Source organism: Gymnoscopelus microlampas (assembly GCF_963454915.1).
Source record: "Gymnoscopelus microlampas genome assembly, chromosome: 13".
Classification (NCBI taxonomy): Eukaryota; Metazoa; Chordata; class Actinopteri; order Myctophiformes; family Myctophidae; genus Gymnoscopelus; species Gymnoscopelus microlampas.
Window position 1 is genome coordinate 46991538 of NC_139950.1, and position 144179 is coordinate 47135716.

The 144179-nt window shown below is 40.7% G+C and overlaps 5 protein-coding genes across 7 annotated transcripts; 3 read left to right on the plus strand and 2 right to left on the minus strand.

The window, feature by feature from the left end:
* The first annotated feature begins 6877 nt into the window (after positions 1-6877).
* LOC311059029 (uncharacterized protein) lies at positions 6878-19290 on the plus strand. Its single transcript, XM_084076605.1, has 20 exons — positions 6878-6959; positions 8205-8267; positions 9208-9397; positions 10390-10460; positions 11151-11371; positions 11704-11772; positions 11886-11959; positions 12461-12528; positions 12678-12892; positions 13723-13854; positions 13971-14044; positions 14500-14559; positions 15325-15392; positions 15577-15797; positions 15897-16019; positions 16426-16506; positions 16712-17315; positions 17740-17918; positions 18203-18379; positions 19154-19290. Exons 1-19 carry the CDS (start codon positions 6884-6886, stop codon positions 18317-18319), a joined length of 2706 nt encoding a protein of 901 aa, XP_083932731.1. The 5' UTR covers positions 6878-6883; the 3' UTR covers positions 18320-18379; positions 19154-19290.
* An 18141-nt stretch (positions 19291-37431) lies between these two features.
* Positions 37432-60693, plus strand: LOC311058337 (uncharacterized protein). Of its 3 annotated transcripts, none has more exons than XM_084075743.1 (6): positions 37432-37519; positions 39379-39505; positions 40968-41081; positions 41714-41827; positions 57702-57827; positions 59790-60693. In XM_084075743.1, exons 1-6 carry the CDS (start codon positions 37448-37450, stop codon positions 60605-60607), a joined length of 1371 nt encoding a protein of 456 aa, XP_083931869.1. In that variant the 5' UTR covers positions 37432-37447; the 3' UTR covers positions 60608-60693. The 3 variants fall into 3 exon arrangements, with proteins under 3 accessions (XP_083931869.1, XP_083931871.1, XP_083931870.1); XM_084075745.1 differs by lacking the exons at positions 57702-57827; positions 59790-60693 and adding exons at positions 42679-42795; positions 54185-54892; XM_084075744.1 differs by lacking the exon at positions 41714-41827.
* A 4057-nt stretch (positions 60694-64750) lies between these two features.
* LOC311058697 (lysophosphatidylcholine acyltransferase 1-like) lies at positions 64751-66292 on the minus strand (the record flags this gene model as incomplete). Its single annotated transcript, XM_084076161.1, has 1 exon — positions 64751-66292. One exon carries the CDS (start codon positions 66290-66292, stop codon positions 64751-64753), a length of 1542 nt encoding a protein of 513 aa, XP_083932287.1.
* A 59492-nt stretch (positions 66293-125784) lies between these two features.
* LOC311058698 (ATP synthase subunit g, mitochondrial-like) lies at positions 125785-126096 on the plus strand (the record flags this gene model as incomplete). Its single annotated transcript, XM_084076162.1, has 1 exon — positions 125785-126096. The coding sequence occupies one exon, from the start codon at positions 125785-125787 to the stop codon at positions 126094-126096; it is 312 nt and encodes a 103-aa protein (XP_083932288.1).
* Positions 126097-136207: 10111 nt separating this feature from the next.
* On the minus strand, positions 136208-143627 carry LOC311058974 (uncharacterized protein). The gene is made up of 3 exons (XM_084076540.1): positions 143375-143627; positions 141661-141786; positions 136208-137773 (listed from the first exon to the last, which is right to left on the minus strand). Exons 1-3 carry the CDS (start codon positions 143604-143606, stop codon positions 136710-136712), a joined length of 1422 nt encoding a protein of 473 aa, XP_083932666.1. The 5' UTR covers positions 143607-143627; the 3' UTR covers positions 136208-136709.
* Positions 143628-144179: the final 552 nt, after the last annotated feature.

Below are 144179 nucleotides of genomic sequence, written 5' to 3' on the forward strand. Positions count from 1 at the left end.
TCACAATCAACATGACATCACTGTCAATTATATTCTATGTATTTCTGTTTTGACAGGCCTGAATAAATGCCTATGTAATTTCTAATGAGATAATACACTTGTATTTATTTAATTTTCTAACATGAAAGATGATTTGTGTCCTAGGACAAATGACAAATACTAAAGTAAAGTGTGTGAAAGGTTTCAAAGTACCTTGTCATCTGAAACGTCACCAGAAAATTCACACAAGGAAGAAATGGTACAACTGTGACCAATGTGGGAAAAGTTTCATCGGACGCAAGCATCTGGAAATTCATCAGAGAATTCATACAGGAGAGAAACCCAACCAATGTCACCAGTGTTAGAAAGGTCTCACAGCACCTCGTCATCTAAAACTTCTCCAGAGAGGTCATCAGATAATTGAGAAACTCTACCACTGTGACCAGTGTGAACAAGGTTTAAAAACACCTAGTAAACTGACAATCCATATGTTTCATACAGGGGAAAAACCCTACCACTGTGACCAGTGTGGGAAAGATTTCTGCACACAGAGTTATACACAATGCACACAAATACTGAAAACATGGATGTAGCATTAGTTCCTTTTTCCAGAGGGTGGCACACATGACGTACACGTTTCCTGTTGGTACGTGACGTGCACGTTTCCTGTTCCCGTTCATACGTGACGTGCACGTTTCCTGTTCCTGTTCATACATTCCGGGTCATTTGGTTCCATGTGTACACTCTGAGTTACAGACCTGTAAGGGTCCATTTGGGGACCCTTACAGACCCCCTGGAACTCCCTCAAGGACCCCTGGGGGTCCCCGGACTCACTTTGAGAACCACTGGTCTATTTGCCCGGTGTGTTGCTCATTTTATTGTATTCTCTACGTTTGATCCCTGCCTCTGGTCTGTGAGCCAATCAGAGTGTGATCTGATATTGGAGGGATTCAAAATGTTTTAAAAGTCCATAAATGGTCACTTTATGAAAATGTACAAATAATATCTGTACACAGAGTATAGAGTATAATATACTCTATACAGAGTAGATATTCTCTGTAGGGAGAACGGAGTAAAATGAGCCAGTGGGTAACATGCAGTGATGGAAAGTAACTAAGTACATTTACTAGTACTGTAAAGATTTTTACGTATTGTGTTACTTTACTGGAGTATTTACAATTTTCTGTACTTTTTTCTGTATGTCGCATTGTGACATATTGTGAGCTTGTAGATCTGCGAAATTTAAGTATATTTTGATGCCAATACTTTTGTATTTTTACTCGAGTAACATTTTCAACGCAGGCCTTTTACTTAACAGAGTAGTAGAGTATTTTTATATTCTGGTATTAATACTTTTACTTAAGTAAAACATTTGAGTACTTTTCCCACCCCCCTTATCTAGAAAAGTAGAAAACTGTGTTGTCATGTGACCTTAAATCTGATACACATCCATCATAACACCTGGCTGTGAAGGGAAGCACCTGGAGAAAGTAGAAACATTCGTTTACACTAAAAACTGCTTTTCTTTGCTGGTCAAAGTAAGATTTCTACACGTCAGGTAGAATGACTGTTGTATCAAAGTTAATTTACCCAGGTCTAAAAATGTATATCATACATGTTGGTGATTTGCCAATGAATAAAACCATGTGAATAATTTAGCAAATAAGTTGTATTCTAGACGATGTTGTCTAAAATGGTGGCTGTGAGGTAAAATGAACCAAATGCCCCAGGTTAAATTGAGCCAATTATCCTAATTATTTCTTTGCTACTGAAATTATGCTGAATGACCTTTAATTTGGATAAATAATATGCTAATTTAACAGAAGTTTGCAATATTGTATTAACAATTGCAAATATTAAAAGGCTCTGTATAACAAACTTGATTTAATTGGCTTTATATTGTTTAAATAACCGTTAAGAAAATAAATAACACTATTTGCAAAAGGGAAATGTGTTATTACGTTATTTTTTTATGTGAATACATTATTTGTTCAAGTTTAAACTTGAAAATTAAAACTATAATGTGGCTCAACTTACCCCTAACCTGGGGCAAGGTGAGCCACACTTTATGGCCCTTTGTCTGCTTACAGATAGAAGACATCCTGAAATAAGGGTAGATGTTTAGATCTCATGTTTCTTGCTTCCAGTACAACTCAAGTGAAAAGTGTCTCATCTAAGGGCGCGCTCTCACCAAAAGTTGGCTGGCCGCTGTTAAACGCAGGTTGTGCGCGGGCACAGTTTTTTGCAGCCAGCGGATTCTAAAAAAACGCTGTGACGCACCTGTCACTCACATTCAAGACCATCCCCGTAGCCCGCACCGCCACTAGACACGAGCCACTAGACAAAAAATGTCTTTGCACTTTCACACTTGGGGTTCGTACATCTACGTAAACATTCAGATTTCAAATATAAAGTACTTACCCCATGGCCACGGATGTTACAATCATGTACGGGCCCTCATAAGTATCAGTATCTTCCGTATTGTTCAATAAAAAGCATTTTAATCCAATCAGTGGTAATTTTCTCCGTATGCTTTCAACTGCGCGACCCTAGCGGTTGAGAAGTGTATTGCACTGTTGGTACATTATAACTCTATGGGGAAATGGCCACCAATTGGATTAAAATGCTTTTTATTGAACAATACGGAAGATACGGGTACTTCTGAGGGCCCGTGCATGATTGTAAAATCCGTGGCCATGGGGTAAGCACTTTATATTTTAAATCTGAATGTGTATGTAGATGTACGAACCCCAAGTGCACAAATTATAAAGCACTGGGTGAGATGCAACAGCTACAACCAGTTGGTCCACTGAGAGCACCATGTTGCTTCCTGAGTCTTGGGACGGTCCGCCTTCGACTCACCCGATTGGACAGAGGGTGAAAATCAGCTCCTGCCTCCAGCAGTTTTATGCTTCTTCGTGTAGAGCGGATAAACGCAAGGTCTGCGCGACAAGCGGAAAAATCTGCTCTTGCGTGAATCCACGCATTTGCATTGAGGGCGCGCTCCCACCGCACTTTTATTTTACCTCTGGGGCAGAATCTGCCAATGCTTTGTCAATGCAAATGCGTGGATTCTTGGAAAAAATCTGCAAGACCAGGAATCCACGCATTTGCATTGACAAAGCATTGGCAGATTCTGCCCCAGAGGTAAAATAAAAGTGCGGTGGGAGCGCGCCCTAACAAAGCATTGGCAGATTCTGCCCCAGAGGTAAAATAAAAGTGCGGTGGGAGCGCGCCCTTACCCTGTTCTCCCCAATACACTCATACTGTATGTTGGTTGGTTTACTGTTGAGTGAGAAAACTATGTTGCACAAAAAAAAGCTAATTATCTGTGCGACCCTAAAAAAATAATAATTTTATTTCGATCGGTGGCCATTTTCTCCAAATTTTCCATCTGCTTTAAACTACGCGCCCCTATCCGTTGGGAGATGTATCGCACTCTGATACATTATATACAAACAATAAAAAAAAAAAGAAAGTGGCCGCCGATCTGATTAAAATGCTTGTCATTGAACAATACGGAAAATATTGGTACTTAGACCCACCCGTTTTAACTTTTTACATCCGTGGTCGTAGGGTCAACACTTTATATTTGAAATGTGAACGTTTTATGTAGATGTACTGGTTGTAAATGTAAAACATCCTCGAGCCAGGAACAAGTGGTTCCATGACGCTTGTGACAGAACCGTGGCTAGTGATCCCACTGAGCATGTCTGCGGCAGCACGTTAATCCGTGTGCGGTGAGGCGACGTAAACTCTATGCGTAAGCTCCGCTCAGTTATCAGATATAAGACCTCCGGTTCTTGAGCGATCAGATATAAGGGTTTTGGTTGCCTTCAAAACAAGATCATCGTATTTAATGTTTTTTTAAAGACATTTTACACAGAAACATACGTTGTGTTGTCCTGCTTCGTTTAACTGCTTTATTTATAGTGTCAATGTGCAGATAAATCGCTTTTCAATGGCTTCTTTTTTACTCTAGAGCATTGGTTCTCAAAGTGGGGTCCGGGGACCCCCAGGGGCCCTTGGGGTGGGGGGTCCCCAGCTAAAGTAGTTAACCACTTTATCCATTTATAGCTTGTAGATTGTAGATCTGTAGCTTGTACCTCTGCTATTTTTGAACATTTTTGAAAAATCTTGAAATTCTTTTGAACATTTTGCATGTGCAACACAAATCTTCTCTTCAGGGGGTCCCTGGCTCATCATATTTTCAGATGGAGGTCCGCGGACAAATATCAATTTGGGGGTCCTTGACATTAAAAAGTTTGAGAACCACTCCTTTAAGAGGGTACTCTTATTCTGAAGAGAGCGTCCACCAGAAGTCTTATATTTGCTGGTGGAACACATCTAGAAGACGTTAGCTAACAGCAGACTGTTGTTGTTTCAGGTAAAATGTCTCTTTGTTTCTTTAATTCATAATGTTTATCACCGTATAATGTATGTGTGTTACTGAGTCACATGATGCACACGGTGGGTAATGACGTATGTTTAACAACACAATGATATAACAGCTTAGCTTATCATAGCATGCTAGCATATCTGCTAACAACACAGTAATAACACAGCTACAACACAGTGTGCTAGCCAGTGGTGTAAAGTAACTAAGTACATGTACTCAAGTACTGTAAGTACAATTTTGAGGTATTGTTTACTTTACTGGAGTTTTTCCAATTATCGGTACTTTTACTTCTACTCCACTACATCTCAGAGGCAAATATTGTACTTTTACTCCACTACAATTATTTAAAAACTTTAGTTACTTTGTAGATTTAGATTATTATTACTAAACATACACTAACCACTTCAGCCCTATATACATTTCGGCCATTTGAAAATAGCAGATCTACAAGCTCACAATACGTCACGATGCAACACATTGTGAGCTTGTAGATCTGCTATTTTCAAAAGATTTGTATACATTTGAACATTTGTGAAACGGCACCTTCTGCATGATGAGTACTTATTAATTATATTTTGGTACCTATACATTTGTACTTTTACTTAAGTGCATTTTTTTATATCTGACTTTCACTTGTAACAGGGTAACAGAGTATTTCTAAATTGCAGTATTGATACTTTTACTTAAGTCAAATATGTGAATCCTTTTTGCACCACTGACAATAACCAATATTCAGTCATACAATTGTACAACAATACAAGTGGGTCGTGACCAAATTATAACAGTGCAGTAGGTTTGAATGGACTGATGGTTTTCGTTTTAATATATTGTTATAAAAGCCGGACTGGAGTGCAGGAGCTTTAAAATAACTTCAACACAGACATAACTATTCCCTGCAACGTTTCTCCCTTTCATATTTGTTTTGAAAGTTGTCTGAGCAATACAGACTCTGTCTCTTCCATTGACAGCACGAGGCAAACATGTTATATCTAATTTAATTAAACTACAATACTCTCCTATATGACTATTCTATGGACATCTAGGTCAGGTGATGCAACTTTGATGATGGAGAGGGCCACCATACTGTATTTCCACACTCTCTCCAGAGGAACACATTGCATACACTGTCGGGCAGACACCTCTTATCTCCATATTTTAACTTTTTTCGTAAATTAATGCCGTACTTCACCATTCTATGTCACACAAAAGTAGCAAAAATAGCCGATCTACAAGCTCAAAACGCGCCACAGTGCGACGCGTTTTGAGCTTGTAGATCTGCTATTTTGAAATTGGAATCCAGATTTTTGGGGGCTGGTGGGTTGACCACCCAACTTGACTCACGGCTGACCATAATGAATAGAGAATCATGTCTTAAGGGAGTTTATACGTATATCATCATCACATCAGGGATCGTTATAAAGATAATGGACAACGTTTGGACTTCTATCAGGCCCAGGTATCTATTCAACCCAAGGTGCTGCCAACGTCCAACATCTCTTCAAACTTGGAGATGCATTTAGGGCATACATGGGCAGCTGGCGGCCACATGCGTCCCCAACCTTCACTTAATGTGGCCCGTAGGTTAAAGGGGAAATCCACCCATTTTCAATATTTAACTATGTCATTAATATAGCATAAAGGAGTTGTGTGGAAATAAGAAAAAAGTTCCCCCCTTTCTGTGTTGCCTTGAACTGGAGGATTGAATTACAACATGATGACTCATCGTGTTGTAATTTGCCATGTTAAACCCAAAATCAATCTTCCAGTTCAAGGCAATACAGAAAGGGGGGAACTTTTTTCTTATTTCGACACAACTCCTTTATGCTATATTAATGACATAGTTAAATATTGAAAATGGGTGGATTTCCCCTTTAATATCAGAATACTGATATATTATTGATTTCAGCTGTTTACAATTCCTAACATGCAAACATGACCCGCTTTAATTACTTCAGTCTATATTAGTAGCTTAGTGACTAGTATTACAATTCTATTGTCTTTTATGTCCAATGTATTTGTATTTAAGTTCATAAAATGTACATAAGTATAACTAAATGCATTTGAAATTAAATAAAAATGTAACTTTTCAGGATTCCAATTCAAAAATAGCAAAAATAAATAAATCTGGATTCCAATTAAAAAATAGCAAAAATAAATAAATCTGGATTCCAATTCAAAAATAGCAAACATAGCCGATCTAAAGCTCAAAACGCGTCGCAGTGCGATGCTTTTTGCGCTTGTAGATCGGCTATTTTTGCTACTTTTGTGTGACAGAATGGCGAAGTACAGCAAAATGCAATGTGTCCCTCTGGAGAGAGAGTGCGGAAATATAGTGGCCCTCTCCATCATCAAAGTTGCATCACCCCTGATCTAGGGGCACTGACCACTTCTTTAGACCTTCTGTTCTACAATCAATCTTCATCTACAACTCATGTCACATCAAAGTCCTTCTTCTGATCCTTAGTTAATTCCAGACCAGTGTGTGAGTCCAGCCTGCAGGTGAACATGAGTTCTTCTCCAGAACCAACCAGCTCCGTTCCTCCAGAGCGTCGAGGACGGAGGAAGAGACGATTATCCAGTGGTGATTATCCAGCTCGTTGTGAGCTTTTAGATATTCTATTTTCAAATAGCCTATGTATAAAATAGTGCTGAAGTGGTTAATGTGTGTTTTAGAATATAATACTTTATATATCTGCAAAGTAACTAGTAACTAAAGTTTTCAAATAATTGAAAACTTTTAGAAGTATTATATTTGCCTCTGACATGTAGTGGAGTAGAAGTAAAAGTACAGAAAATGTGAAATACTCCAGTAAAGTAAAAAAAAAATCCTCAAAAGTGTACTTAAGTACAGTACTTGAGTAAATGTACTTAGTTACTTTACACCGCTGGTAGTTGTAGTAGTATTGTCTACCTCACTGCTGTGTGCTTTATAGCAGTTCATTTGCTAAACATGTAATGAATGTATGAAAATAAAAAAAAACTGTAACAAAAGCTAACGTAAACTGTTAAATTACACAACGATTTGAATGATGATCAATCTGTAACATAACATCATGCAAAAACTAACATTACTTACTTCCACTATGACTCACCAATTCAACATTCAACAGGCTTTCATGGAGGATTCCATGAACCTGGTGGAACATCTAAAACCCAATACACCTCATGTCTGTCACAACAATACACCTCATGTCTGTCACAACAATACACCTCATGTTTGTTAGAACAAACCTTTGATGCAGTGTTGATTTTGACAGAAAATTCTGATATGGTTTTATTCATAGTATTTTGACAAAAAAATCCATTTAGTTTTTTTCATCTGAAATGTTTTAGTTTTTGTCTAGTTTTAGTCGACTAAATAACATAATATTGAAGTGGACTAAATCTACAGTTGATTTAGTCGACGAAAGTGTATTTTGGTGGTGCCTTGATGGCGTCGCAATGGTTGATTTTACACTTGGTTGCATGCTGAAAATAGCAGATCTACAATCTCACAAGTGAGTTTGTAGATCTTCTATTTTCAGAGCGCAACCAAACATAAAAGGACTTGTCTTTTAGTTCTACTGGTTCTCTTCTCCACTAGATCCCTCACTAACATTTCAGTCTAGTTTGACTTAGTTTAAGTCATTGTAGCTTAGTTTTTATTTAGTTTTCGTTAGTGAAAAAAAGGTAGTTGAGAAACTTATTTCGTCATAGTTTTAGTCGCCATAATCAACAGCTTTGATACCCTGTCTTTGAAAAAAAAAACACTTCTTTACACCTCTCTGTTTCAACCTTCATTCAACCCATGTCTCATCAAAGTCCTTCTTCTGTTCTTTCATGCCAGACTATGAACCTGAAGATGAGTTCAAAGTTAAAGTTGAAGTTAAAGAAGAACCTCTGGACACCGGTAAGTTTCATGTTCTTTCTTTCTCACTTAAAAGGTCCCAGGTGCGCCATGTGATGTTTTTCTTTATAGTTATTCTATTTATAGTGGCTCATAGGAATAGACTAAGTGACAACCAGGAATAGCTTGGTGACTACTAGAGAGACGGGTGACAGCCGGAATGTAGACTGCATCCTGGGAGCAGTATGGGTTAGCGCCCCCAGCCTGTGTCTTCCGTGAGGAAGAAGCCCAACAAACCCACGGTGAGGCCTTTAGGAGGGCCACTCAGGCAAGCCGCAAGTGGAGCCTGATCGTGGGTAGCTACTGGGACGTACGTCGGGGCTTGATAAACCCCGGCTGGGTCACCTGGGTGAGGGTGTATGTTGTTGCGAGACCCAAAAACACCCGTTGACCCCAGGCTACAACACTATGATACGTCCCAGTTGCATCCATGTGATGTTTTTCTTTTAAAAATAATGTATTGTGCTTTTTGTTATGCATTTTCTCTAATTAAGATGTGCTTTTGGATCGCTCAAAGAGAAACCCCACTATAAAATAACTGTCCGATCTACAAGCACACTGTGAGCCTGTAGATATATGATGGTTCATTTAGGAGGACCCGCCATCCCAATTGTAGCCACTAGGGGGTGAAATGATACACAAATCCTACCAATGGTCTCCTAAGTGGGCAGCGCCTCCGTCATGACGGCAGATCTCGCAAGCGACCTGTGTTTATGGTGCTGGATCCTATGGCTACCTTGTGATGATTTGATTGACAAGCTACAAAACCAATAGCATCAATTCCCCACCCCCACTCTGGTCCCAACCAATAGCATTAATGTCCGAGTGCATTTTTCGGACTGGATATAGAAAGGTGGCGGATTTGAAATTGCTGAAAAATAGGCTTCATTTACAGTCCGTCCGTAGAGTCTATGGGCGTAACGCTGTCCATATTGTTTTACAGGCTATGATGCAGCCTGCAGCCCGCCCAGTGTTTACCGCAGCGGAGCCAGTGAGAGAGCGGCTCAACGAAACCGCAGCGCCTCCCCGTGTGTTTACCGCAGTGATGCCAGAGAGAGAGCGGCTCAACGAAACCGCAGCATAAACTCCCCGTCGTGGTCCTCTTCGTCGTCTCGAAGAGGACCTCCATACAGGTATATGTCTTCTTTGATAGGAGAATTGATGAATACTTATTGACGTTAACGCGTGATAAGGGCAGTGGTGGAAAGTAACTAAGTACATTTACTTAAGTACTGTACTTAAGTAACATTTTTAGGTATTTGTACTTAACTTGAGTATTTCCAATTTCCAATACTTTTACTTCTACTCCACTACATCTCAGAGTCAAATATTGTACTTTTACTCCACTACAATTATTTGAAAACTTTAGTTACTAGTTACTTTTCAGATATAAACAATGATATAATAAAACAAACATTAACCACGTTAGCCCTATTTTATACCTAGGCTATTTGAAAATAGCAGATCTACAAGCTCACAACGCGTCGCATCGCGACGCGTTGTGAGCTTGTAGATCGGCTATTTTCAAATATTTAGTACTTTTACTTTTGGTACTTTAAGTACATTTTGATGCCAATACCTTTGTACTTTTACTCAAGTAATTTTTTAATTCTGGACTTTTACTTGTAACAGAGTATTTTTATATTGCAGTATTGGTACTTTTACTTAAGTAAAGAATTTGAGTACTTTTTCCACCACTGGATAAGGGACTATTAATACATGTTGTGTCCAGTGTTGTTTTGATGTTCTTGTCTCTATGGAATGATTGGTTCATTTGACGATTGTTTTATTCAGTTTTTGATTTTGTTATTGACACATTCTTCTGCTTTTAAGACATTCACTGACAGACTTTACTGGGTGCACCCCCTGCCAGCATTTTTTTTGGCTGAACCAAACATATTGTTCTGCATGTTGCTGAACCAAACATATTGTTCTGCATGTTGCTGAACCAAACAGAACCAAACATATTTTTTTGCATGTCGCTGAACCAAACATATTGATCTACATGTTGCTGAACTAAACAGATTGTTCTGGTTGTGATTTTTCTTGGAGTTAACACAATGGTTCTATGCCTTAAGGTAATTTATTCATCACAGTAATCACATGACGTTCATTATTTTAACAGCAACAGGGAAGTCCAACTTCGGGTGGGACTTATCTTGGACCCAAGGCTGAAAACGCACTCGCGCCGACACGGTATTGTAATCTATTTAAACCCCAATACCTCAAATGTAATCCCTTTTTATATAAACAAAATGAATTAGATCTATGATTTGAAATGGAATTGAAAGTTAACTGAAAATAATATGTTTGCAGTGGTGGAAAAGTACTACATTTTTTGACTTAAGTAAAAGTATCGATACTGCAAAGTAAAAGTCCGGAATTGTACTTGAGTAAAAGTACAAAATATTGTTATCAAAATGTACTTAAAGTACAAAAGTAAAAATACTCATTATGCAGAATGCCCTATTTCACAAATCTTCAAATGTATATATTTTTTCTACAAGCTCGCAATGTGTTGCATCGCGACACATTGTGAGCTTGTAGATCTGCCGTTTTCAAATGGCCGAAATATATTCAAGGCTGAAGTGGTTAATGTATGTTTTGTAATAATAATTAAAATCTACAAAGTAACTAGTAACTAAAGTTTTTAAATAATCGTAATGGAGTAAATGTACAATATTTGCCTCTGAGATGTAGTCGAATAGAAGTAAAAGTACCGAAAATTGGAAACACTCCAGTACAGTAAAAGTACCTCAAAACTGTACTTAAGTACAGTACCTGAGTAAATGTACTTAGTTACTTCACACCACTGCATGTTTGTCTGTAGTTTGCATTCTAATCTTCTAAACTGACACACATTGTGTTCATTGTCTTTGTTTAAAGTCTTAAGAGTCCAGAAGCTGAAGGTGATGCTGAGTGGAGATGAGTCTGCTCTCGTCTCAGAGCTCAGGAGAGCCTTCCCCATCATCAAAGACAAGCCGTTTGATCTGTGCACCGTCGACCGACAAAACAACATCCGTCTCATCCGTCAGAGACCCTGGACGGTCGAGGCCCTGCGGATGCTGAACGAAAACAAACGGTCGGCCGTGTATATTCTACCCAAGGTACAGTATGGTACCAGTGGTGTAAAGTAACTAAGTACATTTACTCAAGTACTGTACTGGAGTATTTCCAAGTATCTGTATTTTTACTTCTACTCCACTACATCTCAGAGGCAAATATTGTACTTTTACTCCACTACAATTATTCGAAAAATTTAGTTACTAGTTACTTTGCAGATACATTATTACATTATACAACAGACATTAACCACTTCAGCCCTATTTAATACATAGGCTATTTGAAAATAGCAGATCTACAAGCTCACAACGCGTCGCTATGCGTGTATGTTGCCTCAATTGGATAAGAACGTAAAGGTGAGATTTGTTCTCCACAGAAAAAAATTACAAATCCAGACGAGGATGACGACGAGGAGTTAGAATCTGAAGAGTCAGAAAGTGAAGGCGTAAGTGTCCGAACCCACGCCGGTGATGAGGAGATGGAATATTGTGTTTGCTATTAATCGTTTGACGTCCCTCGTGTGTTTTATGTAACTTGTGCTCTCCTTACATTGTCAAGGAGACGTGCCGTTACTGCCAGAAGCAACTTCCCCCGGAGCATCTGAAAGTCCACATGCTGTCCTGTAAACACAGGTACCTGTATCAGTTATGTATTTAACACATGAAGACCGGGAACGCATCTGTTGTCATTTTAGATTTCTTTGGCCATTCAAAAATAGCAGATATACAAGCTCATAGCGAGGCACCGAGTGCCGCGCTATGAGCTTGTAGATCTGCACTTTTTTTTTTAATCGTGAAAATTTGAATATTTATCTATTTTTTTAAGCGAACATTTGTTACTCAAATATTTGCTTCTGGGGGGTCCCCAGAATCAGAGTTAAAAATGCTCGCTTTAAAACATAATTATGAAAAAAAGAAGTAGGTCATTCAATGTCACTGTTGTTGTTATGCTAAACATTACTAACTTCATGTGTTATTATTTCGCATTACATAGTTGTTGTTAACTAAGTCAGCTGCTGACTAACATGACATGAAAACCATAATGCTTAATGGGATTATTTCCCCCTGGAAGACAAACAAAAGGCTGTGTTTTTTTTTAAACTTTTCAATTAACCTAATTGACTATTTTAACAGCCCTAAAGTTGAACTTCGCGTGGGACTCATCCTGTACCCAGGGCTGAAAACATTCTCTCATCAGCACGGTATGGTGATCTCTTTAAAACTACCCTCATACAAAAACACATACATATACGGGCCAATCTATGATTTGAAATAGAATTGAAACATTTTATTCTAATATTCAGCTAAATTGACGTACATTGTGTTATTTATTTTTTTTAAATTGGTTCAGCCTTAAGAGTCCAGAAGCTCATGCTGAGTGGAGATGAGTCTGTACTCGTCTCAGAGCTGAGAAGAGCCTTCCCCATCATCGGAGACAAGCCGTTTGATCTGTGCACTGTCGACGCACAGAGGAACATAAATATCATCAAGCTGAAACCGTGGACGTCCGAGGCCCTGCGGACGGTGAATGAAAACAGACGCTCGGCCGTGTATATTCTACCCAAGGTACTGTGCGTCAGATGCAAGGGCCCAGCTTCCTGCTTTGAAATTGAGTCTATATAGGAAGTAAAAGTTCATATGAATGGCCTGTAGGTTCGCTGTTTTGCCCCTGTTGGTGTCAGAAAGAATTACTCCATTCAAGCGGATGGATTTTTGACGAACTTTAGACTTGAAAAAGTGCTCCTCTGAGCACAGGTGTCCGCCAGGTGGTGGCGCTATAACAGGCCCATGTCAAAAAATGGAAATGGCATCCAGGGAGTGTGTGTGCAAAGTTTCGCTGCGATCAGGCCAACGGTGCCAGAGATTAGCTGTTCACAGACAAAAGGACGGACGGACAGGGTGCAAAACATACTCTCTCGCCATGCCTTTCGGCCTGGCGGAGACAATAAACATTGTCATGAATACTATATGCGTCCAGGTGCTAGTCTTCTTTCAATCATCATGATATGCGTTTTGGTAAATTATGGTCCCATTTATTTAAAAAAAATATGATAAAGTAGGCTATGCTCTAGGAGGGGCGGGATGATTTGATTGAAGCTACACAACCAATAGCATTCATTCTCCGCCCCCGCTCTTGATTGACAAGCTACCCAACCAATAGCATTCATTTAGCGATTGATATCCTGTTGCTTTTTGGTATATATTAAAGATGGCGGATTTAAAATAGTTGAAAAATAGGCTTCATTTACGGTCTGTAGAGTCTGGGGGTGTGACCTTCTCTTTTATACAGTCTATGGTTAGATGCCATAACATTACGGATTACAGGCAACATGTTGCCTCAATGATTTCACTTGCATAAGAAAATAAAAGTGAGGTTTTGTCTTTGTTCTCCACAGGAAAATATCACTTTTCCAGATGAAGTGAAGGTGGAAGGTGAAGAATCACAAAGCAAAGCTCCGAGTGTTCGAACCGACGCAGATGGTGAGGAGTTGGAACGTGAGGAAAGTGAGGCGGCACATTCTGATTCGGTAAGACGTCTCAAACTACTGCAGATACCAGTGGTGTAAACCACATCACAAAAAAAGGAGTTGTGAAGGAGCTGTGATGTGGTTTATGTAACTTGTTCTCTCCTCATGTTGTGAAGGAGCTGTGCCGTTACTGCCAGAAGCAAGTCCCCCGGCACTCTGTGCGCGTCCACATGCTGTCCTGTGGACAGAGGTTCTTGTAATCACTTATTTGTTTCATGTGCTTTAATCATCTGTGCCATAAGTGGAACCAGTGGTGGAAAGTAACTAAGTACATTTACTGAATTATTTTGAGGTATTTGTACTTCGCTGAGAGACAGACTGATATATGTTTTATTTTGTAGGACATCTGATAGATTGCTTTATCATTTTACAAACACCTTAGGCTCAGATCACACATTGGAATAAGATAGACACAGACACAACGGAGATCTCCTTCTTTTTACTTGCGCAAGGAGCAATGTACAGCTTGACCTGAATCACATCATTGAGAGACAGACTGATATATGTTTTATTTTGTAGGACATCATTGAGAGACAGACTGATATGTGTTTTATTTCGTAGGACATCACTGAGAGACAGACTGATATATGTTTTATTTTGTAGGACATCATTGAGAGACAGACTGATATGTGTTTTATTTTGTAGGACATCGTTGAGAGACAGAGTGATGAGGACAACCACACAGTCCATGCTGGAGGCTAAATGGTGACTAAAGAATGCATTTAAAATAGTAATAATTTATAATAATTTTCAGTGATTGTGACTCCTTGTGGTAACTGACATGTTAGTCGACCAAAAAGGCTGTTCATGAAATAACTAATTAACTCTTATCTCATTTACTGCCAGAGTTAAAACGTCGTCTATAGCTGCCCTTGCCAACGGCGAAAACGAGTGATTTTACTGAACCTATGAAAAATCATGGATTATTCTCTCTATTCTCTCTCCGTCCTCACGGTGGTGCTCGTGGTAATCCGTTACACAGCTGTGGCCGTTTGAATGAGGCTTGTTTTTGTCGTAAAGCAAGAGGAACGTAGACATAGCCATTTCCCCAAGTAAACAGGAAGCTTGTAAACAAGCTTTTATTTTTGTAAATGACATCAATTCTGGGTCTGTCGTCATCAGACAGTGACAGCATCATTCATAGGGTAGATAACAGCTCCATCTGGTGGAAAACCACTGAAAACACAAAGTCCTGTAGACTGCAGGCAACGTGTTAAAGTGAAAAAAATCTCTCCTGCATTTACAACTCTATAATTCCTTGAATCACAACTTTGTTCTGCATTTTCTGGAACCGGATAGACTTTTGTGGTTGTCATTGTTCTACATGGCTAATGCTATAATAATACTACTACTACTAATAATAATAATAATAATTGTATTTATATAGCACGTTTGTAAACAGAAGTTACAAAGTTCTGCATTGTCTGTTTATTTATCACTATAATCATGTTATGTTCATTATTTTAACAGCACCAAAGTCCAACTTCGGGTGGGACTTATCATGGACCCAAGCCTGAAAAAGTACAAGCATCAGCACGGTATTGTGATCTATTTAAAAATGCCTCAAACGTACAGTATTCCCTTTATACAAACACAAAACGGACAGATCTATGACTTGAAATGGAATTGAAACTTACACTTTAGACTATGGTTTGCATTCTAATCTTCAAATAAAGTGACACGCATTGTTATTTTTTAATAAAAAAAAAAAAACATTTTCAGCCTTAAGAATACAGAAGATAAAGGTGAAGCTGAGTCGAGATGAGTCTGCACTCGTCTCAGAGCTAAGGAGAGCCTTCCCCATCATCGGAGACAAGCCGTTTGATCTGTGCACCGTCGACACACAGAGGAACATACATCTCATCACCCAGAAACCCTGGACGTCCGAGGCCCTGCGGATGTTGAATGACAACAAACGGTCGGCTGTGTACATTCTACCCAAGGTACTGTGTGTTAGACGTCATAACATTCTGGATTACAGGCTAAATGTTGCCTCAATAATTCCACTTGAATAAGAAGATAAAGTTGAGGTTTGTCCACAGAAAAAAATAACTAATCCAGACGATGAGGAGTTAGATTCTGAAGAATCAGAAAGTGTCCAAACAAATCCAGATGATGAGGAGATGGAATACGAAGAAAGTGATGCGGTCACAGGACATGGTTCAGTAAGTCATCCGGATGCTATGAACTCTTTGACTGCCAGAAATAAAACATCATGCGTGTGCCGCCGCGATCATCCGTTCCATAGTTATGGGAAGTTGAATGTAGGCGTTCTGTTGCCCAAAAGGAACAGAACGCTTTTCGAAATCGAATAACATCTAGTGGAAAACCACTGAAAGCACAAAATCTCGTCATTGGCAGGCTGCGCCTTAGTGAAATATGACGAGAAATCTCGTCATTGGCTGCCAAATAGTTAAATAATTTCAGCACATGGTGGCACTGATCATATGGTTATGTGAAAGCATGGTTGAATCATCATGTCAAATCACTTAACATCACCACCCAGACCTACGTTTTCATCTACTCTGCTGTCAGGGTGTCACGTTTAACTTATCCAGACTCTGATTTCAGGAAAGTTTAGAAAAGCGCCGAAACATCACTGCACAACGAGACGCAGAACACAACAGAAGCTTGGAGATGAACAGAGAGAGGGTATTGGAACTCCCAACTTTAAGTGTGTGTGTGTGTGTGTGTGTGTGTGTGTGTGTGTGTGTGTGTGTGTGTGTGTGTGTGTGTGTGTGTGTGTGTGTGTGTGTGTGTGTTAAATGGGGTACAATAATGGTAACTATGTGTACTTAAGAGTGACGTCAGAGTTGTTCGATTAATTCCCCCAAACCATCTTTATTTCCTTTTGCAGAATTCACCCAGTGGTCATCTGCCCAGACGGTCCGCTGTATTATCCACCCCACATCCCTGCGCTCCAGCCTCTGAAACGCCTCATGGCTCTTCAGCATCATCATCTACCAGTAGTTATCCACCACCTTTATCTCTGTCTCCTCCAACCTTAGCAGCGTGGCCTTCTCCACCTCCGCCCGCTCTTAGAGCGCCCACACCCGCCCAAACACCTCTGGCACCGCCTCCACCCGTTTCTACTGGGAGCCTGATGCCATCATCTTCTCCCACATCTACTCCACCAGAGCCCCGAAAACGTGACCTACGGGCGATACTGAGTACGCTGCTGATGAACGTAGATCTGAAATCACGGCCGCCATCGGCGAACAGCGTAAACGTAGTGAGAGCTGACGTTTTGGGAAGTGCTTTCAGAGCATTTAGGAGAGGAACATTCAACCCCAGATTCAAACTAGACGTGGTGTTTGTTGACCAGCTTGGTCGGGGAGGCGGGGCCGTGGACCTCGGTGGAACAACTAGAGAGTTTCTCACATTACTGATGAAGTCTCTTGTGAGCTCAAGCTTCTTTGTGGGACCTTCTGGGAGCAAGAGTCTCGCACTGGACTCAGTAGGTACGTATACATGAGAGGACACCACTTAAATGTACACGAGGAGACACCACTTTAATGTATTATGTGTATTATGATGTATTATGCTGTTTTATCTTGTGTCCTTGCTTACTGTAAGTCGCTCTGGATTAACCCATTTTGGTCGGGAACCCCTTTTTGTAACTATACCTTTCAGGTCGGGAACCCCTTTTGGGGTTTCTGTTGCTATGTATGTAAACATGAGGGGATACCAATTTAATGTACATGAGAGGACACCACTTTAATGTACTGAGGGGACACCACTTTAATGTACATGAGGGGACACCACTTTAATGTACATGAGGGGATACCAATTTAATGTACATGAGAGGACACCACTTAAATGTACATGAGAGGACACCACTTTAATGTACATGAGAGGACACCAAAACGTCTGTTCTACTTCCAGCACTCAACAGGGGGCGCTACAGAGCCATTGGCTCCATCATCTCAGTGTGTGTGGTGCATGGAGGGGTGGGGCCTCGGGTGTTTTCTCAGAGACTCCTCTGTCAGCTGACAGGACGACCTGCTCCTCCTGGAGACATGTCTGAGCTGGACGACCAGGAGCTGAAAGCTGAGTTACAAAAGGTTCAGTTCAACACATTCACCAGGCTTTTCTCTATACCAAGTTGTAAAGTAAACATAGTGAAGGGGGAAAGAAATAATACTTAAAATAAAAATAATTAGAATAAAAGATTTAGCCTTTTATGCTTTGTAATAAAAAAATGCACAGGGGAGATATAACAATGCATGATTGACATTTAATAATGTTATACATGTAATAATAGCAGAAATAGCTGATCTACAAGCTTGTAGATCAGCTATTTCTGCTATGTTTTAAGAGCAAAAACTCATGTTTGCATTCATTCCAGATCCAACAAGCAGGCGGTGTGGAGGGGGTGCGTGCTGCTGTGGCAGAGGCACACAAACTCTCCTCCCTGTTAGGCGGGCAGGAGCATCGTGATCCAGACACAGAGCGATGGAGATAAACTGGTACGTTCATCACTGGACTTCTACCTGGATGGCAGACTGAGTTTACCTCTGCAACAGTAAGTCTAGTAATATAATATGCTTGTTGTGCCTGTGGAACAGTAATGTGCATGGCTATTTTATTTAGAAGATTGTAGTAGATATTTGGTAATCATTTAGTTCAGTTTGTCCATGCACTAGACAGAAAATACACAACAATACAACATGTACACTACAGCATGGTTGCTCTGAAGAAGGCCGTCACATCTGTTGTTTTATATCTATTTCTCTGCGTCCATAATCCATAATAAAATATTGTCACGTGGGCTAAGTGTGTGTAGACCTGTCACAATTGTTACATCATCGTCTAATCACAATTATTTGAGATAATCGTTTTTTTTTCTTTTTGCATAATTGTCATAATCGTTTCCATGTTGCCACCTTTGTCTCTTGAAGACCAGTCATATGTGCTCTGAGTAACTGGCACAAGCTTTTATCATTTATTTCGTAAATGCTTTAAAACTAAAGCAGGCACTCAAGGAGACCTCATGGAGACTTGAATTCATGGATAATGTTTAGTTTTTGTCGCATTTCTAAGACAATAATTTGATGATCGGACCAGTAGGCAGTGGTTCGGGTAGGAGAGACAAAGGAGACTATTTGTGTCTCCTACCGGAACCGCTGCCGGTCATCAAATTATTGTCTTAGGAATGAGACAAAAACTATAAAATGTCCATGAATTCAAGTCTCCATGGGGTGACTAATCCATAGGAAAAAAGTCATTTTGGGGTGAACTATCCCGTTAAATGACGTCAAATCACTGATAGTATCTTTTCTATGTAAATGTCTAACAGGCTGCGTGAAGGCATGGAACAGCTGGGCGTGCTGCAGGCCCTCAGAGACAGCCCCGCCTTGCAGAGGCTGTTCGTTGGAGCGCCCCCTAGTGGAGGCCCCCCCGCCCCGCTGACTGCAGCGGTGGTGAAGGACCTGTTCCAGGTGGTTTACTCTGTGGAGGACGGCCGTCGCTCTGCAGAGGAGAGAGCGGTGGGATACTGGAGGGACTGGCTCTACGACATAGAGGGTAACATGTTTCTCTCTCTCTCTCTCTCTCTCTCTCTCTCTCTCTCTCTCTCTCTCTCTCTCTCTCTCTCTCTCAGCAGTGCTGTGTCCCTCGCTGTTTTAACAGATCTGACACTAATATGCAGCAGTGCTGTGTCCCTCTCTGTTTTAACAGATCTGACACTAATATGCAGCAGTGATGTGTCCCTCTCTGTTTAACAGATCTGAGACTAAAGTGTTGTTAAATAAGTTAACAACACTATATAATGTAGTCACTAAAGTATAATAATTAAGTCTTATTTAGTCACTAAAGTATAATAATTTAGTCTTATTTAGTCACTAAATTATAATTTAGTTACTAAAGTAACAATTTAGTGACTAAATGATACTTTAGTGACTTAATAAGACTAAAGTATAATAATTTAGTCACTAAAGTATAATTATTTTGTCTTATTAGTTGTCACTTTCACACAGTTGAAAGCATTGAGACCAACCCTCAATGGTTCCTTTCTGAAAAAGGAGGTTATTGTAAAAGGATTTACGGGTTCCCGCATGTTTGTGTACCATGAGGAGTGGACGGTGCTTGGCGCCTTTTGGACCCGGAAGTGACGTCGGTTGACATCTGCATGGAGTTTGAATAAACCACTATATGAAAAAAAAATCTAACTCTTTGGCGGGCATTCTGGTGTTATGTATCGTATGGTGTTATGAAACGTTTGTCCTTCATTATAAAGACATATAGAAGAAACAACAAGTTAACTCACTCTTGTCATTCTGAGTGCGACCCATTACTTTTGTAAACACTTTAGGTACTACAACAAAAACGTTATGGTTAGTCAGGTATGGTTATCCAGATACCTGATGAAGTTATGGTTAGTCAGGTATGGTTATCCAGATACCTGATGAAGTTATGGTTAGTCAGTTGTACTCGCAATAAAAAATAAAGACCTGCGGGAGCCTCATGCTTTGACTGCTCTGTCCTTGTAAGGACCTTTTTTTTAACACATCTATCCACCGGAACAAAAACATTCCACCACGACCGTCCATTCTGTTGTAATCGGCAGGTGAATAAGGCTAGTTTTCCACAAAAAAAGAAGAAATCCGAGCTAGATGTGTTTTTCTACACCTCATAGGATAGAGGTGGACGGAAGTGAAACTTTCTTGCATGACGTCATATCCGTCCATTCCTTCTCTCACAGTCAAGGGATCATTCATAGGTTGCGGAGGAGCGCCCTCTAGCGTAATTTAAAAAATATATATATATAATAATGGACGTAGATGTACATCAATGGCCAGTGGCGTGCACAGACATTTTGAAGGGCAGGAGCTCAAGTAAAAAAAAAGCAAAAAGGGCACCTTGTGCGGCGCGCGGAACCACCGGCTGCCCTAGTAGTGCGATATTTATTACAGGCACATATTGTACAGTACGTCGTAATTGCATATGTATTTGTTTCAATAGCCATATGCTTTTTTTTTTCTTTTCCAAAAGGGCACTTCTGGTCCAGAGGGCAAAGGGCAGGTGCTCCAGCACCACCTAGAGTCTATCTGTGCACGTGCCTGTCAATGGCAGTGAACGTGTTCAGTAAAACATTGAGTACTTTTTTCCACCACATGTTTAAATGTTTTGCAGGAGGAGAGGCCGTCCTCCATGCTGACGGGGAGCAGCGGCAGCATCCGGTCCGGGTGACTCTGAAGGACGTCTTAAGGTTTGCTACGGGAGCAGAAACACTTCCTCCTCTGGGGTTCAGAGAACAACCAGCGCTGGACTTCCTGCACCACCGTGATCCACTGGATCACCAGGGGAGGGTTTTCCCCCATGATCCACTGGATCACCAGAGGGTTTTCCCTTATGATCCACTGGATCACCAGAGGGTTTTCCCTGAGGATCCACTGGATCACCAGAGGGGGGTTTTCCCCCATAATCCACTGGATCAACAGAGGGGGGTTTTCCCCCAATATGATCCACTGGATCACCAGAGGAGGGCTTTCCCTCATGATGATCCACTGGATCACCAGAGGAGGGGTTTCCCCCAATATGATCCACTGGATCACCAGAGGAGGGGTTTCCCTGATGATCCACTGGATCACCAGAGGAGGGGTTTCCCTGAGGCCGACACGCACGCTCTGATCTTAAGGTTGCCTCTGCATGCGTCGTACGAAGACTTCAGCGATCACATGATCTCTGGCATCGTGCAATCACTGAAACCGGGGACAGCGCCCCCTGAGGGAAGGTTTCCAACCATGTGTCACAATGTGGGCGGGGCTGTGTATAGAGCATAGACCAAGGGTCTTCAACAGGGGGTCCTCAGAGTTACTACAGGGGGTCCGCCAAATCTTTGTGTGATATGATTTTTATTTTTTTACATTAACCACTTGAACCCTAGGCCCTAGCATCCCTTTTCTGAGGAAAAATGTAGCCAAAAATAGCAGATCTACAAGCTCACAACGCCTCGCGCTGCGAGGCGTTGTGAGCTTGTAGATCGGCTATTTTTGGCAAAGAGTTATAGGTGTTAAGAGGGAAAAAAAGAGCAGCAAAAGTTTATCTGAAACACAATTTTATATAGAGGGGGTCCCTGCTTCATCTCTCTCTCAGCTAGGGTGCTGTAAAAATGAATGGACAAAGCGACGCCATTGGTTTCTGCAGGCCGTAAGTGAAGCCGATTGTTCAGGAATTTCAAATCCGCCATCTTTCAATATTGTGTCATATCCTGCGCAACCGGAAAGAATGCTATTGGTTGGGTAGCTTGTCAGTCAAATCATCCTGCCTCTCCTACAGCATAACCTACTTTATCATCAACTCTAAAGTAAATGGGACCATAATTTACCAAAAGGCATATCATGGTGATTGAAAGAAGACTTTAAATTAGTGACTGGAAGCATATAGTAATTATGACAATGTTTATTAAGGTAAGAAAATCAAGTCTAAAGTTTGTCAAAAACCCACCCAGTTGAATGGAGAGTAATTCTTTCTGACACCAGCAGGGGTAAAATGGCGAGACTACAGGCTATTCATATGAACTGTCACTTCCTATATAGACTCAATTTCAAAGCCGGAAGCTGGGCCCTTGGTCCTCGAGAAGGTATCGAACCACGTGCCACAATGTGGGCGGGGCTGTGTAGGCCTATAGAGCTACTGCAGGACCTTTTCTATTGACTTTTTTCTAAATTGTGGTTTTGTGGGAGGAGGAGAAGGAGGAGGAGAGGGGCGGGGCGGACGAGAGAGAGATCTAAAGGAATCTAAGGTGAGCCGGTATAGGGTCAAAAAGCTGAGGCTAAACAGTTGGTGAGTGCAGTCGGTGTTAAACTAATAAACAGCAGTGGTGTAAAGTAACTAAGTACATTTTCTCAAGTACTGTACTCAGTACTTTTACTTCTACTCCACTACATCTCAGAGGCAAATATTGTATTTTTACTCCACTACAAATATTTCAAAACTTTAGTTACTTTGTATATTTGTATTTTTATTACAAAACATACATTACCCACTTCAGCCCTATATACTGTACATTTCGGTCATTTGAAAATAGAGGGATCTACGAGCTCACACTGCGTCGCGATGCGACACATTGTGAGCTTGTAGATCTGCTATAAGGATTGTTATGAATTTTATACATTTGAAATGTTGTGAAATGGGACATTTGATACCAATACCAGTACCTTTACTTGAGTAAATTTAGAATTCTGGACTTTTACTTGCAACAGAGTATTTATATATTGTAGTATTGGTACTTTCACGTAAGTCACATTTTTGAGTATTTTTTCAACCATCATTATTTTGTTGTATATTATGTTTCTGTTCTCACTCCACACTCGGTAACTATTTTCACAGACAATAGCCGATCCAGGGTTTTAAGTGTTTATGAAACGGAGAAGAACAGTTACTGTAACACAGAAGTACATAATGCCTGTCATTGAAGAACCAAACTAATGTTTTTTTTTTCGTTAATGTTTGGACAATAAATGTTTGTGAACGATGTTGAAGATGTGACGGTTTGATGTACTATTATTCATTGTTGTAAATGACAATGTATTGTTTACTTGTGCTACCGTGTGTGGTGTTGATGTCATTGTATGCCTCGTATGGGTTAAATTAAAACCGTATACACATAAGTCACAGTGGCAACCATGGAGCCTCTGAGACCCCTCCTGTGTATAATAGAACTATCACTGAGACCCTCCTGTGTATAATAGAACTATCACTGAGACCCTCCTGAGTAGAATAGATCATGGGTCTCCATGCAGATTAGTCCACGGGCCAGACGAGAAGTCAGGGACACGTAAGGTGGCAAAATCTCTTTGGCACCATTTTGTTTGTAGGGTCCATATAAGTACTTTGAAACATGATAACCTTTTCAAATGAGTAGCTTTAATACTTTTTTAGGACATTCATGTTTTTGCCATTATCTCCCCACATTATCTGCACAGTAGTTCTGTACCTGGCCAATAGAACCGTTCGCAATTTGGTGTTAGGAGAATTTCTCACTTGAACTGAGTCAATGGGTACCTAGACATGAAAAATCACAGAGGTTCTCATCCGCCATAGTGCCACGAATGGCGCAATGGCCAAATCAAAAATGGCCGCCATCGCCTACAGATGATGAAAATCCAACTTTTTTTGTTTCTGAGTGTATATACACATGCAATACCTCCATGTTGACTAATTGTGGGGTGGGGAATTCATTTCTGTTATGACCACTTTGGGTGATGTTGACCTTGAAAGGTCATGGTCAAGGTCATCTTGCTATTTCGAAGACCTTGGCCATAACTTGGCCATTGTTAGGACTAAAAACAGGTGTAATAAGACTAATTAAACTAATTCTGGCATTTATAATTCCTTTCTGATATTGTTTTGACCATTAAGGAGCATCTTGTCATTGAAATATGTAAGTCAATGCAATTTTTCAATAACTCAATTACTCAATAACTTTCATCGTATTTTTTTTCCAATAATGATTTGTTTTATTTCTAACAAAAGACATACAAATAAAATCGTAACTCAAAATCAAATAACAATTCCTCTCAAAGTGCACTATATGTGTGCATGCTGGTTAGTGTGATGGACTTTTACAGGATGGATTTTAAATGTTTCCATGGCAGAATATGATGCATGGAACTCCAGCAGCACGGCACCCACATCGGCAAGTGTCACACTTGCCTGTATACTTGCATGCTGTGAGCAGACTTGGTGGTAAGGCCTTCAGACACTTAGATGGCAGGAGTGTACCAAAGTGCTCCTCCCATCCATGTTCCATTGGTGCTAGTCTTGCCTGAGGTTCCTTGGCTGTCGCAACAGGTCGCAAGCCCTATGCGCCAGAAAGACACCTTGGATGTGGCCTCTGATCTAGCCTGGCGTAGCTAGACTATATCACTGCGTGGATATGAGTCTGGTGCTTCCATGAGGACGTTTTGTTTCCCAAGGGGCGGGATCAAAACAATGTCCCTCGACGCAATTGGTTAGACCTACAACCAACTACCAATTACAGTCGCCCATATTCGAATACTGGGCCCTGATTGGTGCCCCACGTCTTCTGGGAAAGGAAATGGATTCTCTATGGAGCGGTGCCAGACCCAAATCCCAGAGTGCAATTTTTTTTTGCACTCGCAGATTCGTCTGGTCCCAGGCTACCTCTGATCACACTACTTGTGGGAGGGAGAGCATCCATTCCAGCATTGGCACAGGTATAGTTTTCTACCCTGAGGTCATCAAATGTTGTACTTGAACTGGACCCTGCCCAGACACGCACCAAGTACTTCTCTGTCAACGCTGTGTCTTGTTCAAGGTGTCTGCCTCTCCAAAGATTGTCAGATATTGCACTGGGTCAAAAGCCATAGCTGCATGTTTGGTCCCCACCTTACTCATGCAGTCATCTCCAGTCAGGATGTGTGCCTTGATCACTGTCTTGGCTAGTGGTGCTCCAAGATGAGAGACTGCTTGATGCAGTGGGAGAATGCGCCGCTTCTCACCAGTGCCATACTGCTGCCAGATCTCCTTCATCCTCAGTGCTTGGAAGTAAGTATATGGGGTGTAGTATAGCAGTAATGTGAAGGTGTGTGTGTCATTGGAGACTATGACAACTCTCTTGCACTGTTTCACATGAACAGCCCACTCCACATGCACCACCATGGGGTGGCAGTGGCTCAGGGGTAGAGTGGCCGGGTAGAGTGAACTGGAAACCGCAAGGTTCCTAGTTCGATCCCGGGCTCCCCCAGAGTTAGTGTCGAAGTGTCCTTGAGCAAGACATTGAACCCCTAATTTCTCTGAGCAGTTTGGTGCCTTGCATGGTTTCCTCCGCCATCGGTGGGTGAATGTAATGTACAATCTATGTAAAGCGCTTTGGATAAAAACGCTATATAAATGCACCATTTAGCATTTACCACCAGCCTGTCAGCCTCAGCACCAATGGCTGTCCTGGAACCTATGGCCTGCAAGTGTGTACAGACCTGCAACCTTCCAGACTGTTCCTGCCTTGCCAACAAATTAAAGTGCACAGAAATGTGCAAGCTACAAACCTGCAGCAATCAGAAGGAAGAGGAGGAATATGAAGTGGAACTGATTGATTATGATGATGATAATGATGACGATGAAGAATTGATATTGGTATGACAGTTATGATGATGATGATGGTGGTGATGATGATCATTGATTAAAGTACCTCTCAAGCCTACTCCATAAACCGACTCGGACCTCCTCTCTGTCCCTAAGGCAAACAAGTGAACCATGTTCTGAACCTTGTTCTGAAGGCTCTGTCGGGGACAGAGCCTTCAGTGTGGCAGCCCCCACCCTGTGGAACTCTCTCCCAATAGGGATTGGTCATGCTCCTGATCCATCCTCATGCAACACTGGACTCTTAAGGCTGTGTGTCTTGAAAAGACACCTATTCTCTCAGGCTTATGGCATATAGTTGTTTGTTGTTTTGTTAGTTTGGCTGTTGGTTGTTCATTGTTTTTGAAAGGTGCCATATACATTCAAGCTACTATTATTATTATTATTTTATTATTATTAAAGTGAATGAAAGAGAGAAAATTATTCTCCCCCCCCCCCCCCCCTCTGTATCACATGTTCTGTTCAAAAAAAGTGGCACGCTTTCTTCATTATTTGAGTATATGGTTGGTGTCTTTGAAGACTGATAACTGTGACTAAGCTACCACTTGGGAAAGGCTATCATGATCAAATATCATCTAGGGATATAGACCTATTCAAAATACAAAACTAGATTTTGCAAAATGTTGCACTTGAGTGACCCCGATTAGTGAAAATGCTGTTCACATCGTATCACAACGTGAAGTGTTGTGAGCTTGTAGACATGCCATTTGCTGAATGTTTGCCCCAGAATAGGCATGCTAGGGTTCATGTGGTTAAAGAAGTGAATGTAAGAGATTGAATAATGTTTTTTTCCCTCTGTATGACATGTTCTATTCAAAAAAGGTTAGGCGATTTTTTCATTCTTTGGATCTATGGTTGGTGTCATTGAAGGCTGATAACTAGGACTAAGCTACTACTTGGGAAGGGTTATCATGTTGAAATATTATCTAGGGATATAGACCTTTTCAAAATACCAAACTAGAATTTGCCACCTTGAGTGTCCCTGATTAGTGAAAATTCTGACCTGGGCCCATGGACTAGATGTCAGTACAGGACAGTTTCAGGGCCGGTGCTTAAGACCTGGAACTGTGTCATTTTTAGATTTGAGCTAAAAGGCATTATTTTACACTTTGGGCTATTCAAAAATAGCAGATATACAAGCTCATAGCGTGGCACAGAGTGCCGCGCTACGAGCTTGTAGATCTGCTATTTTTGAAAAATCATGAAAATGTGTGCAAATCTTTGAAATATATATATTTTCCGCGGCCAAATACATAATCATTTTGGGGGTCCTTGACATGAAAAAGTTTGAGCACCACTGATTGATTGATTGATTGATGTACTTTATTTAGTAAGACATGAGAACAACAGTACATGGAAGTACAAATTCACAATACAAGGTCTACTAAACTGGAAGACTCATAAAAGCACAGAGCTTGTTTCAAATGAGTTCCCCATGCACACAAATCATGATGACATATAAGAGACAGACAGATATACACAACTACTATAGAATGTCATACAATCAGTTTACAGGTTACTGGTATGAAGAGTGAGAAATATGTACAAAAGGAGAAGGAGAGAGGGGGGGGGGTAGGGGGTAGGTTAGGTTAGGACTTAGACAGGGGCCATTTTCCAATTGCAGCCTCCTGAAGGTGTATCTTTAGGGCTGTTTTGAAAGAGAGTAGGGTTTTACACTCCTTTACTCCTTTTGGTAGGGCGTTCCACATTTTTGATGAATAGCATGAGAACGAGTTGCTTCCCTTTGTTGAGCCAAAAAAGGGTTGGACAAGGTTTGTGGAGCTGCCTCTGGTATTGTGATCGTGGACATCATTAACATTTTGGAAGTATTTTGACAAATACAGGGGGATCCCAATGGATATATCTTGAAGACCAGGCCCATAGCAAGTTGCTGTACTCTGTCCGCAACCCTAAGCCATCCAATCCTATCAAAATGATCAGGGGTTAGATGGATTTTGTAGTTGAGGCCAAGAAGTAGCCTTACAAGTTTGTTTTGGGATGTTTGGAGCCTTGTTTTTAAGGCCTTGGTGGTGTTGTGATACCATGAAGTACATGCATAATCGTAATGACCTTGTATGAGGGCCACTGCAAGAGTCTTCAGAGTCTTCTTACTGACTTTACGATCAATACTCCGCAAATAGCGTGTTTTTTTGTGGACCGTTTTGCTCGTTTTTTCAGCATTTTTGTCACCAGAGAGGTCAGCCTCCAAGATAGAGCCCAGGTAGGTAATTTCGTTTTTTCTTTTGATGATATCATCACCCGCTTTGATCGTGAAGCTCTCTGCCTTTCTGAGGTTAGGAGTGGACCCAAAGAGGATGCATTCCGTTTTGCCCAGGTGTAATGAGAGCTTGTTGTCGGAGAGCCAGATGCAGATCTTGTTGAGTTCAGAGCTGAGAGTTTTCTCAACCTGCAGCCTGTCCCTGTCCGAGACTAGCAGGGCCGAGTCATCTGCGAACAGGAACAGGTTGCAGTCGCAGGCTGACGACATGTCATTCACATATATCAGGAACAGTAAGGGTCCTAGTATACTTCCTTGGGGAACACCACAAGTCACTGGGAGGGGGGGGGACTGGGTGCCGTTTACTTCCACCACTTGCTCCCTCCCTTCCAGGTAGGATCTCATCCAGTTCACTGACGTGTCATCAAAACCTATTGCTCTGAACTTATTGATCATAATCGGGTGATTAACGGTGTCAAAAGCCTTCTGGAGGTCCAGCATGACCATGCCGCAATATTTGCCCTTTTCAATCTCTTGTTTGATAGAGTCGTTCAAATAGAGAAGGCATGTGTCAGTGGAGTGGTTTGTTCTGAAGCCAGATTGGAATTTGTAGATTAGATTTTTCTCGGCAAGATACTTGTCGACCTGTTCATAGACTATTTTTTCCATGACTTTCGAGATGGAGCTTAGAATAGAAATAGGGCGGTAGTTGCCAGGGTCTAATTGGTTTCCTTTTATATAGAAACTGATATAGAAACGTACGTTTTTCAGAATGCTTGAGATTTAGGAGACATGTAGAATCGGCTTCAGGTCTCAATGGGTTAACACACCAAGTGCCAGAGGTTTTTTAAAACAGGGTACATCCAGTGCCAGCATTTCTTACCGTTTACACTGATCTGTTTAGAGCTGTAGAAGCCGCTCCACGAGGACCCGGATGTAAACAAAGGGTGTCTGTGCGGGATGGTCGAGGGTCCCGACTAACTGACTGGAACAATAATATTTCTAACGCAATCCGCCATTGCAGAGTGATCGCCCGTCGAAAATGGCTTGTTTTCACCACGGTAAAAAGATATGGAGATATGGACCTTTTTCTCAAGATCCTATCATTGAAGCGGACGGAGGGTACGTTTTTTGGACTGGATTCACATCCGTCCATTCCATTTTACAGGGTCCGCGGATCATTCCTAAGTTATGTTAGAGCGCCCCATGTGGATTTTTTTTTTTTTGTAAAAACGCGTAGATTTACGGCTATGGCACTCGACGTGTGTATTTGTGTGTTAATGTGCAACATAGTTTTCTCACTCAACAGTAAACAAACCAACATACAGTTTAAGTGTACGGGATAAGATGAGACACTTTTCACTGGAGTTGTCCTGGAAGCAAGAAACATGAGATCTAAACATCTACCCTTATTTCAGGATGTTTTCTATCGGTTGAAAGGATGAGTAAGCATCTATGACAAAGGGCCATAAAATATGACTTATTAAAAAAAGAAAGTGGCTCAACTTGCCCCAGGTTAGGGGTAAGTTGACCCACATATTTTAATATTTCAAGTTTAAACTTAATCAAGTTAATGTAATAACACATTTCCATTTTGCAAACAGTTTTATGTATTTTCTTAACGGGGATTTAAACAAGCCAATTAAATCAAGTTTGTTATTCAGAACCTTAATATTTGCAATTGTTAATACAATATTGCAAACTTCTCTTAAATTAGCTAGGATCCTGATGAGAGTGCGTAAACATGAACACAACACACCCATCCTCCGTTCACTCCACTGGCTTCCCGTCTCCTTCAGAACCGAATACAAGGTATCCCTTCTGACACATCAGTGCATCCACGGCAACGCTCCTTCCTACCTCAAGGAATTAGTCCCCCTAAAACCCTCAACCCGCAACACCCGCTCTTCAAACACATACCTCCTCAAAACCCACAAGGCAAATCTTCGTACCATGGGCCGGGCTTTCTGCTCGGCCGCCCCCGAACTGTGGAACGCACTGTCCACCTGAGAGCTCCACAGTCAGTTGATTCCTTTAAGATAGGACTAAAGACCTACCTTTTTAGCAAAGCATTTTCTTAGCTGGTTTTACCCATAGAGGTATAATATAACTAGAGGGAGGATTGCCCCGCCCCCAGCTATCATTTCAATGAATGTGCTCAGGCGTTTTGAAGCACCCGGAAGACTGCCGGAAGTAGAATTATTGGGTCGATTTTGGGTTGGCGTAAAGTTATGAGCATGCGCACTAGTGTCATTTTTACGTTCTACGGCAGCCCGTGTGTCAAGGATTGAACGCGAGATATTTATGAAATTCACTGGAGATGCCTATGTATATGTAAATGCATATGTATTTATGTATAATACGTTTACATATTTATATCTATATATGTAAATATATATCAGTATGTTTTGCTCGCGCATGTATTTCTCCCCGCCTGCAGTTCCAGCTTTGGCCACTGGGGTGGCGGCTTCAAGATTTCTCAGCGGCTCTGGGGGCTTGGTTTTACCCCTAGGCTTTATGCCCCCATGTTTTTAATAGTTTTATTTTAGTTTCCTAGTTGTTCTTTTCTTTTATTGGTGTGATATTTATGTTTTTATGCAATTGCCTTCTGTAGCACTTTGAGATTTCTTGTAAATGTAAAGTGCGTTCTGTCTGATGGCCGATTCTGTCTGAAGTTCCCAATAGGCGTTAGTGACGCGCCCATCTGGTGAAACCCGGAATTACACTCATTGTAAACAGGAAGTAAACGAGTGTGAAAAAATGCCGTTCGGCCACAGACGGCATTAAAACACTTCTTTATTGAAAGATATGGATTATTACATTAAACTACTACCCCGTAACGAGAGTTAACTTTTGGAGCGTGGGGGTAAGCACCTTTTTTTTTCAATTTGTACATGTTTGGAGTGTCTACGGGGTATAGTGTTGAAAGTCCCTGTGTCCATGGGGGGTGAACCCTACAACTCTCGTAGATTGAAAACGCCAGAATCATAAATACGTCTACGGGAGTTGTATTCTACAGCTAATCCTATCACATAGAGATTTGGCGGACCCCTGTAGCAACTCTGAGGAGCCCCTAGGGGTCCCGGACCCCCTGTTGAAGACCCCTGGGTCATTCTCTACTATATTATGAATGAAGGCAGCACCCACCGTTGCAGCACCCACCCTCTGGAACACACTCCCACACCTCACATCAAAACCGCCCCCACCCTTGCCGTGTTCAAAACCTCCCTCAAAACCCACCTCTTCAGAACTGCTTTCCCCACCTAGCTGAGCCTGATCTCCTACCACCCTAGTCTCAATTTTTGTTTTATTCCCTGGCCTTCTGTAGCCTTTTTAACTTTTTATTCTCTGTATTTTCTTATTAAAGTTGTTTTGTTTTGATTGTGTTCTACTTAGTTTAGCTTTGTAAAGCGACTTTGAGTACTCAGAAAAGCGCTATATAAATTCCAGGTATTATTATTATTATTAAAGGCAGAGAAGCAAAAAGGTCTGAAGTGGTTAATGTATGTACGTTTTATAATATAATAATTTATTTCTGCAAAGAGAGTTTTCAAATAATTGTAGTGGAGTAAAAGTACAATAGTTGCCTCTGAGATGTAGTGGAGTAGAGGTAAAAGTACTGAAAATTGGAAATACTCCAGTAAAGTAAAAAAAACAGTACAGTAAATGTACTTAGTTACTTTACACAACTGTGTAGGTTTAATTTGTAAAAATCCAAAGACAGCATTGCCTGAGAGGCAAAATAAAAAAAATCTTTTAAAAAAATAGTAAGCTTATGTCTTGTTTCCATTGGGGTTCTCAATTCATCGAAAAAAAAAAAAAAGAAAAAGTCGAACCAGCCAGGACTCGAACCTGGAATCTTCTGCTCCGTAGGCAGACGCGTTATCCATTGCGCCACTGGTCCGCTGCATAAAGAATATTGAGTACGTCAATTAGTACTTTTAATACATGTATATACCGATACTTTTGTACTTGTACTCAAATAAATTTTGCATTCCGGACAATAACTTGTAAGGGCGCGCTCCCACCGCACTTTTATTTTACCTCTGGGGCAGAATCTGCCAATGCTTTGTCAATGCAAATGCGTGGATTCTTGGAAAAAATCTGCAAGACCAGGAATCCACGCATTTGCATTGACAAAGCATTGGCAGATTCTGCCCCAGAGGTAAAATTAAAGTGCGGTGGGAGCGCGCCCTAACAGAGTATTTCTACATTGCAGTATTGATACTTTTACTTAAGTAAAACATTTGAGTACTATTCCCCACTACTGCTTGCCCATAACGCAGTGTTTTGCCTGGACGCGTTCACAGGGTGCCATCTAGTGGTGGTGTGAGGAATTAAAGGTTGGAACAAAAACACTGTGACACAGTCAGACCAGAAACGGATGCAGCACGTTGCACAGCGTTGCCATGTCCACTTATTATAAGCAACTTTGGGGCTTATTTTTCTGTGAAGTTGCTTGTAAATATTGATAGTTGTGGATTGTGGGGTTTGTTTGGGCTTGTTTCTAAAGTGTAGTTGATTATTTGGACTTCACCGTTTTTTAATTATTTTAACCAGTGGTTCTCAAACATTTCTATGTCAAGGACCCCCACATTAATATGAATTTGTCCCCTAACCCCCATCTGAAAACGTTTTGTGTTGTTTGAAATTTTACAAAAAAATCTATTAGGTATTATTATTTATTTCAAGATCATTTGTTTTTAAATATTTGTGAGCTTGTAGATCTATTATGTTCAATGTATACATACAAGCGTCATGTGAATCATGGCTAATATACAGAACTGGTTCACATGACGTGACAGTCATGTTTCAGGGCTAACAGTATATAGGTTTAAAGTGCTCATGTAGCCTAGTAGTATAGTGCCCTATAGTTGCTTCTTTTCGGCTTATTTTCCTAGACATGGTTGCTTATTTTTCTCACCGAATCTGGCAACACTGGTGAGGCGACGGGTTATCATCAGCGGAGACTAGTTGATATTTCAGGTAGAAATGTCTCTTAAAGTGTTGTTTGCACCGCATAATGTATGTGTTTTACGGGGTAAAGGACGCATATTTAACAACACAATAACACTACAACTACTAAGCTTAGCAGAGTGTGTGGTAGTTAGTTATAAACTATACTTAGTTGCACAGCCAATAAAAGAAAAGGACGACCACGAAGGGACTCGAACCCTCAATCTTCTGATTCGAAGTCAGACGCCTTATCCATTAGGCCACGCGGTCTGGTGCAGTGATGCTGGGGGAAGATCATATTTACATGTACTAAGTCATGTTCATTTCTATTATTATTGTCAGTAAGGTTTATATTGATCCATTATAGACTTATGAATCATTATAAATGTATCCATTAGGCCACGCGGTCATTGACTGTATAGGTCAGGAGGCTCAGTGGTGGAAAAAAGTACTATGGACGATTTCGTTCACATTCATGGCAATGATCCACTCAAATGAATCGTTCACGTTCTCGTTCAGAACGAAATCGTGAACGAGAACAGTCTCAAGGAGCAAAGAACCTGGTTCTTATGAACGAATCGATCATGACCGACCCATCACTTCACAGTGTGGAAGTTGGAATCTTGGACTTGGACCATCTTAAGATCTGCAGCAGCTGTGTCTGTATGTCTCTCTCTCTCTCTCTCTCTCTCTTGGTTCCAGGTTAGTGTGTCTCTCTCAAAAGTCTCTTAAAGTTTGTCGTTTTCACTGCAGAATGTAGGCTACGTTACTGAGTCACGTGATGCACACTGTGGATAAGGACCTATATATATATATACACTACTTGTTGAATAGTGTGCTAGCATTTAGCATAGCTGCTAACGACAGTCCCTATAGTTGTTGTTGTTGTTGTTGTTGTTGTTGTTGTTGTTGTTGTTGTTGTAATTCTACGGTCCTGGTGTTAAATAACATCATTGGCGAAGCGTCATCTACACCTATAGCCTCTTTGCCAAAAATAGCCGATCTACAAGCTTGTAGATCTGCTATTTTTGGCTAAAGTTCTCCTCAGAAAAGGGGATGCTAGGGTTCAAGTGGTTAAGGTAAAAAAAAAAAATCATATCACACAAAGATTTGGCGGACCCCCTGTAGTAACTCTGAGGACCCCCTAGGGGTCCCGGACCCCCTGTGGAAGACCCCTGCCGTGTAGTCTGTAGGAGGCATATATATAGGCTACACTGTCAGATCATGTCCTAAGAGGAGTCCAAAAGAAATGAGAAAAGAGAATGGATTCATGAATGAAATTACGTTTTCCAGCACTGAAGGATGGTAGAGTGTGTTGTTTATGTTGCTTTATGGTCGTTTAATTAATTAATTCATATTTTAAAATCGTTATTATAACATTAATGTTGTTAGAACACAACTCTTAAGCATTTACATTTAGTAGTGTTGGGGCGAACAGAAAACACAAGCACAATTGCCCAGGCCGTATAAAATACATAAATAGTAGCAGAGAAAAGGGGAGCTTGAAACTGAGTGATTAGAACACCAGATGTTAATCGAACAGCGTAGGGCCAGAGAGGGCAGTTTGAAACTGTCTTGATTCAACAGATAGCAATCAAGGAGAACAATGAGGGGAACTTAAGGATAGCCAGAGATAACTAAAGGTGCAGAGGCAACCAAAAAGAAGCACTTTGGTCTAAATAACCATACCATGACGAACCAGTAAGGGGGCCGTGGGACAGAGATAAGAGTATTTAGCCAACAATAGGTAAGGACAGATTAGGGTCACAGCGACATGATTACGGAAAGGAATTGGCAGGCGAACACAGTTTGTGGTCTCCTCTGAGTCCTTGGGGACGTCAGAAGCATTGTGGCAAGAGGAGACCACAACAAATGAATCATAAGTAGATACGTGAGAAACCACAAACACATACGTGAGAAATCAGAAACGCACACGTAAGGATGAGTAAGGGAAAATAGCTAAGGAGGAGGGGGCGACCACGAAAGATATATATGGTTAGGGGAGAGAGAAGACTTCAGAGAATTATCGCGTCGACATTGTTTGCTGTAATGCTTATGCTGGCTGACTAACTGTAATAAACCTTTTCTGATATAACTTACTTCCAAGTTTAGTTGTGCATCATTATACCAATACATTCTAAAGCTAAGGAACCAAGGACCCCTCTAAATCACCCACAGTAGCTAACATCAATGCCAAACAACAGAGACAGACAGACAGACAGACAGACATATTAGGGAGGGTGTGTTATTAATAATAATTATAAAAATTCAAATTATTATAAAATACATTAACCACTTCAGCCCTATATACATTTTGGCCATTTGAAAATAGCAGATCTACAAGCTCACAATGTGTCGCGATGCAACGCATTGTGAGCTTGTAGATCTACTATTTTCAAAAATACTTTTAGGCGTAATTAGTACTTTTACTTTTGGTACTTTAAGTACATTTCGACGCCAATACCAATAGCCTACTGTTTTGCTATTATTTATTATTTTGTTTTATGCTTTTGCTTTATTGTTAAATTAGTTGTAATTGTAATTGTATTCTTGCTCTGTAAAGCACTTTGAGCTGCATTTCATGTCATGAAAGGTGCTATACAAATAAAGTGTATTATTATTAATACTTTTGTACTTTTACTCAAGTACATTTTCAATTCTGCACTTTTACTTGTAACAGAGTATTCCTATATAGAGCGTCGCAGTTCCCGCCCACTTCCTGGTGCAGGAAGTAAATACTCAATGCATTTTTCCCATTGACTTTTACAAAAATATTTATATAAATTAATTTAAGCCTAGAATCAAGCTATCCAGGATCCTGGTAGCCTCGGAAACCCATGCCTTTTTTTTTGTTTCAAAAGGAAAAAAGCCTGGGAGAGCCTTGCAGGAACGCTGGTCTTAGGACCTTGTTATCTCCTAACCAATCAGAGTGCTCCAAACCCAGGCGCTGGAATCCAGCGCCTGGGTTTGGCTCCGCCCTTCAAGACCATCGATTGGGCTCGTTCTTTCAGTCTAGGATCCTGGTGAATCATGACCATAAAACGTTTGATTCTGTGAAAAAACTTTTTTGAAAACGGCAAAACAAAGGGTATTTATTAAATATAGTATATCATATCATTAAATATAAAATAATAAAAAATCACAGAAAAAAACGTTTTATGGTCATGATTCACCAGGATCCTGGATGGCTTGATTCTAGGCTTAAATTGATTGATATAAATATTTTTGGAAAAGTCAATGGGAAAATGCATCTAGTATTTACTTCTGGCACCAGGAAGTGGCGGAACTGCCAATTGCAGTATTGATACTTTTACTTAAAAGGATACTTTACCCCCAAAACGACTTTTTTCTATCGATCAGTCATCCCATGGAGACTTGAATTCATGGATATTTTCTTTTTTTGTCTCATTCCTAAGCCAATAATTTGATGACTGGTAGCGGTTCCGGTAGGAGACATAAAGAGTCTCCTTGGTGTCTCCTACCGGAACTGCTGCCTACCGGTCCTCTGGTCATCAAATTATTGGCTTAGGAATGCGACAAAAACAAAAAAATATGGGTTGACTAAAAAAATATAAAATATGGGTTGACTAATCGATAGACAAAAAGTATTTTTTTGGGTGAACTATCCCTTAAGTAAAACATTTAAGTACTTTTTCCACCACTAGGGATGTGCATCTCTCTCTCTTATATAGGTTACTATACTATGAACCATTTTAATATTGAACAGTTCATGTACCATGAACCATTTTAATATTGAACAGTTCATGTACCATGTGATACGATGCACTCTGATACACTTCTTAATGTGTTTCATGTAGACATACATTTATCTCATTATACATTTATCTCATTATACATTTAAGTTAGCCAATTGGAAGATAAACAGGGTTATCGATTTGATACACTGAAACGTTGGATTAAAGAAATAGTTCACCTAATAAATGACTATTTATATTCTTTACTCACCGGTTGATGTCTTTCAGTGACGAGAATTTTAGTTTGTAAAACATTCCTTAACGGCGAACGAAGAATCCAAAAATTAAGAAAACGTGATGAATGGAATTAATCTGAGACCCAATTTAACAACAGCAAAAAAAAATCTGTCCATATATTCCAAAAAGCTGCTCATATTATCATTTACATTCTCTTCTACCAAATTACGCTTATAATTACCATGATGTCACAGAAAATTAACTTTGAAAGCATCTCTCTCTCTCTCTCTCTCTCTCTCTCTCTCTCTCTCTCTCTCTCTCTCTCTCTCTCTCTCTCTCTCTTCCCCCCCCCCCCCCCCAGTCAGGAGAGGAGGACGAGATGCATCGTTACATGTTAACAGTGAATGAAGACGCTCAGATGTTTGGAGTGGCCAGACTCTTCATCCAGGAGGTGAAGAGAATGTTGTGTGTTTGTTCACCAGACGAACCGCGCACGTTCACTGGCTTTATTAACCTAATAACACATTTTGGGGCGGGAACCCCCCTGTTTAAGAAAGTAGGTAGCTGATATATTGCACTGTTACCGTAGCGCTAGGTATACTCTTGGTTGCTTGTTTTAGCAGAGAATGCACTTAAGACTTCTGGTGATTAGTAGTTTCGTTCCCTACCTACTGTATGTTGAATGCACTTGTTGTAAGTCTCTTTGGATAAAAGCATCTGCTAAATGTCTGTAATGTAATGTAAATCCTATTTATAACTATACCTTTCAGGATGGGAACTCCTTTTAGGGTTCCTGTTGCTATGTACAGTATATAGCAACATAATTTTTTTTTACATTTTTGAATAAATATTTGAAGTTTTTCAGAAAACTTAGGTCAGGATTTAGAAGGCGTTTTTAGAATCGGCCTCAGGTCTAAATGGGTTAAAGGGATAGTTCACCCCCAAAATGACTTTTTCTATGGATTAGCCACCTCATGGATATGTTTTAGTTTTTGTCGCATTCATAAGCCATTCATTTGATGACCAGCAGCGGTTCATGTAGGAGACACAAAGAGTCTCCTTTGTGTCTCCTAACGGAACCGCTGCCTACCGGTCCTGGTCATCAAATTATTGTCTTAGGAATGAGACAAAAACTAAAACATATCCATGAATTCAAGTCTCCATGAGGTGGCTAATCCATAGAAAAACATTTTGTTTTTGGGTGAACTATCCCTTTAAGACCTGAGGCCGATTCTACAAATGTCTTTTACATCAAACAGTTTTCTGGGAAAAAAAAAAAGAAAAGAAACCTATGTTGCTCTCTCTCTCTCTCTCTCTCTCTCTCTCTCTCTCTCTCTCTCTCTCTCTCTCTCTCTCTCTCTCTCGATAGATAGATAGATAGATAGATAGATAGATAGATAGATAGATAGATAGATAGATAGATAGATAGATAGATAGATAGATAGATAGATAGATAGATAGATATCTATCGTTCCAATCGGGGCAGAAACCTCTCATCTCCATATTTTTTTACTTTTTCTTTTTCCCCCCTGTAAATTAGCGCCCTACTTGATCATACTACAGCGTCACTCAAAAGTAGCAGATCTACAAGCCCACTTGGCGATCTGCTTCTTTTGCAACTTTTGAATTTGAATCCTGGAAAGTAACAGTTTTGGAAATAATTCCACCCTGACCCGTGTGTGTGTGTGTGTGTGTGTGTGTGTGTGTGTGTGTGTGTGTGTGTGTGTGTGTGTGTGTGTGTGTGTGTGTGTGTGTGTGTGTGTGTGTGTGTGTGTGTGTGTGTGTGTGTGTGTGTGTGTGTGTGTGAGAGATAGCGACACAGATGCTTTCCTGGCTGTATTAACACAGAGAAGATCTTAGAGTGCTGTCTGCTCACTGACTGAAAGCTTATAAGTGGGTCTCCATCCAATATAGGTGCCATAGTCCAGTGGTTCTCAAACTTCTTCATGTCAAGGACCCCACTTTGAGAACCAATGCCATAGTCTATAACGGGGCTTCCCAAACGTTTTAATGTCCAAGACCCCCATAACCCTGAGAGTGTACATGTGTACACTCTCAGGGTGACAGACCTGTAAGAGTCCATATGGAACCCTGAGGGTCCCTGGACCACACTTTGAGAACCACTGATCTATAATATCAATAAAAATAGTCTGCTTGCATATTTAAATAATTTCACTGGGATCTGAACACATTTTCAATGTTTTGTTTATTTATCATATCATTAACCACTTTCAGCTTCTATGTGGTTCTGTATGTAATGTTACTGAATGAGAACTAAAAAAAGGTTATTTCTACTGGTGATTTCCTCAGATCACCACAGGGAGAGATCTACTGGATCAACACGTGGCCTCCAAAATCTACTCAACGTTGCCGGAAGACCAGAGATGTGGACTGATTGACGCAAGGATGAGACCTGTAGTGAAGTTGTACAGGATAGGTATGTAAAATTGGTTGGTTGGCCTAACGACAGACTAGCCAATCGCAGGTCAATAGGCTCTGTGTATAGGCAGCTCTCCACCGCAACGATATCGGCCAGACTCGGCCACGGAAGGCGTTGGAAAGCTCAAAACGTGTCGCAGTGCGACATGTTTTGAGCTTGTAGATCTGCTATTTTTGAATTGATCTGATCTTTTGCTGTTGCTATTTTTCAAATAGAATCCTGAAAAGTTTTTTTTTTTCAAATGCATTTAGTTATACTTATGTTAACTATGAATTTAAATACCAATACATTGGACATAAAAAAGAAAATATTTTTAATACTAGTCACTAATCCATACCCGTGGGGGGATATGCACACATGATCTGGCAACCCCATTCATCCCATAGCTCGTGGGGCCATCCCACAGCTGGGCAGCCGTAACCATGGCGACAGTCTTTTACAGAAAAACGCTAATAAACAGCTTACAGTTGGGGAAAGCGAAAAACGGGCTTCGATGGTAATGGTCAATGGCTGTGTGCAAATGCAGATCAATTGCTCCAGCCACTGAGGAGAACCGGGCAGAAGAGATTTTGGCCTCACCACCTTCCCACCACCCTCACATAGCTTTGTAGAATTATAGTAGGATTAAGCTACTAATATAGACTGAAGTAATGAAAGAGGGTCATGTTTGCATGTTTGGAATCGTAACAGCTGAAATCAATAATATATCAGTATTCTGATATTAACCTGCGGGCCGCATTAAGTGAAGGTGAGGGCTGTATGTGGCCCCCGGGCCGCCAGTTGCCCATGTATGCTCTAGGATCTCGTCGACCGCCAACCGAACATGTTCGGTCGGGAACCGACAGCCACAGCCCGCCGTTAGCCGAGGGGTGGTGAAGAGGGGGGAGAGGGAGAGGGGGGGGGGGGGGTTACAGGTGCAGACGACTCACGTTGCACATCACACATTTGAACTAGGTCCCATATTTTCAATTCCGATAGCGATCGATCAACTTCAAAGCAAAGTAGTAGGTTACTACAGGGACGACTAGCTATCGCAGTTTTGTTTTGGTCCAAGCACCCAAAACAAAACAACCGCAGGCTCCGGTGTCATTTTGAGCCCTGTATTTTTGCAAATTTTGTGTGACACTGTAGTATGACAAAGTAGGGCATTTGTTTAATTTAGATATGGAAATACGAGATTTCTGCCTGACAGCAAGGATATAAACTCTGATGCAGGGGCTTGTAATTGATGAGCATTCAAACTGTTCTAGTTGGTTCATATGTGTGTCAATATCAACCAACATCCTCGTCAGCTGATGTTTGAATGTGTTATATTATATTTAACACCCACTGTTCCCTCTGTTTTACATCCAACCTTCATCTACAACCCTCTGTCCTCTCTGTTAACCTTCATCTACAACCCTCTGACCCTCTGTGACCCATGTCACATCAAAGTCCTTCTTCTGTTCCTTCATTCCAGACCAGTGTGTGGAGTCCAGCCTGCAGGTGAAGATCAGTTCTCCAGAACCAAGCAGCACCGTTTCTATTAAACAGGAACCTAAAGTTGAAGTTAAAGAAGAACACCTGGACACCAGTAGGTTTCATGCTCTCTGTCTTTCTTTTCTTTTCTTTTACCCTGTTGTATTGTAGGTCATTCACCCTATTAACTTCTAACTATCATGATGTTGAACCTTTTTCAACAAAGTCCCTGGACCCACAGGGGGTCCTTCAAGTGGGTCACTGGGGACTCGAGTGGGTGCCACTCAAGTGCGGGTAAACCAGCTATCTCCATTTTTTTTACTTTTTATTTATGTTCATATAAATCAGTGCTATTGAACACGCTTTACGTCTGTGTGTGGGTTTTACAAACATTGAACCAATGAAAAGTATTAAAAAGCGCTTCTGACTAAACCTCATAACTCCACTGGATCCTCGTTCAAACCACCTAACTCCAACTTTGGAGAAAGTTGTTTTTTCCATCATTGAAGAAATCTCCACATTAATGGTCTAAAACCTTCTAACTCCACTGGGTGAAGTGATGATAATATAAGAACACATTCAAGTATCTGACAATATATAAGGTCACCATACCTTCATGAGACAGTATTGTATTGTTTTAAAAACGTTTTTAAATAAATCTATCTATCTATCTATCTATCTATCTATCTATCTATCTATCTATCTATCTATCTATCTATAAAGTCTTCTTCTGTTCCTTCATTCCAGACCAATGTGTGGAGTCCAGCCTGCAGGTGAAGATCAGTTCTCCAGAACCAACCAGCACTGTTTCTATTAAACAGGAACCTGAAGATGACGTTAAAGAAGAAAACCTGGACCTCGGTAAGATTCCTGTGCAGAGTCCTGCACGGGTCCAATTTTGACAACCCACGCCCGCCCGTCAATAATCCGATCTGTAGACCGACCCGTCACCTGTGATTATTTCAAAATACGAACCAGACCCGCCCCGCCTGTCAAATAATGGACCCGTTGTCCGCCCGTTTACCCATGATCCATGCCGTTGTGCTGTGTTAAGTTACACAAGTGACGTTGTTTGGGAGGAATGTTACCCAGCCGCGTATAGTTTAGTACCACCCGTCCCCGTGAATGTATAAAGTATATTTTTCACCAGTCAAATGCGGGTACCCCGCCTGTTGCAGGACTCTGCTCTCTCTCTCTTTCTTTTATTCTGTTCTGATGTAGGGACAGCACCCTATCAATGTGTCACTATAATGTTATCCAGTGATGTAGATAGACAATGCTTGAACTTGTGTCATGCCCAGGTAGCTATTCAACCCTAAGGGTCAACCATGGTTCAGTCTTGAAGCTTGGAGATGTTAGCCTGGAATCCAGCCTGATTCGCTACGTTCGTCTTGTCCTCACTTCCCTACTCAGTCTGGCCACTAGGGTACTGTTTGACTCGTATTTCCATTCCGTAGGCAAGTCAGGAAGTGACCAGAGTTTTTATTTGGACAACACTGCCCCCCTCCCCTACCCCTACAGACCAATCAGAAGCCACAAGTTGTTTTCACTAGTTCGGACACAGAGATAGGCTTTCTAGACTGTGAAGCGAAGTGAGAGAGAGAGAAAAAAACTGCGTACGTAGCAAGCAGGCCTGGATCCCAGGCTATAGAGATGTATTTGGATCACTGGATCTACAACAACCCATGTCACATCAAAGTCCTTCATTCCAGATCAGTGTGTGGAGTCCAGCCTGCAGGTGAAGATCAGTTCTCCAGAACCAACCATCACCGTTTCTGTTCAACAGGAGGCTGAACCTGGAGCTGAAACTGAAGAACACCTGGATCTAAGTACGTCTCTCTCTCTCTCTCTCTCTCTCTCTCTCTCTCTCTCTCTCTCTCTCTCTCTCTCTCTCTCTCTCTCTCTCTCTCTCTCTCTCTCTCTCTACATTTCAGCCATTTGAAAATAGCAGATTTACAAGCTCACAATGCGTCGTGATGCGACGCATTGTGAGCTTGTAGATCGGCTATTTTCTTATACAAAATGGGACATTTTGCACAATGAGTACTTTTACTTTTGGTAATTTAAGTATATGTTGTTTGTACTTTTACTCAAGTAAATTTTGATTACCGGACTTTTTACTTGTAACAGAGTATTTCTACATTGCAGTATTGATACTTTTACTCAAGTAAGAGAACAAAAAGTTTTGCAAAGATCGGCCTCCTGGTGGCGCTATAATAGGGCAATGTTGAAAGGGTGGCATTTGTTCCTCAACGTAGTGGGAATGTGTGCCAAATTTTCACCGCAATCGGACGCTGCGTTCATGATGCATCGTTTTGTTCAAAACTGGCCAACTTTAGATGTCAATCTAAGCCAATCAGGATGAAATATGAAAAATCAAACAGATCCGTCTTCATCACATAACTATAGAGATCATGTGTACCGATTTGCATGAAATGTGGATACAATCTGAAGGCTTGATATAAAAAATGTGTTTCACATAAGTCGGCCTTCTGGTGGCGCTATAAAAGGCAGATGTGAAAAATGCAGGGCAGAGGGTTTTTCCTTGGCCTCTAGGGAGTGCGCATACAAAGTTTTACACAGATCGGTGCAGTTATAGGTAAAAACACGAATCGGCCTGTTATAGCTTCACCGTGAGGCGGATTTGAAATATCTTCAAATGGCATTTCTTCCTCGGCCTAGTGGGAATGTGTGTGTAAAATTGCACGGAAATTGCAAGCTATGTTCATGATTTGAGGCATTTTGTTCAAAACGGAGCACTCCTGCAAACTTTGGAAGCCAATCTTAGCCAATCAGGATGGAATATGAAAAATCTGAAAGACCCGTTTCGTTTAATGACTATAGAGATACTGTGTACCAATTTGTGGGATTTTTGGATCAAATCTGTAGCAGTACTGTCAAAAAATGTGTTTTGCACAAATCGACCTCCTGGTGGCGCTATAACAGGCCCATGTGAAAAATCTGGGGCAGAGGTTCTGCTCTGGTATCCAGGGAGTGTGTGTGCACAGTTTCGCTGCGATTGAGCCAACGGTGCCGGAGATTAGCTGTCCACAGACAGAATGACACACGCACTCACATACAGAAGGACGGACAGACAGGGTGCAAAACATACTCTCTCGCCAGCCTCTCGGCCTGGCGGAGACAAATATTGTACTTTTACTCCACTACAATTATTTGAAAACTTTAGTTACAATTACTTTGTAGATATAAATTATTATAAACATTACCGATCTATAAGAAAACGTGTTGCGATGCGACACGTTTTGAGCTTGATTGGAAGTGTAGCAGGATTGTTTGCATTTGCCAAAACATATATTGCAGTCACATTTATGTTCTGTCATATGTCATTGTCATGTGGGGAAGAAAGCTGATCTAGAAGCTCACAAATTATGCACTTTGAGCTTGTAGATCTGCCCCCAAATGACGCATTCCAGACACATATAGGGCAAGTTCTGAGTAACTTTAGACTGTATAGGCTTTATTCTGTATTGTCTCAAGTTATATGCTATTGAGATACAGCCCGACTTGCATTGTTTATTCTTACACCTACGCTGTGAACATATGCTCCTCAGCGCCGGAAAAATTGACGCTACACCGGCGCGTTTCATCGTTTCCGCTCCTTCAGCAGCCACTGCTTCTAAATTTCGGCGCTTCCCGGCGATAGTTCTGTCTTCTTTCACTTTCTCCACGCTGCAATGACTAAATATGGCCTTCGACACTCAGAAATCTGGGCTTTTCAGTTATGCTCTTCTGCACACCATGTAGTTCTATGGTGCAAACACTCGCCTCACCCCTCTGGCCGGTACTATGAGGACAATCACCAGGTGGAGGAGCTGTACCCTGGCTTTTAACAACCACTCACATGACCCTGTCCTTTTCCATGGTATTGGTTAAAGAAAAACGTGGATGTGAATGGTTCTGGTCACGGACAGAATTTGAGTGGAATACACAGACGAAGAGTTGGCTATTTTTCAGACTGATTCTTCAAGAGTGAGTCAGGAGCTGGGAGAGATATTGGTAAGTGGACTTTAAAAAAAAAAAAGAAAAACATTCATTAGAAAGACAATATCAGTATTGAGAAGCAGGGACGTGTGTGTCTACAATGACTTCTTCTTTCAGCTAATTCCCATCAGGCGTCACCACATCTTCCCCTGTTCTATGCGTCTTCCTCTGTAACTCCAGCCACCTGCATGTCCTCTCTCACCGCATCTGTGAACCTATTCTTCGCCCTTCCTCTTCTCCACTTGCCTGGCCCCAATGTACCCCTCATCCTTCTTATGCACATGTCCAAACCATCTCAACCTTTTTCGAAAAACGCTGACGAAGGCCTGAGTAGCCGAAACGCGTCGTTTGTCAAAGACTGATGCTGCGGTAAATAATAAAAGTTAAAGAATAATCACCTCGTGAGTGTGGACTGGTTCTATAGACCATTGGTTCTCAATGTGGGGTCCGGGGACCCTCAGGGGTCCTTGAGGGAGATCCAGGGGGTCCCCAGCTAAATGATAGATAGTTAGGAACCAAATGGACCCTTATGGGTCTGTAACTCTTGAGAGTGTACAAATGGAACCAAAAATGGAACCAAATGGATGGATCCATTAGGTTTCAATTTGTACACTCAGAGTTAAATTAACATTGATTTTACAATACACATTGGGGTCTCAGAGATAGAAATGCTATTAAATGGGGGTCTGTAGCCTAATGCATGTCAAACTTGGGGGTCTGTAAAAATCTTGTTATGGGGGTCCCTGCCATATCTTTTCAAATGGGGGTCCGCAGGCTAATATGTGTCAATGTGTCAAGTTTGAGAACCACTGCTCACAGGGGTGACCTCAGCCAAAAAAGTTTGAGAACCACTGCCTTTACACTTCTGCAGTAGTTGCCCAGTCATCCAGCAACTCTTCACTGCCACCCAGTGTCCCAGTCTATCTTAACTGAACTCCACAAGGCGTTATTCCTTCTTCAACTTCCACCATTAGATCTTTTACTCTGCCTTCACTGTCTTCAGGGCCGGCGCGTCCATACAGGCGACCTAGGCGACTGCCTAGAGCGGCAGCTTGGAGAGGCGGCAACAAAAGTGATGTAAAAAAAAAATATCATATTGTTGAACAGTTAATGCCAGTAAAACCAGTCAGTACTAAATAAACCACAATCAGTGCTGCAGTTTTGAGGAAAGAAGGTGAGAAATGCGTGCTCTATTTTGCTATATGCAGCTGTTGATATTTTATGAAGGCCAAAAAGAAGGGGGGGGGGCGTAGTAGCTTGCCTAGAGCGGCAATTGGGTCTGCATCGGCCCTGACTTTCTTCCTTTGCTAGCACTGTAGGCTCATCCTACAGAGCACCTTATGTGAGGTGTGGGGGGGGGGGGGGAATAATTGAAACTCTTTTAGTGCCATTAAAGGAGGAGTTCACCCACAAAATTACTTATTTTCTATCAATTACACACCCCATGAAGCCTTGATTTCATGGATTTATTTTAGTTTTTGTGGCATTTCTAAGACAATAATTTGATGACCGGGTGTATTTCCGGTAGGAGACACAAATAATCTACTTTGTGTCTCCTACCAGATACATTAGCCGGTAGGAGACGGGAATCAAATTATTAGCTTAGGAATGCGACAAAAACAAACATAAATCCATGGATTCAAGACTTCATAGGGTGCGCAATTGATAGAAAATAAGTAATTTTTTGGGTGAACTCCTCCTTTAATAACATTGTCTAGTTGCCACATTGCCAGCGATTTTTTGTGTGTTTTCACTCACCTTTTGAAAGATCATAGAATATTTTTCTTCACAGCAGTCGACCCGCCGATCGCAGTAAAAGAAGTAAAAGACGCAGCGGGGTCTCATGGTTACATGGCGGCTTTCCGACATGTCGCCTTTCCGACGTTAACGAACCCTATACCTAACCCTCACCCTAACCCTAACCGCACGCGGAAGCCACTAGTCGGAGTGGCGAGATGTCGGCGTGGAAGACTGTTACCGGGTCTCATACACTTGGAGAAAAAAAAAACGATTGTCCAATCCATATATATGGACAGTTGAATGAGGTGTGAGACAAAAAGTAGAGAAAAAAGTTTTTTCTTATTTTTTTCAAACGGGAAGTTTGAAAAGTTTTTTTTAAAACTTCCGAGTCAATTCTCTGCTGTAGGTCGTGACCAGGCTCTTCTCTTCGCAGATGAGTGAGGCTGGGAACGAGGCTAGCTTAAAAGCCACTGGTGGAGGTGCGTCAGGACAGCAATGCCCAGCAGGAATATCATCACCTGTATCATGATACCTGAGCAAAAGAGTGACAATGTATCGGTATGTCCACATAGTAGCAGGCTTGCACATGAGGTTAGATACAAGGTGCAACAAGTAGCAGCACAACGGCAGATCCACCTATAAAGATGGACCACATAATGCAAAATATTGTGGATCTTTGTTTGTCATAGATCCATGAAGGAAAGTCGTCTGCATAGTAGGGGAACAATCCACACAAAGGTAGGTTATCCAACACGGGGCATCAGTCTGATGGTAGCCGGGTGGAAGCTGTTAACTCATGCCACGCCCACACGGAGTCGTTTTCAAAAAGTTTACCGTACACACGGAATCGTCTCAAGAAATGTGTGTGTCCACACAAACCCATTGAAAACACCTCGAATCCACTGAAAATGCTGCAGTATATATGCCCGGCCTGTGGGTGGCACTGTAAAGCTGGCACAAAGCACCAGAAAGAGAGAAGAAGAGTGCGATGTAAACACAAACAGCAGGTTGGGTATGCTGTTCTCCATGTCCACTTGTTGCTGAAGGTGGTTGTGTAGGAGAGTACATTTTGCTGTAAAAGCCCTATCGCGTTAAGTAGCTTCTGCAGCACGAATGCAACGCTGACGGGGGCCGCCATGTTTGTTGTTGTTGTTGAGTGTGTGTGGGGGGGGGGGGGGGTCTGCACATGCGGGTTAAGCGAGAGGTGAAGCTATGGCGCCATCGGTTCAGGAAGGATGTGTCTTTAGCGTTATTCACTCTGGGACCCGGTTTCAAAAATGAGCGTATTCCTGCAGCCAAAACACTGGCTCCGTGTGGACGAAATGTGTAAACGTTAAAAAACCTTTGCAGATACAACTAAAAACGTCTCAGTGTAGAAGTGGCCTCATTCTCTGTCAAGGACGTCTGTTGACGTTTGTAAATCAAAAGCCCAAGACCACCAAAGACGCCTATATTTTGACGCCTGTTGTGTGTTTTTAGTTTTTCTACTAGAGGGCGCTCTCCGCTAACATATGAGTCACCGTTTGACTCCCAGTCAAGCAATGAAGCAGCAAATCACGTGATCGCAAAAGAAAAACCCAGCCCGTTCACTTCCTTGTTATTCGATTTAAAAACATTGCTTTTTTCTCTGCTTTCTATTGCTTCTGGTGAAAACCAGCCCTCATTCAACTGCCCATATCTATGGATTGAATTATCGTGGCGGCACAATTTTTCTCCGAGTCTACGAGTGCCGAGTGGATCGTTGTGAAGAATAATATTCTATGATTTTTAGGTTAGTGAAAACACTCGAAAATCGCTGGCAGTGTCAGCTATAGACAATGTTTTTTTTTTCTGGCAGTGAATGAGTCAAGAGATCTGGTGGTCCTGCCTTTGATATTGCAGTAGACCTCCTTTCCCCTTGAATGCACACAGTAAGGGAGAAATCTACTGATTTTGGTGACAACTTGGTCTTTTCTAAGTAACAGAGTTATTGAGCAATGTCCACTAAATAGTAAAACCATATAACTTACGTAAGTGTTAAATCCTTTAAGTTATAAAGGTTATACCAATGTACACCTTTTTTTTAATAGCACAAACTATTCCATGTTCTGAATATTACATTATCAATGATTCGTCCTTTTTCACTTAAAGGGCAAGAACACTTTGGTAGAGGTTTGGGTTGTGTATTTACCTTGCCATGATGTAACTCCAAAGGTGGACAAGAAATTAAAAAATAATTGCTCCATTGATTAGAAATTGATAATTCAAAATATGCTCCTCATTGACTTACATTGTACGGTAAAACAGCTCTCAAAGTCACTCTTTTAGCACCTAAACAAACGCGAACAAAGTTGATTCAGACAATATAGAACATCACCAAACCCAGTACTGTTTTTTTTTTAATATAAAAAATGTAACTTCCTGTTGATTTTGCTATTTTTATTAAGAAGAAAACCCGGACTGGATTTGCGTATCCGGATCTTCAAATAGTAAAATCAGCAGGAAGTTAACATTTTTATTAAAAAAAAAACAGTACTGGGTTTGGTGATGTTCTATATTGTCTGAATCAGCTTTGTTCGTGTTCGTTTACGTGCTAAAAAAGTGACTTTGAGAGCTGTTAATGTAAGTCGATGAGGAGCAAATTTAGAATTATCAATTTCTAATCAGTGGAGCAATTATTTTTGATTTCTTGTCCACCTTTGGAGTTACATCATGGCAAGGTAAATACACAACCCAAACTTCTACCAAAGTGGTCTTACCATTTAAGAGCCAACAGCCCTATTTTCCAAGTAGCCACACCAACACATGACATGTACAACAAGTAGACATGTCTGTCTCTTCCTTACCCTCTTCCATGTATTAGTCATCTTTCACCTTGTTGTCTCAACATCTCTTTTTACGGGGCCAGGCTGCCAGCATGGCTCCTGGCCCTGTCTTAATGTTGCCTTCATTTTAGTTCTTCTGCCACCTTTCGCAGTTCTGGCTGAACCGTGCTGTCGCTTTTTACGAAACTCGGCCATGGTCATGAAAACATATCAAGAAATAATTCTCACAATCTTTCGTCCAAAGGTGGCGCTATAGCACTCAATTGAAAATGGCAACTTTGAACAGGTACAACTCATGCCCTGTTTGACCTAGAGCCATGAAACTTGGATACACATATGCGTCTTTGACCCCCCCATATGACTTTTGACCTCTGACCTTTAGATCTCCCACCATCATTGGCACGTCATTGGCTCATAACTTCTGCATTTTTTTCACTTATGGAATATCCGCTACTAACGTTTTGTCGGCAGAGGTCCAAGGTCCAAAAATCCCAGGAGGAGATAGATTTTAACTATTGCAGTTTTATGAAAATGATTCATCTGCCCCTAACACATACATGCAGACACATTTATTTGAAACTTTGCAGAAAGGTTGAGGGTCATTCCAAATATCACTGAAGCCAATCTTACTCCAATTGGCCAAAGGGGGGCGCTATAGCAATATTTTTTAAATTCAAACTTTAAACAGGCACAAGTCATGCCTCGTTTGGCCGAAAGTCGTGAAACTTGCTTACACTTGTGCCTTGACTCATGAGGAACACGTGTATCACTTTGACCAGTAAGCTCCACCCTTAGATTGTCCGCAATTTTGAGCAGTTTGAAAAACACTTGTTTTTGGCAGTTCTGGCTTAAAGGGCAAGACCACTTTGGTAGAGATTTGGGTTGTGTAGTTACCTTCCCATGATGTAACTCCAAAGGTGTGCAAGGAAGGGAAAAAAGGCTCCATTGATTAGAAATTGATAATTCAAAATATGCTCCTCATTGACTTACATTGTATGCTGAAACAGCTTTCACTCTTTAAGCCCGTGAACCAACACAAACAAAGTTGATTCAGACAATATAGAGCATCACCAAACCCAGTACTGTTTATTTTTTTTATAAAAATGTTAACTTCCTGCTGATTTTACTATTTGAAGATCCGGATCCGGATCCGCAAATCCAGTCCGGGTTTTCTTCTTAATAAAAATAGCAAAATCAACAGGAAGTTAACATTTTTATATAAAACACAAAAAGTACTGGGTTTGGTGATGTTCTATATTGTCTGAATCATATTTGATTTTGTGTGTTTATGTGCTAAAAGAGTACCTTTGAGAGCTGTTACTGTACAATGTAAGTCAATGAGGAGCATATTTTGAATTATCAATTTCTAATCAATGGAGCAATTATTTTTGATTTCTTGTCCACCTTTGGAGTTACATCATGGCAAGGTAAATACACAACCCAAACTTCTACCAAAGTGGTCTTACTTATTTATTTTATTTTTTGATTTCTTGTCGACGTTTGGAGTTACACAGTTACAGTTCATGTGTAAAGAGTTTTGTGCAGATTACTCAAAAATCCCAGGAGGAGATAGATTTTAACTATTGCAGTTTTATGAAAATTATTCATCTGCCCCTAATCTGAGTTCCCAGAAGTTTTTCGCCTTGCATACAAACGGGAGCGGCGAGGAACTTCTGGGCCAGAGCCCTGGTATTTGTGGGCGGGATGTAACTTACGCTCAGAATCTGAGCGGACACGCCTCTTACCGGTCTGAGAGCTGTGCAACTCGTCTAAAAAGTCCGACGAGAGGCAAACAGCAGTACACAACAATGGCGGCCGCAATTTCTCAAGGGGAAATTGCTTCCCGTCGCTCCTATTTACATGCATGTATGTGGATCCCGCCCCCTTTTCTTCATTGGCTGTTGATTTGAATCAGAACGCAGTGGCCGCGCCCCTGTTGTTCAGGCTTTGAGCCGAAGCCTCCCAGACTAATCTGCCCCTAACACACACATGCAGACTCACATTTATTTGAAACGTTGCAGTAATGTAGAGGGTCATTCCAAATATCACTGAAACCAATCTCACTCCAATTAGCCAAAGGGGGGCGCTATAGCAATCTTTTGAAAATGCAAACTTTAAAAAGGCAAAAGTCATGCCTCGTTTGGCCGAAAGTCATGAAACTTGCTTACACTTGTGCCTTGACTCATGAGGAACACATCTATCGCTTTGACCAGTAAGCTCCGCCCTTAGATTGTCCGCAATTTTGAGCAGTTTGAAAAACACTTAAACCCAGGATTTTTTCAGCTACGTATTTGCGTGAAACTGTATCATCTGTGAGCTGCTTTTTCACCAGTTCAGGTCTGTCGGTCCAATGGTTTCTTGCTTAAGTCTGCCTGACAACTGCAAGGCCGCCGGTTCAAGGCTCACTTCATGCAGACTTCTTTTAAAGTGCATTGCAAACAGCCTGACTTTATGAATAAATACATGTGCAATTGTTAAAGATAACATGAAATGCTTATTTGAGAGTATGTTTTTTCAATGTATGACATACTTCATTGTGAAAATAGCCGATCTACAATCTCACAACTTTTCAGATGTTTTTTGAGCTTGTAGATCGTCTACTTTCACTAGTTTCTGTTCTACAATGGCTCTATCGATAGATGGTTAGGGAACCAGTGATCTAGAGTAGTTAGCAAAACAGAAGCTTGGTCCATCAGGGACGGAAAGACTTATATATATATCAACAGACACTACCAGGGGTATCATATCCCTAACTCAATGAGGAGAAAGGCAGCCTATGAATCCAGAGGTCACTGGTTCGATCCCTGTCCCTGACGATGTGTTGAGGTGATTATGATTTCGCATTCGTAGGCTTAAGCGTAGCATTTCTCGAGGTTAGGGGTAGGCATAGTTTTACTGAGGTTAAGTGAGGGTTTAAAATGCTCATTTGTTAATTGCATGGTCTTCTTTCTCTCAAGTTCAGTCTTCTATGTTTCTATGGCTTATTGTGCATATTACTTATCATAGCTTCTTTCTTTCTTCTCTCTGCAGTCACTGGCCCCGTATTGTCGCTGTTTGCAGCTATATTTACGGGGCCAGAGCTCAGCTCTGGACCTGTTTTGTTATTGGCAGTATTCTGTCACTTCTGCCACTTTTCGCAGTTCTGGCTGAACCGCGCTGTCGCTTTTTACGAAACTCGGCCATATGGTAGATGCTCATGAAAAACGACCAAAAAATTATTCTCACAATCTTTCGTCCAAAGGTGGCGCTATAGCATTCAATTGTCTGCAATTTTGAGCAGTTTGAAAAACACTTAAACCCAGGATTTTTCAGCTATTTGCGTGAAACTGTATCATCTGTCTGATCTGCTTTTTCACAGTTACTTGTCTGTTGGTCCAATGGCGTCTCCCTTAAATGAATGCTTCACAATCGCAAGGTCGCCAGTTCAAGCCTCACTTGATGCAGACTCAATTTAAGTTGAATTGCAAACAACATGACTGCATCAATGAATACATGTGCAAATGGTAAAGATAACCTGAAATGCTTATTTGAGAGTACGTTTTTTCAATGTATGACATACTTCATTCTGAAAATAGCTGATCTACAATCTCACAACTTTTCATGGTTTGTGAGCTTGTAGATCGGCTACTTTTACTAGTTTTGGTTCTGAGGAGATGTACAATTTCTTCATTGGCATATGGTTTGTGAACGAGTGATCTTAGTGTTAGTGAAACAGGCCGCTTGGTTCATGAAAGAAGGCAAGAGTTTATGATCTTCAACAGACAATATCAGCCTGGACAAAGCTATAGCACTATAGGTAGTGTTGCAGCCTATTAGTCTGAAGGTTGAGAGTTCGAATCCTGTTAATGGCAATAGGTTGAGATGTCCAATCAAACCATTCTGTTTCCATCTCTCTCTCTCATCAATCTATTGTTTCCATGTCTCTCTCTCTCTCTCTCTCTCTCTCTCTCTCTCTCTCTCTCTCTCTCTCTCTCTCTCTCTCTCTCTCTCTCTCTCTCTCTCCATTCACTGGCCCCGTATTATCGCTGCTTGCAGCTATATTCTCACTTATGTTTCTCCCTTCTATTCGCCTTTTTATTTGTTTTCTCTGAAAACCAGTTGTACAGTTTTTAAAACATAATGTGTCTATCCACTGATCACACACCAAATATAATGTGTCTATCCACTAATCACACCATAGAAGCCAAACACCCAGCAAGAAGAGCCAGACTGGCTGATGTATCAACCTTTGCTTTTTTTGTTTTTTTTGACGACTTCTGTATCTGTGATTTTGCAGCCAGACATTTTACTTTTACTTGAGTAACATTTTGACTGAGCTACTTTTACTTGTAGTGGAGTAAATTTTACCAGAAGGATCTGTACTCTTACTCAAGTACTGGGGTCGAGTACTTTGTCCACTTCTGCTAATCACGTAGCAAGGCGAGTGGATTGATGAGGCACAAAAAGTAATTGGGGCGTGGCAGTTGCCGCCTTGTATGACAAATATACTATATTATACTGTATTAGTTCGCTAAATGGGAGATGAAATGGACCCAAATCACTTTGAAGAAAACATTGGGTGAGATGCTTATGGGAATAGAATGGTATCAGTTTGCAATAGCATAGCTTGCATGTTATCTCAAACATTGATTGTATTAATTATTTCTTTATCTCCCCTCATTCTCCATCCTAGATATGTCTTCTGCCCAACTACCAGTGAAGAAACGTACCATCTGTGAGCAGTGTGGGAAAACATTCAGCTTTATCAATTATCTCAAAATTCACCAGAGAATTCATACAGGAGAGAAGCCATATGACTGTAAGCAGTGTGGGAAACGCTTCATTAGCAAGGGTTCCCTCAAAACTCACCAGATAATTCACACAGGAGAGAAGCCTTACGAATGTGACCAGTGTGGAAAAAGATTTGGCAGAAAGAGTACTCTCGAAACTCACACAATGACTCATACAGAAATGGAGAAGAACCCCCTCCACTGCGACCAGTGCGGGAAGCGTTTTTGCAACAGTGCTAGTCTCAAAATGCACCAGATGATTCATAGAGGAGATAAACCCTATCACTGTGACCTGTGTGGACACAGTTTCAGACAACAAAGCACCCTCACAGGTCACATGAGAATTCACACAGGGGAGAAACCCTACCACTGTGAACAATGTGGGAAAAGTTTCAGTCGTTCCACGACCTTAGATACACACCGTAGAGTTCACACTGGAGAGAGGCCCTTTAATTGTGAACAATGTGGGAAGAGTTTTAGTCAGCGCGGCTCACTGAAAAATCATCAAGAAACTCATACTGGATTAAAACTCTTCCAATGTACAATGTGTGGAAAAAGCTTTACTAGTGTAAGGTATTTTAATTCTCATTGCAGAATTCACACTGGATAAAAGCCGTAATACTGTGTAGGGACGACTTGTCGACTAGTCGACTTGTCGACTAGTATAACCACTAGTCGACCTTGTTGGTACTAGTCGAATAGTTGTTTTAATGCCTTATAGTAATGGCCCATTACTATTATTAACCTCCTGCCTTTATTTTTTTTTTATCAAAAGGGGGTCAAAAGTATGCCCAATAATAGCCTATTATTGGGCAATAACCCCCTTTTGAGAATCCTTGGATCCCTGTGCTGCTGTGCCAGAAGCGCTTCCCTTAAAATAGCATTGAAATAAAGGCAGGAGGATAATAGTAGTAATGGCATTAAAACATTTTTTTAGTCATTTTTTAAACATTTTTTTAGGGTCAAATTAGTCGACCAGTAAAAATCTCTAGTCGTGAAAGCCCTAAGGACCATTTATAACCATTTAATTTCCATTATATCATTACATGATATTATAAAAATAATTAAAAAGCCCTGATGTTTCTATGACCAGTATTTCAATCAGTCAACCACCATCACAGGTCACATGAGAATTCAAACTTGGGAGAGACCCTACCACTGTGACCAGTGTAAGAACTTTCGTCGTTCCATGACCTGAGAGAAACCGTAGAATTCACACTGCAGTGAAACATCATCAACCAACTCATACTGTATTGAAACCCTTCCAATTTTGTGTGTGTGTGTGTGTGTGTGTGTGTGTGTGTGTGTGTATGTATATATGTATAAAGTATAATATATATATATATATATATATATATATATATATATATATATATATATATATATATATATATATATATATATATATTGCTAATTGGAATGCATATAGGCTTATCCCAAAACAAAATGCAAGACTTCCACTTCCGTGAGATTAATTAGACCAAAATTACTCTGCTGAGGCGTCGAACAGAAGGATTGAATCAACTTTCAGTTCTGTTATAGCATTTATAAGAACACAAATAATCATTGGTGAACATCTGCATTTGCCTGCTCAGGATTCCTTTTTGTGTTTTGTATGAATTCTCTGGTGAATGTTTGTCAAGGAGTGGCCACGCTATGCTAATTGTTAATTTAGCAGAGGCCTAGTCAATATAACATCATGTGATTGGCTAAGTGCTGAAAGACTACTTTACTATTTTTTATATTATTTTTGTGTTACTGCCAGATTTTTTTTTTTTTTTTTTAACGTTTGGCAATTCTGGCACTCAATTTTACTACCTATGAGTATGTAAAAGAACAAAAACGAATAAACAAAAATTATTTCTATATTATGTTGTCCCAGTGCCAGAGTTTTTTTTCACAGAAAACAAAAAGTGCTTAGGAAGCGAGATACAGCCTTTTTCAGTTCTAAGTTAAACAAGGAGTGGATGGAGCTGCAAATCTTCAGATGATGATATCTTGGATTCTGGACATGTTTTAAAAAGAAGAAAAAAAATGTTTTACTAATTTTTCAAAAACATGTCAAACACGTCATTGGCACGTTGAGCCATAGCGGTAAAAACACGTTAATGGCACTCAATGAGAATATGAATTAATACTTTCTTGCTAATAAATAAAAAATAAATAAGTGAAATAAATAGTGAGTCATTCATGATGTTGAAAAGGTAACTGTATGCAATGAAGCTACTTTAATGCAAGTCCATGTGAATATTTGTAAAGTGTGATGGTTCCATTGTCTGGTTTAATTAAAATGTTGCTTTTGGAAAATAAAGCCTTGTAGTTAAAGGGGAAATCCACCCATTTTCAATATTTAACTATGTCATTAATATAGCATAAAGGAGTTGTGTGGAAATAAGAAAAAGTTCCCCCCTTTCTGTGTTGCCTTGAAATGGAGGATTGATTGTGGGTTTAACATTGCAAATTACAACATGATGAGTCATCATGTTGTAATTTGTAATTTGTAAATATAGGGCTGAAGTGGTTAATGTATGTTTTGTAATAATAATCAAAATCTATAAAGTAACTAAAGTTTTCAAATAATTGTAATGGAGTAAAAGTACAATATTTGCTTCTGATGTGTAGTGGAGAAGTAAAAGTACAGAACATTGGAAATACTCCAGTAAAGTAAAAATCACACCCAGTGTGAAGTGGGCGGTGTGTGGTCGTCACATAAAAAAAATCATAAATGTGTTTTTTTTTAAGTGCCATACTGCTATTCATACGGCTGCACATGTGTCATGTGTTTCGCTAGCCAATCACAGTCCTGAATAGAGTCAACCAATAAAGTCAGCCAATCACATTACAGCTAGTGGTGATGACCACTAGCTGTAATGTGATTGGCTGACTTTGCAAAAGTATAGATTTGCATTGAGTGTGGAGGGGTTAGGGGTGTAGACTGGGGTGTAGACTGTTGGCCAATCACGGTGCAGGATTAGTCGGTGTCCAAACCTCACTTATAGACAGGTTTCCTGTTAGTAAACATTGAGAGGAATATGACCGCGCAGCTGCGGGGGGAAGCTTATGGGTGCGTTTGGAAATTACGCACCGGAGCACACTCGCCTATTAGTTTGTATTGGCCAGTGCGCTCACTGCCGCTCAGGGCTGTATTTTCGAACGCGCCTTCCACCCCCAGGCATGCGCAGATTGCGCATTCTGCTCTGTGATGACGTCGCTCGGAAACCCGTCTATTGGGGGAGGTGACAACGCCCCAAACAAAATACCTCAACATTTTACTTAAGTACAGTACTTGAGTAAATGTACTTAACTTTTATTGTTATTTAACACCACTGGTCATTGCCCACGTCATTACTCTGTCCTCTCTGTTAATTTTCATCTACAACCCTTGTCTCATCAAAGTCCTTCTTCTGTTCTTCATTCCAGACCAGTGTGTGGAGTCCAGCCTGCAGGTGAAGATCAGTTCTCCAGAACCAACCAGCACCGTTTCTGTTAAACAGGAACCTGAAGATGAACCTGAAGCTGAAGTCGAAGAAGAACACCTGGACACCAGTGAGTTCCATACTCTTTGTAGGTCTATCACCTTACCAACGTTTAAGTATTCGATTATCATCAGTTATACTTCACGAGCCGCATTATGATGACTGTAATCATGAATAGCAGGGGCGGCAGTTGCTCAGGGGTAGAGTGGCCGGTAGAGCGGCCGGATGGGAACCGTGAGGTCCCAGTTCCGGATTCCCCCAGAGTTAATGTTGAAGTGTACTTGAGCAAAATGCTTTTAAATTATTGTATGCATGTATGCAAAAAAAAAGAAGAAAGAACGCCCATAGAACGCTCCGTTGCAAAGCAATTCAAGCGTCCCCCTAAACCAAATATGACCCCTTTGGCTTTCCTTACTGCCTGGTCATCGTCCAACTCCAATCACAGCTGTTCTCTCACAGCTGGGAATGTCAACGGGGCTGTGAGAAAAGCAGGAGCGCGCGCGCGCACGCGCGCGCGCACACACACACACACACACACACACACACACACACACACACACACACACACACACACACACAGCTGGTGTTAATTATCTAGCGTTGCCCAGGCTGTAACTAGGGCTGGTGAAGCTGCTAATGTTACACTCTCGGACATGGGGATTCTAGTTTGGTAAATTGAAGATGCCAACAGCAAAGCTTGCTTACAAAGTTAGTAGGTTATTCCTTCCTTACTACTTGAGTTGAGATGTGCTGTCGTGTGTGTGAGGGGGGCGGGGGTAATGTCAACGGGGCTGTGAGAGAAGCAGGAGCTCTGTCTGTGTATCTAGTAATGTAATGGACATTCTCTCTCTATCCGCTCTCTGACGTTGAATTGTGGGCGTTCACTCCCTCTCATTTAAAAAGGGCGGCGGGGCTAAAGCCGCATTCTTTGAATTGTTTTGAAACGAATTGTAGGAACAGAGATACTCTCTGTTCAAAAAGTCTGCAAATATGTGCACTGAAGAAATGAAAGCAGTGTCCATTTTATTTTATAAAAATGTCATTTATTGTTTGCTTTTTTATTATTATTATTTTTTTTTACACAGAACAAGGACATAACATGATCAGAAGATTTACTGCTCCATTCACTTCCTGGTTAAAGTTTTAGGGAAATATTCGGCTCCTGTGTTTTACTATGTATTTTTGACGAGACATGCTATTTTCAACGGCGTAAACAAGCGAACGGGAGGTCGTGATGACCTTATTTTTGTTTCTTTCGCGGAAGCACAGTGAAACCCTCAGTGATTAGCAACCATCAGGGGATCGATCATACTGGAGATAAATATTCTGTGATTACTTGAAAAGGTAAGAAAATCGAAAAATCACTGGCACAGCCAGAAATAAGTCTGGCTGTATGAATGAGTTCATAGTAAAGTGCAATACAAATATTTTTAAATCAATGATCGTGATGAATAATCGATTTCAGATTATTATTAGACGTCAGACAGGTACCTGTCGTTGATGTTTTCATTCATTAGAGAGAGCACTAACGAGCACAGAACGCGTTTGACACGTTTATTGCCCAATCAATCAATCAACTAGGCACACAACCATTTGAAGTTCAAAGGGGTCAATGAAGAGCTCCGGCCGAGCTTCCCTCCTCCACCCACAGGCAAAGGCGTCCCTGCAAGGGATGAATGTCAACATAAACAGTGGAACAAAACCAAAATATAGACAGAGGGATGTCTTTCTGCAAGGAAACACACTAGTGCAATAATATAGTGACTGATAGAGGGAAAATATGTATAGACATATATTAAAAAGTTCATAGTTTCCCTTAAATGCATTATTTCAGTGGGCTTGAAATTATTGTAAGATGATTTGATGGCCTTCCTGCCCTGGTATTTGGCCTTTTTGCCCTAACATTCCAGGCCTGCTTATAAGAACAAAACAAAAAATAGCACACAGCATCCACACTATTTCAAACATTATTATTATTGTTGTTATTATTATTATTAATTATGTCTTCATCTCGCCTCATTCTCCATCCTAGATATTTTTCCTGCCCAACTACCAGCAAAGAAATCTGAAATCTGTGAGCAGTGTGGGAAAAGATTCAGCAGAAGGGATCATCTCAAAACTCACCAGAGAATTCATACAGGAGAGAATTACGGCTGTGACCAGTGTGGGAAAAGATTCAGCCAAATCTATTATCTCAAAATACACCAAAGAATTCATACAGGAGAGAAGCCTTACGAATGTGAGCAGTGTGGGAAAAGATTTGGCAGAAAGGGTACTCTCGAAACTCACAAGATGACTCATACAGAAATGGAGAAGAACCCCTTCCACTGCGACCAGTGCGGGAAATGTTTTTGCAACAGTAATACACTCAAAATGCACCAGATGATTCATAGAGGAGATAAACCCTATCGTTGTGACCAGTGTGGACACAGTTTCAGGCTACAAAGCACCCTCATAGGTCACATGAGAATTCACACAGGGGAGAAACCCTACCACTGCAACCAATGTAGTAAAAGTTTCAGCCGTTCCACGACCTTAGACAAACACAGTAGAATTCACACTGGAGAGAAGCCCTTTAATTGTGAACAGTGCGGGAAGAGATTTAATCGGCGCGGTTCACTGAAACGTCATCAACAAACTCATACTGGATTGAAACCCTTCCAATGTACAGTGTGTGAAAAAAGCTTTACTGATGCAGCGTATTTTAATAAACATCACAGAATTCACACCGGAGAAAAGCCATACTACTGTGACCGATGTGGGGAGTATTTTCGATGGGTTGGTAGGCATCGGTGCAAGTCCGAGAAACATCTCACTGATGCACATGCCACTCATTATCTCCCTCAATAAAAAGCGGAATTCCTTGATGTTTTAAGATAGACCCTTCATAACAACCAAAGTACTCACTAAGTGACGTTGACATCTTTGTTATAGCATTACTTGGAATAAAGATTGATAGATAGATGTGTCTCACTTATGAGAGACGGGACAAAATCAAAGAAAAATAGTCTATGCTTTAGGAGTAAAGTATAGTGTTACTAATAGAACAGAGTAATACGTTTGTGATCTCACCCTACAACTCCTCCCGCTCTCTCAGATCAGCTAACACAGGGAAGCTGTCAGAACCTTCGCTAAAACATCCGGGACAACGCTCCACACGTCCCAGACCCTTCTCCCTTCTGGCTCCCAAACTATGGAATGAACGAACTCCCCATTGCAATTAGAACTGCAGACTCACTCCCAATCTTCTGCCGTAATTCTTAAGACTCACCTCTTCAATTAAAAAAGAACAAGAAGGAGACTCGAGCCAGCAAGTGTATGCATCATTACACAGGCTAAACATGTTGTAATGTTAGAGAACACAGAATCATCATTACACAGGCTAAACATGCTTGGTTTCACAGTAGAATGCTTATATAGCATGATGGAGGACCTGCAAGCTTTCTACATGTACAATTTATAAGAACCAACATAGGGATTAGTAATAAGGTACCAGAAACTATAGGAGAGTTAGTTATACAACAGAATTCTTGCTTGGCAATATATACTGTATAGTCAAAGTGCACTAACAGTATATTAAAAGTATTATACACCTCTATCAATGTAGTCAGTGGTGTAAAGTAACTAAGTACATTTACTTAAGTACAGTACTTAAGTATTAAGGAATTCTTACTTTACTCGAGTATTTCCCATTTTCAATACTTTTACTTCTACTCCACTACATCTCAGAGGCAGATATTGTACTTTTACTCCACTACAATTATTTGACAGCTTTAGTTACTTTGTAGATTTTGATTATTATCACAAAACATACATTAACCACTTCAGCCCTATATACATTTCTGTGATTTGAAAATAGCCGATCTAGAAGCTCACAATGCGACGCATTGTGAGCTTGTAGATCTGCTATTTTCAAAGGATTTTTAAACATTTTGAACTTGTGAAATGGGACATTCTGCGCGATGAGCACTTTTACTTTTGGTACTTTAAGTACATTTTGATAACAATACTTTTGTACTTGTATATTTTCAATACCTTACTTTTACATAACTAAACAAATTGAGTACTTTTTCCACAACTGAATGTAGTCAAAAGTATAAACAGTATTCAAAGTGTACATAGACAATATTCCATTTATAAAATGTGTACAGAAACCCATTCCCGTAGTTTTTCTATGTCGATAATACACATCACACACCCGGAATCACAGTAGGGCCTATATATATATATATATATATATATATATATTTATATATATATATATATATATATATATATATATATGTATATATATATATACACATATATATATATATATATATATATATTCTCTAACAGTTATTACTATTCAAGGGTACCAATGTATGTTTCATGTTTTTTAAATATGCTTTATTTCAACTGTGAAATTGCACTATACATGAAATACATGAAATAAAGGGGGTCCTTGCAAAAAATATTTGAGAAACTAATATCTATTATATACCTTTATTTATGCTAATATGCTCATTGACGGATTCAACGTCTTAGTCTAATGGCATTGTGTGATTTTGCATATTATAATTTGACAAGTATTAATCTTCAAATTTGTTATTGGTTTAATAAAGGACTTTCTATCATTACAAAGTTGCCCTGTGTGTCTCTGTACCGCCTTCTGTGTTAAACCTGTCTGAGAAGAACAGGCTCTAAGCACAGCAGCCATATTGGAAATAAACTGGGCCTCTTCCTTACTTCCTTCACAGGTTGTTACATGTGATACTAATGAAGGCTCTGTTCCATTCTGGTTGTTACAATCCTACTATAATTCTAGTAACCTCACGGAGGGTGGTAGCTGTCTCGTGTCTTGTGTCTTGGGTGGACTCTTGATCAAACTGCGCATGCGTCGTTGCCAGGTTTCGCGAGATAAACAAGCAGCAAGGTCTATGAAAACAAGGCCAAACGAAACGAACCCTACAAGCAACGAGGTCTATGAAAAGAAGGCCAAACGAAGCGCCTTCATGCATATATACCTTGCCTCTTGGAAAACAGCCGATGAACCCAAGCAACGAGGTCTATGAAAAGAAGGCCAAACGAAGCGCCTTCACACATATACCTTGCCTCTTGGAAAACAGCCGATCTACAAGCTCACAACGCGTCCCCACACCCACCTGCACTTTCACAACCAACGCCAAAACACAATACCACCAATATTGGCCCTAAGCCGCTTACAATATGCCTACATGGCAACTACACTCCTTGAACACCATAGACCCCACCCACTCTCTGAGTGCATTTACTGTGGAAAGTGGAAACACAGCAGACTTTTTTCGCACACACGATGCACATACGCACAGTACACACGCACTTTCACATCCACTCCTATTTTAAAAGTCTGCGTATGGGGGACTTGCGTATCCGCGCGCATGGTGTAGCCGCTATCATTGCTAACTTGGATCTAAACAAACGCGCTGTACGATCTGTGTGTGTGTGTGTGTGTGTGTGTGTGTGTGTGTGTGTGTGTGTGTGTGTGTGTGTGTGTGTGTGTGTGTGTGTGTGTGTGTGTGTGTGTGTGTGTGTGTGTGTGTGTGTGCGACGGGACCCGGGGCGAGGGGGGGGACGGGGGACGAGTAACATGCCTACGCCATTCTCCGTGCAGATATATATATATATATATATATCCGCCCGTGGGGAGGGGTGACCGCGGGCCGGGGGGTGTCGCGACGGGACCCACGGGGGGAGGAGGGGGGGGGGCGCCACGACGGGACGTGTATTAACCCCAAGTTTGCAACTACTTTCGCCTGCGCCCTTCACCGGGTATGGTCTAGTGATACTAATGAAGGCTCTGTTCCATTCTGGTTGTTACAATGATACTAATGAAGGCTCTGTTCCATTCTGTCAGGGTGTTGACTCACTGGAAACACTCTGCTACACCAGTGGGTCTCAAAGTGTGGTCCAGGGACCCTCATGGTTCCCTGAGGAGGGTTCCAAATGGACCCTTACGGGTGTGTTAAGGTCGTAACACGCGGCAAGCGGTTTACGCGGGCGGTACCGCTCGGATCAGCGGTGATCGCGCCGCTGTCATTGTTGTTTTTTTTCCACCTGCGCGGTGCGGTGAAAAGAAAAGCTCACCACAATCCAGCTCTTGCCGCCCACGCGTGCACGAATGAGCACGCGCGCAAGACGCCGTCGGGCGGGATCTCCGTACATGCGATTCGGTCTGAACGGCATTTCTGGACAACGCCTATCTGACCGACTCGGTCCCTCGGGTCGTCGTGATCGCCGCATTTGAAGTCGGTCGGTCAGACGGACGCAAAGAGATTTTTTGCGTTTATTGTAAGATGACGTAATAACTTATACCCAGAAGGAGTATGCACTGGCGAGCAACTTCATTTACATGAATGGGTGGGGTCTGTCCATACTGGGATAAGATTCAACCCTATGGACCTGATGTGATGCCAGCCTAGTCCCTCCTCCTCAGGACATTTCTGATTGGCTGCCGTTCTGTCATACAGCGGCAGCGACAAAGTTGAACTTTTCTCTACCTGGCTTTTTGTTGGCCCCGCCTCCTGCCACAGTGGTTTTGTTTTTAGTTAATATAGCATCAAAATCAGATGAACCACTTTAACCCTATAGACGGTACATCAGCTATTTTCATACATTTGTTGAAAAGATTTGAACAATTTGGAATAATTTCAACAACAGCAATCTTGCATGGGGGTTCGTGGGGGTCCATGGCACAAAATATTTTCTGATTCATAGCGCGGCACAAATTGTGAAAATTTGTGCAAATCTTAGATGTATACATAGTTTTAAAGCGAACATTTTTCACTCAAATCTTTGCTTCTGGGGGTCCCTGGAACAAAATATTTTGAGAAGGGGGACCGTGGCCAAATACATATAATTTTGGGGGTTCTTGACATGAAAAAGTTTGAGCACCACTGATATAGAAACATACGTTTTTCAAAAAAGCATCAGGCTCAGCCTCAGGTCCTAATGGGTTGGACAAGCGTCCGTGTTTCAGTCGTCCTTCTTTGTGTGGGTCTGGCGGTTGCGGACGTCAATACGGCGTACGCCTCTGCGACGCACAACAACGTACTCCTGGGCGAAGTCTGGATGCCGTTCCATAAAGGCACAGAGCCAATCGCACGTGAACCTCCCCGTGTTCTCTGGGTCCAGCACCGCGAAGAGCGCGGAGAAGTCCAACTCTGCCACTCCTAACGCCGTCTTCAGTATGGTGTCCAGGTCCTCTCGCGTCACCGCCCGGTCTTCCCAGGACTCGTACATCCGGAAGGCCAATGCCAGGGTCTCCCTGGATCTCGACGGTCGGCACACAACGGACAGCGCGATCACGTACCGCCTGATGTCGACGCACCGTCCGTCTCCGCGGGGGTCCAACAACAGCCTGTGGACCCGTGAGAGCATGTCCGTGACGGGGAGGTCGAGGTACCGCGCCATGTCCTCCAGGCCCATCATCGTGTCTTCTTCACGTAGATTCCTGGCTCTGCTGGCCTGGCGCTGAAGCACCTCGTCGGTCATCTTGGAGGTTCTCAGACCCAGGCGATTGACCAGTTTGTTGAAGTCCAGCAGGCTGCTGTCGGCCGGGATACGCAGGGGGCCCCGCACCACGCTCAGCTGGCAGTCCTCCATGGACAGGTCCGAGACCGGCAGCCGCAGCGCCTCGGCCATGATCCGCCGGACGTTGTGGGCGAACAGAGCCGGGTCGCTCTTCTCCTCCTCCGAAGGAGCGTAGACGGGCAGATACTCCATCTCCACGGGATTGTGCAGCTGGCACAGAGTGAGCCACAAGACCTTGAACATGCCGGGACCTCGCCACGTCCACGTCACAGTGTCCAGTTTGTTCGGGAAGCACAGCACCACCGGCTGGACCGGGACCCCCGGTATGAAGGCGCCGGGTTTGAAGCGGATCAGGCCCGATCTGTTGGTGCACGTCGCCTCCGGGAATATCATAATCTGAGGCCACTCTCCTCCGGAACAAACCCTCCGTTTGATCTCGTCCACGGTCTTCCTCCGCGAGTCCTGGTCGGACCGGGACACGAAGACGGGCCTGATGAAGTTGAGTATGGTGCCCAGGACCGGAATGCTCCCCAGCTCCAGCTTGACGACGACGGAGCCCCGGCTCACCGTGACGGGAATGCAGTCGAAGAAGCTGGAATGCGGCGCCAGGATTAGGATGGGCGCCTCGGACGGCGCGGCCTGTTCCCCTTTCACCTTGATGCGGTGGAATCCGCCGCAGAACCATATGACCCGCATGATGGCCCTCAGACACGTCTCCATCAGCCTCCGCCACCACGACTGCGTCTCCACGGTGAGCCGGGAGCGTCCCAGCGAGGCGGCGAAGGCAAACGGCCAGGCCAGCAGGATAAAGAGGGCCACCAGCAGGAGGCGCACCGGGAACACCGTCACCGACATCAGTCCGATCCTGAGTTTGTCCGCGAGGGTCAATTCCAATTCGTGAACGAAGGGGTTTCGTGGTGGCGGAGGCCTGACTCCCGACTCCTCCGAGCCTCCTTGTCCTGCATCGACCGCGGGGAACGTCATTGTCGCTGAGGGGCTGTCAACGTGACAAACCTATGCAGCGTCGTTCATGAACTCCTCTGGAAAGAATGGTTTGTAACATCGTGTTTTAGGCTGGAGGAGGTCGGTGACTTCTTCATCACGTTGCCCAATTATGGAGTTTTTACCCAAATATGGATATGACTGACATTATAGTACTGACCTCATAGATGACCGACAACATGGACTGTTCTGGTATTCAGCTTGTAGATCATCAGGACTAATGTCAGAATATAATATGTAGACCAGTCTGTGAGGTCAGCAATGTGAAGTCAGGCACGTCCATATATGGACATAATCCAGGAACACAGACATACCCACGATAGTGCGGCGAATTAGCAATACAATGTTGCACTTTTTGTGAGAAGTGTGAAACTTTCAGCATAGTTAGTAAATACCATAATGTTAATTTTCAGGTGTGGAGTGAAGCCAGATTTGACCTCTGAGAGGGCCACCAGGTCAAACACGTATAATTTTTAAACTAAATACTGTAGAAAACACATTGACTGGCCATAAGTATTCAGACCCTTTGCTGTGACACTTGTATATTTAACTGAGATGCTGTCCATTTCTTCTGATCATCCTTGAGATGGTTCTACACCTTCATTGGAATCCAGCTATGTTTAATTATATTGATTGGACTTGTTTGGGAAAGGCACACACCTGTCTATATAAGACCGTACAGCTCACAGTGCATGTCAGAGCAAATGAAAATCATGAGATCGAAGGAACTGCCCAAAGAGCTCAGAGACAGAATTGTGGCAAGGGACAGATCTGGCCAAGGTTACAAAATAATTTCCGCTGCACTCAAGGTTCCTAAGAGCACAGTGGCCTCCATAATCCTTAAATGGAAGATGTTTGGGACAACCAGGACTCTTCCTAGAGTCATTTTTTTTCCGTTTCGGTAGTGACACAATGATGTCACTACCGAAACGGAAAAAAAAAATGTTCCCCCAAAAACCTGTTAGGAGTACGTTTCAGGCAATTTAAAGTTGATTGATAGTGACTTTTTTTTTGGTCCCTAACATTCATCGAGCTCTGGACTTACACTTCATTATCATCATCAATGTATGATTATTTGTCTAATTGTTTGTTTTTAATGTCACCTTTTCTTCAATAAAGCCCTGCCAACTACACCATATGGCCTGTTCCTTGGAGGAGTTGTCAGGGTGACTGGTGTGGTTGTCATGGTTACTAACCATGTGTCATGTGTGTCAGAATGATTGGAGGGCGGAGTCTGTCATCAGTGGAGATCTGGCCCACCTGGATTGTCCTCTATAAAAGAGGTGGCTGGACTTCATTCTTGTTCTCTCTCTCTCACCGTGAAGCTCACGGGGAGCACTCCAGCCTTTTGGATTTTTCTTGTTAAAGAACAAGATCACTGTGGTAGAGGTTTGGGTTGTGTAGTTACCTTGTCATGATGTAACTCCAAAGGTGAACAAGAAATCTAAAATAATTGCTGTATAATAATTGAATAGAAATTGTTCATTCAAAATATGCTCCTCATTGACATTGTACGGTGAAACAGCTCTCAAAGTCACTCTTTTAGCACGTAAACGAACACAAACAAAGCTGATTCAGTCAATATAGAACATCACCAAACCCAGTACTGTTTTTTTTTTAAATAAAAATGTCAACTTCCTGTTGATTTTACTATTTGAAGATCCAGATCCGCGGATCCAGTCCAAGTTCTTTTTAATAAAAATAGCAAAATCAACAGGATGTTAGCATTTTTATTTAAAAAACAAACGGTACTGGGTTTGGTGATGTTCTATAACAACTTTATTTGTGTTCGTTTGTGCTAAAAGAGTGACTTTGAGAGCTGTTTCAGCCTCCAATGTAATTCAATGAGGAGCATATTTTTTTATTATCAATGGAGCAATTATTTTAGATTTCTTGCCCACCTTTGGAGATGCATCATGGCAAGGTAACTACACAACCCAAACCTCTACCAAAGTGGTCTTGCCCTTTAAGCACTGTTAACCACCCCAGTATCCGTATTGTGGGTATAGCTTTAGCAGAAAATAGGCGATCGACAAGCTCACTGCGACACGTTGTGAGCTTGTCGATTGGCTATTTTCAGTCAAAACTTTCCTCATAATAACACAAAACAGAAAATACACTAGTCTTGAGCCCTGAGGCTCACCGGTTACCCATATGGGGTTAAGTCAGTTTTAATAAAATAATTTAAACGTTCTTTGTTTGTGTGAGTTTCCTCATTTTGTTACAAACTCAGCCGTTTGCAACACTCTTGGTTGGTTGTTGCAATAAATACATTACATTTAAGTGGTTGAATTTATGTAATTTGTTATCCCTGAGTCACTAGAATACCTCAAAACGAAGTATGGAGCTCGGCCTATAATTGATCATTGATTTGATTGATATGCTGCATGCCATGAGTGCGAAGTGGTATTTTCTTAACCTTAATTCAGTTAATCAAAGAGGATCTGTGGTCATAATACAGCACTGTTTGAGGAACTATAGTTGAAAACTTAAGACATATTTTGTAATGTCCAGTCCAAAGTGAGAACAATGTAGCCTACTTGATTTAACACCAAAACTGCTATAGTTTTGATCATCTGAAACTAAGGAATTTATAAATGACAAAAAGGGTATGAATTTTTATGACATTACGAAACATCTCTCTGTTTCCTTTCAATGAAAGTGTAAATCTGGGTTCAGACTCAGAGTAAACGTTTTCTAACAGATGGTTTTAAACAACCTAAATCTCAGTCTCAGTTTCCCTGATGATCAGAGGGTGTATCTAGTAGATCCAGTCATTCTGTCAGGGGTAGAGGTGTTTTCTGTGGATTTTCATCTTTTGACCTGTCACCTCTTGCTTTAACTTTAAATATAACCTCAAAATCCTAATTAATGTGAAAGGCCTGGTGGTGCAAGAGTAAAGCATAGGCTTCACAAGCGGATGGTCGTGGGTTTGAATCTTGTTCAGGGAAGATCTCAATTTTCGGTCTTTTTAAGGCGAGAACCATGGATGAAGCCCGCCTCCCTCCTCACGCCCTCTTTTAGCTCCGGTAGGAGAGGGAGGAGCATGGAGGGAGCCCACCTCCATGGGGAGGAGCTTAATACATTTACATATTAATTAAAGATTTTTATTTTAGTATTTTTTTGGCCACTGTTGTTTTTCACATGAATTTGTTTGAGACATTTTTTTATTGTTTTTTTTTCACCAGTTTGTATTGACCACAGCTCCATTGTTTTTTTGTTGTATTACCCTTTTAGTTTTTATTTAGTAGTTGTTTTGAGTGAGCTTTGAACCTCGAACCTTTAGTTTGTGAACCTGTGATTTATCTTTTAAGCCACGCTGGCATGGAAGGTACAATTGGGAACGTCATCCTTAACCCACCCTCTTAGAATTTAGATGGACAGTGAAAATGTTCTTCAGGAGCCTTGAACCCCAAACCTTCCACTTTCAGACCCTGTGTTTAACTCTTGAGCCACGCTGGCATGGAAAGTACAATTGGGAACGTCATCCTTAACCCGCCTTTTAGAATTTAGATGGACAGTGAAAATGTTCTTCAGGAGCCTTGAACCCCAAACCTTCTACTTTCAGACCCTGTGTTTAACTCTTGAGCCACGCTGGCATGGAAAGTACAATTGGGAACGTCATCCTTAGCCCGCCTTTTAGAATTTAGATGGACAGTGAAAATGTTGTTCAGGAGCCTTGAACCCCAAACCTTCTGCTTTCAGACCCTGTGTTTAACTCTTGAGCCACGCTGGCATGGAAGTTACAATTGGGAACGTCATCCTTCACCCGCCTTTTAGAATTTAGATGGCCAGTGAAAATGTTCTTCAGGAGCTTTGAACCCCAAACCTTCTGCTTTCAGACCCTGTGTTTATCTCTTGAGCCACACAGGTATGGATAATACATAAGAGAACGTAATACTTAAACCACCTTTTAGAAGTTAGATGGACAGTGAAAATGTGCTCCAGGAGTTTCGAACCTTAAACCTTCGGTTTAAGAACCCCAGAGTTTTCTCTTGAGCCATGGTACCGAAACAAAATTAAATCCGAAAAAAAACACTAAGTTTGGAGGCCAAAATTGTTCCCCCAAAAACCTGTTAGGAGTACGTTTCAGGCAATTTAAAGTTGATTGGTAATACTTTGTAGTGACTTTTTTTGTCCCTAACATTCATTGAGCTCTGGACTTAGTAATTTTTTTTTCGTTTCGGTAGTGACAACATTGTGTCACTATACAGAAACAAAGTTAAATCCGAAAAAAACACTAAGTGTGGAGGCCAAAATTGTTCCCCCAAAAACCTGTTAGGAGTACGTTTCAGGCAATTTAAAGTTGATTGGTAGTACTTTGTAGTGACTTTTTTTTTTGTCCCTAACATTCATTGAGCTCTGGACTTAGTAATTTTTTTTCCGTTTCGGTAGTGACACCATTGTGTCACTATACCGAAACGAAGTTAAATCCGAAAAAAACACTAAGTGTGTAGGCCAAAATTGTTCCCCCAAAAACCTGTTAGGAGTACGTTTCAGGCAATTTAAAGTTGATTGGTGTTACTTTGTAGGGACTTTTTTTTTTTGTCCCTAACATTCATCGAGCTCTGGACTTACACTTCATTATCATCATCAATGTATGATTATTTGTCTAATTGCTTGTTTTTAATGTCACCTTTTCTTCAATAAAGCCCTGCCAACTACACCATATGGCCTGTTCCTTGGAGGAGTTGTCAGGGTGACTGGTGTGGTTGTCATGGTTACTAACCATGTGTCATGTGTGTCAGAATGATTGGAGGGCGGAGTCTGTCATCAGTGGAGATCTGGCCCACCTGGATTGTCCTCTATAAAAGAGGTGGCTGGACTTCATTCTTGTTCTCTCTCTCTCACCGTGAAGCTCACGGGGAGCACTCCAGCCTTTTGGATTTTGCTTGTTAAAGAACAAGATCACTGTGGTAGAGGTTTGGGTTGTGTAGTTACCTTGTCATGATGTAACTCCAAAGGTGAACAAGAAATCTAAAATAATTGCTGTATAATAATTGAATAGAAATTGTTCATTCAAAATATGCTCCTCATTGACATTGTACGGTGAAACAGCTCTCAAAGTCACTCTTTTAGCACGTAAACGAACACAAACAAAGCTGATTCAGTCAATATAGAACATCACCAAACCCAGTACTGTTTTTTTTTTTTTATAAAAATGTCAACTTCCTGTTGATTTTACTATTTGAAGATCCAGATCCGCGGATCCAGTCCGAGTTCTTTTTAATAAAAATAGCAAAATCAACAGGATGTTAGCATTTTTATTTAAAAAACAAACGGTACTGGGTTTGGTGATGTTCTATAACAACTTTATTTGTGTTCGTTTGTGCTAAAAGAGTGACTTTGAGAGCTGTTTCAGCCTCCAATGTAATTCAATGAGGAGCATATTTTTTTATTATCAATGGAGCAATTATTTTAGATTTCTTGCCCACCTTTGGAGATGCATCATGGCAAGGTAACTACACAACCCAAACCTCTACCAAAGTGGTCTTGCCCTTTAAGCACTGTTAACCACCCCAGTATCCGTATTGTGGGTATAGCTTTAGCAGAAAATAGCCGATCGACAAGCTCACTGCGACACGTTGTGAGCTTGTCGATTGGCTATTTTCAGTCAAAACTTTCCTCATAATAACACAAAACAGAAAATACACTAGTCTTGAGCCCTGAGGCTCACCGGTTACCCATATGGGGTTAAGTCAGTTTTAATAAAATAATTTAAACGTTCTTTGTTTGTGTGAGTTTCCTCATTTTGTTACAAACTCAGCCGTTTGCAACACTCTTGGTTGGTTGTTGCAATAAATACATTACATTTAAGTGGTTGAATCTATGTAATTTGTTATCCCTGAGTCACTAGAATACTTCAAAACGAAGTATGGAGCTCGGCCTATAATTGATCATTGATTTGATTGATATGCTGCATGCCATGAGTGCGAAGTGGTATTTTCTTAACCTTAATTCAGTTCATCAAAGAGGATCTGTGGTCATAATACAGCACTGTTTGAGGAACTATAGTTGAAAACTTAAGACATATTTTGTAATGTCCAGTCCAAAGTGAGAACAATGTAGCCTACTTGATTTAACACCAAAACTGCTATAGTTTTGATCATCTGAAACTAAGGAATTTATAAATGACAAAAAGGGTATGAATTTTTATGACATTACGAAACATCTCTCTGTTTCCTTTCAATGAAAGTGTAAATCTGGGTTCAGACTCAGAGTAAACGTTTTCTAACAGATGGTTTTAAACAACCTAAATCTCAGTCTCAGTTTCCCTGATGATCAGAGGGTGTATCTAGTAGATCCAGTCATTCTGTCAGGGGTAGAGGTGTTTTCTGTGGATTTTCATCTTTTGACCTGTCACCTCTCGCTTTAACTTTAAATATAACCTCAAAATCCTAATTATTGTGAAAGGCCTGGTGGTGCAAGAGTAAAGCATAGGCTTCACAAGCGGATGGTCGTGGGTTTGAATCTTGTTCAGGGAAGATCTCAATTTTCGGTCTTTTTAAGGCGAGAACCATGGATGAAGCCCGCCTCCCTCCTCACGCCCTCTTTTAGCTCCGGTAGGAGAGGGAGGAGCATGGAGGGAGCCCACCTCCATGGGGAGGAGCTTAATACATTTACATATTAATTAAAGATTTTTATTTTAGTATTTTTTTGGCCACTGTTGTTTTTCACATGAATTTGTTTGAGACATTTTTTTATTGTTTTTTTTTCACCAGTTTGTATTGACCACAGCTCCATTGTTTTTTTGTTGTATTACCCTTTTAGTTTTTATTTAGTAGTTGTTTTGAGTGAGCTTTGAACCTCGAACCTTTAGTTTGTGAACCTGTGATTTATCTTTTAAGCCACGCTGGCATGGAAGGTACAATTGGGAACGTCATCCTTGACCCACCCTCTTAGAATTTAGATGGACAGTGAAAATGTTCTTCAGGAGCCTTGAACCCCAAACCTTCCACTTTCAGACCCTGTGTTTAACTCTTGAGCCACGCTGGCATGGGAAGTACAATTGGGAACGTCATCCTTAACCCGCCTTTTAGAATTTAGATGGACAGTGAAAATGTTCTTCAGGAGCCTTGAACCCCAAACCTTCTACTTTCAGACCTTGTGTTTAACTCTTGAGCCACGCTGGCATGGAAAGTACAATTGGGAACGTCATCCTTAGCCCGCCTTTTAGAATTTAGATGGACAGTGAAAATGTTGTTCAGGAGCCTTGAACCCCAAACCTTCTGCTTTCAGACCCTGTGTTTAACTCTTGAGCCACGCTGGCATGGAAGTTACAATTGGGAACGTCATCCTTCACCCGCCTTTTAGAATTTAGATGGCCAGTGAAAATGTTCTTCAGGAGCTTTGAACCCCAAACCTTCTGCTTTCAGACCCTGTGTTTATCTCTTGAGCCACACAGGTATGGATAATACAGAAGAGAACGTAATACTTAAACCACCTTTTAGAAGTTAGATGGACAGTGAAAATGTGCTCCAGGAGTTTCGAACCTTAAACCTTCGGTTTAAGAACCCCAGAGTTTTCTCTTGAGCCATGGTACCGAAACAAAATTAAATCCGAAAAAAACACTAAGTGTGGAGGCCAAAATTGTTCCCCCAAAAACCTGTTAGGAGTACGTTTCAGGCAATTTAAAGTTGATTGGTAATACTTTGTAGTGACTTTTTTTGTCCCTAACATTCATTGAGCTCTGGACTTACTATTTTTTTTTTCGTTTCGGTAGTGACAACATTGTGTCACTATACAGAAACAAAGTTAAATCCGAAAAAAACACTAAGTGTGGAGGCCAAAATTGTTCCCCCAAAAACCTGTTAGGAGTACGTTTCAGGCAATTTAAAGTTGATTGGTAGTACTTTGTAGTGACTTTTTTTTTTGTCCCTAACATTCATTGAGCTCTGGACTTAGTATTTTTTTTTCCGTTTCGGTAGTGACACCATTGTGTCACTATACCGAAACGAAGTTAAATCCTAAAAAAACACTAAGTGTGTAGGCCAAAATTGTTCCCCCAAAAACCTGTTAGGAGTACGTTTCAGGCAATTTAAAGTTGATTGGTGTTACTTTGTAGGGACTTTTTTTTTTTGTCCCTAACATTCATCGAGCTCTGGACTTACACTTCATTATCATCATCAATGTATGATTATTTGTCTAATTGCTTGTTTTTAATGTCACCTTTTCTTCAATAAAGCCCTGCCAACTACACCATATGGCCTGTTCCTTGGAGGAGTTGACTGGTGTGGTTGTCATGGTTACTAACCATGTGTCATGTGTGTCAGAATGATTGGAGGGCGGAGTCTGTCATCAGTGGAGATCTGGCCCACCTGGATTGTCCTCTATAAAAGAGGTGGCTGGACTTCATTCTTGTTCTCTCTCTCTCACCGTGAAGCTCACGGGGAGCACTCCAGCCTTTTGGATTTTGCTTGTTAAAGAACAAGATCACTGTGGTAGAGGTTTGGGTTGTGTAGTTACCTTGTCATGATGTAACTCCAAAGGTGAACAAGAAATCTAAAATAATTGCTGTATAATAATTGAATAGAAATTGTTCATTCAAAATATGCTCCTCATTGACATTGTACGGTGAAACAGCTCTCAAAGTCACTCTTTTAGCACGTAAACGAACACAAACAAAGCTGATTCAGTCAATATAGAACATCACCAAACCCAGTACTGTTTTTTTTTTAAATAAAAATGTCAACTTCCTGTTGATTTTACTATTTGAAGATCCAGATCCGCGGATCCAGTCCAAGTTCTTTTTAATAAAAATAGCAAAATCAACAGGATGTTAGCATTTTTATTTAAAAAACAAACGGTACTGGGTTTGGTGATGTTCTATAACAACTTTATTTGTGTTCGTTTGTGCTAAAAGAGTGACTTTGAGAGCTGTTTCAGCCTCCAATGTAATTCAATGAGGAGCATATTTTTTTATTATCAATGGAGCAATTATTTTAGATTTCTTGCCCACCTTTGGAGATGCATCATGGCAAGGTAACTACACAACCCAAACCTCTACCAAAGTGGTCTTGCCCTTTAAGCACTGTTAACCACCCCAGTATCCGTATTGTGGGTATAGCTTTAGCAGAAAATAGGCGATCGACAAGCTCACTGCGACACGTTGTGAGCTTGTCGATTGGCTATTTTCAGTCAAAACTTTCCTCATAATAACACAAAACAGAAAATACACTAGTCTTGAGCCCTGAGGCTCACCGGTTACCCATATGGGGTTAAGTCAGTTTTAATAAAATAATTTAAACGTTCTTTGTTTGTGTGAGTTTCCTCATTTTGTTACAAACTCAGCCGTTTGCAACACTCTTGGTTGGTTGTTGCAATAAATACATTACATTTAAGTGGTTGAATTTATGTAATTTGTTATCCCTGAGTCACTAGAATACCTCAAAACGAAGTATGGAGCTCGGCCTATAATTGATCATTGATTTGATTGATATGCTGCATGCCATGAGTGCGAAGTGGTATTTTCTTAACCTTAATTCAGTTAATCAAAGAGGATCTGTGGTCATAATACAGCACTGTTTGAGGAACTATAGTTGAAAACTTAAGACATATTTTGTAATGTCCAGTCCAAAGTGAGAACAATGTAGCCTACTTGATTTAACACCAAAACTGCTATAGTTTTGATCATCTGAAACTAAGGAATTTATAAATGACAAAAAGGGTATGAATTTTTATGACATTACGAAACATCTCTCTGTTTCCTTTCAATGAAAGTGTAAATCTGGGTTCAGACTCAGAGTAAACGTTTTCTAACAGATGGTTTTAAACAACCTAAATCTCAGTCTCAGTTTCCCTGATGATCAGAGGGTGTATCTAGTAGATCCAGTCATTCTGTCAGGGGTAGAGGTGTTTTCTGTGGATTTTCATCTTTTGACCTGTCACCTCTTGCTTTAACTTTAAATATAACCTCAAAATCCTAATTAATGTGAAAGGCCTGGTGGTGCAAGAGTAAAGCATAGGCTTCACAAGCGGATGGTTGTGGGTTTGAATCTTGTTCAGGGAAGATCTCAATTTTCGGTCTTTTTAAGGCGAGAACCATGGATGAAGCCCGCCTCCCTCCTCACGCCCTCTTTTAGCTCCGGTAGGAGAGGGAGGAGCATGGAGGGAGCCCACCTCCATGGGGAGGAGCTTAATACATTTACATATTAATTAAAGATTTTTATTTTAGTATTTTTTTGGCCACTGTTGTTTTTCACATGAATTTGTTTGAGACATTTTTTTATTGTTTTTTTTTCACCAGTTTGTATTGACCACAGCTCCATTGTTTTTTTGTTGTATTACCCTTTTAGTTTTTATTTAGTAGTTGTTTTGAGTGAGCTTTGAACCTCGAACCTTTAGTTTGTGAACCTGTGATTTATCTTTTAAGCCACGCTGGCATGGAAGGTACAATTGGGAACGTCATCCTTAACCCACCCTCTTAGAATTTAGATGGACAGTGAAAATGTTCTTCAGGAGCCTTGAACCCCAAACCTTCCACTTTCAGACCCTGTGTTTAACTCTTGAGCCACGCTGGCATGGAAAGTACAATTGGGAACGTCATCCTTAACCCGCCTTTTAGAATTTAGATGGACAGTGAAAATGTTCTTCAGGAGCCTTGAACCCCAAACCTTCTATTTTCAGACCCTGTGTTTAACTCTTGAGCCACGCTGGCATGGAAAGTACAATTGGGAACGTCATCCTTAGCCCGCCTTTTAGAATTTAGATGGACAGTGAAAATGTTGTTCAGGAGCCTTGAACCCCAAACCTTCTGCTTTCAGACCCTGTGTTTAACTCTTGAGCCACGCTGGCATGGAAGTTACAATTGGGAACGTCATCCTTCACCCGCCTTTTAGAATTTAGATGGCCAGTGAAAATGTTCTTCAGGAGCTTTGAACCCCAAACCTTCTGCTTTCAGACCCTGTGTTTATCTCTTGAGCCACACAGGTATGGATAATACATAAGAGAACGTAATACTTAAACCACCTTTTAGAAGTTAGATGGACAGTGAAAATGTGCTCCAGGAGTTTCGAACCTTAAACCTTCGGTTTAAGAACCCCAGAGTTTTCTCTTGAGCCATGGTACCGAAACAAAATTAAATCCGAAAAAAAACACTAAGTTTGGAGGCCAAAATTGTTCCCCCAAAAACCTGTTAGGAGTACGTTTCAGGCAATTTAAAGTTGATTGGTAATACTTTGTAGTGACTTTTTTTGTCCCTAACATTCATTGAGCTCTGGACTTAGTAATTTTTTTTTCGTTTCGGTAGTGACAACATTGTGTCACTATACAGAAACAAAGTTAAATCCGAAAAAAACACTAAGTGTGGAGGCCAAAATTGTTCCCCCAAAAACCTGTTAGGAGTACGTTTCAGGCAATTTAAAGTTGATTGGTAGTACTTTGTAGTGACTTTTTTTTTTGTCCCTAACATTCATTGAGCTCTGGACTTAGTAATTTTTTTTCCGTTTCGGTAGTGACACCATTGTGTCACTATACCGAAACGAAGTTAAATCCGAAAAAAACACTAAGTGTGTAGGCCAAAATTGTTCCCCCAAAAACCTGTTAGGAGTACGTTTCAGGCAATTTAAAGTTGATTGGTGTTACTTTGTAGGGACTTTTTTTTTTTGTCCCTAACATTCATCGAGCTCTGGACTTACACTTCATTATCATCATCAATGTATGATTATTTGTCTAATTGCTTGTTTTTAATGTCACCTTTTCTTCAATAAAGCCCTGCCAACTACACCATATGGCCTGTTCCTTGGAGGAGTTGTCAGGGTGACTGGTGTGGTTGTCATGGTTACTAACCATGTGTCATGTGTGTCAGAATGATTGGAGGGCGGAGTCTGTCATCAGTGGAGATCTGGCCCACCTGGATTGTCCTCTATAAAAGAGGTGGCTGGACTTCATTCTTGTTCTCTCTCTCTCACCGTGAAGCTCACGGGGAGCACTCCAGCCTTTTGGATTTTGCTTGTTAAAGAACAAGATCACTGTGGTAGAGGTTTGGGTTGTGTAGTTACCTTGTCATGATGTAACTCCAAAGGTGAACAAGAAATCTAAAATAATTGCTGTATAATAATTGAATAGAAATTGTTCATTCAAAATATGCTCCTCATTGACATTGTACGGTGAAACAGCTCTCAAAGTCACTCTTTTAGCACGTAAACGAACACAAACAAAGCTGATTCAGTCAATATAGAACATCACCAAACCCAGTACTGTTTTTTTTTTTTTATAAAAATGTCAACTTCCTGTTGATTTTACTATTTGAAGATCCAGATCCGCGGATCCAGTCCGAGTTCTTTTTAATAAAAATAGCAAAATCAACAGGATGTTAGCATTTTTATTTAAAAAACAAACGGTACTGGGTTTGGTGATGTTCTATAACAACTTTATTTGTGTTCGTTTGTGCTAAAAGAGTGACTTTGAGAGCTGTTTCAGCCTCCAATGTAATTCAATGAGGAGCATATTTTTTTATTATCAATGGAGCAATTATTTTAGATTTCTTGCCCACCTTTGGAGATGCATCATGGCAAGGTAACTACACAACCCAAACCTCTACCAAAGTGGTCTTGCCCTTTAAGCACTGTTAACCACCCCAGTATCCGTATTGTGGGTATAGCTTTAGCAGAAAATAGCCGATCGACAAGCTCACTGCGACACGTTGTGAGCTTGTCGATTGGCTATTTTCAGTCAAAACTTTCCTCATAATAACACAAAACAGAAAATACACTAGTCTTGAGCCCTGAGGCTCACCGGTTACCCATATGGGGTTAAGTCAGTTTTAATAAAATAATTTAAACGTTCTTTGTTTGTGTGAGTTTCCTCATTTTGTTACAAACTCAGCCGTTTGCAACACTCTTGGTTGGTTGTTGCAATAAATACATTACATTTAAGTGGTTGAATCTATGTAATTTGTTATCCCTGAGTCACTAGAATACTTCAAAACGAAGTATGGAGCTCGGCCTATAATTGATCATTGATTTGATTGATATGCTGCATGCCATGAGTGCGAAGTGGTATTTTCTTAACCTTAATTCAGTTCATCAAAGAGGATCTGTGGTCATAATACAGCACTGTTTGAGGAACTATAGTTGAAAACTTAAGACATATTTTGTAATGTCCAGTCCAAAGTGAGAACAATGTAGCCTACTTGATTTAACACCAAAACTGCTATAGTTTTGATCATCTGAAACTAAGGAATTTATAAATGACAAAAAGGGTATGAATTTTTATGACATTACGAAACATCTCTCTGTTTCCTTTCAATGAAAGTGTAAATCTGGGTTCAGACTCAGAGTAAACGTTTTCTAACAGATGGTTTTAAACAACCTAAATCTCAGTCTCAGTTTCCCTGATGATCAGAGGGTGTATCTAGTAGATCCAGTCATTCTGTCAGGGGTAGAGGTGTTTTCTGTGGATTTTCATCTTTTGACCTGTCACCTCTCGCTTTAACTTTAAATATAACCTCAAAATCCTAATTATTGTGAAAGGCCTGGTGGTGCAAGAGTAAAGCATAGGCTTCACAAGCGGATGGTCGTGGGTTTGAATCTTGTTCAGGGAAGATCTCAATTTTCGGTCTTTTTAAGGCGAGAACCATGGATGAAGCCCGCCTCCCTCCTCACGCCCTCTTTTAGCTCCGGTAGGAGAGGGAGGAGCATGGAGGGAGCCCACCTCCATGGGGAGGAGCTTAATACATTTACATATTAATTAAAGATTTTTATTTTAGTATTTTTTTGGCCACTGTTGTTTTTCACATGAATTTGTTTGAGACATTTTTTTATTGTTTTTTTTTCACCAGTTTGTATTGACCACAGCTCCATTGTTTTTTTGTTGTATTACCCTTTTAGTTTTTATTTAGTAGTTGTTTTGAGTGAGCTTTGAACCTCGAACCTTTAGTTTGTGAACCTGTGATTTATCTTTTAAGCCACGCTGGCATGGAAGGTACAATTGGGAACGTCATCCTTGACCCACCCTCTTAGAATTTAGATGGACAGTGAAAATGTTCTTCAGGAGCCTTGAACCCCAAACCTTCCACTTTCAGACCCTGTGTTTAACTCTTGAGCCACGCTGGCATGGGAAGTACAATTGGGAACGTCATCCTTAACCCGCCTTTTAGAATTTAGATGGACAGTGAAAATGTTCTTCAGGAGCCTTGAACCCCAAACCTTCTACTTTCAGACCTTGTGTTTAACTCTTGAGCCACGCTGGCATGGAAAGTACAATTGGGAACGTCATCCTTAGCCCGCCTTTTAGAATTTAGATGGACAGTGAAAATGTTGTTCAGGAGCCTTGAACCCCAAACCTTCTGCTTTCAGACCCTGTGTTTAACTCTTGAGCCACGCTGGCATGGAAGTTACAATTGGGAACGTCATCCTTCACCCGCCTTTTAGAATTTAGATGGCCAGTGAAAATTTTCTTCAGGAGCTTTGAACCCCAAACCTTCTGCTTTCAGACCCTGTGTTTATCTCTTGAGCCACACAGGTATGGATAATACAGAAGAGAACGTAATACTTAAACCACCTTTTAGAAGTTAGATGGACAGTGAAAATGTGCTCCAGGAGTTTCGAACCTTAAACCTTCGGTTTAAGAACCCCAGAGTTTTCTCTTGAGCCATGGTACCGAAACAAAATTAAATCCGAAAAAAACACTAAGTGTGGAGGCCAAAATTGTTCCCCCAAAAACCTGTTAGGAGTACGTTTCAGGCAATTTAAAGTTGATTGGTAATACTTTGTAGTGACTTTTTTTGTCCCTAACATTCATTGAGCTCTGGACTTACTATTTTTTTTTTCGTTTCGGTAGTGACAACATTGTGTCACTATACAGAAACAAAGTTAAATCCGAAAAAAACACTAAGTGTGGAGGCCAAAATTGTTCCCCCAAAAACCTGTTAGGAGTACGTTTCAGGCAATTTAAAGTTGATTGGTAGTACTTTGTAGTGACTTTTTTTTTTGTCCCTAACATTCATTGAGCTCTGGACTTAGTAATTTTTTTTCCGTTTCGGTAGTGACACCATTGTGTCACTATACCGAAACGAAGTTAAATCCTAAAAAAACACTAAGTGTGTAGGCCAAAATTGTTCCCCCAAAAACCTGTTAGGAGTACGTTTCAGGCAATTTAAAGTTGATTGGTGTTACTTTGTAGGGACTTTTTTTTTTTGTCCCTAACATTCATCGAGCTCTGGACTTACACTTCATTATCATCATCAATGTATGATTATTTGTCTAATTGCTTGTTTTTAATGTCACCTTTTCTTCAATAAAGCCCTGCCAACTACACCATATGGCCTGTTCCTTGGAGGAGTTGACTGGTGTGGTTGTCATGGTTACTAACCATGTGTCATGTGTGTCAGAATGATTGGAGGGCGGAGTCTGTCATCAGTGGAGATCTGGCCCACCTGGATTGTCCTCTATAAAAGAGGTGGCTGGACTTCATTCTTGTTCTCTCTCTCTCACCGTGAAGCTCACGGGGAGCACTCCAGCCTTTTGGATTTTGCTTGTTAAAGAACAAGATCACTGTGGTAGAGGTTTGGGTTGTGTAGTTACCTTGTCATGATGTAACTCCAAAGGTGAACAAGAAATCTAAAATAATTGCTGTATAATAATTGAATAGAAATTGTTCATTCAAAATATGCTCCTCATTGACATTGTACGGTGAAACAGCTCTCAAAGTCACTCTTTTAGCACGTAAACGAACACAAACAAAGCTGATTCAGTCAATATAGAACATCACCAAACCCAGTACTGTTTTTTTTTTTTTATAAAAATGTCAACTTCCTGTTGATTTTACTATTTGAAGATCCAGATCCGCGGATCCAGTCCGAGTTCTTTTTAATAAAAATAGCAAAATCAACAGGATGTTAGCATTTTTATTTAAAAAACAAACGGTACTGGGTTTGGTGATGTTCTATAACAACTTTATTTGTGTTCGTTTGTGCTAAAAGAGTGACTTTGAGAGCTGTTTCAGCCTCCAATGTAATTCAATGAGGAGCATATTTTTTTATTATCAATGGAGCAATTATTTTAGATTTCTTGCCCACCTTTGGAGATGCATCATGGCAAGGTAACTACACAACCCAAACCTCTACCAAAGTGGTCTTGCCCTTTAAGCACTGTTAACCACCCCAGTATCCGTATTGTGGGTATAGCTTTAGCAGAAAATAGCCGATCGACAAGCTCACTGCGACACGTTGTGAGCTTGTCGATTGGCTATTTTCAGTCAAAACTTTCCTCATAATAACACAAAACAGAAAATACACTAGTCTTGAGCCCTGAGGCTCACCGGTTACCCATATGGGGTTAAGTCAGTTTTAATAAAATAATTTAAACGTTCTTTGTTTGTGTGAGTTTCCTCATTTTGTTACAAACTCAGCCGTTTGCAACACTCTTGGTTGGTTGTTGCAATAAATACATTACATTTAAGTGGTTGAATCTATGTAATTTGTTATCCCTGAGTCACTAGAATACTTCAAAACGAAGTATGGAGCTCGGCCTATAATTGATCATTGATTTGATTGATATGCTGCATGCCATGAGTGCGAAGTGGTATTTTCTTAACCTTAATTCAGTTCATCAAAGAGGATCTGTGGTCATAATACAGCACTGTTTGAGGAACTATAGTTGAAAACTTAAGACATATTTTGTAATGTCCAGTCCAAAGTGAGAACAATGTAGCCTACTTGATTTAACACCAAAACTGCTATAGTTTTGATCATCTGAAACTAAGGAATTTATAAATGACAAAAAGGGTATGAATTTTTATGACATTACGAAACATCTCTCTGTTTCCTTTCAATGAAAGTGTAAATCTGGGTTCAGACTCAGAGTAAACGTTTTCTAACAGATGGTTTTAAACAACCTAAATCTCAGTCTCAGTTTCCCTGATGATCAGAGGGTGTATCTAGTAGATCCAGTCATTCTGTCAGGGGTAGAGGTGTTTTCTGTGGATTTTCATCTTTTGACCTGTCACCTCTCGCTTTAACTTTAAATATAACCTCAAAATCCTAATTATTGTGAAAGGCCTGGTGGTGCAAGAGTAAAGCATAGGCTTCACAAGCGGATGGTCGTGGGTTTGAATCTTGTTCAGGGAAGATCTCAATTTTCGGTCTTTTTAAGGCGAGAACCATGGATGAAGCCCGCCTCCCTCCTCACGCCCTCTTTTAGCTCCGGTAGGAGAGGGAGGAGCATGGAGGGAGCCCACCTCCATGGGGAGGAGCTTAATACATTTACATATTAATTAAAGATTTTTATTTTAGTATTTTTTTGGCCACTGTTGTTTTTCACATGAATTTGTTTGAGACATTTTTTTATTGTTTTTTTTTCACCAGTTTGTATTGACCACAGAACCATTGTTTTTTTGTTGTATTACCCTTTTAGTTTTTATTTAGTAGTTGTTTTGAGTGAGCTTTGAACCTCGAACCTTTAGTTTGTGAACCTGTGATTTATCTTTTAAGCCACGCTGGCATGGAAGGTACAATTGGGAACGTCATCCTTGACCCACCCTCTTAGAATTTAGATGGACAGTGAAAATGTTCTTCAGGAGCCTTGAACCCCAAACCCTCCACTTTCAGACCCTGTGTTTAACTCTTGAGCCACGCTGGCATGGGAAGTACAATTGGGAACGTCATCCTTAACCCGCCTTTTAGAATTTAGATGGACAGTGAAAATGTTCTTCAGGAGCCTTGAACCCCAAACCTTCTACTTTCAGACCTTGTGTTTAACTCTTGAGCCACGCTGGCATGGAAAGTACAATTGGGAACGTCATCCTTAGCCCGCCTTTTAGAATTTAGATGGACAGTGAAAATGTTGTTCAGGAGCCTTGAACCCCAAACCTTCTGCTTTCAGACCCTGTGTTTAACTCTTGAGCCACGCTGGCATGGAAGTTACAATTGGGAACGTCATCCTTCACCCGCCTTTTAGAATTTAGATGGCCAGTGAAAATGTTCTTCAGGAGCTTTGAACCCCAAACCTTCTGCTTTCAGACCCTGTGTTTATCTCTTGAGCCACACAGGTATGGATAATACAGAAGAGAACGTAATACTTAAACCACCTTTTAGAAGTTAGATGGACAGTGAAAATGTGCTCCAGGAGTTTCGAACCTTAAACCTTCGGTTTAAGAACCCCAGAGTTTTCTCTTGAGCCATGGTACCGAAACAAAATTAAATCCGAAAAAAACACTAAGTGTGGAGGCCAAAATTGTTCCCCCAAAAACCTGTTAGGAGTACGTTTCAGGCAATTTAAAGTTGATTGGTAATACTTTGTAGTGACTTTTTTTGTCCCTAACATTCATTGAGCTCTGGACTTACTATTTTTTTTTTTCGTTTCGGTAGTGACAACATTGTGTCACTATACAGAAACAAAGTTAAATCCGAAAAAAACACTAAGTGTGGAGGCCAAAATTGTTCCCCCAAAAACCTGTTAGGAGTACGTTTCAGGCAATTTAAAGTTGATTGGTAGTACTTTGTAGTGACTTTTTTTTTTGTCCCTAACATTCATTGAGCTCTGGACTTAGTATTTTTTTTTCCGTTTCGGTAGTGACACCATTGTGTCACTATACCGAAACGAAGTTAAATCCTAAAAAAACACTAAGTGTGTAGGCCAAAATTGTTCCCCCAAAAACCTGTTAGGAGTACGTTTCAGGCAATTTAAAGTTGATTGGTGTTACTTTGTAGGGACTTTTTTTTTTTGTCCCTAACATTCATCGAGCTCTGGACTTACACTTCATTATCATCATCAATGTATGATTATTTGTCTAATTGCTTGTTTTTAATGTCACCTTTTCTTCAATAAAGCCCTGCCAACTACACCATATGGCCTGTTCCTTGGAGGAGTTGACTGGTGTGGTTGTCATGGTTACTAACCATGTGTCATGTGTGTCAGAATGATTGGAGGGCGGAGTCTGTCATCAGTGGAGATCTGGCCCACCTGGATTGTCCTCTATAAAAGAGGTGGCTGGACTTCATTCTTGTTCTCTCTCTCTCACCGTGAAGCTCACGGGGAGCACTCCAGCCTTTTGGATTTTGCTTGTTAAAGAACAAGATCACTGTGGTAGAGGTTTGGGTTGTGTAGTTACCTTGTCATGATGTAACTCCAAAGGTGAACAAGAAATCTAAAATAATTGCTGTATAATAATTGAATAGAAATTGTTCATTCAAAATATGCTCCTCATTGACATTGTACGGTGAAACAGCTCTCAAAGTCACTCTTTTAGCACGTAAACGAACACAAACAAAGCTGATTCAGTCAATATAGAACATCACCAAACCCAGTACTGTTTTTTTTTTAAATAAAAATGTCAACTTCCTGTTGATTTTACTATTTGAAGATCCAGATCCGCGGATCCAGTCCAAGTTCTTTTTAATAAAAATAGCAAAATCAACAGGATGTTAGCATTTTTATTTAAAAAACAAACGGTACTGGGTTTGGTGATGTTCTATAACAACTTTATTTGTGTTCGTTTGTGCTAAAAGAGTGACTTTGAGAGCTGTTTCAGCCTCCAATGTAATTCAATGAGGAGCATATTTTTTTATTATCAATGGAGCAATTATTTTAGATTTCTTGCCCACCTTTGGAGATGCATCATGGCAAGGTAACTACACAACCCAAACCTCTACCAAAGTGGTCTTGCCCTTTAAGCACTGTTAACCACCCCAGTATCCGTATTGTGGGTATAGCTTTAGCAGAAAATAGGCGATCGACAAGCTCACTGCGACACGTTGTGAGCTTGTCGATTGGCTATTTTCAGTCAAAACTTTCCTCATAATAACACAAAACAGAAAATACACTAGTCTTGAGCCCTGAGGCTCACCGGTTACCCATATGGGGTTAAGTCAGTTTTAATAAAATAATTTAAACGTTCTTTGTTTGTGTGAGTTTCCTCATTTTGTTACAAACTCAGCCGTTTGCAACACTCTTGGTTGGTTGTTGCAATAAATACATTACATTTAAGTGGTTGAATTTATGTAATTTGTTATCCCTGAGTCACTAGAATACCTCAAAACGAAGTATGGAGCTCGGCCTATAATTGATCATTGATTTGATTGATATGCTGCATGCCATGAGTGCGAAGTGGTATTTTCTTAACCTTAATTCAGTTAATCAAAGAGGATCTGTGGTCATAATACAGCACTGTTTGAGGAACTATAGTTGAAAACTTAAGACATATTTTGTAATGTCCAGTCCAAAGTGAGAACAATGTAGCCTACTTGATTTAACACCAAAACTGCTATAGTTTTGATCATCTGAAACTAAGGAATTTATAAATGACAAAAAGGGTATGAATTTTTATGACATTACGAAACATCTCTCTGTTTCCTTTCAATGAAAGTGTAAATCTGGGTTCAGACTCAGAGTAAACGTTTTCTAACAGATGGTTTTAAACAACCTAAATCTCAGTCTCAGTTTCCCTGATGATCAGAGGGTGTATCTAGTAGATCCAGTCATTCTGTCAGGGGTAGAGGTGTTTTCTGTGGATTTTCATCTTTTGACCTGTCACCTCTTGCTTTAACTTTAAATATAACCTCAAAATCCTAATTAATGTGAAAGGCCTGGTGGTGCAAGAGTAAAGCATAGGCTTCACAAGCGGATGGTCGTGGGTTTGAATCTTGTTCAGGGAAGATCTCAATTTTCGGTCTTTTTAAGGCGAGAACCATGGATGAAGCCCGCCTCCCTCCTCACGCCCTCTTTTAGCTCCGGTAGGAGAGGGAGGAGCATGGAGGGAGCCCACCTCCATGGGGAGGAGCTTAATACATTTACATATTAATTAAAGATTTTTATTTTAGTATTTTTTTGGCCACTGTTGTTTTTCACATGAATTTGTTTGAGACATTTTTTTATTGTTTTTTTTTCACCAGTTTGTATTGACCACAGCTCCATTGTTTTTTTGTTGTATTACCCTTTTAGTTTTTATTTAGTAGTTGTTTTGAGTGAGCTTTGAACCTCGAACCTTTAGTTTGTGAACCTGTGATTTATCTTTTAAGCCACGCTGGCATGGAAGGTACAATTGGGAACGTCATCCTTAACCCACCCTCTTAGAATTTAGATGGACAGTGAAAATGTTCTTCAGGAGCCTTGAACCCCAAACCTTCCACTTTCAGACCCTGTGTTTAACTCTTGAGCCACGCTGGCATGGAAAGTACAATTGGGAACGTCATCCTTAACCCGCCTTTTAGAATTTAGATGGACAGTGAAAATGTTCTTCAGGAGCCTTGAACCCCAAACCTTCTATTTTCAGACCCTGTGTTTAACTCTTGAGCCACGCTGGCATGGAAAGTACAATTGGGAACGTCATCCTTAGCCCGCCTTTTAGAATTTAGATGGACAGTGAAAATGTTGTTCAGGAGCCTTGAACCCCAAACCTTCTGCTTTCAGACCCTGTGTTTAACTCTTGAGCCACGCTGGCATGGAAGTTACAATTGGGAACGTCATCCTTCACCCGCCTTTTAGAATTTAGATGGCCAGTGAAAATGTTCTTCAGGAGCTTTGAACCCCAAACCTTCTGCTTTCAGACCCTGTGTTTATCTCTTGAGCCACACAGGTATGGATAATACATAAGAGAACGTAATACTTAAACCACCTTTTAGAAGTTAGATGGACAGTGAAAATGTGCTCCAGGAGTTTCGAACCTTAAACCTTCGGTTTAAGAACCCCAGAGTTTTCTCTTGAGCCATGGTACCGAAACAAAATTAAATCCGAAAAAAAACACTAAGTTTGGAGGCCAAAATTGTTCCCCCAAAAACCTGTTAGGAGTACGTTTCAGGCAATTTAAAGTTTATTGGTAATACTTTGTAGTGACTTTTTTTGTCCCTAACATTCATTGAGCTCTGGACTTAGTAATTTTTTTTTCGTTTCGGTAGTGACAACATTGTGTCACTATACAGAAACAAAGTTAAATCCGAAAAAAACACTAAGTGTGGAGGCCAAAATTGTTCCCCCAAAAACCTGTTAGGAGTACGTTTCAGGCAATTTAAAGTTGATTGGTAGTACTTTGTAGTGACTTTTTTTTTTGTCCCTAACATTCATTGAGCTCTGGACTTAGTAATTTTTTTTCCGTTTCGGTAGTGACACCATTGTGTCACTATACCGAAACGAAGTTAAATCCGAAAAAAACACTAAGTGTGTAGGCCAAAATTGTTCCCCCAAAAACCTGTTAGGAGTACGTTTCAGGCAATTTAAAGTTGATTGGTGTTACTTTGTAGGGACTTTTTTTTTTTGTCCCTAACATTCATCGAGCTCTGGACTTACACTTCATTATCATCATCAATGTATGATTATTTGTCTAATTGCTTGTTTTTAATGTCACCTTTTCTTCAATAAAGCCCTGCCAACTACACCATATGGCCTGTTCCTTGGAGGAGTTGTCAGGGTGACTGGTGTGGTTGTCATGGTTACTAACCATGTGTCATGTGTGTCAGAATGATTGGAGGGCGGAGTCTGTCATCAGTGGAGATCTGGCCCACCTGGATTGTCCTCTATAAAAGAGGTGGCTGGACTTCATTCTTGTTCTCTCTCTCTCACCGTGAAGCTCACGGGGAGCACTCCAGCCTTTTGGATTTTGCTTGTTAAAGAACAAGATCACTGTGGTAGAGGTTTGGGTTGTGTAGTTACCTTGTCATGATGTAACTCCAAAGGTGAACAAGAAATCTAAAATAATTGCTGTATAATAATTGAATAGAAATTGTTCATTCAAAATATGCTCCTCATTGACATTGTACGGTGAAACAGCTCTCAAAGTCACTCTTTTAGCACGTAAACGAACACAAACAAAGCTGATTCAGTCAATATAGAACATCACCAAACCCAGTACTGTTTTTTTTTTTTTATAAAAATGTCAACTTCCTGTTGATTTTACTATTTGAAGATCCAGATCCGCGGATCCAGTCCGAGTTCTTTTTAATAAAAATAGCAAAATCAACAGGATGTTAGCATTTTTATTTAAAAAACAAACGGTACTGGGTTTGGTGATGTTCTATAACAACTTTATTTGTGTTCGTTTGTGCTAAAAGAGTGACTTTGAGAGCTGTTTCAGCCTCCAATGTAATTCAATGAGGAGCATATTTTTTTATTATCAATGGAGCAATTATTTTAGATTTCTTGCCCACCTTTGGAGATGCATCATGGCAAGGTAACTACACAACCCAAACCTCTACCAAAGTGGTCTTGCCCTTTAAGCACTGTTAACCACCCCAGTATCCGTATTGTGGGTATAGCTTTAGCAGAAAATAGCCGATCAACAAGCTCACTGCGACACGTTGTGAGCTTGTCGATTGGCTATTTTCAGTCAAAACTTTCCTCATAATAACACAAAACAGAAAATACACTAGTCTTGAGCCCTGAGGCTCACCGGTTACCCATATGGGGTTAAGTCAGTTTTAATAAAATAATTTAAACGTTCTTTGTTTGTGTGAGTTTCCTCATTTTGTTACAAACTCAGCCGTTTGCAACACTCTTGGTTGGTTGTTGCAATAAATACATTACATTTAAGTGGTTGAATCTATGTAATTTGTTATCCCTGAGTCACTAGAATACTTCAAAACGAAGTATGGAGCTCGGCCTATAATTGATCATTGATTTGATTGATATGCTGCATGCCATGAGTGCGAAGTGGTATTTTCTTAACCTTAATTCAGTTCATCAAAGAGGATCTGTGGTAATAATACAGCACTGTTTGAGGAACTATAGTTGAAAACTTAAGACATATTTTGTAATGTCCAGTCCAAAGTGAGAACAATGTAGCCTACTTGATTTAACACCAAAACTGCTATAGTTTTGATCATCTGAAACTAAGGAATTTATAAATGACAAAAAGGGTATGAATTTTTATGACATTACGAAACATCTCTCTGTTTCCTTTCAATGAAAGTGTAAATCTGGGTTCAGACTCAGAGTAAACGTTTTCTAACAGATGGTTTTAAACAACCTAAATCTCAGTCTCAGTTTCCCTGATGATCAGAGGGTGTATCTAGTAGATCCAGTCATTCTGTCAGGGGTAGAGGTGTTTTCTGTGGATTTTCATCTTTTGACCTGTCACCTCTCGCTTTAACTTTAAATATAACCTCAAAATCCTAATTATTGTGAAAGGCCTGGTGGTGCAAGAGTAAAGCATAGGCTTCACAAGCGGATGGTCGTGGGTTTGAATCTTGTTCAGGGAAGATCTCAATTTTCGGTCTTTTTAAGGCGAGAACCATGGATGAAGCCCGCCTCCCTCCTCACGCCCTCTTTTAGCTCCGGTAGGAGAGGGAGGAGCATGGAGGGAGCCCACCTCCATGGGGAGGAGCTTAATACATTTACATATTAATTAAAGATTTTTATTTTAGTATTTTTTTGGCCACTGTTGTTTTTCACATGAATTTGTTTGAGACATTTTTTTATTGTTTTTTTTTCACCAGTTTGTATTGACCACAGCTCCATTGTTTTTTTGTTGTATTACCCTTTTAGTTTTTATTTAGTAGTTGTTTTGAGTGAGCTTTGAACCTCGAACCTTTAGTTTGTGAACCTGTGATTTATCTTTTAAGCCACGCTGGCATGGAAGGTACAATTGGGAACGTCATCCTTGACCCACCCTCTTAGAATTTAGATGGACAGTGAAAATGTTCTTCAGGAGCCTTGAACCCCAAACCTTCCACTTTCAGACCCTGTGTTTAACTCTTGAGCCACGCTGGCATGGGAAGTACAATTGGGAACGTCATCCTTAACCCGCCTTTTAGAATTTAGATGGACAGTGAAAATGTTCTTCAGGAGCCTTGAACCCCAAACCTTCTACTTTCAGACCTTGTGTTTAACTCTTGAGCCACGCTGGCATGGAAAGTACAATTGGGAACGTCATCCTTAGCCCGCCTTTTAGAATTTAGATGGACAGTGAAAATGTTGTTCAGGAGCCTTGAACCCCAAACCTTCTGCTTTCAGACCCTGTGTTTAACTCTTGAGCCACGCTGGCATGGAAGTTACAATTGGGAACGTCATCCTTCACCCGCCTTTTAGAATTTAGATGGCCAGTGAAAATTTTCTTCAGGAGCTTTGAACCCCAAACCTTCTGCTTTCAGACCCTGTGTTTATCTCTTGAGCCACACAGGTATGGATAATACAGAAGAGAACGTAATACTTAAACCACCTTTTAGAAGTTAGATGGACAGTGAAAATGTGCTCCAGGAGTTTCGAACCTTAAACCTTCGGTTTAAGAACCCCAGAGTTTTCTCTTGAGCCATGGTACCGAAACAAAATTAAATCCGAAAAAAACACTAAGTGTGGAGGCCAAAATTGTTCCCCCAAAAACCTGTTAGGAGTACGTTTCAGGCAATTTAAAGTTGATTGGTAATACTTTGTAGTGACTTTTTTTGTCCCTAACATTCATTGAGCTCTGGACTTACTATTTTTTTTTTCGTTTCGGTAGTGACAACATTGTGTCACTATACAGAAACAAAGTTAAATCCGAAAAAAACACTAAGTGTGGAGGCCAAAATTGTTCCCCCAAAAACCTGTTAGGAGTACGTTTCAGGCAATTTAAAGTTGATTGGTAGTACTTTGTAGTGACTTTTTTTTTTGTCCCTAACATTCATTGAGCTCTGGACTTAGTAATTTTTTTTCCGTTTCGGTAGTGACACCATTGTGTCACTATACCGAAACGAAGTTAAATCCTAAAAAAACACTAAGTGTGTAGGCCAAAATTGTTCCCCCAAAAACCTGTTAGGAGTACGTTTCAGGCAATTTAAAGTTGATTGGTGTTACTTTGTAGGGACTTTTTTTTTTTGTCCCTAACATTCATCGAGCTCTGGACTTACACTTCATTATCATCATCAATGTATGATTATTTGTCTAATTGCTTGTTTTTAATGTCACCTTTTCTTCAATAAAGCCCTGCCAACTACACCATATGGCCTGTTCCTTGGAGGAGTTGACTGGTGTGGTTGTCATGGTTACTAACCATGTGTCATGTGTGTCAGAATGATTGGAGGGCGGAGTCTGTCATCAGTGGAGATCTGGCCCACCTGGATTGTCCTCTATAAAAGAGGTGGCTGGACTTCATTCTTGTTCTCTCTCTCTCACCGTGAAGCTCACGGGGAGCACTCCAGCCTTTTGGATTTTGCTTGTTAAAGAACAAGATCACTGTGGTAGAGGTTTGGGTTGTGTAGTTACCTTGTCATGATGTAACTCCAAAGGTGAACAAGAAATCTAAAATAATTGCTGTATAATAATTGAATAGAAATTGTTCATTCAAAATATGCTCCTCATTGACATTGTACGGTGAAACAGCTCTCAAAGTCACTCTTTTAGCACGTAAACGAACACAAACAAAGCTGATTCAGTCAATATAGAACATCACCAAACCCAGTACTGTTTTTTTTTTTTAATAAAAATGTCAACTTCCTGTTGATTTTACTATTTGAAGATCCAGATCTGCGGATCCAGTCCGAGTTCTTTTTAATAAAAATAGCAAAATCAACAGGATGTTAGCATTTTTATTTAAAAAACAAACGGTACTGGGTTTGGTGATGTTCTATAACAACTTTATTTGTGTTCGTTTGTGCTAAAAGAGTGACTTTGAGAGCTGTTTCAGCCTCCAATGTAATTCAATGAGGAGCATATTTTTTTATTATCAATGGAGCAATTATTTTAGATTTCTTGCCCACCTTTGGAGATGCATCATGGCAAGGTAACTACACAACCCAAACCTCTACCAAAGTGGTCTTGCCCTTTAAGCACTGTTAACCACCCCAGTATCCGTATTGTGGGTATAGCTTTAGCAGAAAATAGCCGATCGACAAGCTCACTGCGACACGTTGTGAGCTTGTCGATTGGCTATTTTCAGTCAAAACTTTCCTCATAATAACACAAAACAGAAAATACACTAGTCTTGAGCCCTGAGGCTCACCGGTTACCCATATGGGGTTAAGTCAGTTTTAATAAAATAATTTAAACGTTCTTTGTTTGTGTGAGTTTCCTCATTTTGTTACAAACTCAGCCGTTTGCAACACTCTTGGTTGGTTGTTGCAATAAATACATTACATTTAAGTGGTTGAATGTATGTAATTTGTTATCCCTGAGTCACTAGAATACCTCAAAACGAAGTATGGAGCTCGGCCTATAATTGATCATTGATTTGATTGATATGCTGCATGCCATGAGTGCGAAGTGGTATTTTCTTAACCTTAATTCAGTTCATCAAAGAGGATCTGTGGTCATAATACAGCACTGTTTGAGGAACTATAGTTGAAAACTTAAGACATATTTTGTAATGTCCAGTCCAAAGTGAGAACAATGTAGCCTACTTGATTTAACACCAAAACTGCTATAGTTTTGATCATCTGAAACTAAGGAATTTATAAATGACAAAAAGGGTATGAATTTTTATGACATTACGAAACATCTCTCTGTTTCCTTTCAATGAAAGTGTAAATCTGGGTTCAGACTCAGAGTAAACGTTTTCTAACAGATGGTTTTAAACAACCTAAATCTCAGTCTCAGTTTCCCTGATGATCAGAGGGTGTATCTAGTAGATCCAGTCATTCTGTCAGGGGTAGAGGTGTTTTCTGTGGATTTTCATCTTTTGACCTGTCACCTCTCGCTTTAACTTTAAATATAACCTCAAAATCCTAATTATTGTGAAAGGCCTGGTGGTGCAAGAGTAAAGCATAGGCTTCACAAGCGGATGGTCGTGGGTTTGAATCTTGTTCAGGGAAGATCTCAATTTTCGGTCTTTTTAAGGCGAGAACCATGGATGAAGCCCGCCTCCCTCCTCACGCCCTCTTTTAGCTCCGGTAGGAGAGGGAGGAGCATGGAGGGAGCCCACCTCCATGGGGAGGAGCTTAATACATTTACATATTAATTAAAGATTTTTATTTTAGTATTTTTTTGGCCACTGTTGTTTTTCACATGAATTTGTTTGAGACATTTTTTTTTATTTTTTTTTCACCAGTTTGTATTGACCACAGCTCCATTGTTTTTTTGTTGTATTACCCTTTTAGTTTTTATTTAGTAGTTGTTTTGAGTGAGCTTTGAACCTCGAACCTTTAGTTTGTGAACCTGTGATTTATCTTTTAAGCCACGCTGGCATGGAAGGTACAATTGGGAACGTCATCCTTGACCCACCCTCTTAGAATTTAGATGGACAGTGAAAATGTTCTTCAGGAGCCTTGAACCCCAAACCTTCCACTTTCAGACCCTGTGTTTAACTCTTGAGCCACGCTGGCATGGAAAGTACAATTGGGAACGTCATCCTTAACCCGCCTTTTAGAATTTAGATGGACAGTGAAAATGTTCTTCAGGAGCCTTGAACCCCAAACCTTCTACTTTCAGACCCTGTGTTTAACTCTTGAGCCACGCTGGCATGGAAAGTACAATTGGGAACGTCATCCTTAGCCCGCCTTTTAGAATTTAGATGGACAGTGAAAATGTTGTTCAGGAGCCTTGAACCCCAAACCTTCTGCTTTCAGACCCTGTGTTTAACTCTTGAGCCACGCTGGCATGGAAGTTACAATTGGGAACGTCATCCTTCACCCGCCTTTTAGAATTTAGATGGCCAGTGAAAATATTCTTCAGGAGCTTTGAACCCCAAACCTTCTGCTTTCAGACCCTGTGTTTATCTCTTGAGCCACACAGGTATGGATAATACAGAAGAGAACGTAATACTTAAACCACCTTTTAGAAGTTAGATGGACAGTGAAAATGTGCTCCAGGAGTTTCGAACCTTAAACCTTCGGTTTAAGAACCCCAGAGTTTTCTCTTGAGCCATGGTACCGAAACAAAATTAAATCCGAAAAAAACACTAAGTGTGGAGGCCAAAATTGTTCCCCCAAAAACCTGTTAGGAGTACGTTTCAGGCAATTTAAAGTTGATTGGTAATACTTTGTAGTGACTTTTTTTTGTCCCTAACATTCATTGAGCTCTGGACTTAGTAATTTTTTTTTCGTTTCGGTAGTGACAACATTGTGTCACTATACAGAAACAAAGTTAAATCCGAAAAAAACACTAAGTGTGGAGGCCAAAATTGTTCCCCCAAAAACCTGTTAGGAGTACGTTTCAGGCAATTTAAAGTTGATTGGTAGTACTTTGTAGTGACTTTTTTTTTTGTCCCTAACATTCATTGAGCTCTGGACTTAGTAATTTTTTTTCCGTTTCGGTAGTGACACCATTGTGTCACTATACCGAAACGAAGTTAAATCCGAAAAAAACACTAAGTGTGTAGGCCAAAATTGTTCCCCCAAAAACCTGTTAGGAGTACGTTTCAGGCAATTTAAAGTTGATTGGTGTTACTTTGTAGGGACTTTTTTTTTTGTCCCTAACATTCATCGAGCTCTGGACTTACACTTCATTATCATCATCAATGTATGATTATTTGTCTAATTGTTTGTTTTTAATGTCACCTTTTCTTCAATAAAGCCCTGCCAACTACACCATATGGCCTGTTCCTTGGAGGAGTTGTCAGGGTGACTGGTGTGGTTGTCATGGTTACTAACCATGTGTCATGTGTGTCAGAATGATTGGAGGGCAGAGTCTGTCATCAGTGGCGATCTGGCCCACCTGGATTGTCCTCTATAAAATAGGTGGCTTGACTTCATTCTTGTTCTCTCTCTCTCACCGTGAAGCTCACGGGGAGCACTCCAGCCTTTTGGATTTTGCTTGTTAAAGAACAAGATCACTGTGGTAGAGGTTTGGGTTGTGTAGTTACCTTGTCATGATGTAACTCCAAAGGTGAACAAGAAATCTAAAATAATTGCTGTATAATAATTGAATAGAAATTGATCATTCAAAATATGCTCCTCATTGACATTGTACGGTGAAACAGCTCTCAAAGTCATTCTTTTAGCACGTAAACGAACACAAACAAAGCTGATTCAGTCAATATAGAACATCACCAAACCCAGTACTGTTTTTTTTTTTTAAATAAAAATGTCAACTTCCTGTTGACTTTACTATTTGAAGATCCAGATCCTCGGATCCAGTCCGAGTTCTTTTTAATAACAATAGCAAAATCAACAGGATGTTAGCATTTTTATTTAAAAAACAAACGGTACTGGGTTTGGTGATGTTCTATAACAACTTTATTTGTGTTCGTTTGTGCTAAAAGAGTGACTTTGAGAGCTGTTTCAGCCTCCAATGTAATTCAATGAGGAGCATATTTTTTTATTATCAATGGAGCAATTATTTTAGATTTCTTGCCCACCTTTGGAGATGCATCATGGCAAGGTAACTACACAACCCAAACCTCTACCAAAGTGGTCTTGCCCTTTAAGCACTGTTAACCACCCCAGTATCCGTATTGTGGGTATAGCTTTAGCAGAAAATAGCCGATCGACAAGCTCACTGCGACACGTTGTGAGCTTGTCGATTGGCCATTTTCAGTCAAAACTTTCCTCATAATAACACAAAACAGAAAATACACTAGTCTTGAGCCCTGAGGCTCACCGGTTACCCATATGGGGTTAAGTTAGTTTTAATAAAATAATTTAAACGCTCTTTGTTTGTGTGAGTTTCCTCATTTTGTTACAAACTCAGCCGTTTGCAACACTCTTGGTTGGTTGTTGCAATAAATACATTACATTTAAGTGGTTGGATTTATGTAATTTGTTATCCCTGAGTCGCTAGAATACCTCAAAACAAAGTATGGAGCTCGGCCTATAATTGATCATTGATTTGATTGATATGCTGCATGCCATGAGTGCGAAGTGGTATTTTCTTAACCTTAATTCAGTTAATCAAAGAGGATCTGTGGTCATAATACAGCACTGTTTGAGGAACTATAGTTGAAAACTTAAGACATATTTTGTAATGTCCAGTCCAAAGTGAGAACAATGTAGCCTACTTGATTTAACACCAAAACTGCTATAGTTTTGATCATCTGAAACTAAGGAATTTATAAATGACAAAAAGGGTATGAATTTTTATGACATTACGAAACATCTCTCTGTTTCCTTTCAATGAAAGTGTAAATCTGGGTTCAGACTCAGAGTAAACGTTTTCTAACAGATGGTTTTAAACAACCTAAATCTCAGTCTCAGTTTCCCTGATGATCAGAGGGTGTATCTAGTAGATCCAGTCATTCTGTCAGGGGTAGAGGTGTTTTCTGTGGATTTTCATCTTTTGACCTGTCACCTCTCGCTTTAACTTTAAATATAACCTCAAAATCCTAATTAATGTGAAAGGCCTGGTGGTGCAAGAGTAAAGCATAGGCTTCACAAGCGGATGGTTGTGGGTTTGAATCTTGTTCAGGGAAGATCTCAATTTTCGGTCTTTTTAAGGCGAGAACCATGGATGAAGCCCGCCTCCCTCCTCACGCCCTCTTTTAGCTCTGGGAGGAGCATGGAGGGAGCCCACCTCCATGGGAAGGAGCTTAATAAATTTACATATTAATTAAAGATTTTTATTTTAGTATTTTTTGGCCACTGTTGTTTTTCACATGAATTTGTTTGAGACATTTTTTTATTGTTTTTTTTTCACCAGTTTGTATTGACCACAGCTCCATTGTTTTTTTTGTTGTATTACCCTTTTAGTTTTTATTTAGTAGTTGTTTTGAGTGAGCTTTGAACCTCAAACCTTTAGTTTGTGAACCTGTGATTTATCTTTTAAGCCACGCTGGCGTGGAAGGTACAATTGGGAACGTCATCCTTAACCCGCCTTTTAGAATTTAGATGGACAGTGAAAATGTTCTTCAGGAGCCTTGAACCCCAAACCTTCTACTTTCAGACCCTGTGTTTAACTCTTGAGCCACGCAGGCATGGAAAGTACAATTGGGAACGTCATCCTTAACCCGCCTTTTAGAATTTAGATGGACAGTGAAAATGTTGTGCAGGAGCCTTGAACCCCAAACCTTCTGCTTTCAGACCCTGTGTTTATCTCTTGAGCCACGCTGGCATGGAAGTTACAATTGGGAACGTCATCCTTCACCCGCCTTTCAGAATTTAGATGGCCAGTGAAAATGTTCTTCAGGAGCTTTGAACCCCAAACCTTCTGCTTTCAGACCCTGTGTTTATCTCTTGAGCCACACAGGTATGGATAATACAAAAGAGAACGTAATACTTAAACCACCTTTTAGAAGTTAGATGGACAGTGAAAATGTGCTCCAGGAGTTTCGAACCTTAAACCTTCGGTTTATAAACCCCAGAGTTTTCTCTTGAGCCATGGTGGCATGAACCATGCAACTGAGAACATAATACTTAAACCACCTGTTCAGGATTGAGATGGACAATGAAAATGGTCTTTAGGAGCTTTGAACCTTAAACTCTTTGGTTCATAAACAGTGACACATCTCTTGAGCCACAGAGACATGAAACATTCAGATGAGAAGGAAATACTTATCCTTTTAGTATTTAGATGCACGCACTTCCTGCTCTTGAGGGACGACGACGACTTCCCCGACCTGAGTGGCAACCGCAACGAGGACCCCCTGGTGCTGCTGGCGTGGAGTTGCACCCAGCTGGCCGTGCTGGTCATACACGGTGAGTTTTTTGGGCGGTGTAACCGCCCCTATATGTGAGGTTGGGACATTAGGGCGGGCCATACTCAGGTGCCAAAATGAATATTAAGGAAATCCAAAAAAGAGGGGTGTCTATTTTATGTGTTTTTTGATGGAGAGTTCAAATATGACATTATTTTTTGGATAGGACAACTCTTACCTACATCAATTTGCATTTTTAAATCGCTAATTGTACCCGTTCTAACTCATTTATAAGATATTAAAATCCAAAGGAAATCCTAACATGTGGGGTGTCTAAATGATGTGTTTTTATATGGGGAATTCAAATGTAACATTCTTTTTTAGGTGGAATAACTCTAACCTACATCATTTTGTACTTCAAAATGGCTAATTTTGCCCTTTTTAACCTAATTTTAGGATATTAAAAGACATAAGGAAAATAATTTATATTGACAAAGCCAAATCAAACTTACATATTTATTCATAATGGAAGTGCATGTATATCACTGGATACAATTATGAAGATCAATTATCACTTCCTGAACTTTGCTAGGTTGTACAAGTCCTGCTTTGACGATTTGCCTTAGACATCAGTCTCCTGCTGGTCTCCTGAGTCCTGATCCCTCCATCCCTCTTTTCCTTAGAGAAGTATGTAGAAGAAGCCTCAGTCACCATTTTGACAACCCTCTCAATGCTCTGAGTGTGGCAGGGCCAGTTGGGCACCTTCATGGGATGACAATGAAGTTCTTCATCTCCGATGTGTTTAGTATGCAGGTGAGAGGTGGCTCTGACACTGTGACACACCTTTTGACCAGCTAATCAATCCACCAATGCTGGAAGCATCATAATTGAACTCAGTTGTCCTTATAGTTCTTACAGAGGAGTCCCCCAGCTGAGTGTCTGGGTCTCCTTCTCCCCTGATGGCCAGGATTCTCTCCACCCCCTCAATCCTCTCCTTCTGATCCTTTGCACTCAGCAGTGTTTGGAGGGTGGCTTCATTATGGGCATACCAAGCAGATCTTCTAACAGTTGGCATCACAATGTCCAGTGCCTACTTCCTCTGGGACTTCAGGCAGTCCAGCTGAAACAGGATGTGCCTAGGCCCTTCAATCCAGGATTCCTTGACCTTCACATTGAACCAACATGGATAATACACTCATATGATGTATTCCACAATGAACTGCAGATTTTTCTGATTCTTTCCTCTCAGTCCATGCTTTGACACCCAGAGCCTGAGAAGTCTGTTTGCTGTGGTGAGCCAGCGGCTGTGGTTTACTGGCCCAATATCCAACAGATCCAGCCTTGCAGGAACCACTCTGTCTCCGACTGCACAAACAATTTGATAGCCATAGTGTTGATCAGTCAAGAGATCTTGAATGACCTTGTAAGGCAGCTTGATCAGTGAAGGGCCATCAGAGATACTGGTACATGTTGGATTGATATCCAACTCTGTAGCTGAATCAAGGAGCTTTAGTATTGGTCCAGATCATTTGTTGACAGAGTAGGACCTTCAAGTTCAACAATGAGCCAGCGGAGGGGCAGTTCACCAGTGTGTAAGTTGCACACCAACCAGACCAGGTTTCTGCCCATGTGCAGCTCCAGCTTCCTCATTACTCCAGCTTTTACACCACTGTTGACATTTGTTGAGTCTCCTCCAATGGCCCACAAGGTCTTATGAAAACCTTTCTCTCTCAGCCAAGCAAAAAGGACCTTAGCAATCTGCACTGCATGTGACTCCTCTTTAGTTGCTGTTTCTGGGGTAAAATGGAACATATAGTTGCTGCCAGGCTCACTGACAACACTATGTTCTTCCCTCATCTTTGCAGGAAAAGATTGGTCACTGCCCTCAGCTTCCATCATTACATTGGTCAGGTCAATCCGTCCATCAAAGAGGATGCAGGACTCACACGCCCCCCCCCCCCCTCCTTCCTGCACTTCTCCTCAAATTCATCCCCCAGCTGTCTTATCAACTTCTCCTGTGCTATCTTGACCTTGTTTTTATCAATCATTTTCATAAGGTGTCTTCTGTGATGATTCAATCAGAGCCGCAGTTGCTATTGCTGCAGTTGGCCTGAGCGAATTAATCACAAATTAATACAAATATACAATAATCAACTGCAAATGTATGTAGGTTAGGTTTATCAGAATTGAAACATTTCTTCAGATTTGTGTTTTACACACAAACATCTGTTATTTGAACAGGAATTCTTTGTAAAAAGCCTCCCATCTTAAGTTCTGTCTTCCAGAAGAAAATCGCTAATTAATCAAAGAAATGGACAATAATCAATTGCAAATTGATGTAGGTTAGGTTTATCAGAATTGGAAAATTTCTTCAGATTTGTGTTTTACATGCCAACATCTGTTATTTTTAACAGGAATTCTTTATAAAAGCCTCCCAAAATATTTTTTTCTTCTAGAAGAAAATCGCATATTAATCAAAACATGTACAATAATTAACTGCAAATTGATGTAGGTTAGATTTATCAGAATTGAAAAATGTCTTCAGATTTGTGTTCTACATGCCAAAATCTGTCATTTGAACACCCCTCTTTTTTGATTTTCAAAAAAAAAAAAGTATGGCCCGCCCTATTGGGACATTGACATTTGCTGCACTGTGTTTGGCCACCCATTGTACCCCCCTAACCCTGCACTGTGATTGGCCACAATTGTACACCCCTAACCCCTACACATTCAATGCAAATCTATACTTTTGGTTAAGTGAGCTTTTCGCTGCACTGTGATTGGCCACAAATTGTACCCCCCTAACCCTGCACCGTGATAGAGACACACGGGCGGAAACGGAAGGCCTACAAATTCACGCCCACTTTTGAGACAGTGCCGCTACTCGGGGTCCGTTAGAAGGATGAACTGCAGCTCTCAATGCATTCCCTATGAGAGGACATGAGAGTTAGCCTACTTTTCAAATATTCCTACATTAACTGGAGACGATATTGATTTAAATAAAAATATGTTTCCAAATGTATGGAGTGTCTTTGTCAACATATCTTCTTGTTTTCTCAATAGATGGTGTGTTTCACATTTAATTTGCCAGTCGGATGGGTTACCCATAATGTTAACAGAGTGGAGAGGAGCTGACAGACAGATAACCTGTCGCTCTTCCGTGACGTGTCTGTCGTTAATCATTACAAGCGGCGCCGGTTTTGAATAGACGATTCTCCGTGTAGGCCTATGTGGTGAATGATGTGAACATGGCTTGTTATATGAATTCTCTACCTGCCGCGGAGCTCCGACGGTACAAAGAGAAATTACAACTAGTAGGTTTAGCGTGTTGTCCTTACGACTTGCCTAAAAGTAGCTGGGGAAATGACCCAACTAAATGGCCAGACGTGACATATCCCGACATCGTCAATTATCTAGTGGAAGACTGCCATAGATAAAATATAAAGCGCTCACCTTGCCACGGATGTTCACTCACCATTCGGAACATGTGTGCACTGTATTGGTCCGTATTTCTCAACGAATAAGTGTTTTAATCCAGTCTGTGCCTGAACCCCGTTCAATTTCCTCTTATGCATTGAGTGTAATACCAGCTTTCACCTGATGCGCTCCGCCAGTACACTCATTACGGAATACAGGGAACTTCCGACACAGACGGGATTAAAACACATATTTATTGAGAAATACTGATTAATGCAGTGCACACAGGTTCCGAATGGTGAGTGAACATCCGTGGCTACAAGGTTGGAACTTTATATTTTGCATTTGTCCATGTGCGGAGAAGTACAGGCTTTAGAGGAGGATTTTCAGTGACTATAACGACATTGCGATCAAGACTGTCATGTGATGAATGTATTTTAGAAAAAAGATACATACTAGGCACTGTGCGTGTATATTCACATATCATGCCTAGGAATTCATCTATTTTATTGCAGTTTTCATACAATGTATTTATTTCAATTTAGGGAGCTGCATCAATAGGAATAATATAATAAATGACTGATTGCAGTGTAATCCTATGTAATCCTGTGCTCCTCAGGTGATTATGTCTGACTTCTTGATATTGTAAATCTAAACTGCCATAAATCCAGTTGTAGTGTTTCCTTTAACATTTGAATACTTTTTCCACTTGTGGAGTTCCCAAACCTCTTCTGAATGGTTTCAGGGGTCTATAGCCTACAACCCACACAATGAAGAACCATCGATCCCTGGATGCTCATATCTTCTTCACAAGTGGATGGGTGCAGCCAATACTTCATTTGGAACCAGAGGGATTGAATCACATCATTCTTAAGGCCAAGGTTAAGCCTTCCTGGAAGGTAACCGAGGCATATCATAATGCCTGGGTTGCTGTCAGCATGGATGGGAGCATAATTGTTGCTCATTGCATCACAGCATGACGCGTTGTCAGCTTGTAGATCGGCTATTTTCAGTGAATGTTCTCCCCGGATGGTGGCTAAAGACGTGGCTAGCCTGCGGACTGAGACCGGCTAATTTGCATATCCTCGTGAATATAAATTAGCCATGCGGTCTTCTGCGGACAATGGGGGTATTTTGTTATACTTTATTGGAGTATTTTCAGTACTTTTACTTCTACTCCACTACATCTCAGAGGCAAATATTATACTTTTACTCCACTACAATTATTTGAAAACTTTAGTTAAAATGACAAGTTACTTTATAGATTTGGATTATTATTATAGAACATACATTAACCACTTAAGCAGTAGTAGATGAATGGAGCAGTAAAGGAGAAAGGTGCCAGTCTGTGTTACTCAGTTCACACCATACACTGTTATTACACTGGGCGCTCGTAGTAGTCGCTCAAGCCGTCGCTACGAATGTCGCATCTTTCGGAATATATTGGGATGAATGCGTGACGTATATATAATGCGACAGAAAAAAATCAAGATCTCCGATGCTAGCGGTTTTGACACACTGATGGAGTATATTATAGTATATTGTGGGTAGTATATCGAGATGACAGATATGGGACATTAAAAAGGACAAATTAAACAAATGGGACAGTTTATTAGAACACAAAAAAAATCGCTACAGCTTCAGTAGTTAACCAGTGAAATGACGGTATTTTACAATGCCTCTCATAGAGATTGCATTGAGAGCTGCAGTTCATTGTTCTAACGGACCCCGAGTAGCGGCACTGTCTCAAAAGTGGGCGTGAATTTGTAGGCCTTCCGTTTCCGCCCGTGTGTCTCTATTGGCCACCATTGTACGCCCCTAACCCCTACACATTCAATGCAAATCCATACTTTTTGTTAAGTGAGCTTCCATCACTGTGATGACCACTAGCTGTAATATGATTGGCTGACTCTATTCAGGACTGTTATTGGCTAGTGAAACACATGACACATGTGCATAGTCCTATAAATAGGACTATGCACTTAAAAAAACACATTTGTGTTTTTTAAGTGAATCACCCATTGTGGACCAACCATTGTACACCCCTAACCCCTACACATTCAATCCAAATCTATACTTTTCTTTAAGTGACTTCCATCACTGTGATGACCACTGTGACCACACCGCCCACTTCACACTGGGTGTGATTTTTAGTTTATAGCAGGGGTCTTCAACATTTTCAGCCCAAGGACCCCCTAGCTGAGAGAGAGAGAGATGAAGCAGGGACCCCCTACTCTATATTGTATAAAATTGTGTTTCAGATTAAAGTTGTTTTTTTCACTTAGTCTGCTATTTTTTACCTCTACAGCAATAGCCTCTTTGCCAAAAATAGCCGATCTACAAGCTCTCAACGCCTCACAGCGCGAGGCGTTGAGAGCTTGTAGATCTGCTATTTTCGGCTAATGTTCCCCTCAGAAAAGGAATTCTAGGGTTCAAGTGGTTAATGTAAAAAACTAAATCATCCTGCCCTTCCTGGCTTGCCTGCTTCTCATCGTCATCCTCGTGGTTCTGATTCTGGTGTTCCGCCATCGCAGGGAGAAACGGGCCCGGACGAGCCTGATCCAGGAGCTCGCGGCGGTGCCTTTGCCCTTTGAGGGCAGCCCTTATCTGGGCAGGCCTGAGCGCAGCGTGGCTATGCCCTCCGTGGTTGTCACCCCTCTTGGCCCCGGCAGCTGCCCGAGCTCCCCCATGGTTCCCCTAGGGCTCAGGGGGAGTTTGTCTCCTGCCATGCCCATGACCGTATGGAGACCTGTGGAGGCTGATGGCGTTGGCAGTATATTATGTGGTACTGTTGGAACTGGTTGTAATGATGATGATAGATCTATTGCAAATGATGGTAATGCTTGTACAACAGCTAGTCCAGGATCCAGAGGATGTCAGCGGCCGACTACACCAACTCTTAGTGACAACCAGTACTGGGTCTGAAGAACTGCAACGAACGCGTCAGGTTCGTCTTAGTTGTGAAACGGTATAAATGGCATAAAGGTGCTGTTGAATGTACAGTCTATAATGGTCATCATAAGTCACACCTCACATGCACTGTAACAAATAACTTCTTGTCCATCCTTTTCTCACAAATATGGTTCCAACATTCTACCTTTTTGTCCAAAACGGATACTGTGTCACAACAGCACCCAGACCCTAGTCATGAGCACAATTTTGCACCTTTTGATGGTGTATACTGAATTGTATTTGGTGTATATTGACATTGTATATTAGACACTGTGTCGTCTCATATGACTTTACTTTAACCTTGCTTCTTTCTCTTTTCTATACCCTTGTGACTGTTTTCTTAAAACTGCAAAACGTTGGAAGCTTGTACAAAAAAAAATCTACCTACTCTTTTACACCTGTAACCTTGTGATATGTGACAATAAAGTTAAAGTTGAGTTGAAGTTCAGCTACAGTACATGCCATAATATGCAACTTAAACAATACATGGAATTGTATTTAGAATTGTATTAGCATACATGTTATGATTTATGTATGGACCAGTTTCTCGACCTTATTTGGACCAAATTGACTAATAGCATAAATCGAACAATCTTCAAGGACCACCCCACCTCCTCACAACAATATATACACTGTATATTTAATATATAACAAAGGCACGATATATATATTTTATTTTCATTCGAAAACTTTTCCCCATGGACCACCTGTGGACCAATAGTTTAGAAACAGTTATGTAGACAGTAATTGTTTGTAAAATTAATTATATATTATATATTATATTATATTATATATATTATTAATTAAATTATTTGCACCCTACAGCAGCCTTATGCTTACACGATTGTGTTCCTCATGCATACTTTAAAGATTTTAACAGTGCAATCTAATCCCCCTCCTAAAACCAAAAAGTTTGAAATTACTGTTACCCAAAAATGAAATTACCATGAAAGCACAATTTATTTTTAAACATGATACATGCTTGATATTTCATATTGAATCAAAATTAAAAACACTATCAAATGATCTAAAATGGACAAATTCCACAGTGGGTAATGCAATACCAAAAATGAAAATGGCATTGCAGAAACGAATCTCACATTTATAATGAGAGTCGTACAGTCTCAATACCCCCACCATGGAGGTAATGATTTGATTGCATCCCTTTAGAACAATTGAAGAACTTGGTAACCTTCATTCTGACCGGACAAACTGGAATTGCTTTGTAGTGAAAGACACCCTGAAAAGTCATATAGGTGTTTTCAGTTCCTCTGGCTGATTGCCTGACGCCAGGCCGAAGGGCGTGACCGAGACTATGATTTTTTTGTTATTGTAATTAATCATTGCCTGCACACACTGGATCACCTTTCATATCAGGATCTTGGGTAATGAAGGCAAAGACGTTGGCTGCCATGTTATTTGCGTCCAAACAAATGGCCACTGATGCCCGAAACTGTAGTGCGACTTTAGTATAATCAATACTTTCTTTCTTTTTCCTTTATTTATTCAGGGAAGCCCATTGAGAGCAAGCTCTCTTTTTCAAGGACGCCCTGATAACATATAAAATACATACATAATGAGAAACAATAACAAACATTTGAATCACATTACAATGTCACAGATGCAAATAAACATAGTGTTACATGAAACAGGTGCAGTCACTATGTAGTGTGCCCTCGAGAAGCACCCTGAATGTCTCTTTTGAGACCAATCGCACCAGTTTCAGAGTCCTGAAGTTTGTTCCATTTGTGTGGAGCATAATACATGAAAGCAGCTCACTGCTCACTGCTCCTAAGTGGACTGGTATATCTAATGTGTGTTTGTGAACGTGTTGAATGTCCAGTAACCTTTGGTTCCAAAAGCGAGGATAGGTATAAAGGAAGTTTACCACACAAGGCCTTATAAATAAATAAATAAAAATTGAGGCTTTGGATCAAAGTAAAAAAAATTGCTTCAACTTGTTACAAGTAAATATTTTACTTTTTCTCAACTTGAAAATGACCCTTCTCCAAAGCAATATATCCACTTACTTTAAATTAAATAAGTTATTACAACCAATGAATATTTTTTATTATAAATAAATCAAATGTTTTAATTAAAGCAATGTACTCTTTTTACATGAATTCGTTTTTTCACTTTGGTTTAAGCTTATATCTTAAGTTACCATAAGTTAAGAAACTCCTTCCAACCAATGAACATTTTTAATTTGAACCAAACCATAAATTCTCTTTGAATGAACCTGTATTTTCACTTTTATTCAAGCTTATATTTTAAGTAACTACAAAGCAAAATTATGTATAAAACAAAGTATTTTTTTCACTTTAACAAAACCTAATGTGTTTATGTCAACCTGTTACAAGTAAACTAATTACTTTACTCCAAGTTGAAAATGACACTTGAAATTACGAAGAGACACAAATTTATATTCAACATTTATTATGGCGTCTTCCTGAGAACAAATACCATGAATACAAAAATCGGAATTATTTGAACAAAGTGCCACGTGCATATGCACGATATACATTCACTTCTGAGCCTGGAAAACCCAAAAAATCTCAGATCCAATAAAACAAAGTGCCACGAGCATGTGCACGATACATTCACTTCTGAGTCTGGCAAACCCAACAAATCTCAGATCCAATAAAACAACACTTGCACACAAAGACAGAGAGACTGAGAGAAAGTGAGGTAGAGGCAGAGAGACGGGTGAGATGAAGAGAGGCAAAGAGATACAGAAATCATTTGAGGCAAAAGTGCTTTGGTAAAATATTAGCCCTAAACATGGCAACAGTACATTTTCTAAGTGGCAAAGTCATACAGTGCTAGATTAAGACAATACAAAAATATTACACCAAAATACACATGTCTGTAATTTAACATACGATATCTGCAGTGACACATTTCAAGGAAAACATTCACAATTGTCATGAGGTCCAGGCTAGGTATTTTACACCTTCACAAATTGCCTGCCAATAACATGACTGGCGGACCATTTTGAACAAATCTTTGCCATTTGCTAGCTGCCAATGGAGTGTTACCTCTTCCTTAAAAATAGCAGAGCCTTAAGGCTATATTAGACTAACCCAGTCTGTCTCACAATCAGTCAGTCAGTAATCCTATCAATCTGTAACAGTAAACAGTCTCAGAAAATATTGGGAAGAAAAAAAAGCTTGTAAACAGGGACTGAAACCAACAAATACTGTAGCTCCTGCAAGAAGTCATCAACAGCCACACCAGAGACAAGAAAATCATGCTCCAACTTAACACATTTGTTGTATGTATAGCAACATACATTTGTTGTAATGTTTGAAGTTTTTCAGAAAACTTAGGTCAGGATTTAGAATCGGCCTCAGGTCTAAATGGGTTAAATAAAACTGAGGCAAATTTACACAACAGAACAGGACACATCTTCAACAATTTGCATTTCATGGACAGAAGCACTTGACTCATCATCTGAAATAATCTCCTGCAATTCATTGCTTGAATCTTGAGATGGAAACTCTAAGCAATGCCAGGCTTTAAATTAAATCATTTATAGAAGATGCCTTGTGGTTTCTGGACTTCTGAATAAATATTTGTCTTATATGGGCACCCTTGAAAAATACATGTAACAGTTTCAAAATTTAGCAGATGCTGTCCAATGTGACGCAAGTAGTCTTTCAAAGTTGTGCTTTGTTTGTATGCACACAAAAGGCATGTAAAAGTTGTCAGTTCAGCCTTTTCAGTGGCAAGTTGAGGGTGGCTCCTTGACAAATGACCCTTAAGGGCATTCCAGGTCTTAAACGAACAAGGGCAGGTTACATATGTGCATGGGTAGGCATGACAGTAGTATAGTAGGGTAAGGTTCTAATACCCATTTCTACCGCTAGGGTATGGTATGAAGCCCCTAGGGATACATACAGTATATGGTGCTCCTCGCAAGGGCTTTGTTCACACCTAAGGTGTTTGAGCTATTGTTTTCCCGGCCCACAGCTGCAACCAGGCCTGGAACCCTAAAATAGCCTAGTCTCTAGAAGTAACCAAATGGACCCATGGGTCTTTAATCATTTATGCTCTCAAGAGTTAAATTATTGTCAAAAATCTGCATTACTTAATTAAAGAATTGTTATTTTGATCAATGTTTGCCTATTATCACTCCTATTGGTACCAAGTCTCCATCATTTACATTATTGTAGCTAAGGACCCCCTGGTACCCCCTCACTGATTTACATGGTGTTTCTAACGGGTTAGGGTTTAGGGTTAGGGCCTGCATACAATAAATGTATTGTTCATTAATATTATATATTACGGTTGACCGAGTATCTGCCATTATGGCATTAACCACTTCAGGCCCTTATACATTCAGACCATCTGAAAAATAGCTTATCTACAAGGTTTAGTGGTTAGTGGTTAGGGGATCGTAAAATAGTGGTCCACTGGTAGTGGGTAACGGGGGATGGTAACATATGGTGATTTTGGGGATCTATCTATCTATCTGTCTATCTATCTGTCTATCTGTCTATCTGTCTATCGGACTGTCTATCGGACTGTCTATCGGACTGTCTATCTGTCTATCGGACTGTCTATCTGTCTATCGGACTGTCTATCGGACTGTCTATCTGTCTATCGGACTGTCTATCGGACTGTCTATCTGTCTATCGGACTGTCTATCGGACTGTCCTTGACAGACAGACAGACAGATCCCCAAAATCACCATATGTTACCATCACCACTGATGACCATTATCCATCCCATCTCCCTTTACCCAATTTTACCAAGAGAGACAGAGAGGGGGGCAGGGAGGGAGAAAGAGAGAGAGAGAGAGGGAGGAAGGGAGAAAGGGGAAGAGAGAAAAGAGGGAGGGAGGGAGAGAAAGGGGGAGAGAGAAAAGAGAGGGAGAAAAGAGGGAGGGAGGGAGAGAGGGAGGGAGGGAGATAAAGGGGGAGAGAGAGAAAAGAGGGAGGGAGGGAGAGAGGGAGACATTTCGACAGGTGTCAAAACTGACACGCTGCAGCTGGGCTTTTGGAAAAAGACAGAGACCCAGAGATAGAGACAGAGGGAATTAGAATGATAAATGGGTCTTATTACTAAACCAAGGATGAATTAAATAATGAAACGAATTAAATAATCAATCTGAAATTATTAATTATGGATTAATAATTATGGAATGTCAAAAATGACAAAATTCTACCTAGCGGTAGAAATGGGTATTAGAACCTTACCCTACTATACTACTCATGACGACGTCCAAAATGTCCATGATCGATTCTGTAATTCTTGAGAAGAATCTATCAAAGTTGTGCTTGTTTGTATTCACACAAAAGGCATGTCATTCTTTTACAAATAAAAACAAATTCAGGGACAGAATGTTTTAACCGATTTAGACCGGAGGTCGATTCTAATAGTGCCTTCTAAATCCTGTCCTGAAAAGTATAGTTACAAAGAGGGGTTCACGACCTAAATGGGTTAAACGAAGTGTGTGTGATTTGTAAGGCTCACATTTAACCTTGCTCCAAGCAAATAGTTTACACTCTTGCAAGGTTCTGTACCCTTTGGACATCTTTTTGCTCTCTGTCCATTTAAAATCTAAAGAACATTAAAAAAAAATCTGTCCCATTTTGGCTGAGGTTTTACAGGTTGGCTCAAAGGCTCCATCTCTATCCATATAATTCTTTTACAAATAAAAACAAAATTTAGGGACAATGTTTTAAACAGAATGTGTGATTTGTAAGGCTCACATTAACCTTTCTCCAAGTAAAGATGTGATTTTTAAGGCTCACATTAACCTTTCTCCAAATAAAGAGTTCACACAGGATCTTGCAGCTTTGCTGCAAGGTTCTGTACCCTTTTTGACATCTTTTTGCGCTCTATGTCCATGATGATTTTCTGAAAGGCCTCAAAACTATACTTGAGCCCTTCTGGATACTTTAAGTCCAGGGCATAGATAAGGCCAAACAGCATGGCACACGCAGAAGCAACTGAGGACAGCCCACTGAGTACCTCAACACCATCAATAATGATGCCAATTTCCACCGGTTCGCAGAGAGGACCTTGATTTTCACGCAGGACAAACACCCCCATGGTGGTGTTCGCAAGCTCCGTCTCAGCCTCACCCTTCTGGACCACCTGAAGACAGACAGACAAGGAGGGAGAAGCATTTGTCACAGTTCATCATCATAACCTTTATTTCAGCTGTGAGTACAGTTGAGGGGCAGGCCCTCATTTTCAATGTAGCCGAGATACAGAACACAGTAATCAACAGGAATAGACATTCACATACAGCAATAAAATACATGAATCAGAATACAGAAAGAACTCAAAAACTAAAATAGTCAAAGAACTAGAACAGATATATCATAATCAAATAAAGCAGTTACAATCCTGAACAAAAATGTTGGAAATCATTTCATTGAAACTACCTAATGGAAGTGATTTGATTTTCAAGGACCTCTGGAGCTCATTCCAGGCAGATGGAGCACTGACAGAAAATGCTGTCTTGCCTAACACCGTCTGCGCAAAAGGAACCTTGAGCGTCAGGAGATCACTCGAGCGGGTCTGGTATGTAATAGGGTTCTGAACCAACAAAGAACAAATATAAGGGGGGAGCATTCCTGATATGGCTTTAAAAATAAATAGATACCAGTGCTTATCACGCCTCTCAGTTAAAGAGGATAAGCCTGCATTCCCGTATAGTGTACAGTGATGGGTACCATAGGTGTCACCAGAGACCCATCTTAGGGCAGAATGGTACACAGTGTCAAGGCGTTTTAAAATTGATGGAGCAGCAGTTCTATAAATAATGTCTCCATAGTCTAAAACCGAGAGAAAAGTGGCTTCAATGATTGTTTTCCTACTGGATGCAGGAAAGCATGATTTATTTCTATAGAGAAACCCAATTTCTTGTCTCAATTTGGAGACAAGGTTATCAATGTGAAATTTAAAACACAATTTCTCATCTAGCCAGATGCCCAGGTAATTGTATTCCGAGACCCTTTCCATTGTAGCACCACTTGAAGAGGTTATGACTATGTCGCTAAGGTTGGTGGTTTTAACTCTAGTGAACAGCATGAATTTGGTTTTGCTTGCATTTAAAACCAGTCTAAGCTCAACCAGGGCAGCCTGGAGAGCATTAAAAGCAAGCTGCAGCTTCTTGGTGGCAAGATGAGCTGAGTCAGTGACACAGTATATGACCGTGTCATCTGCATAAAGGTGGGCCTTACAGTCATTAAGAGTAGCGATAATATTGTTAATATATAAAGTAAAAAGTACTGGGCCTAAGACGGAGCCCTGTGGGACGGCCACGGAGACTGGCCAAAACCCAGATTGAGAGCTTCCGGACTTCACAGCTTGATGTCTATTTGTTAAGTAAGTTTGAAACCATTCCGAGGTTTCATTACTAAAACCTATGTTGTGTAATTTCAGTAGGAGTAGGTTGTGGTCTACGGTGTCAAAGGCCTTGGATAAGTCCCACTACAACCAATGATGTTGTTCCAAACTGAACCTTCAGTGAGAGCCACTCAAAGCGCTTAGGGTGTGAGACAGCATTTAAAAGTGTAGTGGAAAGATTGGATTTGGTATAAATACATACCCCACCACATCTACCTGATCTGTCGGCTCTAAATACATTATGGTTTAAAAGAGCCACTTTAGAGTCCTTGATGCTTTTTTTGAGCCACGTCTCACCTAACACCAGAATGTCCGGATTAGTCTGCTTAACAAGTAACGCTAGACTCCTAATATTGTAGTGAATAATCCCCAGCCCTTTCCGATTCTTAAATGTCAATTTGGAAAATGCTGTGTCAGAATTTGGAGTAGGAATGATGACTGATGGCTGAATGGGAATATTGATTAGGTTGAAGTCATCAACAGTATGTATTACTGGGAGTGGGAGATTGTCTGGTAGTAATATGCACAGGTATGGACCATAGACTGTATAAATGAGATGGACAAAGCCACTCCGCTGCTTTCTACAGACCGAAAATGAAGCCGATTGTTCCACGACTGTAGGTCCGCCATCTTTCAATATCGCATCAGAATGAGACCAGACCATTATTGGTTGGGTAGCTTGTCAATCAAGAGCGGGGGCCGGGGGGCGGGGAATGAATGCTATTGGTTGTGTAGCTTGACAATCAAATCATCCCGCCCCTCCCAGAAAATAGCCTAATTTTAAAATAAATAGGACCATAATTTAGCAAAACGCATATCCTGATGATTGAAAGGAGACTTTAAACTAGCGACTGGAAGCATATAGAATTTATGACAATTTTTATTACAGTAAGAAAATCTAGTCTAAAGTTTGTTAAAAAACCCATTCACTTGCGTTAAAATAAATTCTTTCTGACACCGCAGGTCGGCGCAGGGTAAAACAGCGCCACTCTGGCCATTTTGTCGGCCTCATCGTAAATATCTAAGACTTGCCCCTTGGTATGGACACAGGGCATGGTGTAACTTGTGAATGTAATAGACAGGGGGGTTTTGGGGGAACAAATATATGACACAAAGCGGAATGATCCACATGGCTAGAGCTAAAAACTGAAGAAGGGGTTAAAACAATTGGAACGCGTCACGCTTCATATAATTCAGGAGAAGATGTTGGAGACTAGAAATGATAGGTTCAAACTTACGTCAAAGAGGGGAAGAAGAGCTGGAACTACGCCTTTCCTGCGGCGGCCTTTCCTGACAACAGTAGCCCAGGATAGGGGGCTAGGTGCGGATCCATCAACCGGGTCAGGCCGGATAGTAGTTGCGGCGGCGGACGAGGATTGCTGGCTACCTCCAGGCTCTGCTCTGGCCAGGCAGGCGTACAGTGCCGTCTTCCGGATCAGGAGCCCCTCGATCCGCAGCTCAATGGATCGCAGCTCACCTTCTAGTTCAGCTACCTCCAAAAGAGGTGCCATTGTTTCTGTTAAAATAAGAAGACCACAACCAGCGAACGGCCAAGAAACAGGTATAGAGCAGCAAGGAACTAGCTGTTGTAGGACAGCTGAATAGCCGGGAGAGAAACTTACACGCACGGGCTCCTTTCAGAGCCCGCAGCGTTGCAACAGCGTTTGAGACAGCGTTGATCCACTTCCAACCCGGACAGTATACTGGACTGGCAGGGGAGAAACTGACAGACTAACCTGTTCTCTGAGATAGATAACCGGACAAGACTGAGACCCACCCGTTCTCTCAGATAGATACAGTAGCCGGACAAGACTGACAGACTCACCTGTTCTCTGAGATAGATAGCCGGACAAGACTGACAGACTCACCTGTTCTCTCATATAGACAAGATCGACTGACAGACTCACCTGTTCTCTGAGATAGATAGCCGGACAAGACTGAGACTCACCTGTTCTCTCAGATAGATAGCCGGACAAGACTGACGGACTCACCTGTTCTCTGAGATAGATAGCTGGACAAGACTGACAGACTCACCTGTTCTCTCAGATAGATAGCCGGACAAGACTGACAGACTCACCTGTTCTCTGAGATAGATAGCCGGACAAGACTGACAGACTCACCTGTTCTCTGAGATAGATAGCCGGACAAGACTGACAGACTCACCTGTTCTCTCAGATAGATAGACAAGATCGACTGACAGACTCACCTGTTCTTTCAGATAGATAGCTTAGCAATTAAAGTGACAATCTAACCGGTCTAAACTGGGTTAAAAGATGGCAGTACTTAACTGCCTTACCAGGAACTCTTTGATCAGGCAGCTCACATCTTCACCTAGGTACATGATGAGGCACTTGAGGAGACACTCTCTTCGGACGTTTATTTCCAGACTCTAGAACAGATGTTTGAAAACATTTAATACCTTTAAATACAACTTAACATTACCGACCTAATGGAAATCAAATTATCCACATGTATTTCATACCTGATCCATAACTTGAAGTGTATCCTTTCTTTTTTCACGGATAGCTCCTCCTTTGCTCCGGATAATCTGAAGCAGATCACCGCTCTGTTTATCCAGAGATGCCATAAATCTTGCTTGGAGAGGTACTGTGGTGATGCGCTGGAATTCTGCACCTACCTGAAATACACAACAGATTTCATGTTAGATATATGAAGGCAGGCAGGTAGGGGTAGGAGAGAAATGCAGGTGGTGAGGTAGAGACAGCTAGGGAGAGAGGGATGACAGAGGGACACGGTCTGGCAGAATCAACTTCCTTCTATCCTCATCACTCAATTGAACCAACAGCTTTGCAGTCTTGTTTTGGGCCATGGTCAACAGAATCTGAGTTGGAGAAAAAGCGAATAAAATTAGTAATATTACGGATAACTATTCATTCATACATTGATTGTTCAGTAACAGGGATCTCCTCATCTCTCCAGTAAACAGAAAATATGTTCTCAAGTCAAGATAACAATTTACCCAATCAGGAAAATAACTACCGTAATACACATGATGATAAAGAAGTGAAATTAGCAGTGAAACACATTTCAAACTGGAACACAAGTTGATAAATGAGCTTTGTGGTGCTCTCATGATTAGATGACATTTGTAACCCATAGACTAGGCAGGATTTCAGAAAATGTGCTTATTTAAAGTGCTGAAGGCAAATCGTGTTAATTTATGGCACACATGTTTTTAAGGGTATTAAAGGTGTGCTGAATCCAAATTTGCTGTGTGCCAAGCTCAAAAATGTCCGCTAAGCCCTCAAAATTGACTATTTAAAGATGGCGGCCGCCACTATGCTGGAATATATTACAACGCATCTTTTTGACTAAACAAGGTAGAAACTTGATTGATTTTCTTTTTTGTAGGTTTTCATTTATGGGGAATTCAATTAAATATTTTGATTTGAAATTAAGTGCGAGGAAACTGCTTAAAACTCATATATATATTGTGAAAATTGTCATTTATTGGTGAATATTTATCCAACCAACTTTATCCGATAACTTATGTTCCCAATAATTATGTACATAAATGTGTCATTATATAAAGGTAACCAACTCCATAATACTTGTGAAGAAACTGCTTTAAAAGCATATTGCAAGCCTGTGGTATAAAGTGATGGCCTAACTCAAATATCAGCCACAAACACCTTGCTCAGCGGACCAAAGTACAGAATGGCTAAATGCTACAGGAAAGAAGAGTGGAGGCTTAGTAGGTATTACCAGAATAGGGTCTGCACTGAGTAGATGGACATTGTCATATAATCTGAGGACAGACATAGTTTCTGGATCACCGGCCCCAGTGAGACCACCGGTTTGAACTTCAATTAGAGCTCTATCCACTGCTCTGTCTGAGTTGCTCCTGCTTTTCTCTGCATCTCCAGTCTCCCTAGAGTGGATATGAAGCAAGGTAGGGTGTCGTGAGCCACATGTATTGCAAAACAGACGTTCCCTGCAGTCTCTGCTGATGTGCCCAGTGCACAAGCATCCAAAGCAGACTCCATTCTTCTTCAGGAACTCCATCTTCTCACTGTGAGCTCTCCTCTCCAATAGAGTGCACGACCCCAGTGTGTGTCTTCTCATATCCATCCTCTCGGTTCTCCCACTGAGCGTCTCTTTCAACTGTAGTTAACGTGGCAAAACTACTCCCTCTAGCCTGAAGATAAGGCACAGGTTTAGCTCTGCCGCTTTCCTTGGAAGGAGCATCTTGTATGTCTCCGAATACGGGGTCTGTAGCAATTCTCACTTGACGCTCAATAAAAGTCACAATATCGGCAAACATAGCTTGTTTGCGGTGCCTTTCCTGGATGTTACATGCTTCTGTTCACCACGTGTCTCTTAACTTGTAGGGCAACTTCTTCATATTTGAAATCTGAACGTTTATGTAGATGTACAGGCTGTAAATGAACAAAGTGCAAACGCCATGTTTCAGTTCAACAAAGACAACAAAGACGTCACGACAACCTGTAGCTGCTTAATTATTTGCAGTGGTGGAAAGTAAGTACATTTACTCAAGTACTGTAATTAAGCTCATAACACGTCGCATCGTGACGCATTGTGAGCTTGTAGATCTGCTATTTTCAAACATTTTAATACTTTCACTTTTGGTACTTTAAGTACATTTTGATACCAATACTTTTGTACTTGTTTTACTCAAGTACATTTTGAATTCCGGACATTTATTGTAACAGAGTACTTTTACATTGCAGCTTTTACACTTTCACTTAAATAAAACATTTGAGTACTTTTTCCACCAATGCTTTATATTAGGCTTAGGCTAAATGAATTTATTTAGGTATGACAGGAATAGCTTTGGAGGCAGTATATTTTTTATTTACCCCTCTCTTACTAGGGAACATGGGGAGTTGCCTGTATTCAGTGTATTGTAAGGTAACTTAGTGTGTAAATGATTAGTAGCCTTAAAGCTACTATTTGAATACTATTATTATTTTGCCTATACTGTGTGGTTGGCTGTGCATCACTCTGATTGCGTCTTTCATTCATTCTGAAACTTGTTAATTGTCCATCACCTGACAACCATTAGCTGTCTTTTGTCATCTTCATTTCTTTATAGTTAAATGTTGTGCTGTTGACGACCATTAGGCTACCTGTACATTGAAATACATTCAATGGAGTCCATGCATATTCTTTTTGTTGTTCATACATTTCTAAGTGAAACACTGTTGTTTTGACTTGGCCAAGGGTATAGGCTACATTATTAAGTAACTATTTCAGCTGGTGAAAATAGCAGATCTGTGAGATTGTAGATCAATTCTTTTTAATAATTAACCAGTTGAGGTACTTTTACTTTACTGGAGCATTTCCAATAATCAGTGCTTTTACTTCTACTCAACTACATCTCACAGGCAAATATTGTACTTTTACTCCACCACAATTATTTGAAAACTTTAGTTACGTGTTAGGCCTACTTTGTAGATAAACATTACATTATAAAACATATATTTACCACTTTAGCCCTATTTTATACATACAAGCTCACAACATGTTGTGAGCTTGTAGATCTGCTATTTTCAAACATTTTAATACTTTAACTGTTGGTACTTTAAGTACATTTTGATACCAATACTTTTGTACTTGTTTTACTCAAGTACATTTTGAATTCCGGACATTTATTGTAACAGAGTACTTTTACATTGCAGTATTTATACTTTCATTTAAATAAAACATTTGAGTACCTTTTCCACCAATGATTTATATTAGGCTTAGGCTGAATGAATTTATTTAGGTATGACAGGAATAGCTTTTTTTCTTCACTATTATTGATATTGTACACACACACACACACACACACACACACACACACACACTTACTTTATATTGGTAGCCAACCAATGAACCTCTGTGGAGTTATTTTTGTCGCATTGGAAGGGCTGAGATTTTATTTTAATGACAACTTTTACATTTTGTGATGCAGATTGGGCCACAAAAAGCCTGCCGCAAGCGGGTATATTGTGACTTTGTCATTTCTTGTTTCATTATAGACATCATGTTGTTCTGTTCACTGCTGTTATTATAGCATCAGATTGTATATCTCTATACAGGGCCAATGGGGGCCCTGTAGCCTTTGATACTGTACTCTTGGTCTGTGTGAGTGCTGAGGGCTTCTGGAGATGTTTGGCTCTATCATGTTGCCTTTGCTTTGGCATTGTGCCTCCAACATCTGCAGGTTGTCCTTTTCCATCCTTGTGTGGTACTAATGTCTCTGCATTAATGTTGAGGCCCTTTTCAAAGTAGGATTCCATTGCATTCAATTTCTGAGAAGCAGCACTCCGCACCCTTGAGCCGGAGGTTATCAAAACATTGAGCATTGCCGCCGATGCGGCTATGTCTGCTTCAAGCTGAAGTTGTTCCTTTAGTTTTCTTATGTGAGCTTCCTGTTCTTCTAGAGCATGCTTTTGTTCAAGCAACTTTTGCCGAGCCATTAAAGCAGCCATTTCAGCCTCGGCTTTAACACATGCAGATGCAATAGAGGAAACCTTTGATCTCATTGAAACATGAGTCTTGTTGCTAAGGTTTGATATGCTGTCATATGGTTGAACATCCTCCTGAGCATCATAAACATTATGTGACTGGGGCACAGTCATTTCCACATTTTCCAAATTTTCCACATCCCCATGTCCTCCATTTTCCTCCTCAGCAGCCTCATGCTGCTGGGGCCTTTCAGTAGGCCTGTTATGAGCCTCTAGCTGGGGTTGGCTTGGTGGTCCTCTGGCTACTGAGAACCAGGCGTTAACATCTTCAATGCATCCATCTTTATATTTATTGACCTTTGAGAACCAGTTATTTTGCTTTTCTTGTTCATCAAGTGGAATAATAGTCATTAGAGAATCATGCAGTGCATTGGCATTTTTAGACACTTTCATCAAGGCAAGGTTGTGCTTTAACCAGTGAAACATCTTTCTCATCTTTCATGAGCTCTTTAATAGAGGTTATCAGAGCTTTTGTTTCCTCCACTTTCTTTTTGCGTTCCTTTTGGATTGATTCGATTTTATTTGCCAGGGCCTTTTCAGTGAGATTTATTCTCCTTTTTTTCCATGTCCTTTTCCAACATGTGAACCAACTTTTGTTCCACTCATTTTGAATAAACAACGAAATTATCACAGTCAATGAGAATCCAATACAAAGCCACATAAACAGCCACAGCGATCGCAAAGAGAGCAGCCAGCGCACGTTAATTGTTTGTCACACACACAATACTTGGCCCGGCGGGCCGCGCACACACATCAGTGTATTGAAGTTCACCACAATGACAGTTTCCACTCAGCAGCAGAACCAGCTCAAACTGTTCCAAACGAACCAACATGGGTCAACAGCAGAACGAAAACGGGTCGGGTTACGTTACCGCTCGTCCTCCGTGATAGCTCCGTTCCGTTCCGTGGTGTGTGTGTGTGTGTGTGTGTGTGTGTGTGTGTGTGTGTGTGTGTGTGTGTGTGTGTGTGTCCGCGGCTCCGTGCGTGCCTGCGTGCGTGTCATTCCATTGTTTGTTTGTTTGCATGCGTTGCTCTCTTGCTCCGCGTCCAACGTGTGATTTTTCGTGTCCTTCCGTGGCTCCAATCCGTCTCCTTTGTTTTATTAAAGTTTAAAAGGCATTTCATTTAGCGACATCATGACATAGTGAACAGTAGGCTATACCGTGCGGTTAGCAAAGTTGGACTTCCCCCATTCACCCCCTCTCCATTTCATTGATAAAAACCGCAGGTGAACAGCTGACTTTACTACAGCTGTGTTCCGTGAGCAGAAATAACGGAGCAGAAATAAGACTTCCGGTTGACGATCCCTTCAGAATAAGAGTACCCTCTAGAGTAAAAAGAAACCATTGAAAACCATTGAAAAACGGTTCATTTGCACATTAAAACTATAAATTAAGCATTTAAACGAAGCTATACAACACATATTATGTTTCTGTGTAACAAAAACGTTTTTTAAAAGATAAAAAATGTATCTAAATGGATAAATGTTGTTCAATGGAGTGCATAGCCTATAGAAATTGGACACTGGACCGGAGACGGACACGTGTGCCAACACTTGTGACATACTCACGCGTTCGGGGAGACCCCCTCTACAACGCCACACTCTCCGCTAAGCAGCACAGGTGTAAAAAAAAGTGTGGCGGACCGTCCAGTGAGGTCAGAGGTCAGAAAAGTGCCGTTTTCAGTGCGTAGCCTATACCAATTGGACACTGGACCGGAGACGGACACGTGTGCCAACACTTGTGACATACTCACGCGTTCGGGGAGACCCCCTCTACAACGCCACACTCTCCGCTAAGCGGCACAGGTGTAAAAAAAAGTGTGGCGGACCGTCCAGTGAGGTCAGAGGTCAGAAAAGTGCCGTTTACAGTACATAGCCTATACAAATTGGACACTGGACCGGAGACGGACACGTGTGCCAACACTTGTGACATACTCACGCGTTCGGGGAGACCCCCTCTACAACGCCACACTCTCCGCTAAGCGGCACAGGTGTAAAAAAAAGTGTGGCGGACCGTCCAGTGAGGTCAGAGGTCAGAAAAGTGCCGTTTACAGTACATAGCCTATACAAATTGGACACTGGACCGGAGACGGACACGTGTGCCAACACTTGTGACATACTCACGCGTTCGGGGAGACCCCCTCTACAACGCCACACTCTCCGCTAAGCCAGACAGGTGTATTTGGAAAAGCGGCGGGCCGTCCAGTGAGGTCAGGGGTCAGAAAACAGCCATTTTCAGTGCATAGACTCCACAAATTGGACGCTGGACATGAGACAGCTATTTGCCGTGGCACTTACTATTACTTACTTACAATTATAACAATCTGTTCTTGCTTACAATTGACCGCTGATCATTCAGGCTACAATCACAATTTAACACAAAAAATTGTAGATTAATATCACAGACTGAGGTTACCTGTTGTTGTCATGTCACTGTGACGCAGTGTTAATTTTTATTTAGTTTTAGTCATAGTCTTTTGAATAACATTTAATTTAGTTTTAGTCATATTTTATTCACCTTAAATGTTTGTTTTAGTGTAGTTTTAGTCGACTAAATATAATACGATTTTAGTCGACTAAATCTACAGTTGATTTTGTCGTCAAAAATGTATTTTGGCGGGCCTTGATGGCGTCGTAATGCTACATTTTACACTTGGTTGCATGCTGAAATTAGCCAATCTAGTGAATCTACTGCTGTGACTTCACGTATCAAATTAAATAAAATACCTTTTAAAAAGTTCTATTGATGTCACCTCCTTGTGACTCCATAATAAATCAAACCTACTCATTGGCTTTTTGGAAGAGGATGCAAGTCCCAGGAAGTGCCACAGAATATAATCAGGAAGTTTTAAAGCATCTTCTGTGTATACAGTACTGTTGCGTTGACCAGTTATTGATTGATATGTGTGGATACTCCCACAAAACAGACATGGCTATGGACAAGCCTTGCTTCTATTTCAGTTTCCCAGTTTGACATCAGTAAAACATTTCAATACCATTAATAAAGGCACACACCAACATCTCGTTCTGTGTCTCTCTCCGTTCCTGAGATATGACTGATGTAACATTGACTGTGACTATGATTGTGACCTTGAGCCATTTTTATAGGGCAGCCCAGAGATCATTTCTACCAAGTTCCATGAAAATCTGCAACTCTCTTCTATCAGGTAATGGATGTGGAGCCATTTCAAAATGTGTGACATTTTCAAAGAGAACTCTGGAACTAATCTGAACAAGAATCAAGAGGGATTTATTTGTCACTTACTCAATACAGGTACAAGCAGTGAAATGTTGGGAGCTGTTTCTACAGAGACTGTGCTAACACAACCAATGTCTTTTTAAAATTATAGATAACAGGAAAAAAATGAAAGTACAGATGGAATGGCATGTATGATAATTGATAAACCTCTTAAAACATGTATAATAATCTGTAGCAGCAGTGCCAAATGTGCAAAAATAGAAGATAGCAACGCATTGCAGGCTTGCAGGCTTATGCAATTAAGAGCGTCTGCTAAATGCCTAAATGCCTAAATTGTAAATCGCATTGTGAGCTTGTATATCGCCTATTTTAACTATTTTAAAATAGTCCCAGTCCCACACGTACAGTCCCAGTCGGCAAAGTGTCACCTGGTACTACCAGGTGACCAATTGACACTATTTGCACTTTTCTGACCTCTGACCTCACTGGACGGCCCGCCACACTTTTTTTTACACCTCTCCCGCTTAGCGGAGAGTGTGGCAGTGTAGAGGGGGTCTCCCCGAACGCGTGTGTATGTCACAAGTGCTGGCATCGGCAGCTGTCTCCAGTCCAGTGTCCACTATTGTCTGAAAATGGCAGAAAAGGGCACTTTTCTGACCTCTGACCTCACTGGACGGCCCGCCACACTTTTTTTTACACCTCTCCCGCTTAGCGGAGAGTGTGGCAGTGTAGAGGGGGTCTCCCCGAACGCGTGTGTATGTCACAAGTGCTGGCATCGGCAGCCGTCTCCGGTCCAGTGTCCACTATTGTCTGAAAATGGCAGAAAAGGGCACTTTTCTGACCTCTGACCTCACTGGACGGCCCGCCACACTTTGTTTTACACCTCTCCCGCTTAGCGGACAGTGTGGCAGTGTAGAGGGGGTCTCCCCGAACGCGTGTGTATGTCACAAGTGCTGGCATCGGCAGCCGTCTCCGGTCCAGTGTCCACTATTGCCTGAAAATGGCAGAAAAGGGCACTTTTCTGACCTCTGACCTCACTGGATGGCCCGCCACACTTTTTTTTACACCTCTCCCGCTTAGCGGAGAGTGTGGCGTTGTAGAGGGGGTCTCCCTGAACGCGTGCGTATGTCACACGTGCCCCCGCAAATAGCTATCTCGTGTCCAGCGCCCAATTTGTGAAGTCTATATGCACTGAAAATTTACCTTTTCTGACCCCTGACCTCACTGGACGGCCCGCCACTTTTCCAAATACACCTCTTCCGCTTAGCGCCGAGTGTGGCGTTGTAGAGGGGGTCTCCCTGAACGTGTGCGTATGTCAAAAGTGCTAGCGCCAACAGCCGTCTCCTGTCCAGTGTCCAGTATTGTCTGAAAATGGCACTTTTCTTACCTCAGGCCGCACTGGGCGGCCTGCCACTTTCCTTTTTTTACAAATTATCTCTCAAATGTTCACCAGCATTCTGTACTGGTCTGTATCCATTTTCTATCAAGTTTATGGGCGCTCAGTTATGGAGAAGTACACACACACACACACACACACACACACACACACACACACACACACACACACACACACACACACAAACTACAAATTTACTAATATTTCTGTCCTCTATCTTTTTTATGCTGTGTTTCCATGTTGTATATATGTTGTTAAATAATATACATTTTTAATGATTTTTTTCTGATTACATTTGTATTTGTATTGTATTTTAGTTTTTAAATAGGTGAGATCAACTTTATAAACCCCAAATTCTCCTTTTTTTTTATCTCACCTGCACTATCTACTATTATTATTTGTAGCATATTTTGTGGTCTCTTTTATCATTGTTTATTTGCTTCTGCAATAAACAATATTATATCATCATCATTTTCCAAGAGTGACCTGGCCTAGAGTCAGCATTATTACAACAATGGACAAACAATACAAAAACAATACATATATATATAACACACACAAATCAATATCCAGTTAAAGTGCAAAACAGTGCTAAGTGCACATTTAATGGGGGTCAATAGCCAATTTCAAACTGGAACAACCATTTAAAAAGACATACTGTACATCATAAATGTATTTTTTAAATACAATTGTGTCTTTTTTTTTAAACTTGCCACTTAGAAGTGTTTTAAGTATGAGCCATTTAAAAGGCATACATCATAAATGTATTTTTAAATTAGATTTGTGTCTTTTAAAAAACATAAAAAATTCACGATCTTATTTTGAAGGCAACCGGAACCCTTATTTCTGCTAGGTCGAAAACCGGAAGTCCAATTTCTGCTGACGGAACTGAGCTCTTTACAGCCACTGTCTGACTGACGTAGCACCAACACCACGTGACCTCTTTGTCAATGACATGATCAATGAATCAATTAAAAACCATAACAACCCATTATAGCTGCATATACCTGTCACCAACAGACCCCCTCTATATTGTATAAAATTGTGTTTTAGATTAAACTTTTTTTTGTTTACTTGGTCTGCTCTTTTTTCCCTCTGCACCTATACCTCTTTGCCAAAAATAGCCGATCTACAAGCTCAAAATGGACACATTTTGAATACGTCAATGTTTTAAACACATATCTTTTGTAACCCCCCCCCACCCCCGCCCCCCTCAGATGGCCAAATATCCATTTGGGGGTCTATGACAAGAGAACCACTAAGTCATTGAAAGTAGCCGTCATAGCTGAATGGATAGAGAGCCCACCTGCAAAGCAAAATGTCCAGGGTTTGATTTCCAGTTCCGGTAATGTGTCACCACTTTTATGAGACACTGAAACCCTTAACTGTGAGCAGCAATCAACTGGATGAAACTGAATTTCTCCATTGGATCTATTAGGTCTAATTATTACTAAAGAAGGGTGGGATCCAAACACATGGAGCTCCACAGAAACCATAACATCCTTACACTGTTTCTCATACTTTTACTTGAGTAAGCCCATTTTGGACAGGCTATAGCCCAAATGACAGTAAAGTGAACATTTAAGGACCTTTAAAGGACAACTTTAGTTTTTTACAACCTAGGTTTATGTTTTAGATTGTAATTAATGTACTGCTTTCTATAGTTTTAGCAATTTTCGCGATATTTTTTACAGTGGGCGGGGGCATTCTGTCTGGTGGCTAAATATGTCTTTTTTTACACAATAACCTGGTGTTTTCTTTATTATTATTTACAGTAGCTCTTCGAGCCCCCAATAACTCACATCTGGCCATCAAAGACCACAGGACCTTTTTTATTGTGTAAAAAATACATATTTAGCCACCGGACAGAATGCCCCCGCCCACTGTAAAAAATATCACGAAAATTGCCAAAACTGTAGAAAGCAGTAAATGAAAAAAAAATGACACTCATCTTTTATTTACTTTAATTACAAGCTAAAAATTACAAGCTAAAATATAAACCTTGGTTGTAAAAAACTAAAGTTGTCCTTTAAAAACCGAATGAAATACACAAACTGGTCAAGCATTGGTCAAATTGTGAAAATAGCCGATTGCGCTCGTTTGTGACGTCATAACATGACATCAGTGGTGATGTCACTGATCGCGTCAGGCTGTGATAACATCATCACATCCTGACCTGCAAGCGCACCACCTGAGAAACACGTCACTGTCTGTCATCATTCATTTAAAGGGAACAAAGGTCTGCTGGAGGTGACATTCAGTTGACAGATCCAGGTTGTGAGGAGGACAAGTTCACGCTTCGTCATGTCACAAGCAGTGCAGAAATTGATGGCAAAGGTACCCACACTGGTCGACGCCACTGTCACCTATTCCAGACCCCGGCTGGCGACCTTCTGGCATTACGCTCGCGTTGAGCTGGTTCCGCCGTCTCCTGCTGAGATCCCCAGAGCTATTGAGAGTGTACAAGGCCTCATCAAGGGCTTCCAGACAGGACGCCTTGGACAAACAACAGTGAAGGATGCACTAAGGAATGGACTGGTGGCCACTGAAGTGTTGATGTGGTTCTATATTGGAGAGTGCATTGGCAAAGGAGGCCTTATTGGCTACGATGTCTGAGTTTTGGACCGTTGATACTTTCTGCTGTACTCGACCATGAGGCTCCACTTCTCTTCCTCTCTCTCTGCGTTTTAATTTCAAATATGCCAGTCCTTACCAGATGTGTGCATTAGATTTACATTGGTGCAATTTAACTCGGGAATAATTGCATTCAACAAAACCCCATGAAAAAGAGAATCTAAAAAAGAAAAAAAGAAACGAAAACAAGTGAAGAAATATATTATAAAATACAATCATTAATGATTAAATAATTGGTGCAACAGGTGTAATCTATAGAGGTGGGTGATGTAAACGCATGCGAGGGGTCATGTTTGTTAAACACACAGATGATTGTCCTCCTTTCCTGACTCCATCCTGTTAATTAACTATTGACACTACTTGGTAAGGTCTGCATTTGTATGTGACGTCACGCCGTAGATGCTACGGTTGTTTTCAATTTTTAGGAATTTTCATATTTCTCCTGCCATGGTGCAACAAATGCCAGGTTTAATTCAGCAAAATGGAACAAATGAAAACAAGTAGCTACCATGTGATATCAGACATCATGTGGCCAGTCTATGACGTTCTTGAGGAAGGTCCTTGTGACCGAAATATTGATGAATTGTTAATAAACTCAGTGCAGAGGTGATCAGTGTACAGGCTTTTTATCTTTGATGTGTGTTTTGATATCCTGCACCACAGAAGAGTAGGGATGGAGCTCGTTAATTTTTATTGATAATGAGCACCTTATCGAGCCTGCTTATCGAGCCAAGCTTTTATCGAGCCCACTATCGATCTTTTTCTATAATTAAGAAAAAATCACACCCTGTGTGAAGAGAGTGGTGCCTTTGATGAGCCCCGTATTGATGTTGTCATCAATGTTTGTTTATTGGACATACACCCGGACACACGGACACACAGACAAAGTCAGATATAGGAGTGGTTGGCACCACTCAAAAAGACGTGAGACGAAAACTTCTGAACAGAACCGGCCTACCTATTACTGACTAATAGGTAGGTTAAAACACAGTTTCCTTTGAAACATGAAGATATCATACGGTGTGACCCTATATCATTTGGTGTGACGTTCCAAATAGTGAAAAAATCATACCTTTATTAATGATGAAATCAAAAAATGTTCATGGATTACATAGAAAACAGTATCACGAAGAGTCACAAATATTTGTGTAATTTTAGAGAACGTTTTGTCACAATACATACAAAATATGTTGAAAGGCAGACATCATTGAGTGTTGATTGAGTGTTGATTACGAAAATAATATACAGATTTAATACATTTTCACAAAACTATAGTGGATTACAGGTTAGTTATGATAAAGGACTTTCATTTTATAAACAATTATTGTCATGTCACACCATATGACGATTTTAGGCACAAGTACAACAAAATGCTGAATAAACTCTATAAAATATCTAAAAACAAAATATGTTTCCATAAAGATGAGAGTGAGTAGAACAAAAGTAAATCATTTTTATTCCTGTTATTTAAAGGTTTTTAAAAAACACTTTTTTTGGTGTGTCACGTCACTGACCCACATGCAGTGAGCCACCGTCACCGCATGCTTCCAGTTGTGGTACGGAACACGCCGGTAGTTCTTGCGCACGGACATGGTGAACCGACACAGCTTCTCCAGCTCAAAGCTGTGGTAAAACACACACACACACACACACACACACACACACACACAAATAAATAAAACATATTCAAAAACTATTTTAAAATGCTCAAAAAATAAAATAATAAAAATAATAATAATAATAAAAGTTGAGTTGAAATTTAACAAACAGTGAAATTAAAAAGGGTAAAATCAGATAATAGGAGATCAAGGTCATAGAAGTGTGTGTTTTTAGCTGCCTCTTAAAGCCATCAACAAAGGTTGCCCCTAGCAGAGGCTTCTTATTGGAGAGTTACGTCAACTAGGGTGCAGAAACAGCGCAGGTCATGTGGTCCATGTAAACTCAAAATAGTGACCAACGCTCATAGACTACAGTGCATTCCGTAAACTTCCGGTTCAGGGCTTTGTCACTATTCGCCAATAGAAGGCTCTGTAGAAGACTGGCCCGATGAAGTGAACGGAGGTGACACAACTCTCCTTATATGGCTCTGGTCCCTAGTAAAGACATCCAGGGCATCGTGGCCTCCTCCTGCAGTGAGTTATACCTGGTCTTCCCACAGGACTTATGGATCATGTAGACAAACACAGCAGGCCAGATGTCCTCCAGGGGACTGATGTCAAAGTGGAACCTGAGGGACGATGGCAGAGACAGTGGTTTAGAGGAGTGTGTCCTGACCGCCTGGGTGTGACAGGAGAGGATCAGAGTATAAAGCACCGAAGTCTGATGTAATGTACGCATCCCACCTGGGTCGAGTAATTTTTCCCCCGTTCTGAATCCCCATAGACGTGTTTAATATCACGTCAAATAAGAACTGTGTTCCAAAAATAAACAAATGATCCCGGCGGATTGACTCTTATGGATATGAAGCATCAACATACAAGATTTGTGTTAATAATATAGTTTGGAATACAACACAAATCTTGTAGCCTTATGGGGGTCCCTGTCATAGGGGAGTCCTTGATATGGAAACGTTTTGAAAACAACTGATTGAGTTGGTTTTAGTTTGCAGTTTAGTTGTAGGCTATAGTTTGGGAAACCCAATTATTAAACAATAATGTTAAATATTCAGACTAAAAATATGTCATTTTCATATCATTCAAACAGGTTGTATTTACCTGCAGCACTATTTTTTTTGTTTTATGACGAGCGTTACGTTTTCCACTCGGTTGCTTTTTTTTTTTTTTTTGCTGTGAGAGGGGGAAACACTAACACACGTGAGCTGTGTGAAGGGATTAAATTGCATGACTCAAACTCTCAAAGGGACAGACTTGGCAGCTCTGCACGCGACGAATACAATCGTCACCTGCAACAAACAACACAGATGATGAGATAACCTCACGGCACGCTAAGGGGGTGCCCCATAGAAGGAAGATCACAAGCTGGTATAAGCTCTTACCGACCAGGAGGAAGAAAGAGGGAGAGTGTGTGGGTGTGTGACGCTTATAGGGTGTAGGGTGTGCTTAATTTGGTATAATGCTGTGGTTGTCTGTTACAGTGGAGTTAATCAAGATAACATTTCTAAGTATCCTGTCTATTGTTATAGGTGTGAATCTAAAACACCACACCGGCCGCACTCTTTGTTCCCACAGAGCCCATTCTAATATTATGCAAGAGTGCCTGTTGACATTAAGACAGCTGCTCTCTCAACCAGCAGACTGACAAGAATTAAGTTAATACATACAGGATTCATTATAAAATGTTTACTAGTCTTTTCTAAATTCACAGATAGATATAAGCCTTAGTAAAATATAGTTGAAGACCTTTTGTGGGATAATAGGATCATTCTGTGTTTAAGTCCGTGATTAATGGCAACATTATTGAGAAAAGGGTTTCTGGCGTTCCCTCCAGAGGGGAGGGGCTGAGTTCTCCAAGACGGGGGAACGGTGGGGGAACCCAGGAGGAGAGCGGGTTTCTTTTAAATAACCTTAATCATGTAGATCATTCATACAACGTCGGACATGTTAATGTTCAGCCTTATGATAGTCTTTCCCAAGTGGTAGCTTAGTCACAGTTATCAGTGAAGAAAGCGTGCCACTTTTTTTGAGCAGAACAGGTTCTTGGGAGCTGGGAAGGGCGGTCTTCCACACCATTATGTTGCGTCTCGGTTCCGTAGGCCGGAGCGTAACACTGGCGGAGACAATAACCTTTTTAATGCAAACCGATCCATGTGAATCCAACAATAGAAAAGGAAATGTTATCCGATCTTTGTGAATAAAATTATAGAGACAGCTTTGGTAACATTGTGGGAATAATATGTTGACCTAATAAGTTACATAACAATACGTTGTGATACAATGTGAACAGAATTTTCACTATGCGGGGTCACTCAAGTGCAACATTTGCAAATTCTAGTTTCGTATTTTGAATAGGTCTATATCCCTAGATGATATTTGATCATGATAGTCTTTCCCAAGTGGTAGCTTAGTCACAGTTATCAGTGAAGAAAGCTTGCCACTTTTTTTGAACAGAACAGGTTCTTGGGAGCTGGGAAGGGCGGTCTTCCACACCATTATGTTGCGTCTCGGTTCCCGTAGGCCGGAGCGTAACACTGGCGGAGACAATAACCTTTTTAATGCAAACCGATCCATGTGAATCCAACAATAGAAAAGGAAATGTTATCCGATCTTTGTGAATAAAATGATAGAGACAGCTTTTGTCTCTCGCAGACACTGTCTTATCAGTGTCTTCGAGAGAAATAATATAGCTGGGTAGAGCTGGTTGCTTAAGCAACCAGCTCTATGAAAACTATTCCAAAAGAAGCGACTATTATTATAGGCCAAATGAGCACTTTAAACTTATACACATAGGCTTTTGAAAATAGCAAATCTTCAAGCTCACAACAATGCGTTGTGAGCTTGTAGATCTCTTATTTTAAAACATATATATATGTATTGAAAAAAGTGACAAATGTTTAATATTTTTTAAACATTTTAACAACACAAATCTTATACATATTAATTTCCTTGACATGAACATTTTTGAGAACCACTTTTTATTTTTTTATTCATAGGAAGCAAGAACAAATAAGCAACTACACTTTAGAAACAAGCCCAAAAATACGCAATCCACAACTATCAATGTTTACTAGCTACTTTACTCTCTCTCTCTCTCTATGTGCGTGTGCGTGTGCGTGTGCGCGTGCGTGTGGATGTTTTACTAGCATGGGGACAACCATGCTGAAGTCGAGGAGATGATGAGGTCGACATGTCTCTATGGTCTGAGGACAGAGAAGTAGGGAGAGTTCAGCTTCAGCCCAGCATTTAGTCCATGGGCCCAGGCCAGAATTTTCACTAATCAGGGACACTCAAGGTTGCAAATTCTAGTTTGGTATTTTGAAAAGGTCTATATCCCTAGATAATATTTCAACATGATAGCCCTTCCCAAGTAGTAGCTTAGTCCCAGTTATCAGCCTTCAATGACACCAACCATAGTTACAAAGAATGAAAAAATCGTCTAACCTTTTTTGAATAGAACATGTCATACAGAGGGGAAAAAAACATTATTCAATCTCTTTCTTTCACTTATGAACCTTATGAACCACACATGAACCCTAGCATGCCTATTCTGGAGCAAACATTCAGCAAATGGATTGTCTACAAGCTCACAACACCTCAGGTTGTGATACAATGTGAACAGCATTTTCACTTTTGCGGGGTCACTCAAGTGCAACATTTGCAAATTCTAGTTTTGTATTTTGAATAGGTCTGTATCCCTAGATGATATTTGATCATGATAGTTTTCCCACGTGGTAGCGTGCCACTTTCTTTTTAACAGAACATGTCATACAGAGGGAAAAAATGAATTTTCTCTCTTTCATTCACTTAGATAATAATAATAATAGCTTGAATTTATATAGCGCCTTTCATAAACCCAAGGACGCTTCATCAAAAACAATGAACTACTAACAGACAAGCAAACAAAACAACAAACAACTATAAGCCATAAGCCTGAGAGAAGTGTCTTTTCAAGGCAGCCTTAAAAGGGTTCAGTGTTGGAGCGTGGTGAATTCCTATTGGGAGAGAGTTCCACAGGGCTTTAAGTTTTACACTTCACGTTCTGTGCAGATTAGCTACAAAACTTAACCTAGATGTGTTCATTCCATGAGCTTTTTTAATATAGGATAATCAAACTTATTAGCAATTGTATCAAGGTCGATTTCAGCTACAAAGGAAAAAAATCCACAAAGTGAAAAAATACATTCTCTCTCTCTCTTTTTTTTAGGATTGGGTTCTGAGCCACCGATTGGGATCCCAGCCAGCACATTGTAAAGAGGTGGTTCCAGCACATTGTAAAGAGGTGGTTCCTTTGGAGGTTGGTGAGTTTATAAGACAGCTGTCCTGTATCAATACTCACTGAGTTCCAGGATGGAGGCTTGCAGAGCTTTGCTGCTTTTCCTCTGCTGTCTGAGTGAGGCTGAGGCCATGCCAGCTGACGTCCAGTTCCAGCTGAGCTTCGACCACAACGAGAACCAAGGAATGGCGTTGGAGCTGAGCTTCGACCAGCATTTTTTCGTCACCAGCATTTTTCGCCATTTTTCGTCACCAGCATTTTTCGTCATTTTTCGTCACCAGCATTTTTCGTCATTTTTCGTCACCAGCATTTTTTCGCCACCAGCATTTTTCGCCATTTTTCGTCACCAGCATTTTTTCGTCACCAGCATTTTTCGTCATTTTTCGTCACCAGCATTTTTTCGTCACCAGCATTTTTCGTCATTTTTCATCACCAGCATTTTTTCGTCACCAGCATTTTTCGTCATTTTTCGTCACCAGCATTTTTCGTCATTTTTCGTCACCAGCATTTTTTCGTCACCAGCATTTTTCGTCATTTTTCGTCACCAGCATTTTTCGTCATTTTTCGTCACCAGCAATTTTTAGTCACCAGCATTTTTCGTCACCAGCATTTTTCCTCATTTTTCGTCACCAGCATTTTTTCGTCACCAGCATTTTTCGTCATTTTTCGTCACCAGCATTTTTCGTCATTTTTCGTCACCAGCATTTTTCGTCATTTTTCGTCACCAGCATTTTTTCGTCACCAGCATTTTTCGTCATTTTTCGTCACCAGCATTTTTTCGTCACCAGCATTTTTCGTCATTTTTCGTCACCAGCATTTTTTGTCATTTTTCGTCACCAGCATTTTTCGTCACCAGCATTTTTCGTCATTTTTCCTCACCAGCATTTTCTCGTCACCAGCATTTTTCGTCATTTTTCGTCACCAGCATTTTTCGTCACCAGCATTTTTCGTCATTTTTCGTCACCAGCATTTTTCGTCACCAGCATTTTTCGTCATTTTTCGTCACCAGCATTTTTCGTCATTTTTCGTCACCAGCATTTTTTCGTCACCAGCATTTTTCGTCATTTTTCGTCACCAGCATTTTTTCGCCACCAGCATTTTTCGCCATTTTTCGTCACCAGCATTTTTCGTCATTTTTCGTCACCAGCATTTTTCGTCATTTTTCGTCACCAGCATTTTTTCGTCACCAGCATTTTTCGTCATTTTTCGTCACCAGCATTTTTCGTCATTTTTCGTCACCAGCATTTTTTCGTCACCAGCATTTTTCGTCACCAGCATTTTTCGTCATTTTTCGTCACCAGCATTTTTCGTCACCAGCATTTTTCGTCATTTTTCGTCACCAGCATTTTTTGTCATTTTTCGTCACCAGCATTTTTCGCAATTTTTCATCACCAGCATTTTTCGTCACCAGCATTTTTCGTCACCAGCATTTTTTCGTCACCAGCATCTTTCGTCATTTTTCGTCACCAGCATTTTTTCGTCACCAGCATTTTTCGTCACCAGCATTTTTCGTCATTTTTCGTCACCAGCATTTTTCGTCACCAGCATTTTTCGTCATTTTTCGTCACCAGCATTTTTTCGTCACCAGCATTTTTCGTCATTTTTCGTCACCAGCATTTTTCGTCATTTTTCGTCACCAGCATTTTTCGTCATTTTTCGTCACCAGCATTTTTCGTCATTTTTCGTCACCAGCATTTTTTCGTCACCAGCATTTTTTTCGCCACCAGCATTTCTTATTGCCCCCCCCCATTAATAACTTCTGTATCCGGGCCTGCTCCAGAAGGTCCAGAATCCAGTACCAACCTCCACCAACCTGAAAATGCAGTTTTACATGACATCACATGAAGTTCATTAATCCAGTATTCAGCCTAATTAAATGTGTGGTAAAGGTCATTAATCCAGTATTCAGCCTAATTAAATGTGTGGTAAAGGTCATTAATCCAGTATTTAGCCTAATTAAATGTGTGGTAAAGGTCATTAATCCAGTATTCAGCCTAATTAAATGTATGGTAAAGTTTATTAATCCAGTATTTAGCCTAATTAAATGTGTGGTAAAGGTCATTAATCCAGTATTTAGCCTAATTAAATGTGTGGTAAAGTTTATTAATCCAGTATTTAGCCAAATTGTGTGGTAAAGCTCATTAATACAGTATTTAGCCTAATTAAGTGTGTGGTAAAGTTCATTAATCCAGTAGCCTAATTAAAACCAGTGAGTTTCACTTACCAGAGCATGTGATTGGCCGTTTTAAGAAGGATGGTAATAGTTTTTGAATGCATACAATAAAAACTATGAAAAAAGATTTAAACAATGTGCCTGGACTCATCAATATTAAAGCAATGAGGATGTTGAACTATAGAGTATTGGTTCTCCACCTTTTCTGGATCAGGACACACTAATCTCTAGTGTTCAAAGCATGTTTATTTTAATGACCAATCAATGGATTGCGTTTCGGCTGACCGGCTTGGATCAACATACTTTAAGTTCCTGTTCATCAGTATAAAACTCATTTTCAAGGTTTTTATGTTTATATATTAAAGGTTTCATAATCTCTCAAGAACAGATTCTGCTCTGCGTTGGAATCTGTCGTGAAGGTTCGTCATAACGTGTACACACTGGCCTACAAGTGGGCGTGCCTTCAGATCAGGATATTGTTAGTGGGAATGAAAACATAGTCGCACCACTATGGAAGTGATGCGCTGAAGGCAGACCAAAACCCTGGTTTCCTTGCGCACAGGTGTTACGTTGTCAATGTCCCAGAGCCAACTGACATATGAACAAACAGCAGAGGTCGCTGTTTTTCCTTTTCAGTTGGTTCTGGGTTCCCAGATTGAAGGTTTCATGACATGCTGGTTTTAGAAAACATTAAGTCTTCATCATGGTCCTTCAAACGTGTATTAAAAAGTTTTAACCCATTAAGACCGGGAACGTGTCTGTGTCATTTTAGATTTTTTGGCTATTCAGAAATATCAGATATACAAGCTCATAGCGCGGCACCGAGTGCCGCACTATGAGCTTGTAGATCTGCTATTTTTGAAAAATCTCGTTTTTATGGGGAGGGCGGGGGGGGGGGGGGGGGGTTCAAAAAAAGTTAGGATTTAGAAAACATTTTTAGACTCGCCTCAGGTCTTAATGGGTTAACCGAAGAATCCACTCCAGTGAGCCATGGCAGGTTTTTTTCTGTGTTCTGAGGAAGAAAAAAAAAACTACTTGCCTGCGGGTGTCGCTGTTGAGGGCTTTTTTTTGCCTGTCAATCATCACCGCCCCCCCCCCCCCCCCTCATGAAAGGTGAGGAAACTCCTTGACACATTTATTGGAAAAAAAGTTGGTTTTATTTGTTAAACTACTTTTTAACATACAGCATATGCTGTTAACCCATTAAGATCTGGAACGCATCTGTGTCACTTTTCGAATTGAGCTAAAAAGCATTATTTTACACTTTGGCTATTAAAAAATTGCAGATATACAAGCTCATACGGTGCCGTGCTATGAGGTTGTAGATCTACTAATTTTGAAAAATCGTGAAAATGTGTGCAAATCTTTGAATATATATTGTTTAAAGCGAACATTTTTAACTCAAATCTTTGCTTCTGGGGGGTCCTGCAACAAAATATTTAGAGATGGGGGTCAGCGGCCAAAATACATATAATTTTGGGGGTCCTTGACATGTAAAAGTTTGAGCATCACTGATATAGAAACATACGTTTTCTCAGAATACTGTTGGGATTTAGGAGAGATTTGTAGAATCTTAATGGGTGAAATCGTTATGTACATTCCTTTAAAGTGACATAAAAACAATTGAATAAAAGTCAAATAAATGGCATGTAGAAACTAAACAAGCAACCAAACTAAGTGTGTATGAATGTAAATGTGTTAATACCAAACATGTACCAGGATCATTTGAACGTCAAACAGCTTGTCCGCACTCCATGGCCCCATTGATGCATTCATATTAATATAATAATGAATGTCTTTTTAAATCATGACAGTTGTGGACCGACACTGATGTTGTTCTACCAATAACTGCAGGTAATAATAAAAAAAGGAAAAGCTATAAAAAGAACTCTGCATAAGCATTTGCTAGTCCATCATGGTGAATGTACGCATTTAAATCCATTGACTGTTAAAAAAAAGAGCAAAAATAACAAACAACAACATGCACCATATATCCATACAGAAGATATGTTTTAGTATCTATGAGGTCTATTTTATATAGTCATGTTTTAGTATCTATCTATGAGGTCTATTTAAATAGTTATGTTTTAGTATCTATGAGGTCTATTTAAATAGTCATGTTTTAGTATCTATGAGGTGTCATTGTCATCCTTTATTAGATTGAATGACCATACATTTGTCTGGTGAGAAATCATGTGTAAACAAACTGAATAATAAAACTATGTTACCATTTAACTTTATAGCTTCTGCCCTGTATGAATCCTCATATATTCACACATTTGACATAAACTGCAACTAAAGAGTTCCATTGATAAAACTATGAAAAATAAATGTTAGCTAACACTTTTTTTCACGGACGAGAACTAAAACAAAATAAAACAAAATATGTACTAAAATAATGCACATTTGACAAAACAATGCATTACAGTAGACTAAATCAACTGTAGATGCAGTTGACCAAATCACAAAATGTCAACTAGAAACAACTTAAAATGATATAAAAATGTCTTGTCAAAATAAACACTGGCCGCAACTAAAGAGTTTTCCCCCCCGTATGCGTCTTCATGTGCGTCTTTAGATTATCTATGCGACCACAGCCTTTGCCGCAAACCGCGCAAGTAAAGGGCTTTTCCCCAGTATGCGTCCTCATGTGTCTTTTCAGGAGATCACTTTTACTGAACCTCTGTTCACAAACTTTACAACTAAAGGGTTTCTCCCCCGTATGCGTCCTCATGTGTTCTTTCAGATCACGCATCAGACCACAGCCTTTGCCACAGACCGAACACGTAAAGGGTTTTTCCCCGGTGTGCGTCCTCATGTGTTGTTTCAGACTGCTCATCTGGCTACAGCCTTTGCCACAGACCGAGCAAGTGAAGGGTTTCTCCCCTGTGTGCGTCCGCATGTGCTGTTTTAACGTGTCCATTCGACTACAGCTTTTGCTACAGATTATGCAAGTAAAGGGCTTTTCCCCTGTGTGCGTCCTCATGTGCGACTTCAGGTGAACGGTTTGGCCGAACCCTTTGCCGCACACCGTGCAGGTAAAGGGTTTCTCCCCCGTGTGAGTCATGGTGTGCGTCTTCAGATGGCCGCTTTGAGTGAACAGTTTGCCGCAGACTTTACAACTAAAGCTTTTCTTCGCCGCGTTTGACGATTTGGGATCGCTGGGTGGCGGCTGACTGTTGCTAAGAGACAGGTTCAGAGCGGCCTGGTCGTCCCTGGTCTCCCACTCCTCACTGTCTTCGGTGTCGGACTCGGGACAGTGTGTGGAGGGGGGCTGGTGGGCAGAACTAGCTGCTTGCGACGGAACCCAGTAATCTACGTAAGCTTGTGTTTTCATGTGTTCAGTGGAGGGGCCGGCTAGAGGCTCCGTCTCTGTGTTTTCATCATCATCATCATCATAATCATCCTCGTCTTCACTTTTCATTGTTAATGTCATTGTTGACCCGTCGTCGGCCTCCTCTGGTCTTAGAGGCATCTCCACCTGTTCCTCTTTAATCTGAAGAGGTTCTGGTTCCTCCTCCTGGACCGGACTGGAGCTCCTCTCCTCCTCCTGTTGAGGGGAAACCTCCTCTTTACACGCAGGGGGGTCCAGGGAGTCTAGGCAAAAAGAGAAAACACAAGAGAAAACCATTAAATGTTTTTACTACAAAAATTCATACAAAAACAAATGTCTCTAAATGAATGCATGAGCAGGGACCTGCACCTGCCCTTTGCCCTCTTGACCAGAAGTGCCCTTTTTTCCAGTTTACAGCAGGGGTCTTCAACAGGGGGTCCTGGACCCCTAGGGGGTCCTCAGAGTTACTACAGGGGGTCCGCCAAATCTTTATGTGATATGATTTTTCTTTTTGCCATAACCACTCGAAATCTAGCATCCATTTTCTGAGGAGAACTTTAGCCAAAAATAGCCGATCTACAAGCTCACAACGCCTCGCGCTGCGAGGCGTTGTGAGCTTGTAGATCGGCTATTTTTGGCAAAGAGGTATAGGTGTAGAGGGAAAAAAGAGCTGACCAAGTAAACAAAAAAAAGTATAATTTACTTGAGCACCTGCCCCTCAAAATGTCTGTGCACGCCACTGTGCATGAGTGCATGGGGCAGCCAGTGGCTCGGGAGTAGAGTGGCCGGATTGGAACCGTGAGGTTCCCAGTTCGATCCCGGGCTCCCCCAGAGTTAGTGTGAAAGTGTCCTTGAGCAAGACACTGAAGACTCAAGACACTTGTGCGTTTGGCCATTGAACCCATTGAGACCTGAAGCCGATTCTACATGTCTCCTAAATCTCAACAGTATTCTGAAAAAAGTATGTTTCTATATCAGTGGTGCTCAGTCTTTTTCATGTCAAGGACCCCCAAAATGATATGTATTTGGCCGCTGACCCCCATCAAAATATTGTGTTCCAGGGACCCCTAGAAGCAAATATTTGAGTTAAAAATTTGATACATTTTGTCATCGATATGTGTTTATAATGTGTTTATAGCCATGTGTCACGTGAAGCTTAACCAATCACTTTGTTGACGCACCTGACCAATCAGAACGTTGATGCACACGGACAAAGTCAGGTACAGAGCGGCTAGTAGGGGTGTTGGAAAAAATCGATTCGAATACGAATCGCGATTCTCATGTTGGACGATTCAGAATCGATTTTCAAAAAAAAATAAAAAATCGATTTTCAAAAAAATAAAAAATAAAAAAATATATATATTTTTTTTGGGAGGATCTTGGATTTACCTTTGTGTGTTTACATTATTATCAGTTGATAAAACCTATGTTTTGAATCAAGAATCGTTTAGAATCGAGAATCGTTTTGAATCGAATCGGAAAAAAATCGCACTTGAATCGAAAAAAATCCAAAAAAACCTAAAAAAAAAAACGATTTTGAATCGAGAATCGTTTATTTTGAAAAAATCGATAAAAATCGTGACCCCAAGAATCGGAATCGAATCGATTCTTGAGATAAGCAGACGATTCACAGCCCTAGCGGCTAGCGCCGCTAATAAAAAATCACACCCTGTGTGAAGTGAGTGGTGCCTTTGATGAGCCACCGTATTGATGTTGTCATCAATGTTTGTGGACAGACAGACAGACAGACAGACAGACAGACAGACAGACAGACAGACAGACAGACAGACAGACATACGGACACACGGACAAAGCCAGATATAGTAGTGGTTGCCTTCGGCACCACTCAAAAATCACACCCAGTGTGAAGTGAGCGGTGTGGTCATCACAGTGGCCATCACAGTGATGGAAGCTCACGTTTTAAGTGCATAGTCCTATTTATAGATTATTAGTGACATTAGTGTGTCAACTCACAATCATGGATTAACCCATTAAGACCTGGAACTGTGTCATTTTTAGATTTGAGCTAAAAAGCATTATTTTACACTTTGGGCTATTCAAAAATAGCAGATATACAAGCTCCGTATGTGCCGCGCTACGAGCTTGTAGATCTGCTATTTTTGAAAAATCTTGAAAATGTGTGCAAATCTTTGAATATATATATTCTTAAAGCAAACATTTTTAACTCAAATCTTTGGTTCTTGGGGTCCCTGGAACAAAATATTTTGATGGGGCTCTGCGGCCAAATACATATACATTTTGGGGGTCCTTGACATGAAAGAGATTGAGCACCACTGATATGGAAACATACGTTTTTCAGAATACTGTTGAGATTTAAGAGACATGTAGAATTGGCTTCAGGTCTCAATGGGTTAATTCAAAAATAGCAGATCTACAGGTGCCGCGCTATGAGCTTGTAGATCAGCTATTTTTTTTATTGTGAAAAAGTGTGCAAATCTTTGAATATATATATATTTTTAAAGCAAACATTTGTAACTCAAATCTTTGCTTCTGGGGGGTCCCTGGATCAACATATTTTGAGATTGGTCCACGGCCAAATACATATAATTTTGGGGGTCCTTGACATGAAACAGTTTGAGAACCACTGATTATAGCAACATATTTTTTGTTTTAACTGTTAGGATGTAGAAGACATTTGTAGAATCCCCCAGAAGCAAAGATCAGCATCGAGTTAAAAAATGTTTGCTTTATATAGCAGCTCGTAGCACGGCACTCGGTGCCGCGCTACGAGCTTGTAGATCTTTTTTTTTTTTTTTTAAAGCCCAAAGATATCTAAAAATGACACACAGATGCGTCAAACGGTCCTCTAAAAATGTCTCTCTCTTCGGTGCAGAGAAACTTGAAAAGCTACTGACACACTTATCATGTAATGTAAGCGCACACGCGATTTGCCCCCCCCCAAAAATAGCAGATCTACAACTTAAAGCTCATAGGTGCCGCGCTATGAGCTTGTAGATCTGCTATTTTTGAATAGCCAAAGAAATCTAAAGTGACAGAGATGTGTTCCCGGTCTTAAAGGGTTAACGTGGCCGGTGGAAAAATGGTGAAACTGGGGGGACATGGTGGAGAGACTCCGTTCAAATAAAACTATGATTAAATATACTGACAATTTCGTCAACAAATAAAAACTAGATTTAAATGTCAGTGAGGGACCTAGTGGAGAAGAGATCCAGTAGAACTAAAAGACAAGTCATTTTATGGTTGGTTGCGCTCGGGTGTTGCGCTCCGAAAATAGCCAATCTACAAGCTCACAACGCGTCGCACTGCGACACGTTGTGAGCTTGTAGATCGGCTATTTTCAGCATGGAAGAAAGTGTAAAATCGGCCACTACGACGCCATCAAGGCACCGCCAAAATACATTTTAGTCGACTAAATCAACTTTAGATTTAGTCGACTATAATCTCATATTTAGTCGACTAAAACTAGACAAAAGCTAAACAAATTCAGATGACTAAAATATGACTAAAACTAAATGGAATTTTATTCAAAGGTCTATGACTAAAACTAAATCGGAATGTGCTGACAAAATCAACACTGCACCGAAGTCTCTGCTAGAAAGCGGCGAGGTCTCTGCGGCGGAAATACGAGCCATCTATGGTCACATCTTAGGACCATCTGTGGCATTGGAGCCCTCTGTGTGCGAGCATTTTATATTTCTCTGCTTACCGTTCTTCGCTCAGCACCTGCTTGTTGGTTTCCCCTTTTTCATACATCCTGATTAAACATCCTGCAAAGTTTGCTCAGATCAGCAGCAGCAGCAGCGCCAGCGGCACATCTGCAGCGGGAGGAGGACACACATCTGGCCAGCGATAGTTAGGGATCTCCGGGGCCTTTGCAAGGGTGGCCAAGCTCATAGCACCGAGTGCCGCGCTACGAGCTTGTAGATCTGCTATTTTTGAAAGATCTTGAACATTTGAGGAAATATTTGATTATTCTTTTTAAGGGAACATTTGTAACTAAAAGCTTTGCTTCATGGGGGTCCCTGGAACAACATATTTTGGGGGTCCGCGGCCAAATACACATCATTTTGGGGGGTCCTTGACGTGAAAAAGTTATAGAACCACTGATATTATAGCAACATTTTTTTATGCTAGATTAGAACTAATATAAAGCGAGCACTTTCTTTACCTGAGACGGTGTCACCCCTGGTCTTCCTGTGTAGTGACATCGATGTTGACACGTCAGCCTCCTCTTCCTGTTCCTGTTTAATCTGTGGAGGACTGGAGCTCCTCTCCTCCTGTTCACAGGAAACATCTACACACAAGACAGGAAGGAGAGAAGAAGAGGTAGATTCAGCACAAGGACCCAGCATCCGGCAGATGTGTTCCCGGTCTTAAAGGGTTAAGGTGACTCTCCACCAAACAGACTACAACAGACTGGCAGTTAATCTAGTTCAGCACAAACTGTCGACTCGGCCGACGTTAAAGGGACATTTCGCAGATTTTGCATCAAACCCCTATTTTTATCTAGGTCTAGGACCCATAAACATGATCCTGGTGTGTTTATTGTGTTTTATCTTTATTTTTAGATTTGTATCCATATCCTCAGAGACTATGAGTCATTTGACTCATAGTCTCTTTATCTCACCTTATTTCCTGACTACAATGTAGACCACACCCCCACGCAGCCTCCCCTCCCCACAAGGAAGGGCAGTGCCCCAAAGCATTATGGTCATTGTAGTAATGCAGCACTCCAGTCAAACCCCAGTCAAACACACAGACTACTATATTTTTCTGGCCATAGGGTGCAAATTTCAAATTTTACTACTGTTATCTACTACAAATATTATTAAGATTGAGTGAAGTTCTTCCAGGGGTGAAATACTCCTTTAATGAGGACTCGTTATTACAGGCAGTGTTGCCATATTTAACGGTCTCTAGAGAGAACGGCAAAGTAAAGTATCAGATGTGCCGTCCGTTTAGACGGGAACGGCGTTTTCGGGGCTTGAATCCGCAACTAAGTGAAACTAACTTCCAGAGTGGAAATCTTTGACAACGCTCCACGGCCCGTCTCCATGTAAACGAAGGAAACAGCAAAACGTGCGTTGTTGCCAGATGTTGTGAGAGAAATAAGCAGCCAGTTCTATGAAAACAAGCCCTAAAGAGGCGACTAGGCTACATTAGCACTTTAAACCTATACAGTACATTGGCTATTTTCACCATAAATATTTATTAATTCAGATGGTGGTCTGCGAAAAAATACAATAATTTGACATGCACATGTTTGAGGACTGTTTAAACAATAATAACATCTAAAAAAATAAAATAATAACTACACTTTAAAAAGCCCCCAAAAAAACGCCACAACCAATATTTACAAGCAACTTTACAGGAAAAACAAGCCCAACGTCGCTTATATAAGCGGACATGGCAACCCACAGATCAGCTGTGCACACTACAGCGTTTTCAATCCGTCTAAAGACAAAATAAAAAGTGAGAACACGACGACACGTTTTCACTAGAGAGCGTTGTTGTCTAAACGTGGCCTTAGTGAGAGAAATAAGCAGCTGGTCTAGGAAAACAAGAAAAAAAAATCATCTCCCTGCTTCATCTATTTCTCAGCTAAGGGGTCCGTGCTTCATCTCTCCCTCAGCTAAGGGGTCCCTGCTTTATCTGTCTCTCAGCTAAGGGGTCCCTGCTTCATCTGTCTCTCAGCTAAGGGGTCCCTGCAGTGTGTTGTGTAGCAGCAGTGTGTAGTTAGTGTGTAGTGTGCATGTAACAGACATCCCTTGGTGAGTAATAGCAGTGTCTAGTAGTGTGTAGTGTGCATGTAATAGACATACCCTTGGTGTGTAGCAGCAGCAATGTGTAGTTAGTGTGTAGTGTGCATGTAACAGACATACCCTTAGTGTGTAGCAGCAGTGTGCAGTGGTTGTCCATCTCGCGCTGCAGCAGGCTGCACATCCACTCTGCGGCCGCACTGAGGCGCTCTAACAGCAGCGCTCTGACCAGCGCCACCACGCACACATCCACGGTGTGTTGTTCCTCCAGAACACACGCTATCTGCTCTCCCAGTGACGTCATGTGGTCGTTAACGGACCGTTTAAAGGACGTTTTCAGCGCTTTGTGCGACATGTTGTCGTTTCAGCCGCTTTGTTTCCTCTGGACATGCGCTGCCACACTTTGAACCCGGAAGTTGTAGTTTTATTGTATAGAACTACACGTTCTCTCACACTACTTCCGGGTCAAAGTTGGTGTTGCCATGTTTTCATGAGAGAAACAAGCGGTGGTGGGAAAAGTACTCAAATTCTTTACTTAAGTAAAGAGTATCAATACTTCAATGTAGAAGTCCAGAATTTAAAATGTTACTTGGGTAAAAGTACAGAAGTATTGGCATCAAAATATACTTAAAGTACCAATAGTAAAAGTACTACAATGTTTGAAAATAGCAGATCTACAAGCTCACAACGCGTTGCGACGCGTTGTGAGCTTGTAGATCTGCGATTTTCTAATAATTTATATCTGTACAGTAACTAGTAACTAAAGTTTTCAAATAATTGTAGTGGAGTAAAAATACAATATTTGCCTCTGAGATGTAGTGGAGTACAAGTAAAAGTGTTTTATAAACTGGAAATACTCCAGTAAAGTAACAGTACAGTAGTACAGTACTTGAGTAAATGTACTTAGTTACTTGACACCACTGGGCAC

Coding starts and splice junctions, on each gene's coding strand:
- LOC311059029 (XM_084076605.1), top strand. CDS start 6,884: ATGAGTTCTTCTCCAGAACCAACCAGCTCCGTTCCTCCAGAGCGTCGA. Junction 6,960..8,204: donor GAAGAGACGATTATCCAGTG/GTGATTATCCAG, acceptor CTTTCATGCCAG/ACTATGAACCTGAAGATGAG. Junction 11,773..11,885: donor AAGAGTCAGAAAGTGAAGGC/GTAAGTGTCCGA, acceptor TACATTGTCAAG/GAGACGTGCCGTTACTGCCA.
- LOC311058337 (XM_084075743.1), top strand. CDS start 37,448: ATGCATCGTTACATGTTAACAGTGAATGAAGACGCTCAGATGTTTGGA. Junction 37,520..39,378: donor CCAGACTCTTCATCCAGGAG/GTGAAGAGAATG, acceptor TGATTTCCTCAG/ATCACCACAGGGAGAGATCT. Junction 39,506..40,967: donor AGTGAAGTTGTACAGGATAG/GTATGTAAAATT, acceptor CCTTCATTCCAG/ACCAGTGTGTGGAGTCCAGC.
- LOC311058974 (XM_084076540.1), bottom strand. CDS start 143,606: ATGTCGCACAAAGCGCTGAAAACGTCCTTTAAACGGTCCGTTAACGAC. Junction 141,787..143,374: donor ACTGCTGCTACACACTAAGG/GTATGTCTGTTA, acceptor TCTTGTGTGTAG/ATGTTTCCTGTGAACAGGAG. Junction 137,774..141,660: donor CAGGGGTGACACCGTCTCAG/GTAAAGAAAGTG, acceptor CTTTTTGCCTAG/ACTCCCTGGACCCCCCTGCG.